General features: G+C 51.0%; 2 protein-coding genes across 3 annotated transcripts; both read right to left on the reverse strand.

Moving 5' to 3' along the window:
* Positions 1 to 12,261: 12,261 nt before the first annotated feature.
* Positions 12,262 to 19,676, reverse strand: Dusp7 (dual specificity phosphatase 7). Its single transcript, XM_021639881.2, has 3 exons — positions 18,962 to 19,676; positions 17,159 to 17,593; positions 12,262 to 14,405 (listed from the first exon to the last, which is right to left on the reverse strand). The coding sequence occupies exons 1-3, from the start codon at positions 19,476 to 19,478 to the stop codon at positions 14,098 to 14,100; spliced, it is 1,260 nt and encodes a 419-aa protein (XP_021495556.1). The 5' UTR covers positions 19,479 to 19,676; the 3' UTR covers positions 12,262 to 14,097.
* A 16,119-nt stretch (positions 19,677 to 35,795) lies between these two features.
* Poc1a (POC1 centriolar protein A) lies at positions 35,796 to 106,727 on the reverse strand. 2 transcript variants are annotated; one of them, XM_021639893.2, is made up of 12 exons: positions 106,305 to 106,727; positions 104,826 to 104,910; positions 101,990 to 102,161; positions 101,442 to 101,621; positions 99,189 to 99,296; positions 97,980 to 98,095; positions 91,311 to 91,444; positions 81,442 to 81,510; positions 78,691 to 78,783; positions 56,946 to 57,089; positions 48,395 to 48,428; positions 35,796 to 37,744 (listed from the first exon to the last, which is right to left on the reverse strand). In XM_021639893.2, the coding sequence occupies exons 1-11, from the start codon at positions 106,320 to 106,322 to the stop codon at positions 48,399 to 48,401; spliced, it is 1,149 nt and encodes a 382-aa protein (XP_021495568.1). In that variant the 5' UTR covers positions 106,323 to 106,727; the 3' UTR covers positions 35,796 to 37,744; positions 48,395 to 48,398. The 2 variants fall into 2 exon arrangements, with proteins under 2 accessions (XP_021495568.1, XP_021495567.1); XM_021639892.2 differs by lacking the exon at positions 48,395 to 48,428.
* Positions 106,728 to 135,526: the final 28,799 nt, after the last annotated feature.

Raw genomic sequence — 135,526 nt, forward strand, 5'->3', positions numbered from 1 at the left:
AAGCCGGTCTAGCACCTGCCTAGACTCAGACTGCCATCTTCATGTGCTCCTGGCCCCTCCCCCACCCCCTGCCTTTTAAATCAAAATCCCTTCATCCCTATCATTGTCCTCACAACAAGGTGACTGGGCCCTCTCTGCCTGTCTCTCTGTGACCCATGGAGCACAGCACGTGCTTGAGGGGAACAGGTGTGTCTCATGGGATTTTTTTGGTGATGATTCAATGCACACACAAAAGCCTTTGTGCAGAGCCTGAACAGACCAAGGCCACGCTTCAGGTGGCAGTGGCAGGAGCCTTCATGGTCATGTCAAGTCCTGTTCCTGACTCTTCCAAATGTCTTGGGTTCTGTTCAGCCTCTCCCCACTTTCCACACAGGAATCTGAGACATACTAGGGTTAAGTGTCCCAAGTCACCTGGCTGTAGGTGTCATGTGCAGCTGGGGCTCCGACCTGGCTGCCCTGACCCTGTTCCCGGCTCAGAGCCCACATGGAGTGGGGCTGCATCCTGCTTCCCATGGCTCTCTGTTAAACCGTAGGTTCCCAGGGGAGGAGCAATGGCTTTTGCCTGGCTCTGTCTTCAGCCCTCTGGACAGCACTTACGGTTGGCTCAGCAGCCGTTAGCTTAAAGAGATGGGTCCAGGGCTATGCAGGAACCCCTGCTTCTCTCTCTCATGCTAGTCTCCTGGGTCTGGAGGTGGGACAGGAGTTGACTCATTCTCCATTTCTCCAAGGTGGGGGCCTTGAAGGGGGTCCCCTGAGGCCTGGCAGATGCTGCAGTAGAGTGTGCAATGCTAAGAGAGGCACTGACCTTGCGGTTCTGGCCAGGCATCTCTGCAGCTCAGCATTGGGATTCCAGGCACAGCCAGAGACTGCAGCGGAGGCTGTGTGAGTGTGTGGGGTGGGGGTGGGGGGACGGGACACTGGGCTTGGTGTGCATGGCCAAGGGAGAGACAGAGACAGAGAGACAGAGAGATGAGAGCAGCCATCACCCTCTGCCTCGAGCACCTGCTGTAGTGTTGCTATAGGCCCACCCGCTCAGGCTAGGCTGTGAGGGAACCATAGGGGCTGACATACCCAGCCAGCCCACTGTGTCTCTTAGGGCTCCCTTCGCTGCCTGCAGGATTACAGCTGAGTTCCTTGGCTCTGTGCCTCAGCCTCCCTGTACGCCTTGGTTTTGTCTCATGAAAGACAGAGAATGAAACCTTGCTATGGGGACAGGGTAGAGCATTATGTACTTAGAGTGGAGTACATGTACTTAGAGTGGAGTGGCTCACAGGAGGGCTAACACCTACAGCCTGCTCTTCCCTGCCTCTGTGGACAACTGTATTCCCGAGACACAGATATCCTGTCTGGGCTGCCAGGGAAGAGCATAGATGTGGGACCCTGAGCCTGTGGGAGGGGACAGTCTCAGTGAGGGGGTCTGGACATAGCCGACAGGCTGACATGAGTCAGAGATCACAGAGCAAGTTCAAGGCCACCCACCCCTTCTCTGTGCGTTCAAGTGGCCATTCCCTTGGGGGCAGATACACAAGAATAGATGGGATTTCTGGGTTAAAGGCTACGCATATTTTCAGATCTTTTGACTCAAGTGGCCAAATGGCTTCTGGAAAGCTCCCATGTACCCCGGGGAAGTTATAGGACAGCTGGGGAGAGCTGAGCCAGGTACAACTGAGCCACCCATTGCCATGCTGGTAGCTCAGTCATACCTGGAGCTAGAGATGAGGCCACCTAAGGGCCACCGCCAGCATAGAAGGACCCACTGCCCTGATCCCAAGGCTCCAGAGCCTCATGGGCCCTTCTCTTGGCTCCTCCCACTTTACTTCCTTCTTCAGAAACTTGAGAGTGAATGGCCTTGTAGAGGGAGGGACAAGGGAGAGGGTATAGCTAAGCCACTGCCTTCATCTGTCCCTGGAAGAGGTGACACCAGCTCAAGCAGGAGGCAGCCTCTGGCACAGGGCAGCCTGGTTCCTAAGCTTCTTCCTTGGGGTAAAGCCAAGGCCCAAGACAAAGCAGCTCAAATCTATCCCTCCTGTCCAGGCAAGATCTGGGGCTTTGGGGTTCCCCCACCATACCCCATTTTATTGAATACTGGCCTTAGTGCCCACACCCACAGTAAGTATGCCCGTAATGGAGTAAGTTGGAGAGCTTGAGCCAACTCTTCAGCTTGGTCGCTGCTGGCCCCAGGTGTCGGAGAAGGAGAGTCCTTCTGAGAGGGAAGTCTGGCAGAGTCCGTTGTCACTGGTTCAGGACCCTGGATTCCCTCAGGTCACAGGCTCAGACCATCATGGTCAAGGGAGACTTAGCTGATACCTTTGCTGGTGGACCCTCCACTAGCTCTGCCACTAGGCACAATGGCCTTCTGTTAGTCTACAGGGTCACCACTGTACATTCTTCACTTAGACGCCATGGAGGGACTATTTGTCCTTATCACAGCCCCAATAGTGCAACACCCTTCTCTCAACAGGAAGGGCCTTTGCAGCCTGGATTAACAGCAATAGGCACCGATGGGCACCCAGGCGCCACTGCAGCCATTTCCTGCCACAATCCAATGCCTCCTGCCCTTAGGGTGATGGCCTAGGACAGGTAGAAAGCCCACCACAGTTGGCCCTAGCAGCCTGCACCGCTAAAACTTTTGCGCACCCTCTGTGTATGCAGTATTACTGTCCAGGGAGGGGCTGTCCTCATCTCTCCTGGGGCCCCAGGGTACCCCACGTCTGATGAGGCATCTTCATTGTCCCCATTCAAGTGAGACTCACAGAAGTGAAGCGACCTGCCCAAGAGTCCCCTCTGAAGGTGGCTACAGGCCAGTCCGATGACAGAGCCAGACTGAGTTGTTCCCACAGCGTTTGCTCATCTAAGATCCCTGATTCTGCCCATAGACTTTAAGGAGGGCAGGAACTCACTGTGTAGGAACTACAGGTACAGCCCAGAGAGGGCAGAGCTGGTCCTGGCCCATGCAGTCTGAAGTCACTGACTGGCCCAGGCAGCAGTAGGTACATATCGAGGGAGGTGCTAAGAAATTTTAGGGGTGTAAGCTGCTACCCCAGCTACTATATGGGGCTTTCTATTTGTACCATGTCCAAGCCAGGGCTGTACTGCTTGATGGTTTGAGTGGTGAAAATTATTTCAGGTCACTACACGTAAACCTCAGTGTGAGTGTTGTTGTAGGTCTTAGGCAGGCTTTTCGACCTAAATCGTACCTTGCTTGCCACCCCGCTCAGCTACAATGTTGACTGGCCTTTGTGTCCTTCTCAGGGTGACCCTTCATGGGTTTCAGTGGCCTCTGTTTAGGACAGGCCCTCCTTGGGCAGGTGCCCCCTGATCTAGAAGCTGCCCAAAGTGCAAATCCTACCCTGATCATCTTAGCAGGGCTTAGTCTCCACTGTTTGTGGGCCAGGCTCCTGTTTCTCTGTGAGGCTGTCTTACCCTCTCAGCCTCTTAGAGAGATAGCATACCTGAACAAGCACTACCCAGGAATTAGAGGAAGTTGAAAGTGCTTGAAAATCCTTGTGCTCATCTGCTGGGGGCTGGGCACTGCTTAACTTCCTCCCAAGGCTCTGGGTTCTTAGACACCAAGAACTCTAAAAGCTAGAGTCAGCAAAACTGGCCTCTCGGGCAGGGGAATCCTTGGCCAGCCTTGTGTGAGAGGGTAACCCCTCTCACCCCAGACTGCCTAACCATGGCCCAGGCTGGGCTCAGCAACCTTCAGGAAAGGCAGCACCTCCAACCCTGTGCTCCTAGGAGGCCTGGGCACGCACCCAGATGAGGATGCCAGGGCACGTGGCTTTGGGGAAGGCTGAGCTGGGCATTTCCTGCTGATGGATGCCAGGACTCCACTCCCCTGGAGGGGTGATTCTTTCGTCTTAGTCAGAGGAAGTGAGGCAGGGTAAATGGGCCATGCCTATGCAGGGCCTCCAGGCCTGCAGGGACCGTGGCGGCAGGCACTGCAGAGGCAGCCCAACCCAGCAGGTCTCCCACGCCCACACATGCCATGTCTGCCCCCCATACCCATCCTGCTGCCCAGTGCCCAGGGGCTACCCTGAGCCCAGCCCCGGGTTTGAGCTTCCTCCTCAACTATCCCCCTTACCTGCCAGACAGGTGAGATGTCACAGCGCGCATGCTTGTTTTTAAGATTTAGTATCATGACAGGGGTTTGCACGCATGGGTGGGGGAGCCCGGGGAGGCTGGCATTCAATCCCCCTGGAGCTGGAGTTACAGGTGGTTGTGAGCTGCCAATAGGGGTGGTGGGCACCAAACTCAAGCACAGTATGTGCTCATCACTGCTGGGCCTTCCGACCCCTGTCAGTGTGGTTCAGACAAGCCCTGCCCTCCGGACCTCAGGCTGTTACCTTCGAAGTGCGGGTGATGGAGAAACGTCTGTGGCCCTAGTTCATCTGTCGCCAACACACACTTGCCAAGTGTGTTCCACTCTGGGGGCCCTGAGTCTGTGCCCTTGCTGAGCAGAAGGGCGGAAGGTGTTCCTGTTGAAACAGGCCGATTGAACGGCTTACACTTTGTTCTCTGGAATAGCTACATTCCCCAGGCGTGTTGCCTTAACCCTCTTCTCATCTCTGGGTCTCTGGACCCATGTGACCTATTAATACCATTGTGGTCTTCAGGCCCAAGGGTGCATGGAACCAGAACCTGTTCTGTGTCCCACATCCCTACTTCCTTGGGGGAAGCTGGGTCCTAGTACTGGATTCTAGTGCTGATCGCAGGAGGCGGTGTGGTGGTGGTGCTGCAGTTTGTGTGCTAATTCACAGACAAGGGTCTCCTCATAAAAGGCAAGGTAAGGCCTCTGTCCTTCGTCCCCTTAGCCAAGGCCAACTCAAGCCAACCTCTTGAGTCTCTCTGCAGTCAGGTGTTCACAGTGGGCTGAGGCTAGCCCTAAAATGAATAACTCTGCCTTTGGTCTAGCTCACACGATGAAAGGCCACTGGCAGCAGGAGGCTAGGCAAGGGATAAGGACTCAGACAAGAGTCCCCTTTCTCTGCCTTTGAGACAGCGCCCCTTCCAAAGGCTCTGCTGCCCTGTTCCACCCCAGTGCTCTGTCCTTGGGTCAGGGACAGACTGGGGACAGAAGGCACAGGTGGAAGATAGCACATCTCAGTGTGGCCCACTTGAATGGAGCCTGATAGCCCATTTGCCCTACCCTCTTCCCACACGCAGAGAGCGGGGCTCAGAAGCAGCTTTAGCATTCTTATGGCAAGCCAGAAAAAGGAAGATGGGAATCAGGAGGGTCTCTGGGACTCATGTGGTTGGACCAGACAGAGTCCTGGGCCTGGCTGGGTGGGGGGCAGTAGAGTTCTGTCCGGCAGGCTGTTGATCCAACCCAACAATGATGAAACGGCCTCTTTGTCCTACGGCGCCAAAGTTGCTGTGACTGGAGGAGGCGTGCCGTGAAAGGGTCATTGTTCCCACTTGGGCAGCCACTCAGTGAGCTAGAGGACCAACCCAGGGCAGGCTTTGTGCCAAGGCTGTAGCCCTTGCCTGCTGCCTGTGGCTGCTCGGGATGTCCTGGGCTCTCTGCCTCTGACCCATGGCCAATCCCTCTTCCTCTTGAGCCAGGCTAGACACAGGTGTCCCTCTGCGACCCTGGAGCCAGATTGGATTCTGCAGATTGGATCTGAATGGGGTGCTCATCCACGCAGGCGGGTGCTTCACAGGCAGGTGCACCTCGGTGCCTGTAGTGCCACCAGAGCTGGGAGGTAAAGGAGGTGCTTTGTCCTGGGGCAAGAAAGCACACCGGGTGACATTCATATCCCAGGGCTGTGCCTCAGAGGCTTCTCCTCCCCACCCTATCCCCCCCTTCCCTTGGCACCTTGCCAATGAGGAAACACAACCAGAGGAAGAACTTGGGTGGCCCTGGGTGATGCAGTGGGAGTTTATCTGTTGCTACCCCCAACCCTGCTAGGTGTCCTTGCCCCATGGGGACCAGAAGCCCCTCTGCCCCAGCTCTCACCCTTCTCCTGTTCCTCCAAGCCCCTCTTTTCAACTCTTTCTAAAGCCCAAACTTGGCCAGGTGCTGCCCCTGCTTCAAACCTGCCACAGCCCAACATCCTCCTGTCCCCCGCCGAAATCCAGATTTCGTGTTCTGCTGCTGGCATCCCAAGCCTCCCCAAGGCACAGAAGCAGCAGTGAGGGATGAAATTACCTGGATCCTTGCAGCCCTGTGCAGGCTTTATCTGGAGAGATGCCTCTTCAGCTCTCTGCTCCTGCAGCTATCCTGTGCTCCTCTCTCTTCCTCTAGGGCTAGCTATCCCCCAGTCTCCGCTCAGGAATGCACTCAGGGTCCAGGACAAAACTAAAGACCCTTTCTCCCTGTCCCAGGTGGACCAGCTGGCCCAGAACTCCCTCTATACACCTTTCCAGGCCCCTACCCCTCTCCACGGCCTCCCCAGCCACCAAGCACCAAGCTTCAGACTGGGCCTGACCCCAGCTAATGAACCCCTCCCCCTCCCCCAGTCCCAACTAGGCTTTGGCTCTGCTCTAGACTTCTTTCCCTGGAGGGATGTAGCTAATTAACCGAGAGGGTTTAATTAATCAATTAGTGTGGCCTCCAGACCCTTCCACTTAGCTGGGGCAATGCAGAGCTTTGTGAATAAGAGTGACCAGAAGCTTCTCTGGCTGGAGCCTAGCCAAGGGCAGGGTAGCAATCAGGGTGGGCAGAGGCAGTGGGGCAGCAGAGTGGGGGTGCCCACCACCACCTCCTAGCACTGTAAGCCTGGGCAGGCAGGATTGGGTCACCCCACTATGTGAAGGGTACAAGCCCTCTGGGGACCTAGGTAATGCCTCATCTTTACAGTTCACACAGACAGAGAGACACTCAAGGATTGCCAGCTGGGCCGATACTACCCAGGAGCCGATGGAAATGAGCTCCTTTAAGAGCTAGTGAGATGGGTCGGTATGCTTGCTGCCAAGCCTGACAGCTGAGTTCTATCCTCTGGACCCACATGATAAAAGAAGGAAAGTGACTCCTTTAAGCTGTCCTCTGTCTGCCACAAGCAGGGCCAAGTACACGCAACCACACAAACACATTAAAAAAAAAAATCTCAAACATCGACGGTCCCCTTCACCTACCAGCCCAAGTCCGGCGAGACATCTTCGTGGCCATGGCTGCGTGCTTTGTCTTAGCTTCCTCACCTGCCCATCAAGGCTAGCTCAGCCCCTCCCTCTGAAGGCTTCGGGGAGGATTAAATGAGTTTATCATCTTAAGCCTGCAGGACACCCGGACCTAGATCTAGGGCCATGCTGGGTATGTTATTATTATCATCACTCTTGCCGCAGTTAGAACTGCCGAGGATCCCACGAGTCAGCACAACCCCCAGGCAGGGCCAACCGGGAGGGGCAGTGCAGGCCAGGCAGGGGCTCGGGCCAAGGAGGGGTGCTTAGCTAGGTCTCTCGCTTCTGCCAGGGACAGCTGACTTTCAGCTTTCGCAAGTCAGCGACAGTAGGCCAGCAGGAAAGCCAAATAGTCCTGTTCTTTCCCTGTGGAAGCCAAGTCAAAAAACAGAGCACAGGTGTTTGCCCCAGAAATGGCATTTCTGGGCATGACGCCCAATGGAGAGAATCACAGATGTACAGAAATCACACTCAGACTCTCTGTGCAGAGGTATGGAAGGGGCAAGGCAGAAGTTAGACTACAGGAACCTCTATCGACCGGGGGGTGATAGAAATTCTGCCTCCCCCCTCCTGCAGGAACAGGGTAGAGCAAAGTAGAGGCCTGGCTCTAGGGGTCTCAGACAAGTTTTGCTCCTGCGCTCTCCCACTGCCTGACACACACCACACCCAGCTCCCAGCTCTGCATGGAGGAAGAGAGGGAGAGTTAGGTAGAAAGCAGGTCTTGGTTAGGGGGACTAGCGGAATCTCCCAGAGATGCTGGCTGAGGGTGAGCAGGTTGGGAAGCTTGTGTGTGTGTGTGTGTGTGTGTGTGTGTGTGTGTGCGCGTGTGCGTGCCATTTCTAAATGGCCACACGGCGACAGCCAGAATCCGTGCTTGCATGGTCTCCAGACCATAGCAGAACAGTTAGTGAAGTTGGGATCAGAGGCTCAGAGCACTCTGACTTCCCCTGGACCTCAGGACCAAGTGAAGGAGGGTGTCCCTTGGGAGAAGAGGGACAAGGAGACGGAGAGAAACTACTGTGAAGGGGTCTGATTCTGGAGTGGAAAAAGGCCTGGCCTGGTCTCACCTTGTCCTGGCCTTTAGACTCTCCTCAGGACTTCAGAAGTAGCCTTCTTAAGCTAGGCACTGGCTCCTGGGCTCCTGTTGGGTACCTAGGCCAAGCTGTTCAGTCACTGGGACAAGACTGAGGGTCTGAGTTTGAGGGCTAGGTCTCTCCAGGACATTATCATCATGAGGCTGGGTAAGGACTGTATGAGGGTGACCTGCCCAAGGTCTCTCAGTGAATTAGCAGTGGCTGTCCCCTGAAAGGGGCCCTTCACAAGGGTGGCAGGTCCTGTACAAATGACCATCACCGTGGCTCACATTCCTAAGTCTCCAAGGGCTGTCTTGATTGTGCTTTCCTGGGAGGTAGCAGAAGGGGAAGGAAGAGCCTTAAGGACGCTGTCTCTCCTGGGTGCTCAGCGTGGAGTACAGTGAAGGGGGCACAAGGTCCCCTCAGGAGATATGAGTAGGGACTGAGACTCATAAGCCCTGGCTAAGAGCCATCGTGTATGTGTGCATGCATGTGTGTTCATTTGTATGTGGACATATGTGGCAGACCGGAAGTCTTTTTCCATTGCTCTTCTGGCCTTATTATTATCATTTTGTTTTGAGACAGTCTGTTTTTTTGTTTTGTTTTGTTTTTCAAGACAATGTCTCTCTGTGTAGCCACAGCTGTCCCAGACTTGCTTTGTAGACCAGGCTGGCCTTGAATTCACGGAGATCCACCTGCCTCTGCCTCCCCAGTGCTAGGACTAGAGGCGTGCGCCACCGTCACCCAGCTGAGACAGTCTTTCACTGGACATCAACGCACACACAGACTCAGCTAGCCTGGCTAGCCAGCAAGCTCAAGGGACCCTCTTGTCTCTGCCTCCCTAGCTGGGATAACAGGTGTGCTCTGCAGTGACTGGCATTTATGTGGATGCTGGGAATCATAATGCAAATCCTCATGACTAAACCATTTTGTTTCCCTAGCCCCAAGGACCATCCCCTAAGGCTGGGACCCATGAGAGATGGCAGCCAGGATTCAGGCCCTGGACACAGAGCCAGGCAAGTTGGGACCCTCTGCTCACGTGGGATCTCTGCTTCCCACCGGGTCAAGTCTTGTTGGTCAAGAAGCCGTCTTCTCACTGTCTGCTCCTGGGTCATGTGACCCAGCCCTTCTGACTTACCCTGAATGACTGCCCAGCCTCTTCACCATCCCGATTGGTACACTTGCTCTTCAGGCTACTTTCCACTCAGGAACTGGAACATCTGACGATGACCGTTAGACCCTGATACCCTTGAACAGGAAGTCGCGTCAGAGCCTTCTGTCCCCTTAAGAGGTCTCCCGGCCCTTGGGCCCCTCATGCAAAGGAACTGCTCTGTTGCTTTGCCTGGGGAAGTGCCCATGGAGCACAGAAGCAGACAGCGTCCTTGGAGATGTGCCACAGAAGCCCCAGGGAGGGGGCTGACAGGGGCTCATGTGGCTCAGTCAAGAGACAATGAGGATAAGGCCCCTGAGAGCTTTTAAATGCCGGGATTGAATGTCCAGGTCTGGGGAGTGCTGATGTCACCTAGGGCATAAAGGATGGGAGGAGGCTGCAGTCAGAGACAGGCTCTGTAGGACTTGCTTGGACCTGTTCGGTCTGGGAAATGAGGAGGCCTCGTGTGCATATGACTGTGTGTGTGTGTGTGTGTGTGTGTGTGTGTGTGTGTGTGTCTGGCCTCTCACAGGGCCCTAGGGAGTAAGGTTTCCAGACTGATGGAGGAAGCAGGGCATTGAGAAGAGATTGGCAGCAGGGTGAGGAGTGACTTGCCATGTGGTATCCCTCTGCCTCACTGTGGGGGTACCTAAAGAGTCTGAGGCTTCCCTGGGTCTGCTAGGTCTGATATCAGGCAGGACCAATCCCAGGCAGCTTCTGGGATAGTAGAGTGTTGTCTTGGTGGTGCATAGGACGAGCATGGAGGAAAGTGTCAAGAGCCAGAAACTGGTGCTCTCCCTTACCCGCGTGTCCAGAGGTTCCTGTTGTGCTCCTTGGAGACACCAGGCTCCTACATAGCCTCTGTGGTGTCTGTCTGGTGTGGGTGCTGATGGCCCAGGCCCAGCCATACTGAGACACAGAATCCCAGCACCCAAGTTAACAGCGGCATGGAGAGGTCAGGTCCCACCACGACCTGCCACCACCCTAGACTCATCCCATTCAGGAGGAGTAAGAGTTTCTGATCTTGAGGGTGGCCAGATAGGTACTGGCCCCTATCCTAAAGACCATCTTTCCTATCCTAGGCTCAGAGCAGGACCAACCTAGGGAAAAATGTTCAACTTTTATGTGGGCTTCTTGTCACACACACCCTCAAGATGACTAGTCCATAGCACTTCAAGTTCTTCTTGGTGTCCAGCCTTAGTCACCCCTGCTGTTGCAATCTGATTCATTTATCAGAAGACAAGCTAAGGGCCCCATTATCCTGCCACCCAGCCTGACATCACAGAACTTTCCCTGGGGCATCTTCCCATTCCTGGGACTGCCCAGCCAGCACAGGAAATGGCTGGTGTGTGAATGTGCCAATGAGTAAGTGGCTTGGATCCCTCTCCCATGAGAATGCTAAAAAGCAGCAAAGTAGAATTCTTTGGGTTCCTGGGGGAGAGTCTGGGAAGGCAGAAACAGGGGCCTTATGGGGCTACAAGAGGGTCATAAGGTGAGTGACAGGGTAGAACAGATGAGGAGACTGGCTGAGAGCCAGTGTTCATCCAAAATTCAGGGGGATGGTGTCTGGGGGAACAGCCAAGGATGGACTTGGAATGATCAGAACCCCGTGGATGGGACTTGGCTGTGACAAGGCAGAATGACAGCGTGAGAGTCCACGAGGTTGGAGTTTGGGGTGTAGAGCTGCCTGGCCTAGCCTAAGACTTCAGACCAGGGAGGGAACCAGGGGTCCAGGCACTCAGCCATTATCTGGACCACTGGCCCTGCTGGCCTCAGCATGAAGGCAGAATTTCTACACAATGAGGACCTGGGATCTGTGGGTCAAAGAGACACAGACCACCGGGCTTAAGGTTTCATGGCTGGGAAGTGATGGGGGTTGGCCCCCTTTGTGCACTCTTAAGCCCTCAGTCCTCAGCTTGAGGAGTCTGCTCAGGAAGTGACTGTCGTTCCCACCCCCATAATGTCCTTGGGCACACTGGCACTGCCAGGCACTTACTCGGTCTGTTAAGGGCCCAGCCCCAAGCCAGGCGCCTGCGGGCTTCCCCAGCCCCAGGCAAGGGCACTGAGAGGGAACAAAGGCCCAGTCTCTGCCTTCTCAGACACCCACCCCTGCTTGCCCCTGGCACAGAAGGACCTGAGGAACTCTGACAGCAAAAGCAGCAAATGCCCCTTGGCCAATACTGCGAGAACCCCACTTCTCTGTCCCTTAACCTGCAGGCATGTGAGGCCCTTTTCTCTTAAGTCCCAAGCACTGAATTCAGGCTGCCAGTCACAGCAGACAGCTGAGCCACCTAGGGTGGCAGAAACTGGCCTCTCTCTGTCATAGGCCAAGGGTGGCGATTGCTCTGGTGCTCTGTGATTCGGGGCAGTAATGAGATGGGGTCAGAGAAGAACCAGGACAACACGATGAAATCCTGCAAGAGGTGAAGCTGCCCTCACCTGCGTCCACCCGATGCAGGCAACTCCACTCGGGATGTTGTCCACTGTGGTGTGGTCCTTACTCACCAGAGCCGTTTTCTTGCTTCCAGCCTGTTAGTGGGAGCCCAACGGAGGCGCACACCACTTCCTACTGTCCCCAGCATGCCCACACCCTCACCAGAAAACACGTGCTCACCATGCCTAACAGTGTCTCAGTAAGCTTGGCTCTGTTTAGTTTTTTCAGACAGGGTCTCTTTGTAGCCCTGGTTGTCCTGAACTTGCTCTGTACACCAGGCTAGCCTCAAACAGAGATCTGCTTGCCTCTGAGTGCTGGGGTTAAAGGCATGCACGGCCACTGCTTGGCTCTTCACCCAGAAACCCTAGCCGCTACTTCTTTTATCTGAGCACCCCCTGGAAGCAAGATGCGGCCCAGTCCTACAGACACAGGCAGCACTGCTCCCGTCTCACCTCCCCAGGCCCTTATTGAACACCAGGACCCCATTTAAAGAAAAAATAATATTTATTTGCAATATAAACAAAGTCCCGTCGTTGGCTCGGGATATGTGTGTGTGTATGTACGTACTTATGTATAGATATATATATATATATATATGTAGGGTCACAAACTTTCCTTCATAAGATCTTAAAGCAAAACTGGCCACCCTCTTGCTATTTCCTCATTTACACTCTGATCCATCTTTCTGGACTTTCTTTTTAAAAATGAGAGAGAGAGAGAGAGACGGGGTGGGGCATACCATGTACAGCATGGAGTCTTTTGCCAATTTCTCAGCTGTGTCAAGATTTTGTTCTGCTGCCCTAAAGAATCCCTGAAAACCACCCCTGTGAGGTAATATGCGGTAGGGTGGAGTTTCTGCGTCCTCAGTCACTGCCCACTGCGGCGCTGCTCCCATTAGGACCCCAGCAGTCTCCCTTTCCATTTCTCTTGGTGCCTGCTAAGAACCACGGCTAGAGAAGCAATAAAACTGGAGGAACATTATGAAACCTGTGGCTTTGTCCTATGGATACTGGGGTGGCAGACAGAGCCTCACACTCCCACTGGCCTGTCCCTGCCCCGCCTGCCCCAGCCCAACAGGTGGAAGTTGCCTGCAGGTCAAAGGCATGGCAACGCAGGTCAGGGTAGGTGTACCCCTGGACAAGGGGACTGGAAGTAGGAGGAGATGGAAGCCACACTTAAGATGAGGGGAAATGACTGGGAAAGCAGGGCCGTGTCCTGCTTTATGCTTTAATCGGGCACCGTGGGGCCTCTACTCCCAGTTAAGAGACAGAGATGACCACAGAAGTGGTGGGTAATCTGGAAAAGGGCCAGAGCCCAGCCCTCTTACAGGCTGAGCCCAGACGGCTAATGCTACTGCGTTTGGCATTCCCCTGTAGCACCACCTCTAGCGGGCAGGGGAGAACCACCATGTTCCGCCTCGGAGAGGTCTGCAGGACTCTCAGAAGGTTGGCAGGAGGGCAGACAATGCAAGGACCACCAGCGCCCACCAAGCACAACTTATAGCAACTGGCCCACGCAAATGCGGCACTGGGCTGGGCCGGGCCACAGATAAAAGATGGTATAACCAGGGGTCCTGATGCCTGAAGAGCAACAACCCAACCCCTGCTTCAAGAATGGCCTGCAGGGAAAGAAGAGGCTTCACACATGTGCAAAATGCATTTGGTCAAGAACATGCGGTTTGTCTTTTCCATTGAAAACAAAAGAAAATACAACAATGGTTGCTTTTTGAAAGAAGAATTGAAATTGAGAACACATCTTTCTCTCTCTCTCTCCCTCTTGCAGATTAAGAAATGGGTGAAATATTGGTTTATACAATCCACTGTTGCATTTAGCCTGAAAAAGAACACTTTTCGTTAAAAAAAAAAAAAAAAAAAAAAAAAGAAAAAGAAAAATCAAGAAGAGCTTTAACACTCTCTGCTCCAGGGAGCTTGGATTTACCTGCCAAAAGTAGTAAACTCAGGTCTGTGGATATGTCTTTAAAAATAGCCAGAACAGCTGGCCATCAGCAGAATGGATGTCCTAGGGCAGAGACAAGGCCCCGCTGGATCCCAAGCCACCAGTCTGAGAGCCGAGGGCAATGCTCACTTCAGCAACACATGTCTGGAAAGCTGAAGCCACTCCGGCAAGTGCTGCCTCAAGCGGCCTTGCTGTGGGCCCTGCCCAGGATGGCACGGGAGCTTAGCCACTGCTCAGCCTGGTTCTCTGGACACAGGTGACATCTGTGGGTTCTTCAGGCCCAGGAGGCAGCAGGTGAGGGGTCCCCACCAGACCCTGTGGAGAGCTGGGAGACCCTGGCGCTGCGCCCGCTAGCGTGTCAGGCCTCACGTGGACTCGAGTGTGTTGATCGGGAACAGGTTATGGTTGGTGGGTGTGGAGAAGTAGAGCTGTTCACTGGGCGTATGGTTGTCGCATGGGCTGCTGAGCCCCAGCGTCCGCTCAAAGTCCAGCAGCTGCCCCATGAAGTTGAAGTTGGGCGAGATGTTAGATTTTTTCCTCTTAACGAAGTCATAGGCGTCGTTGAGGGACAGGTTCATCTTTTGCATCAGGTAGGCTACAGTAACTGTCACTGAACGGCTGATGCCTGCTAGGCAGTGCACCAAAACACCGCACTTCTTGGAGCGGGCTTCATCTGCAACACAGGGACACAGGTTAGCGTACAGTCATCTCCAAGGAACCTCCAGGGAACAGGTGGGCAGATGGGTCACAGCAGAAGGCCTGAGGCCAAGCTGGGCACGGTGGCGCATGCCTGTGATCCCAGCAGTCAGGGAGGCAGAGGCAGGAGGATCTCTGTGAGTTCGAGGCCAGCCTGATCTACAAATCCAGCCCAGGACAGCCGAGGCTACGTAGAGAAACCCTGTCTTGAAATCCTACCCCCCCCCAAAAAAAAAGACATTAAATAAAATAAAAACAGAAGGCTGGAGGCACGGAGGACAGCCCAGCGGCTGGATCTGGCTGTGCACAGACACATGCCTGAAGGGCCTAATAAAGCCCAGCACAGATCGGGTGGATAAAGAGTAACACCATGCTAAAACCGAGTTTGACTACCAGGGTGCTTCGGGGACCTCCTCTATGCAGCCTGACTTTAGAGAGACAGTTTCTCTGTGCAGCCTGGCTGTCCTGGAACTCACTCTGTAGACCAGGCTGCCCTCAGAGACCCGCCTGCCTCTGCCTCCCAGAGTGCTGATCACAGGTGTCCGCTACCCCCCTCTGGCTATTCTCGGTCTCTCTGTAGGGATCTGAGCCAAGGAAGAAAGGGTTCACCAGGCACAAATTATTGTCACCACTGGGATCACTGCTACCCTCGCCGTGGCCACAGGTGGTACGGAGGGTGTTACCCAAATCCTCCTGATGGCACCACACAGCCAGAAAGCCCATTGTGTCAATGTGAAAACAGATGCAAAAACAAAGTGACAAATGCACACAGATGGTCCTGCTACTCAGCACCTGTCCCCACATCCTGGGATGTGGGCTTGGGGCAGGCACCTGTGAAAAGAAGTGGGCATCTAGGCCAGGCCCGGCCATGAACTCTACTCACTCAGTGCCCTAGGTCTTAACAGTAGCTCCTGAACACCCAAGGATGAGAATGACATTTCCTGCCACAACCAGTCCCCTTTCCTTCCTGCATCCTTCCAGCCTCCTCCAGGACCACCAAAAGGCACCTCTGCCTGAGACACAGTATGAACTCTATTGACGGAGGTACTGAACAGTGTCCCTGGGACCTTCTGGCCTAGACCTCACAGCAGCTGCTTCTTTCTGTATCACAGCTGCTATGGATGTGAGCTAACAAGAGACAGTCCTTAGGACCCCTGCCTCCAAGCCTCCTGGGAACCAGACACACAGTAGGTAGCTGATGCTCTCAGACACCTTCTTTATTCTTTACTGTCTCTGGCCTGGCCATGCTTCTCATCACCCCTGTTCATCTGAGGGATGAACCTACACCTAAGCAAACAGTAGAACTGACAGGCTGGCCCAATGGCTCTGGGACCAGGGGCAGGGTCAGCAAGAGAGGTGACAGATGTAGCTCTGTAAGGAGTCAAGTGGTCTGACTTTGAAATTTCGTTAAGAGGTGAAGGGAAAGGCCCCCAGGGGAACACAGTAAGCTCACTCCCAGATGACCCACATGGAAACCTTTCTTCAGAGCTTTCGGACTGAGGCTCAATCCTGTCTCACTGAGTCCTAATGGGAGGCTGGGGCCTCAATTCCTTCACTTGCCCTTTACTGGAACCTTCCCTTTCACCCCTGCACCCGGTTGTTTCCTTGTTTCTTTCCAGAAATGGAGGAGAGCTTTCAAAAATAAAACCATCCACAAACCAGGGATTGGTCCTGAGCAGCCTGGGGTCCCTCTCTCTGTACCCTTCCTTTATGTGGGAGCCCAAATGCTGAGGCAGCACCCCCAGAGTTGGCTCTGTCTCCTGGGGCAGGGCTGGAAGCGCTGGGCAAACCCTCCCCCAGACCTCAGCTTCCTTCCTTCCTCCCAGCCCAGGCACCTAGTTTTGGTTCCCAGTAAGCGGATGAGGCGGGGAAGCCTCCCACTTCCTGTTGTTAAAGTTAGCCCAGCCCAGCTGACACCAAACGCCCTCAGCTGGACACAGTGGCCATCAATCTGGAAAACACTGCCCAGGTCCTCCCTCATCCTGACAAGGGAGCCTGGGCAGACACAGAAGCTCAGAGAGCACAGGGTTTTATGTTTATCCTGAGCCTGTGTCCTTTCCTGGCCGCCTGGGTAAGACTCCAGGCCAGAAGAGATGACCTCCAGGCCAGCTGGCCAAGGAGGAAGCAGGAGGGGTTGCCTGAGTCAGCCGAGGTCGGGGACAGAGGCCTTCCTCAAGCTGCCTCTACCTTTCTATGTAGGCAGCATCTGGATCCCACAGAGGCCCTTAGGGGCATCCCATGTCCAAAGCTGACAGTTTGGGGTCAGTCTGGCTCCCGGGTCTACCTTGTAGCTTTTTCAGATCCACAATATAGCCCAAAGAGGCATCGTGACAGCCCCATCCTGGAGAAACACATGTGCCGAGGCGTGATGTGGAGCAAGTGAGACCCGTGGGAGTCTGTGAGCTGTGATGTTCCAGCTTGCTGTGCTCCAAAACTACAGCAAAGCCAGAAAAACACAGGCTGGACCACAGAGAGCTCAAGAGGTACTGAGAGCTGGGGGAGTCCAGGATTGATTCAGGGGCCTGCTCAGGTCCTAACAGGTAGAGGGGCCCGAGGGACTCCGTGACTCACAGCAAGCATGGTACACCCACGGGCACACGCCAGCACATGCAGAGCACACACAGGTCTCGACAGGCCCGGAGGTACCCAGCTGGGCAGGGGCGACACCCGTCGTCCCTCACACGCCTCGCCTTACCTACCCCCCCACTCTGCCCAGACAAAGACACCTACCAATGAAGCTGATGGCCTCGGGGAAGAACTGAGAGAGGTTCTGGCTCCAATGGTCAGAGATGGGGATCTGCTTGTAGGTGAACTCACCACCGTGCTCAAAGGCATTGGGCAGGTTGGGTGTGACATTGAGGATATATTTGATGCCGTACTTGCCAAGTACATCCAGGTTGGTAGAGTCCTTGGCACAGCCGAGGTAGAGGTAGGGCAGGATCTGGACTGGAAAGGCTGGCTGGCTGGACGGCACGGGGCTGCCATCCGACTCAGTGGCACTGCTGGGCAGCTCTCTGTCTGACTCCCCATCTGAGCAGTCAGAGCTGATGCGTAGGCCCCCCAGGCCCAGCACGGAGGTGGGTGGCGAGCCGCTCGGGGAGGACGAGCTGTCCACGTTAGTCTCACAATGCTCTGAATATTCCGTCTGGAACTTGTTGAAACCACCTGTGGCCAGGGCAAGATGGGGGTTCTGGTGAGTCCAAAAGGGCCACAAAAGACTATGAATAGTCAGGGCTCCCCATGACAAAGGCCACAACATGCCCACGTCAAACACGGTACACGTGGACCCACTCCTGCTCCTGCCATTCAGTCACCACCTCACAGATAAGGAGACTGAGGCCTAAACCTTGAGCCCTTTCTCGTAACTCGTAAGGGACACTGGCCATTTCCACTTGGTAGAGAGCACCTGAGGACGAGTCCCGGCGCATTTCTCTTCTGTAACTACCACATACACTTAACACACCTGGGTGCTCAGCAGTGGCTGATGGGCAGAAGGCCGGCCAACAAGCCCATCTCAGGCCAACACCTGTAGGTCAACAAAACCCTATTCCAAGCCAGGGGGGCCAGAACGCACATGGGCCAATAAGAGGCAGAGAGCCCAGGCGCCCACACTTAGGGTGGTGTGAAGACACCGGTGGTCCTTTCCCCCAGCAAGAAGGGGACATGGGTACTAGCGGTCCACTTTTCTCTGGAACCCTTCCTTTTAGCACAAGCAACGACCCCCACCCCCACCCCCGCGCGCACAGCATGTGACCTAAAGAGAGGGGCCACGGGGGCTACACGAGGACAGAGGAGACAAGAAGCATCATGTAGCTAGGCATGGCCCTGCGGCACCCGAGGGTGCCGCAGGACTCCCCTCCCCTCCCCGCCTGCCTGTCTGCTGCCAGCAAGAGGCCATTTTGGAATGTTAATTGCAAACACCGGCTGCAGCCACTAGCCAGCCCCCCTGCCTGCCTGCCTGCCTCCCCTTCAATAAACTTAGGGACAGCGGACTGAAGACCATCCCCACCCCCACCACACACACACACCTAGGCCACATCCTGCCCAAGTGCTTCCAAGAAGCCGCAATCCTGGGATCCCAGAGAAACCAACCTAAGCGGGCCCCCCTGAAGCACAGGAGGGTGGGTGGAAGGTACCTTCCCGACCCTAGCATTCTAATGACACAAATTCCAGGCGAAGCTTATGGGCCCTGCTCCTTCCTGGGTTCCAGCAGCGCTCTCTCCCCTCCTCCTCGGAGCTCAGCCGGAGCCTGTGCGCTGTTGTCTCCCATCAACGGGGAAAAAATAAATAAATAGGAACGGAAAAGTTTGTTTCAGTCACCGAAACGTGCCGAGAAAGAGGACAGAGATTGGGTCCCTTGTGCCTGGCTAAACCCACACCTTGGGGGACGGCTCCCAGAAGGGCGGATTCGGGCCAGGGGCGACGTGGCGCCCGGCCTGGCCAAGCGAGCGGAAAGGAAACCGCCTTCAACGAGGGCGCCAGGGAGCAGCGGCGCGGCCCCTATGCCGTCTGGGGTCCTGGTTCTGCCCTCACCTTGGAGGTAGTAGGCCTGGCAGCCATCGTCTCGCAGCTTCTGCAGGAGCAGGCCGAGAACAGAGGCGGGAGCGCCGGGCTCGGGCTGCCACTCAGCCGTGGCCTCGTCGTAGAGCAGCACGGTGGCCGCCTTGCAGCGCGTGGCGAAGCGCTCCTTGTCGGCATGGTTGGGAATGATGGAGCGGATGGGCAGGTTGCCTTTGCGCAGGCGGCGCAGCATGAGACCCGGGATGGCCAGGTTGATGGCCGTCTCGATGTGCGACGACTCGAAGAGCTCGTGCGGCCGGCAATCCAGCAGCAGCAGGGACGCGCCACCGCGCGCCTCCAGCTCCTCCTGCAGCCACTCGGCGCTCTTGCAGGGCATGGCCCCCGCTCCCGTCGTGGCTCCCGCTCCGATGCCAGCGCCGGACCCAGATCCCGCACCGGGCTCCGATCCCGCCCGGGTGCCCCCAGCCGCCGCCGCCCCCGAAGCCGACATGTGCGCCCGCACTGGGGGCCCGCGGAGCTGGTTTTTCATGGGGAGCCCGGGGCTGGGGCCGGGGCCGGGGCCGGGCAAGCCAGCCCTGGGACGGCGCCCCCCCGGCCGCGCTGGCCCCAGCCGCGTCTCCGGGCGCCCGCCTCCCGCCGAGCCGCGCGCCCGCCGCCCCGGCCGCCCCGGCCTCCCAGCCTCCGGCCTCAGTCCCGCCCGGCCGGCCCTCCGCGCGTGCAGCGGCCTGACAGCCCCAATTAAACCGCGGCTCCCGCGGCCGCGCGCCCGGGCGTCCTCCGGGAGGCGGGGCCGCGAGGCCGGCGCCCGGGCTTAAAGGCACCGCGCCTCCGCAGCCCCTCCCCCGCAGGCTGCGCGGGAGCGCCCCCGGCCGGCTCCCGCGGTCCCGCCTAGCCGGGACCCGGCTGCCGCGTCCCTACGGGGTCCCCCGACCGGCGACCTCGCGCGTGCCCCGCGGCCGAGCGCCTAGATCTGCGCCCTGCAGGAAGGCTGCGCCGGGACCCCACCCAACACTTTACAGAAGCAGAGTTTCTCCAGGACTGGTGTGTGTGTGTGTGTGTGTGTGTGTGTGTGTGTGTGTGTGTTGGGGGGGGTGCGGTCACCCAGAGCCGATCTTCGCTCCTCTAGTCCGTGAACCTCATTCATTCCTCTGGCCGCGTCCATTCAACAAATGGAAAGTGCATTCCTACTACGTGTCGTGTTCTGTGCCGGGCGGTCACGGTTTTAGGTGACGGCCGCACCGTTCCCCCCGGGGGCCGTAGGTTCCAGGCCCGGGTTGGAGGGTCTGCTTGGGGAACCGCCACCTGAGTGACTCGAGGGTAGGGTGGTTCAAGCACCGCTGTCAGAGCTGGGCCATCCCGGGGTAAGGGCTCTTTAAGAAGGCTTTTACGAGTGCGGCGGTGACTAGCGCGGAGTGAAGCGCCACGTGACTTTCCCACTGGGGCGGGTAGGAGGGGGAAGGCGCTCCATAATCAGATTTCCTTCACCTACCTCTCCCTCCGCGCACCAATCAACTTTCGCGGTGGGCGGGCCCGCGCGCCGCAGAGAGCCAATCACCGCCGGGAGAGGCGATGGGGAAAGGAGGCGGGGCCCGCGGCGGGCCCGCCCAGCTGGCAGTGGGCGGGGTCTCGCCCAGCGTGGTCTGGAGGCTCCCGGGCGGGCGGGGCTGAGGAGGTAAATCGATCCGCAGGTAGGGCTGAAACAAAGCGGCTGGACCCCGGCGGCGCGCGTGCGCAGGGCCGACCGCGCGTTCCTGACCGGACCCGAGTTGGTCTTTCCTTGGAGGGAGTCGTTCCTTCCGAGCCCCGGGTGCGTTTCTCTTGCCCCGCAGGGTTGCCCAACTGGAAGCTTCGCCCCTCACTCTGTCCCCGCCCAGTCAACTCTGAGCCACCTTGTCCCCGACCCCAGATGTGGTCTGTGGTGTCAGGTCGGGCTGTAGTTTCTGGCTCCAGCTCCCACTTGAAGGGTTTCCTCTCAGCTGCAGGAGCCTTCTACATTCGCTCTCGGAAAGGTCACAGCAGGGCAGCCAGAGAGGGTGTTGTAGGAGGAGCGGCCCTGTTGGGAGTACTGTCCTGAGGTCGCCGGACACTGCTTGGAGACAGAATTTCGGAGTCCAAGTGCCAAGACCCAGTCTGTCCTGCCAGTTGCTCATGTGTGGTATATTCTGAGTATGGTTCTCCCTTCTTGGCCTTAGTCTTGCCAGGGTAAGGGTTAATTCAGGAGGACAGTGATGATGCATGCCTTTTTATTTGTTTTTTCCAGACAGGGTTTCTCTGTAGTCTTGCTCTGTGGCCCAGGCTGGCAGGGAACTCAGAGATCGCCTGGTGTCTTTCAGGGATTAAAGGCATTTAAGTATTTTATCTACTTGTATGTCCATGTGTCACGTGGGTACCTGATGCCCACAGATGCCAGAAGAGGGCATGGGATCCCCTGTAACTAGAATTACAGATGGTTGTGAGCCACCATGCCATGCTGGGAATCAAATCCAGAGACTCTTTTCTAGAGGAGAAAGATTGGGCTGTAGCTTCTCCTCACATGAGTCCATGATTTACTAACACGCTGTCAGGGAGACATTCCCAGAGGGACAGGCCAGAGTCACATTGACACGAGTCTCCCACTGTCCTCAGGTAAAGCCAGGTCCCACTGTGTGCAGGAATGCTTGCTTCTGAGGGCCAGGCAATGTGAGTGGGGAATTAGTGGGTTCTCCCCTGTGATGGCTCAACTGAAAGGCCCATCTATTGGGTGCACCCATTCTCTAGAGAAAGGCTAGAGGGCCCGCCATTCCTCTTGTTGGCTTCTGATGTCTCACTCTCTAGGTGTCTCTCCCATCTAGGTGCCTCAAAGGGACATACACCTGCAGGACGGTGAGAATTGGGTAGGGGCAGGGGCATGAGCAATAGGAATGGGGAAAGCAGCAGAGTTTGGTTGAGTGACGATGCCTGGGGAGAGGCTGACTGTGGGAACAAAGGGATGGCAGGAGAAGCCTGTGAGATGCTGGCAGGGTCAGGGATGCCATCACCCAGACTGAAGGACAGTTCCCAAGCCTTGGTTCTGAGTGGACCTCTGGGACCTGTGAGCCTCCCTCCCAGATACTGTAAGAAGGTCCCTGAGAGAGATGTTTTGTTTGCTTTTATGGGGACTTGGTGTCCCTTCATGTAGCCTCTCTGGCATCTCCCAGCAATGCCTGTCTTCACCCCTGAGGTGAGCAGACCCCAGAAGGGGGTATGCAGGTAGATTTACTTTAGCTCTCTGCAGGCCTTTACACCATTATGTGACAGAAATTCCTGAGGAGATGGCAACACACACCTGGTCACCCCAGATAGGGAGCCCAGGACAGACCAAAGTACGGAGACCACCAGAGGCCAACTTGATGAGCCACAAGTTTTATTAGGGTCACTTACAGGAGCAGAAATGACAGACAGCTGCATCACCAAAGCCTACCCCAGCATGGGTGGCATCTCACAAAGGCTGGGAACCTGGAGCACACTACTCAGCTTGAAGGCGGCTCAACGGGCTGGAGAGTGTCCTTCCCGAGGGCCTCAGTGGTTCTAAACATCTCACAGACAGCTCAGCTGGTTTCTGCTTCTTCCAGGAAGCTGTTATGTATGGCTTGAAGAGTCTTCTTTGCTGTCTGGCTCTGCTCTTCTGAGAGGAACCCTCAGCTTTTATTGCTTACTCTGACAAGGTGTGGCCTGGTGAATCTGATCAGTGTCAGGGACTTCCTGAAGCTATTGAGTTGTTTACTTTCTTGCTTAATTAACTTCCCTACAGTATGGAATGTTTCAATCTCAGAGGAAACTGTTAGACAACAAACAGTACTTCGAACACCTCCTCTCCCATTATCTCCCCAACCCCCACCCCCAGACAGTTTTTGGCCCCTAGCCTTTGTCTACTTTTTGATCTCAGCTTAGATGCCCCTGTCCAAAATATTCCCCTGGCCTTCCAGTCCAGGTTAGCCACTGTGAGCTTCTAGGATGTCCCCATTCCATCTGCTTTCTATCACAGCTACTGAGCAGCAGCCCTACAAACTTCCTCTGGATGCCCAGTGTCATCTATGGTTATCTACTTCCTCTGTCCCTGTCTCAGCCCTAATTACCTGGAATCCACAAGGCACGTTTGAAGCTGTCTTCTCTGTCTGTGCACATCCAACCCAGAATGACAGAGCAGGACAAGCCTGGCCATGATGTGTGTGTTGGGGGTGGGGGCACAATGGCAGGGGCATTTCCTGCCTTTTGGTGTTTTCTAAGAGGAGCTGCAGATCCCCTCGAACAGATAGGAACTGGTGTGTACCTTTCTGTGTGGCTTGGTGACCCCACTGCTGTGTGGGGTCAAAGATGTGTGAAGCATCTTTGAAACAGACTCCCTTTGGTGCCTATGGATCTCTTCAAGATGGACCATCATGTTTTGAGTGGCATAGCCTGTAGGTAGGGGTCACTTTCTTGTCCTCCCAATCTCAAAGAAGCTAGCTAAATAGTTCACATGTTTAGTGAACTCCTATTTATATATTCTTTCTCCTTTCTGCAACCCTTCCATCATTTTTTTCTTGTGTTTTTTGTAGCTGGGGTTGTAGCCCAGGCTGGCTTCAAATTAGAATCCTTGTTTCAGCCCCTTGAATACTGGGACTATAGGTGTAAATGTATCCTATGATTCCAGCTAAGATGGCGGCTTCCAAGCCGATGTATCTACCATCACACGTTAGAAATGAGCAGGGGCTATGGCAGTGAGGAACAGTTCAGTCAATGATTCCTGCTGCTGCTGGCTCAGCCACCCTGGCCACAGTGAAGCTCCCTGTGCCACCATCAGAAACACACTCACTTTGCTTACCCTTGAGCTTTGGAACAGTTTGCTCAGCCCTTGGTGGGTCGCCTACATGGGTCGATGATGTCCAGACAAAGGTCATGAGTATTCTGTGAAAGACTAGTCCTGGACAGAGAACTCTTGTCTATACATGCTCATATGTTTGCATCTGCACATGCATATACATTCAAGAACACACAACACAAGTCCTAAGAGATGGATCTTCCTTATGATTTGTATATGCTCACAGGCACCTAAGTGCATGTAGAAAAGACAGGCAACATGTGCATGCATTGTTATATGCATACACATACTCAGCCCCTCTGTCTGGCACTTGCTGTTCCTGTTATGTGTGACAGACAGGCCAGACAGAGGGGCTGTACCACCAAACCAGCAGGAACCACACTCTTTTCCCCAACTCACCAGACTCATTGTTTCCCATTGGTTGGTTCTAGGGCTTCAGTGGTGCGAAGTTCTTGAAGGAAGAAGATTCCATCCTTGGCTTACCTCCTGCCTTCCTCCTGGCCCCAAATGATAGTTCTAGGGCACAGGGTTGCTGGGAGCCATATCTGCCCAGATGTGTGGGCAGGGCAGGTGAGAATGCAGAGCCTTGGGGAACAACCAACCAGAGCAAGAGATAGGGCCATGTCTAGTCAGGGCACAAGACATGGCATAATAGAAGCAAGGGCCTGGACAGTCTGTGGGAATCTGATCCCCAAGGCTGCCTTGAGAAAGCAGAGAGAGAGAGCAGAGGGCCAGGTCTTAGGCCAGCCTCCCACCTGCTCTTTCTCAAACACTTTTGGAGAGGCTGCTCCGTGCCGGGAACGATACAGACAGAGGAATGGACATTCAGACAAGATCAGATGAATGTAAGTCTTCCTCACCCAGCAGGACAGAACAGAACCTCTCTACATGGAGTCCCCATGACTACTCACTCTCAGCCACAGGCCCCATCTACAGTGGCCAGTCTGAGAATGGAAAACAGGAGGCAGGAATCCACATGGGGCAGTCTTCCATGTTTTATGCCAGGCAGACATTACTAGTCAACTGCAGCACTTCTTGCTATGCCGTACCCTGGCTTCAAAATCTTGACTGCAGACATTACCAGGCCAAATAATTGTGATAGGAAAAGGACATAAAAACTGGTGACACAAGTCTGTAGTCTCCAGCTATCCAGGAGGCCAAGGTGGGAGGCTCACAAGCTGAAGGTCTGACTAGACTATAGAGTGAACTGAAGGCCAGCTTGGGCAATTTAGTGCGACCTTGGCTCAAAAACAAACAATCAAACAAAAACAAAACAAAAAAACTAGGGGCTGGTGAAATGGCTCATCAGGTACAGGCACTTGCCACTGAGTCTGGATATATGAGTTTGGTCCCCGGGACTCACGTGATAGAAGCGGGGAATCATATCCGCAGGCTGTTCTCTGACTCCATACGCATGCCCTGGTACTGGTAGACTCTTACTTCACAGCCATACTAACTCTGGCCTCTTTCCCCACCTCCATCATGTCATCTCGACCCCCACCTCCAACTCCCTGTTCCAGCTACAACGCTCCTGTCCCCATCCTCTGAACTCATCCCAAGTTCTGCAGATTGAACCTAGGGTCAACAGATAAGCAGTTTGACCTTGGGCTATATCTCTAGACCATTTTGTTTTTTGAGAAAGGGTCTCACTTTGTACCTAAGGCTGGCCTTGGACTCTCAAGCTTCCTACTTCAGTCTCATTCTCTTGGCTGGAATTACATGCCCACTGCACAGTGCCCATCACATCTCTAGTTCCCGAGGGACCCCCTGCTCAGGAAGTCTTTCTGCCTGGCCACATCAGGGTCTGTTCAAAGCTCCAAATTCTCTCCTATAGGGTCCAGCAGTTCCCACCCTTTACCCACTTAAAGGCAGTTCATCCCACTGGACCTGGCCCCTTCTCATCACTAGAGTCCTGCCACCCAGTGTCAAGCCAGAGTCTTGGCGTAGCCCAGCCTCCCACTAGCCATTCCAAGCTCTCGGTATCCCTGAGAACACAGGGACTGTTGCCCTGGGCGGATGAGGCCCGCGCTATTCTCTCTTTGTGGCCATCTCCTGCTTTCACCTCCTCAGCCTGGATTCCTCAGTGATGTGAGCAGAATATGGTTCTGACCGTTCTACAGATGGGAACGCTGAGGCCCAAGAAGGGAAGAGTCTTACCCACTGGTTTGGCTCCAGTCCCAGCCAGTTAGTCATATACCCACAGGCCCTGGGGTGAGTCATGGTGGCCCAGGTGATGGGAAGGAAACACATAAACATGAGCAAGTGGGAAGGGCAGTCTCAGAAGAGGGTGGAGGACTGCCTAGGGCTCCCAGTAGGAGTTCCCACACACTGGCCCCCTTGGGCTTTCTGGCCAGGTGCACATCTGACTGGGTCTGACATATCCCCTGTTGGCCTTGCACCTGGATTTGTGTCAGCTCTGGGAGTGCTGCCAGCTTCTTCTTTGACAGATGAAGAAACTGAGGCCCATGGTCAGGAGTCAAGCCATGGCCAAGGCCTGGGTCCGGACTAAAATCCAGACCTCCTCTTTCTTTGCCAGGTGTCCTCAGCTAGTTCCAGGCTCCTCTGCCCTGTCCCCAACACCCTAGGACAGAGGACTAGCGCACAATGGGGGAAGACTGGGAGGGGGAGGGGACTGGCAGCTACTGACCCCCATAGAGGGGCGGCAGGGTGGTTTTCTTCTATGGCAAACAGGTACCTACCCAGGACTGGACCTTCAACCCCATAGCCCTGCCTACACACAGCTGCCCAGAATGTGGGAAAATGATAGTGAGCTGGTCCTCTCCTGTGGCCCAGCCTCAGCCAGCCTCAGCTGCCCCTGCATTGTCCACCTGGACATCCCCACCCCGCCCCCACCGCTTGTGGCCTTCTGGCCCTGACTCTCTGTACTTTACCTCTGGGTCCTAGAGACTCAGCTGTCTACCACATTCCCTTTGGCTAGACTCTGACAAGGTCCATCTGGCTTCCTCTCAGATGCTTTTGCTGGTTCTTGCTTGTATGTATGAGCCTGTAGGGCAGGGTGGGGGGTGGGGGAGGAAGGGTTACTTATCCATCCCTCTGCTAGAACTTACCTTCCAGTTTTTTCCTTTGACTGCCTTCTTTTTCTTCCCCAGACCCACCTGTCCCCTTCTAGGCCAGAAGAGATACCTTCAAAGTGTCCGTGTCAGGATTGGAACCCACCCCAGCATGCTTCTAGAAACTTCTATGTTGTTGTCAGCCATAAGTATGTGCGCCTATGATTGAAAATGTTTTGGGGCCTCCCCTGCCACATGATATGATTCTGGAAGCCTCTCACTTCCATTCCCCATGTGGCCTTCAGTATGTCCCATCTGACCTACCTGGAGCTGCTCAGCAGGGGTCCCTAGAGCCTATATGTTCCCTGCCATGAGTCTGCTCTCCCCCGTGGCAGGGCCTCAAGTTCCTATCAGATCTCCTCCCTCCCCTGCCAGGAGCAGTATGGCATACCCTTCTTCTAGCTTCTCTGTGGATGTCAAAACCTTAGGGTCCCACACCAGCACACCCTGAACCTGAAGGAGGGCTGTTGGGAGGGTTTCTGACTCAGCCAGATGCTCCATCTGCTGACACTGAAGTCATCTCTAGAGAGCCAGGGGAAGTCACTCATAAGCCTGGGGGAATCAGGTAGGCTGCTGAAATTTTTCTTGGGAATCAGAAGTAGGCTGGGCAGAGAGGGAGGGAAAGGAGTTTTGAAGTATCCCCCTTTCCAGAATTCCACTCTGTCCTTCCCTCCTCTATGACAGTCCCTGGCTAGAGGCAGCACTCCCATGAGTGGACTCTTAAGGGAGTGCCTCTTTGGGGAGCAGGGTATTTAGCTGCCTGCTACTGCTCATCATGTCAACCTTGGCCTCTGGCATCAAGCTTCTGGTCCTTTTATGGCTACCCCAGCTGAGAAGTGTGCCTGTGGGTTGGGCCCTGCTAGACCCCTAACTCAACTGTAAAAAGCAGTGATGGAGAGTTAGGGGTCCCCTGGCTATGTCTTTCCAAACTTGCCTATGGTTTTTGAACTAGGAAGGCAGGAGTAAAAAAGTTCTTGACAAGTCCACCTCTGAGGCTGGGAGGGTGGGGCAGGCCAGGAATTCCCAGGGCACCTGGCTTAGGCTGGCGGATGTGCCAGGGGCCTGGGCTGGGCTTGCCTATGGTGGGCAGGTCTCTCTAGCTGCTAGGCCTAATTGCCTCATTAGCATCTGCCTGTCGCCTGAGCCTGTCTGTTCCCCTCCCTACCAGCCCACGCAGCCCTGTTTTTCAGGAATCCCTCCTATGAGGCATTGATGGTGACAATGACAGTGACCATGATGAAGCTAGGGAAATAGCCTGGGAACCACCTGGCCTGGCCCAGACATGGGTCTCCGTCCCAGGTGTCACACCTAGCACATCTCACATAAGTTGGGCTGTCCTGGAGCTAGGCTGCCATCTCCAAGTTGGTGGCAACAGGAGACAGATTGGGGGATGTCCTATCCTAATCCTGCCACATCAGCGAGTGTCCCAAGGAAGGCCCCCTCTACCCCACAAAACATGCAAAGGATTGTGGGAGGGGGCAGAGATTCAGTGAATTCTGACTATTCACCAAGTGAGGACAGGATGGGTAAGAGCCTAGCTTTGCTGGAAGCCACCCCATTTTCCTCCTGGCATCCAGCTACTATAGCTGATGAACCAGGCACTAGTGAATGAGCACACACCGTTAATCCTAGTACTTGGAAGGCAGAGGCGGGTGGATCTCTGATCTCTGTGAGGTCAGCCTGGTCTATATAGTAAGTTCCAAAGAAGAGGAGGAGGAAGAAGAACAAAAACAAAACATAAGACAGGCGTGGTGGCGCACGCCTGTAATCCCAGCACTCTGGAGGCAGAGGTAGGGGGATCTCTGTGAGTTTGAGGCCAGCCTGGTCTACAGGGCAAGTCCAGGTAAGCCAAGGCTAAACAGAGAAACCCTGTCTTGAAAAACCAAAAACTAACAAAAAGAAAAAAAACACAACAAAAAACTCAAAAACCCACATAGCTCTGACTTCTATCTCTAGGTAGGACGGGTTTTCTGCCTGGACCCTAGGACAAGGGAAAGGACCCTCTGGAGGTGTTTTATTATAGCTGGGGCACTCATCAGAGATTCTGAAACAGCAGCTGGCCCAGACCCACTGTCCCAGTGCTGGAACTCAGGCCAAGATGTGGCGGGACACCTCAGGATTTGTCCAGATGTGGGACTCCCAGGCAACTTCCAGAGCCACATAAAGACCAGGAGAGCTGAAAAGACCTAACTGTGCTGGGTGGCTCCAACCCAGGGCCCTCTATCTCTCCATTTGCCCAGCTAATTCCCAGCGGAAAGAGGGAAGCCTGGCAGGTTCCTGTGGAAAATACTGGAGAAGCACCTCTGTGGCCAAAGGGACTGGCTGAGCATAGAGACGGTTTTCTTCTCGTGTCCTATATGTAGTAGGAGTAGTCCCGGCCTGGTCAAACTGTGTACAGACACCTGCCAGGCCCTATGCTGTGACTTTTAGGACAGAGTAGGGACTTAAAGGGGGTGAGGTGGAAACTGGAAAGCCTAAGAAAGCTGGTTCCAACCCCAAGCCATTATCGCCTCCCCCTAACCTCCATGAGGCAGTAAGGGTGTATGTGTGTGTGAAAGACCTAGCCCTCCCTGCTTATCCCTGTGTGTTCAGACAGGAGAGAGGGCATAGGCTATTGGAGGACCCTGGAGGGAAGGCCTTCTGGGGCAGATCCAGGAGAGTATGGAGCACCTGTGCCAACACGTAGGTAGAGTGGGCTCTGGGTAGAGGCTGGCCCCAATGGGGTGGGAAGCAGAGACAAAGGGACTCTTTTGAAGGTTGAGCCAGTGGCTGCCCCATCCCCAGGCTGATGTTGCCATGGGGTGGCAGTGCGGACACTCCCAACACCCTGGGCCTGCCCATGCAGGTCTCATTGCATGGGAAAGGCCCTGCCTGCCGGCCTGGGCCTCAGCACCCATGCTGTCCCACCCACTTGCCTGCTCTCCCACAATGGAGGAAGATCAGGTGGAGAGTCACCAGGGCCCTGGCCTGACTCAAGCATCCTTCAGCCTCCTGCCTTGGCCGTAGTAGTCCCCTGCCACATGGGGGCCTGCTCCTTTCTTAGCTGTCATCACCATTCAATGTTCCCCTTTCCTAAGAGCTGAAGATGATTACTGGTCCACAGTAATTATCAAAGTAAGGTCCACAGGAACCTTACTTACTTTCTTTTTCTTTCTTTTTTTTTTTTTTTTTTGACAGGCTTTCTCTGTGTGACTCTATTGTAGACCACACCGGCCTTGAACTCACAGTGATTCACCTGCCTCTGCCTCCCTGAGTGCTGGGATTAAAGGCATGTGCCGCTCATGGCTGGCAACACAGGCGCCTTTCTTATTAGGGGCCTCTCACTGTCTTACCTATAGTATTTTCCAGAATGGATTCCACAGAACTCTCGGACCTCTTGCCCAACTAGCTGTACCTCTATACAAAGGGTCATGTGATCACACATCCGGAAACCACTCCACTGTACAGGAATGCACTGGAGGCTCTGACGAGTCCTGCAGGGAGGGTGCCAGCTTTACATACTCATCTTGGCATTTCCCAAACTGGTGATCAGAGTGATCAGCACCAGATTTCCCAAACTGGTGATCACAGTGATCAGTACCAGATTTTCTCCAGATTTCCTTTCTTTTCTTGTTTTTTTTGTTTGTTTGTTTTGTTTTTTTGCATGACCTCCATGGAATGGGGCTTTCAGGAGAATGTGACCTAATGTTGCTTTGTTGCTTGATGACTATTCTTCTTCTTCTTTTTTTTTTTTAAGATTTATTTATTTATTATTTACAGTATACAGTCTTCTGCCTGCAGGTGTGCCTGTAGGCCAGAAAAAGGGCACCAGATCACAGTACAGATGGTTGTGAGCCACCTTGTGGTTTCTGGGAATTGAACTCAGGACCTTTGAAAGCACTGCCAGTGCTCTTAACCTCTGAGCCATTTCTCCAACCCCTAGCTTGGTGGCTGTTCTACACAGCACTGATTGGACTTTCCCAGTTTTCAGATGAGACGCTGAAGGTCATCAAGCCAGTGGCTCAGAACCCTTAAAGTCTGCCCCCAGGGACCTTGGGCTTTGTGTTTTACACTGGTCCAGTTGTCCATTGGGATCAGAGTCCAGCTACTGAGGAGGTACAGCTACTGAGGAGGCTGGGGTACTTCCAGGGAGAGAACAGGAAGAGTCAAGATGGCTATAGTTCCTTCATCAGCATGGCTGACTCTTGGTCATAGCCAGTTCTTTGTGGACTCAGCTCAGAGCTGCTCAGGGCCAGACAGGGATGAGGGATGATGGGGGCTGAACACGGGGAGGCTACATCTCCACATGCAGGCGGTGAACAGAGCACCCTCCCCAAGCCCAGGCCAGAGTTGGGTTACGAGCCCTCAGGGTCTCTTAATGAGTTCCACATGAAGCGGATGGCTGAGAGAGGAAATGGGAAGGGGCTGGGGAGGGGGACAGGGGCCCGGAAAGGGATTGGAAACATGTGGCTATGGGAGAAGCCAAGGCAGGCTCAGTCCCCACAAGCTCTACCGCACCCCAGATTGGCAGACAGGCTCCCAGGCCCCCACAGGAGGCCCCAGGCCAGTGGTCGGATGGGGGCGGTGCAAGAGGGTCCTGGGAGGCTTTTCTCTCAGACAGAAAAAGTCTAAATCCTGGCTCTGCTTGTCTAGGGGCCTGGACCACAGGGATTGGGGGTACAGAACCTGAAGGGCAGGAGAGGACAGGGACAAAAGCCTCCTCAATTCCAGAGACTAGCGACAGAGATGTTCTATCAAGTCCTGCCCTTTTGCCAGGCCTGGTGGTTTGAGGAGTTAATCGCCAGCCTGAACCCCACCTTGGCATTCTCCACTAGTGCCTGGGAAGGCCTGGCATGAGGCACCTGGACTGGCCTGGTGGTTGGAAGTCCCACTGGGAAAAGGCCATGCTGCTATGTGGTAGATGGTGGAATCCAGTAAAAGACGTGCGGCACGTGGGCAGTGGAGTTTGAAGGCAGCACAGAGCACCGTGGAACCCCTCCCAGGAACACTGGCCAAGCCCCAGAACTGGCTGGCTAGCGTCGGGGGCACCGCTGATACAGGCCCAACGTTTGGGTTCCAACCTACTCCGCGGGCCAAGGATCTCATTCCACTGCAGACAAAGTGTGTGTGAACTGTCTCAGCAGCTCACAAGGCTCCTCCCGCTGTCACTCTGCTATCAGTATGGAGGCTCAGAGGCAGAGTCCTGCATTCCTGGCTGCAGGAAAGTGGGTGCAGGGGCCCTGGGACCATGGGGGATGGGAGCAAGGGGCCCGCTTGGCCTGGCTTTGGAGGAGGCTGAGCAGGAGCGGCATGAGCTGTCTTACCAGCTTTCTATCATTTACTCGCTTTCGGCTTGACCCTTTGGCAGCTTGAGTGCCGTGTCGCCAGGGGCGGTTGTAAGACCAGGTTGTAAGGCTTTGGCTACTTGCTGAGCTTGCTGCTGAGCTGCAGGAGGGGAAGAGGGGCGTGCTCTTGGGGAGGTTGGTGGTTCTCACCTGGCATTCCTGCCTGAGGCTTCCACTCCCACCAGAGGGGTCTGTGGAACTGCAGCTCCTTCCCATCAGAGGCACTGGTTCTCAGCAGCAGACTAGACACCTCTCAAAGGGCTGTGAGCATCCTTGTGGGAGCTCATAACTGGCCTTATTCTAGGTGCATCTCAACTACACATAGCTTGAGATGGTCACAACACACATTCCAGGGGCAGCCCCAGAACAGAGGTCAGTCTCCCAGCTCCTGCCAGAGTCCATGGCAGCCAAGTTTCTGGGACAGAAAGTACCTGCTTTTTTTCAGAGAGCAAGGCATAGGTGCAGGCACACGTGAGCTGTTGCCTAGAGGGGCAGGAGAGCTTATTACGCTGCTTTTCAGCTCCAGGTTTTAGAAGCTTCCAAGGGACAAATTCTGCAGCAGCTGTCATGGGAACAAGATTCTGGGCACTGAGCAGGGCTGGGGGGAAGCAAGCATGTGTGGGCCCGGAGCACAGAATCCCATCCCAGCCCCTAGCATGAGGGTGCATCCTTGGCTGGGGTCAGAGAGTCTGAGGGACTCAGTGTAGGTGGGGGCCGGGTTACTGCAGCCATTTCTTGAGCAGCAGGATTGTTCTAGAGGGATCTGCCAAATCCCAGAAAGGCCCCAGGCCAGGCCAAGCCAAGCCTGGTGGAAGGCAGAGGGCTGTGAGAGGCAAGGGAGCTGGGCATCCAGAAGCAAGGGTGGCATCAGCTAGGGCTGGCCCTGAAATCAAGGGGACACACAGGCCCTGGGAGGTGAAGGAAGTCTAAGTCACTGAGTGCCGATATCCATCAGGAAGGTGGAGATGGACAGGGTGTTGGTGTGTGTGGAGGCTGTAAGCTCAGCCTCTGCCACCGGGGACACACCAAACAGACTAAAGTACCCTTTCCAGGAACACACGCTGTGTCTGAAAGAGAGAAGTGGAGGCTGAGAACAGGAAGTGGTAGGAAAACCAGCTTCCTCCCTTCCTCCCACAGTGAAGAGACATCTCCAGGCAGTAGGAGTGGGAGGGGTGGCCTAGGGAGAAGAGGTAGGGGTTTCTTCCTCAACTGACTCCAGGCCACCCTGTTGGTGGCCTCACCTAAGTGGAGACACCTACCCCTACTCTATAAATAGGTTCTCTGGAGAGGGCTTCCTCGTGCAGGAGGGCCTGGCTCCCCATGCTTTCCCAGCAGCTAGGCCGCACTCTGGGCTGGCTCAAGACCCATCCAGAGCATAGTTATGAATGCCCCACATCCTGGGCCAAAAAACAGGGTGAAGCTTCTAGAGGGACTCTTTGTCAGTGTGGTGGAAGTGAGCCCAGGGTGCTCCCAGTGCTCTACCTGGATGCAAATGTTCACAGGAAGTGGAACTATGTCCCACCAGCCGGCTGCTGCTCCCTTAGCAAACATGATTCTCTCTTCAGCAGCCCAGGGTGGGGCGGGATGGAGAGAAGTGGGGCTGCTTGGTGAGGAAGTACCCCTGTGCTCCTGGGCCCCCTCAAATGGGCATGCACCAGTTTAGGCTGGAGCCATCAAGGGCCTACCTTGAGCAAATCATTAGGAAGATGAGGTTAATGATGGGGAGCTGGGATGGCAGGGTGACTCACCACATGCTGGCTTGCTTGGCGGGCTGGGTTTCCGGGATTCTGGGTAATCACAAACATCCACCCCAAAGCCTGTGCTAGCCCTCGCGGTGGCATAAGAGGTGGCCGCTTGGCGGCTTTGGAGTTCCTAAATCCTCACACTCCCAACTTTCTTCTTGCCCCGGAGCTCTTGGACTAGGAAATGAAGGCCACTTAGAATCTGAGCCAGGGAAACCCTGGGACTGAGTCCCCTGTTGCCGCTGACATGAAGAGCCAAGGAAGAGAACTGGCAATGGGGTAAAGTGTCCGCATTCTGAGGATTTCACAGGGGCCAGAAAGTATGAGGGGACTTTTCAAGACCACAGAGCCAGGACCTGGGCAGTAGACGAGGAACATCATCTCACTGCGCTGCTCTGCCCCTGCCCAGATGCCCACCACCAGGAAGGAATGATGAGCTATGGCAAAGCTGTCAGAGGACAGAGATCCCGGGACAGAAGACAGGAAAATGGGAGAGGCAGACCCTGTGGAAACAGCCACAGGCCTTTGGGGGCCCTTTAAGATGCCCCTGGTGGGGGAGTGATACTTAAAGATGAGGGACAGGTGGGCTTGCCATGAGTGCTGGTGTTTTGGTCAACTGGACAAGCTACGGTCATTTGGGAAGAAGGAAAGCACCTCAATTGAGAAAATACTTTAGTCATCCTGGCCTGTAGGCAAGTCTGCTTTTTTTTTTTTTTTTTTTTTTTTTTTTTGATATGGGAATTTTAATGACGGATGTGGGAAGGCCTTAAACCCCTTTGGTTCCACCCCTCAGCTAGCACTCCTGGGTTGTATAAAAAAAGCTGATTGAGAGCAAGCAGTGTTTCTCCAAGGCCTCTGCTTCAGTTTCTGCTTCCAGCTTCCTGCTTGAGTTCCTGCTGTCTTCCCTCAGGGATGGACTGTGGTCCGGATGTGTAGGCCAAGTCAGCCCTTTCCTCCCCAAGTTACTTTGGGTCAGAATGTCTTATCACAGTAGAGGAAGCAAACTAGGATGTGGGCTGTGAGCACACTTGGCAACTTCTTCTTAGGGTTTTCCTGGCATGGTGCTCTAGGCCCACCAGGCGGCCACCATTGCTTCTCTGACAAGTGCAGGTCCAAGCTCTGGAAACTGGAGAAGCTCTCCATGGCAACTTAGATGCTTCTTAGGGGGAGAGGCAGGGATAAGGATGGACATGCAGGTGTGTGGGTGTGTGTGTGTGTAGAGCTAGTTTGCCTTTCTGGGAGCTCAGTTACTCAGATCCAGTATTTGAGGCACTGACTGAACTTTCAAAAGGGCTGCTTTTGTGCTTGGCGACAAGAGGGAGTGGGGTGTGGTCAGGAAGAGTAGATAGCATCGATGGGGGAAGAGCATAAATATGACAAGAAAGGTCCTCCAACCTTTCAAACCACCCGAAGTCCACCCAGGACCCTGTGTTGGACCTTCTTCCATGCTTCATAGTTGTCCAGTTCAAGGAGCCTAGAATTTCTTCACAGGGGTAGGAGATGGCCATGTAGCTAGCCAATGCCAGGAGTAAGGACACTGCAGAACCTCTTCTCCAACAAGGCAGATTCTGAGTTGGGTCTCATGGTAGCAAAAAGAATCCTTTTGGGAAGATCTTGGCCCTAAATGAGCTCTGACCTTTCCTAAGTCTGCCCTGGGCATGGAAGTAAAGATCACCACTCATTCCAAGAGACGTGTGTTGGCTGGGAAGCCCAGGGGTAGAATGCACGCCTACTGAGAACTGTACTTTCCCCAATCCCAAGGTCACTGGCAGCTACTAAGGGCCGTGTGTGTGTGTGTGTGTGTGTGTGTGTGTGTGCTGTAGAAACACCTCAGGAGAGCTGCTCTCTTACTCTCTCCATTGTTTTGACAAAATACTTGGCAAAAGCAACTTCAGGAAGAAAGGTTTATTTGGTTTACAGTTCATCATGGCAGGGAAGTCAAGGCAGCATGAGCTGCTGGTTTCTGTGAACTCACAGCCAGGAAGCAGAGCGGGATGAGAGCTGATGCTGTGCTCCTACCCCTCCCCTCCCCTGCTTTTATGAGACATGGTCTCACTGTGAGGCCTGCCTGCCTCTACCTACTGAGTGCTGGAATTAAAGGCTCATGCTCCTATGTGGGCCTGTCTACACTGGGCCTGCCTCCTCCAAGAGAGCCCATGCTGGGCAGCAGAATCAGCATGGGAGGGGATGACAAGTCCGGCCCCTTTGAGTTGGCTGCCAGCTAAGGCTCATGGGGTGGGTGCTTACTATGTCCCGAGGCAGCTGAGCAGCTTTCCTGCCAGAGCAGCCACCAGGCTTCCCATTCTGCAGTTTCCTAGGGCGTCCGGAGAGCCTCAGCTCTTCCCTACCTTCTGTCCCTCCCAACTGGCTCTGCCATCTAGTGGGACTGGACAGAGCAACAGGTTCCCTTGAGCCACTATTTGCACTGGGCAGCACCTGAAGGAACAGGGGTCATTACTTCAAAATTCAGTCACAATCAGAGCCTTGGATAGGTTAGACCAAAATATTGAGAGGTACAGCAGGAGGTTGGGGGGCAGGACCAAAGTCTGACCCTGGAATTCAGCTTTCCTCACCTAGTGCAAGTCGGAGGAGTAAGCTCCCACTCTTGCGGTTTATCAGCAATCAACATAGGTTGGCCCCCTCACCGGTCTGAACTCAGACATTCGGCTCTGTTTCTCCTGGAAGCTGCAAGGGCTGGACTATTTCGGGAGGTTCTAGCACTTCAAGCCACCCCAGGGCAGGGCAGTACGTTAGGGGATTAGGGACCTCTCTGGTTGGCTAAGTTACCCCAAGATGCTCAAGGATGAAGGCACAAACAACTCCGACATAGAAAGCATTTACTCTGGCTTTTGCAGTCCAGATGTGGAGGAAGGGCCCTGGAAACCCCTGTGAATAAATGAACGCAAACGTGGTGCCTGGGGCTTCCACATCCCTAGGGAAGCCAGTTAGGGGGATGTGGGTAGTACACAGGGGCTTTTGCTACCCTTGTACTCCAGTACCCCTACACAGCTGCAAACAAGGGTGTCCCTTGTTCTCGGAGCCTTCCCTACCCCCCACTGCTGCTGTGATTCTCCTGTCATGGACCTTGGGATAGGAGGACTGATTAGGTCTAACCCAGAACAAGCCATTCCTGCACAAGATCAGTCAAATTAGTTTTAATTTTCAGATTCCTTTGCTCTCATGCATGTGGGGAGGAAGAAGCCAAGCCCTGGTAAATATACGTGGTGACAGAGATTTAAGCCATTGCAAAGACTGTACCCATTCTACCCAGCTTGTTCCTTTTGACTCAGACGGCCCCCTGAGGGTTCTTGGGGGGATTCAGATGGAGAAAAAAAAATCTTGGCTCATCCAGGCAATGAGCAGCCAACTTAGAAGCCAGTCAGGGGGCTGAAGGTGAGGTGAATGAAAACCTGGCAAGGTTCTTGAGAGAGCAGCACCATCCCAGGATCCTGAGGAAACGCAGTTCGAACGGCTCCTTTTTGTCAAACTGAGCGTGGCCTTGCCTGCTGGGTCTCAAGTCTCCTTTCTGTGTGGCTCTGCCCCTGAGAGCTTCCCATCGTCAGATGGAGAGGCTCCAGGAACAAACAGCACTTGGGGGAGGGGGAGCACCTAACCCCAGACTGGGTACACATGTGGCTCCCTCAGGGCGGAATCCCTTTATTTATTTACTCAAGTCCCCGTACAAATCCCTGGCCTGCTATCCCCCTAATCAACTGAGCTCCTGATCCTTGCTCCCTCGATCACGGTGGTGTTCTCTGCATGATTAGCTGCTGGTTCTCCAGGCATTTCTTCAGCTTGTCTTCTGTCAGGGTCAGCCGCTGTTCTAGAATGGACACTGTCTGCAAAATAAAAGGCGTCAGGCTCAGGATGGAGGGCCCACCTTGCTGCCCTCACCATCATTAGAAGCTGCTTCAGCCTGCTACCCCAAAGGCTGGGTGCCTCACTTCCCACCGACGGGCTCTGCCTGGCCTTTCATGCCCTCTGTACCAAGGCAGCTGGCAGGTCTCACAGCCCTCAGTCATTCCCCCAACACAACCACGGAATTTTGAACCCTAGTCTGGTACTCCTGCCCATGGCGCTGCCCTTCCCTCTGTGCTGAGGGCACTCTTTCCGAGGCTGGCAGGGGGTAACGCCGGGAAGTGAGGGCCCCCTTCCCCCAGCCCAAACCCAGACTGAATCCTGTGAGGACAGGGTGAGACAGTGCCACCTGGGGGTGAGCATGAGGGTCATCACTGGCAAGTGACAATACCACATGGAACCATTTATTTCCTCACACCCAGCACAAAGGCTGTCTACACTGCTGGTCACCTGAGGGTACGTGTACTTCACGGACCAAGACAGTCTTGCAGACAGGGCTCCACAAAGGTTGTGAAAACCTGTCTGCTTCTCCTGGCTTGGGGCAGTGTCAGTAGCGGGCACCTGCACACTTTGCAGAGGAACTACCCATCCCTGGCTGTCCCGCCAGTCACGCCTACCCTAACACTTGCTAGGCTGACTCTGCTGGTCACTTCATTTCCACCACTGAGGGTTGCTGAATGCCCACTGCATACACAAAGGCCACATCAGCCACTGAGGATAAGGTCACTGTAGGCAAAGCCACTTGGAGCACAGCAGGCTTGGTTCCCACTGGCACTGGGAAGGTCAGGTAATTTTAATAGAGATGGCTCTCAAGAGATATTGTCCCAGCCGGAGCGGTGGTGCAGTTTTAATCCCAGCACTCAGGGAGGTAGAGGCTGTCATATCTCTGTGCGTTCAAGGCCAGCCTGGTCTACAAAGTGAGTCCAAAACAGTTAAGGCTACACAGAAAAATCCTGTCTCAAAAAACCAAAAAAGAGATATTGTCTCATTTCCTGAGGCTCCATGAAGGCTCGAGCCTGATCCAGCAGAAAGGAAGCTTTCATACACTTAATAAAATATTTTGGGACATTGTGGGAAAGCGCTTCCCCTTCAATGAGCTATAAATTCTCATAGCATCCTGAGTGGATGTCAGCTCTCACAGACTGCTCCGTCTGATGGCTGGCCCCTTCTGAATGAGCTGGCCAAGGATAGGAGGACTCTTTATCCTAGGTCTTAGGATAGAACCTCCAAAAAAAAAATAAAAATAAAAAATCCCTGCCTGTGGAACATTAACTGGACCCCCAGAGGCAGAGCTAAGCTCAAAGAACTCATCATGTCCCCAGGTTGGCCAGCCAAGGAATGAAGAGCGGTTCTGCGTCTCGTAAAAGTGGCAGTGGAAACAGCCCCCGGCTGGCCTGGAGCAGCATTCCTGGAAGTTTCCGTTGGCTGCTGGGAAAGTCGCACTGCCAAACTCACTCTTCTTCCAGCCCCTTTCTGACAGACAGTCGGGACTCAAGGCCACAGTGGGGGAGCCTGGCTGGTGGCATTTCCTTTTCTGCCTACTTCCCCCCTTTACACTTTTAGCAGGAACCCAATTTACACTGGGGGCCTCCACTTGGTTCCATGGTGGGGAGGCTGTACCTCAGCCCAGCAGGAATGTGGTCATTAAATATGTCTATATTAGATTAAATTGAATTAAAAAGCATCCTCTGTTTAACAACTCACTAATGGAGGTCACTGGAGACACTTTTGTTTGCAGGTCTGAAGGGGTACTCTTTGTAGTCTTGATGTACGTACTCCAGACTAACCTTAAACTGTTGGCAATCCTGCCTCAACCTTTCCAGTGCTGGGATGAGAGACATGCACACCATGCCCAGAAAGGGCACCTCATGTGTGCCCCTTGTACCTGCATCTCCCCCAACTACTACTCTCTAGCTTCACTCCCTGCCATCTTTGCATCTGGACTACACTTCCTGGTCCATTCTGCCCCTGAGTCTATTCTGCCAAAGGGTCAGGTGGCAGTCGCCACCAGGGATAACTACCAGGCTGTTCCAATATACATTTGAGCTTAACTTGTTTTGCGCCTTAAGCATGGGCTTGGGCAGGAGAGGCTGTTTAGATATCTGTACATTAGAATGCTGTCTGGTATCCTCTGCTTCATTTTTTCCCCTTCCATGACCCTACTCTAAAGAAACACACAAGTTCATTTTTACAGAGAACAATGATCTCCATGATAGAGCTGGACCCAGGGAACCATGTTGCTAACTTCTGCTGCAGTATCTTAGGGTGAGACCGTAACTCACATTAATGTGGATTGAATAACCCTCCCAGAAACATTCTAGATTTTTCTTCTCTTTCTTTTGTTTTGGGACAGGGTCTCCTGTAGCCTAGGCTGACCTTGAACTGAGGACGGCCTTGATGTTTTTTTCTGCTTTTTTTTTCTCCTAGTGCGAGGATCACAGGCATACATGAGCCACCATGCCTGATTAATGCCCAGTTTGGTGTTGGGGATCAAATCTAGGGCTTTGTGCATGCTAGATAATTGTACTCTCCCAACCCAGCTTTTCTTCCAAAGGAGAGGGTTTCCCAGCAACGGAAAGGCCCCTAGGATGCTACTCAGGCATCTGAGTAGCAGATTACACACACTCAGCCTGGTGATGTAGCTAAGCAAGCCCTTGGAAGGGGTCTGCATTGGTCAGGATAGGTTGCCACTTTGCCAGGACCTAGAGGAGGAAGGAAAGAACATCTGGGTGGCATGGAGGACATCTGGGGCTTCCTTGGTAAGGACGAACCTTAGGCCACTTCATGTGGCCTTTGCGTAGTGTGACTTTCCCCTTTGGTGAGCACGAGCCTACACACAGCGTCGGGCATTTGGAGGAGCCAGTATTCATGTAGTGTCTCAGTGTCCGGAGGACAAGAGAAGTTACTGTTCCCTCTTAATGCCTGTGCAGGGGAGGCTGGTCACATGGGCAGCTAGCTGCTCACCTCATTTCAATCCCCTGGGTCCTACCCTGGCGAGCCTCCTGTCACAGAGGGTCTGATCTGGCTGGACTGAGACCTAAGGCCATATCTTACTCTCAGAGTATGAGGGGACATTAAAAGGATACCTGCAGTACTGGAGGCCCAATACTCCACAGTCCACCAGCTTTGACTCCTTTTTATACAAAAGCGGATGAGAACTGGCCTTCCAGCCCCTCCAGTGATCCATGCTGTCTCTCAATTTGCTCTGACCAGGAGAGCAAAACCCCAGAATAGTCCCTCAGATGGAAGTATGTCAGATCACGTCACAGGTGCCTGAGGGGGAGAGCACCTGTCACAACAATTTCTAGTCCCAATGTCTACACACCAGCAGCCAAAGAGAAGGCTAACCCTTGGCCGCTGTTTGTTCTGGCTGAGGCCTTTCAGAGATCCTAACTCCAGTTTGCTAGGGGACGCCCAGCAGCCTTGTCACATACCTGGTAGCACTGAGAAGCACTTTCCAGACTCTAGGCATCCCCTCCCCCAACCCCAGGCCTAGAAGCCATAAAAGCAAGAAAAAAATGTGGGCTGGGGGGATGGCTCCCCAGGTAAGCCACAAAAGACTGCCATTCTGAGTTTGATCCTCAGAATCTATGACTGAAGGAAAGAACTGAATCTCCAGAGTTGTCTGTCCTCTGACCTTTACATGCACGATGCAGTATGCACACGTTTGAATGTGTGTGCATGTGTTTAAATGTGTGTGCATCATACAGATACACTTTAAAAGAAGAAAGAGAAGGGGGGGGAGAAAAAAAAAAAGAAAGAAGAGCTAATGTTATCTTGTCCAGGAGTCAGTTGGCATACAGGTGCCCACGGTTCAAGGAGGCAAATGGCAAGCTTTCCAATAGCCAGGGGCTGTGCTGGCCTGCCTGCCCTCAAGTTATGCTGGGGAAGTGAGGCATGAGCAGGGGCTGGGGAGGAGCTCACCAGACAAAAGAGACAACCACAGGAGCTCACACTGTAGATGAAGGAGAGGGCCTCAGGCCCCACAGCCTGCTGATGTGGTTCTACCTTCACTCTCAGAGGAGCAGAAGAGGGTGTGAGATGATCTGGCTGCTGCCTGGGAATAGTCTGGAAGGGGCTTCATAGCTGTGGGAAGGTAAGGTGGAATCAAGAATGTGAGGGGAGGGGGTGGCTCAGACTGGATAAAGGAAAGCCCTGGAGGAAAGTAGACAGAATTAGAGAGCCCTCTGAAGGGTGAGCCAAGACTCAGGTTAGTGAGGAGAGACTAACCTGTTAGAGGGGAGACAGGGAGTGTGAGGTTCCTTGGAGAGGACCGAGGAGCCCAGTGGGCCTTGTAGTGGCCTAAGAGGAGGCACAGTGAGCAGCATGGTGTGTCCGAGTCAGTCCTCCCTGCTGGGACAGCTGGGGTGGGCAGAAACGGAGGGGATGGCAGTGCATCTGTAAGCCCCTGATGTAGGAAAGGGGAATCCAGTCTAAAGGACCAAGGGCCCTGCCAGGAGGCTATTGAGCCCTGTGGAAGATGGCCAGGGAGGGACTGCCCAATCTGGGTGAACTGATGGGAGGGAAGTAGTAAGGTGCTGGGGGTGAAAACCAAGGCTTAGTGAGAAGAGATGGGGCCAACCCTTGGCTCTGGGCAGCAGATGAGGATTTAGAAGCTGGGACCAGGGTGGGGTGGGGCTTCCAGTGTGACTCAGCCTGGGCTTCTGGAGGAAAATCCTCCTAGGATAGGCTCAACAATGGTATTCTATTTCCATCCTGATTTTCCTGCAAGGGGAGGGGAGACAGTGATCTGTCTCCCGTTAGGGCAACATTCGCAGGGCAAGTGCGCCTTCTCTCACTCACAGTTTCAGGCGAGTAAGACATTTTATGTAACACCCTGAAGGGCCTTCTAAACAGCCTAAAAGGAACTAACTTTAAAGTGACAGCCTTTATTTTTAGTCACCTAAGAGCTATGGTGATTCTCAAAGAAGCTGCACCAAAATGCCAAGCCTGAGATGTCTGGCACCCGGGCCCCCACTCCCTGTGGCAGAGGAACATAACACCAGGGTCGTTTTGATAGATGCTTTTCTGTACTAGCATAGTAATGAGGCATCTGTGGAAGGCCTGCTGAGATCCCAAGGAAGCTCTGGGACCCCAGACAGCTGAATCCAGCTCCTGTCTTGTCGTCAGCATGGCCAACAGCCCACCCTGTCCAGACCGTCTGCATGGCACAGAGCCTGGGCTTGGTATCTCTGTTGGCCCAAGGCTGAGGGGGGGACTCTTGGCTTCTTTGACTGGTGTGACTAGGATTCAGGCATGTGAGAGTACCAAGGGAAGCTAGGGCAAGGTTACAGGGCCTCATTGGTGGTCATACTGTGCCTATGGGCTCTGCACAGTCCCAGAGAAGAGTTCTCTGGGCATTTTAGGGAGGGTTGAGGAAGCCCAGAACCCTGAGACTAGACTTCTCCCCTTAAAAAAGGCAAAAGAGTGAAAAGCGTCAAGTATATGCTCTCTACCTGAGCTGTGGGCCTTTTATTTGTTCCTTCTCTCTCCTGATGGCCACCTCCTGTCCAGTCTCCTGTCTCCTCACCACTGACCGCCCACTCCCTGGCCAGGTTTTCCCAAGGTGGGCTTATCCTGCATCTTTCTACAACTCTTTCTTCTTAATTCTTGTTCATGTCTTCTATTATTCCACTTTTCACTTTGTGTTTGGGAGGAAGGCGAGAGAGCAGAGAATAGTGTACATCCGACCCACTGGGTGGTGCCCCTGACACAACTCACCTGCTCTGGGTGGGACCCAGGCTGCAGCTGGGATGGAGTGTGCCATCTCTGGCAGAAGACTGAAAAATGTTACCAGACAGGCAGACAGGCAGGTTTTGGTGCAGGATGAGTGGAGAGGCCAAGCATGGTTGGGTAGGAAGAGACAGTCGATAGAAATAAGGGATGGGGTGACAGTGGTGGCGGCGCACCAGGTGAGTTGTGTCAGGGGCACCACCCAGCACCGGGGATAGAGACAGGTGGATCTCTGATTTCGAGGCCAGCCTAGTTCTACAGAGCAAGTTCTAGGGTGGCCAGGGCTACACAGAGAAACCCTGTCTCAAAAACCAGAAACCAACAAGCAAGCAAGCAAGCAAACAAACAAAAAAGGAAGTTAGAGTAGGGGTCCCAACACCAGCAGCCAGAAAGGGAAGGGAAGGAGGAAGCTTCTACTTCCTATTTCCTGTAGCTGTGTCACTAACCACAGGGCTGACTAAGGTGCCATCAGGGAAGACAATATGGTGCTGGGACCATTACACAACTGCTGGGGGCTGAATGAATGCTAGTGAAGACCTACCTAGTCACCTGGTCCCACAAGCAGAAGAATGCAAATGTCCAGTCACAAACTTTCTAGCAGCTACTTAACCACGGGCACTGTCACCACCACCTACACAGAAGGCCTCTCTCGTGGCAGTTGGAGCCTAAAGGATCACACAACACTCCCAGAGTCCTTTTGACTCACTCAGGTTATCAACAGCTCTTATCGCCACACACTTGCCAGGCCCCTACCTCACGCAGCACAAGCGATTGTGGTTCCCGAAGGCATCTAGATGTTGCTATGGTCCAACACAAGTCTGGAAGGGCTGAGTTTTGTCAGAACTGCTCTGCCATCACTGATGGTAAGAGACATGTTAGCAGGAAGAAAGAAGTGAGCTACCTTGCCATCCTCTGGGGTTTAGTTCCTTTTTGTCCCACGACGCCCCCATCTCGGCTTCCTGGTGACTCCCTTTCCTGGGTCACCCTTGATTCCCATCCTTCCCACTGCTTCGGACACATTCCTTTTCTACCCAAGACTTCAGATTCCTTGGTGTGACACTCACACAGCACTTGTAGCCCTGTGTGGCAGGTCACTACTGCTTCCTAAGGACCAGGTCCAATTTTTTTCTCGCCTTCCTGGCCCCAGCTCACACTCGGGGACCTGCCTTCCTCTCCTTTCAGCATGTTGTGGCTGCAGCAGCGGTGTGAGCTCCTGGGAAATGTCACACTGATTCTTAGCAAGGAGCTTTGGCATGTGTGACAAAAGAAGAGGCTCCAGACGTTGATGGTCTGTGTTCCAATTTGAACTTGACCAGCTTGCAGACTGGATTTGGCTAAGTTATTCGACTCAGGGCTTCAGTTTTCTTGTATATAAAATACAGCTCTGAGAGCTATTGCAACACCCACTTAACAGCCCATATTTACAGGTACTGTTGGTTGGGAATGGGGTGCACGGTGGGTGACATGACGCCCCTAGCTCTTGCCTGGGTGAGCTCTGGGATACTGGGGATACCCTGGACATAGAAGGGGTTCGCTCAAGTCCCAACAAGGGTATCCTGTGGCCAGTCCCAAGAGGGTCTGAGCCATTGGGGCGCACGGAGGTCTGTGGCTTCTTACAGCTCCCCTACAGTGGAAAGCTGCTTTTAATCATTTCCAGGACTGTGGCTGCTCTGGGCTCCCCCAGGAGGTCTCTCTGGAGGGTCTTGGGTTCCCCAATCCATGCCCCCACCACCAAATACAGGATTCGGTTATTAGAAGCTAAGGGGTGCTACCTGCTCTAGGTCAGAGAAAATGGGTTCAGTTACCCTGGCACACTTCTGTGAGTAAAAGTGGCAGATCTGGGGGGAATGCTGTAGAGTTGGCCATTGGGTCCAAGAGCATGAGCCGGACTGTGCTACACACATCTAACTCCTTTGTTCATTTTTAAAGATAGAAAATGTGGAATTAATTTCCCTGCAGCATGGTTTTGACTCTACTCAGATTCTCAACATCTAAAACAGATGCAATACATGGAGAGTCTCTCTGCTGTGAGGTCTTGTGAGCTAGCAAATCAAAGGAGAGATGCTGGGTATGCAGCCATGTCAGCTCTGCCCTGTCCCCAGCAAGCGCCAGCCCCATCCTGATGCATGTCCCTATGTGTGCACACTCATGTACACACAGGAAGGCCTGCCTTGCTGATGGTGTCCCGGCCAGTGACATGTCAAGGTGACTAGGGGCTGGAGGGACCAGGCTGATGGTTTGAGTCCAGTTCTTCCCACCACTCAGGCTTTTGGTCATGGTCCACATCTAATGACATGCTGCGCAGCTCTGAGGGTGCCAACACTGGCCTTCAAGCAGCCTGTTAGTCAGTTGTCTTGTGTCCATACCGTAAGGGCAGTTCTGTATAGATCTTGTTCACGGACAAGTTCCAAGTCTTCCTGTTCCAAGACACTGGTGGCACTTACAAAGTACGTGATGGGCAAGTGCTGCATCCTGAGGGCTGGGACAGGGTAGAGAACACAGTTCCCCGACCAAAGGGCAGCCCAAGCTTGGTGGTGAGTCTGCCAGCAGAGCACTTACTTCACCTCAGTCCCTATGACAAGCTTGAAGGGGCGACAGGGGAGGGAGACGGGTGACAGAGAGCCACTACCCCACCCTAAGTGTGGCTCTCCACTGGCTGGCCTTGGGAGAACACACCTCAGCTCCCCCCAGCCCCACCCCTGCTTTAGGAGAGCAGAAAATGGGGGAAGACAAAGTCAGAGCTGGAGTCAAAGAATCTGTGGGTTCCTCTGTGCTACTTCAGTCCTGACTTGACGACTTACAGCTTCAAGGCCCAAACTCTGGAGGGAAGGAGTGGAGCTCCCCCCTTCCAGTGACATCTCTAATGCTGAAGTACCCAGGATCACACACAGCTGGCCCATAAAACAAGAATCTACAGAAATCCCTCACAGTCTTTCTGCTCCCCCCCCCCCCCCACAGTCTGCTGCAAGCAACACAAGCTTTTGGCTCCTAGAGCCCATGGGTCCAGGCTCTGTTTCACATTATCTCAGGGCTATAGGATTTCCCTCATGTTTTCGCCTGCCCCAGTCCCCATCTCTACTGAGGATTAGCTCTCTTAGAGAAGTACACACAACACTATTTTCTGTCATTGGATTAGCCACTGGATTAAGGAATTTTGACTAATTTACCTTCTCATGGCTTCATAGTAAGCCTTCTCAAATAAGCGCAGCCTTCCCTTAAAAGGAGAAGCCAGAAAAGAGCCCACCCCCAGCATTTGTACAGTCAGATGCTCGTGGGACCTGTGGAGTGCTGCTCACACAAGAGACGAGATCAAGTCACAGCCCCGCCAACACGGACCTGGGTTGAGGTGCCTCTCTTTGCAGCCATGTATGGCCCAGCTGGAAAGCCAGGTCTCTGACAGAACCTAAGGTGCAAGATGCCAGGCATGCCTGTTCAGTGGTTCTGCTACACTGATTCTACACTGAGTCCAACAGAGCTACATAGAGGCATGAACCTTGGTCACCTTTTGCATCCCCAAGCCTGGGAGACTGTTCTGCAGCTAAGAGGCTTGCAAAACTTCTGCAACCTGGCAAGCTGACTGCAGCTCCCGCCCAACAGGACAGCTGCAGGGACAGAAAAGGGCACATGCCATCAGGGTGGGTTTTCAGAAGCTTTCTCTGACCACGAGGGAAAAGCTGCTTCACTGCCCTGAGTTTTCTAGAGGCACCAGCTAGGCCCAGATCAGAAAGAGGCAGAGAACTGTTCTCAATCATCAAGCCAGGCGAAGCCCAACACTTGTACTTTCTCTTCTTGCTCCAGCCCCCAGGTGTGCAGAGGGATTGGGCTCACAGTACAGGTTCAGATCAAAGTGAGTTGAGCGGAATAGAAAGCCCGCCAGCAGCTCCCCCTGGCTTTGCTGTAATGGAACTTCGGCAGAGAGAACAGCAGCAGCCACGGGATCAGCTGTGGCTTGGTTAATCTCAAAGCAGCACAGGCCTGTCCTCAGCTGCCTGCCCTAAAGCTCCCACAGGCCCTTCTTGTGTGTGTTTGACCCTTCCTTTGGAGGCCCTTTGCTCATCTTTAAGCCCATTCTGCACCAGCCGGAATGAGGAGTCCACGCATGCGTCTCATGTGTCCCTGCCCCCAGCTCTTGCTCACCATCTACCAGCCCTCCCCACCACTCTAGGGCTTGAAGCCTCAGAAGAAATCTCATATGACCAACCATGAACATTCCCAGGCTCCAGAGGTAACCACAGCCATTGCCCAGCCCATTTCAATCTGCAGCTTCTTTGGGGGTGTGTGTGGAGGGGGTTATTTTTCACCACAACCACAGACAGGATGGAAGATGGAAAGCAAGAGATATCTGCCAGATCCACAAGGGAGCTGCCCCCCCCCCCCATGCAATAACAAACACGAGCTAGTTTAGAGTGCAGCTAATAAGCTGCATACCATGAGGGGAGGCTGCATACTGCCTTGACGGGCTACTTGAGGAGGGAAGGGCCACCCCACCCCCACCCTTTTCTATTGTAAAGTCACAGGAGCCAAAGCCAGCAACAGGGCTGGGGAGGAGCTGGACGTTCTTATTCTTCCCTTGCTAAAGAAAGGCATCAAGCCTGTCCCCACCACAGGCCACACCCTGTCTTGAGTCCCTTGTCTCCCAGGAAGTAACCTCTTAACAGAGAGAGTCTCTTGTCTCCAAAGCCCCAAGTGGCAGGGGCTTGGGCCATTCTGAATGGGTAGCCCATGAATGCCCGTATGGAGGGAAAGGTGACACACTCAGTCTGGACCGCCTGTGTGGAAGTTAGATGTGCTTGTTAGCAAACACTGACATGCAGAGGATGGTCTTGGTGGAAACAAACAAGTACCCTCTTGTAAGCAGGGACTGCCAGAAGGCACGCAAAGGGACTCTCTGTACCTACCTGACTAATTGGGTGTGGCATTCCAAGGAAGGACCTGTAGGGAAAATGGTGTAGCTACTTTAAAATCCAGAGTCTGTTCCTGCAAACAGCTGGCCTGCCTGGCAGAGGAGGACACTGAAAGCCCCGCAAAGTAGCCAGGGAGCTTGACCCACAGTGCAGTGGATGGGCTAGCAGTCTCCCCTTTCCCCATAGTGTGGAAGGAGACACTTTACCCCAGGAGCCCATTAAGCAGGGAACTGCCAGGACTTGGCAGGACAGAGTTGGTTAACGGTATCTAAATCCCCAAATCACACAAAAACCCTTGGTGTTGTTGAATGGTATCAGCAGAGCTCAGGGATCTGAACATTTGGCAAACTCATCTGCCAAGGAGCCCCAACTCAGTAGAGGTTGTATGGCCTGGTTCTTCTTGCTTTAATTTCAAATCTTAGATTAGAGCCCAACAGTCTCTATGAGCCATAGGAAACTGACTGTGACATCACAGCATGGCTGGGGCTGGCCTGAAGCACTGCATACTATTAAAAAAAAAAAAAAAAAAACAACAGTTGGAGCAAGAAGTTGCAAAATTTTCATGGCTTGGTATTTTTAAAAGCAGCAAGATGTGAAACTGGAGTCAAAAATAACTCTGCTGTCGGCTTCTGAAACAAAACCACCAAGCCGCTGGCTAAGCCTGTGCTGTGCTGCTGACAGAAGCCTCCCCGGCTCCTGGGTCACTGTCCATCCACATCTCCACACTCCACCCTGAGGAGAAACCCAGGGCCTCAAATGCTTAGGAGGGTAGTGAGGCCTCGCCCACCAATCCTTCGGGATTCTGAGTCCACAGCAGAACATGAGGGAGCCAGCGGGGAGCTGACTTGATCAAGACTCTAACTGCCTGCTAGCTAACTCTCCAGCATCAATATAGGGGCTCAAGAGGAAAGAACACGCAGGTCAGCGCCTGTGCCAGAGTCCCTCGGAACCTGGCATCAAGCAAGCAGGGCTGGTAGCCTTGAGTCCTACAGCTCTTGCTCTGAGGGACAGGCCTGGCGTGGCAGCAGAGCAGATTTCGCAAGGCCTAGTGGGAAAACATGACTCTACCAGAGATGCTGATGTCTGCTGCCCACGTCAAGACAGAAAGGTGGATGCTGTGTAGCACAGTGGTTACGTCCATGCTTGTGAGGAACAACATGGGAAAGTGGGGTGGCCAGTGTACGGTAATGGCAGGAATAGATACTGCTGCCCTAGAAGCCTCACCCTATAAAAAGCCCGAAGAAGCGAAGCCCAACCACAACGGCCAGGCCTTTCGGCTCTTGCTCCGGGCCTTTCCCTACTGAGGTGGAACCAGCTTTGTCAGCAGGAAAGACTCAGGAAGGCCCAGTTGAGAGAGTGGGCAGCCATAAGGCAACTGAATGTATGTTAGGTGTAGAGGTGATGGGGTTGAGGATGAACTCAGAGCAGAGTCTCCCAAGGGAGATCTGTGTGCTTTGTGGGTACATATGTAGTGGACCCCACTGTCAGAAAACACATGGCAGTACATGCCTTTCCTATTAGCACTCAGGAGACAGAGGCAGGCAGATCTCTATGAGGTGAGTTCCAGGCCAGCCAAGGCTATACACGGAAACCTTGTCTCAAAAACAAACAACCCCAAACAAACAAACAAACCAAGCAACCAACCAAACAGCATTTTTAGTGCTAGAGAGATGGCTCAGCCATTATGGACCTGGCTACTCTCCTAGAGAACCTAGGTTTGGTTCCCAGAACCCACAAAGGCAGCTCAGGATAATCTACAACTCTGGTTCCAGAGGATCTGATGCCTTCTTGTGGCCTCCATTGGTACCAGACACACATGTAATGCACAGACATACAAGTAGACAAAACACCCATTCACATAAAATAAAAATCAATAAATCCTAAGAAAAAGGAGGGAACACCCACACCTTCCCCAAGCCAGTTGTTGTTGGTGTCTAAGACAAAACCAAGAAGCTGCTGGCTGGTCCTCACAGTGCTTCTCACACTGGCCTCCCAGGTCCCTGTGGTAACTCACTCGAAGAATGACTATCATGAGAAGTGTACATCTCCGAAGAATTTCAGTCTTGGCCCTGAATGCTTTAGTCCAGGTTCAAAGACTCATCCCTAATTTTCCATAGCTTATTCCAGTGGCACTGTCACCTCTTGTGCCGCCCTCCACACCTGGACAGACATTTGCACTTCCCTGGCAGCTCACAGGGTTCCTGGATTTGAATGCCCACTTCCGCTGCTCCTGTGTTCCAGGCTGTCTCAGGGCTTTCCCATGGTGTCTTACAACACTGGACTAACTGCTAGTCTTTACCACACAGCTGCCCAGTAGTCTAGTTTCCTAGTTAACCAAGGATCCTAAAATGTCTGACAATCCCCAATCATAAGGGGAAAAAAATGAGCCAGGTGGTAGTGGTGCACACATTTAACCCCAGCCCTCGGGAGGCAGAGGCAGAGGCAGGCAGATCTCTGAGTTTGAGGCCAGCCTGGTCTATAGAAGGAGTTCTAGGACAACCATGGCTACACAGAGAATCCCTGTCTTGAAAAACTAAAAAAGGAAAAAAGGAAAAGAAAAGGAAGGAAGGAAGGAACCTGAGGCCATGGGAACAATGCCAAATGTCCAAGATCCAGGTTGCCTCCAAATCAAGAAAAGTGGATGTGGTTAGGCGTTTGATAAGCCCGGTGGCTCATTTCGTGAGAATACCCCTGAATCCCAAGACAGAGCTTCTCCGTACTTGCTGGGGAGGGACAAAGGGGAACAGCCTGGGCAACTCTGAGCATGGCACCCAGCTGGGATCGGATCCTCCTGAGCTCAGCAGAGGGACGAGGAAAACCCCAGGTAGCGGCCTCACGGGTAGTAAGAGTGGGCTCTCCTCCACGGAGGGCAGGGAAGAGCACAAGTGTTCTGGGCAGATGGCTTCACGGGCCTAGCTTTCTGGGCTCTGATTGCAGAGCCCTGAGCAAAAACTGTGACTTTGTCCTTCAAGAAGGTCAAGTTTGTTTTATAGGAAATGTTTTTGGTGGGCAGTAGAACTGAAATCAGGGAATTGTGTATGCTGGGCAAAACACTGAGCTTTGTCCCCAGCAGTTTTGATTTAAACTCTCTTAACAGGTAAGCCATCTCTTCGGTCTCAAGTTTCTTATTAAAAGCATTACTTATTACTGAGGGCAGGGGCACAAAGTCCATGGCATGTGTACAGAGGTCAGAGAATGACTCTGAGAAGTCAGTTCTCTCCTCTCAGCTTTACGTAGGTTCCAGGGATCAAAGACTGCCAGGCATGCACAGCAACTGTTTTTACTGGATGGGCATCTTGCTGGTTCTGCAGGAAACTTGTTGATGAAGACATCCCAAATTCCACCCAAACTGTTTAGCGAGGGATGCAGGGATGCTCTGCCCATGTCAGTTAAGAGCAGGGTTGCCTGCTTCCTGCCAAAGCCACAGGCTGGGTGGACCCAACCTGGGTCCAGGTGAAGCCTTTATTCAGGCCTTTTCAGCTTCTGGCAAGATGCTAACTGCTTGGAAATCCGGAGGCGTGATCAAGTGAGGGTGCAAAGCCAAGCCCTGGAAGAGCTGTCGGCCTTAGCCAAGCATGAGGATGTGCTGAGGGGCTTCCCATCTAAAGCAGTCTGAGGAGACTTGGAAAGTCAGAAGTCTGCGCCAACCGGGAAGAATACCAACAGGAGGAGACCAAGCAAGGGCCCACACCTTGCAGGGTCATTTCAAAGGTTACGTTCCTCTCATAAATGCCACCCCCTTCTGAACAGAGTTTCAGACATCTCAGGGATGGCACTGGGTTTCACACAGGGGCAAACACAGAATGGGCTCAGTGAATGTGTGTTCACATCACTTCTATTGGAAGGGCTGAGAAATGGCTGGCTCTCTTGGGCACTCGGAAGGTCTAGCTTCAGGAGGCAGGAGAAGACTGGAGGAAGGCCTTGTGGTACTGTCATACAGAAGGCTCTGCAAGCCTTGGGTCGTAGCAGTGGCAGCAGCAGGGATGGCTCCTAACATGACAGAAGGACACAGCATGTGGACACATTTCATACTCCTGGAGAGTGGGTATAATCCAGGCTTGGAGACCAAGGCAAAAGAGACATAGATCACCCTAGATTGTGCTAGATCACCAAGTAAAGCTGCAGTGAAGCCAGACACATTCTGAGCCCCAAGAGGAGATAAGTAGTTTCCTGACGTCAGGACTTTTCTTCATAGGACTGCATGGTAGAGGTGGTGGTTGTCATCACCCAAGAGAGGGTTGAGATTCTGAATCTGTCCCTCAGACTGCTGGCGAACGGACTACAAACATCCACACAGGCTGCCCCATTGAGCTGCACACGCACACACCCACTGTTGAATAAGAAGGTTGGTTTTTGTGTGTGTGTACATATATATATTTTGTATACCAGGCTGGCCTTACACTGTTGATCCTCTTGCCCCAGCATTCTAAGTGTCAGGAATGCCAGGGTGAACTAACAATTCAGCTTTAGGAACTAGGGTCCCCAGCACTCGGGAGGCAGAGGCAGGAAGATCTCTGTGAGTTCAAAGTCAGCCTGGTCTACAATGCAAATTCCAGTATAGCCAAAGCTACATTAAAAACAAAACAAAACCCTGTCTCAAACAAAAAACAAAAAAGAAAAGAAAGAAAAAAAAATAAAAGAACAAGGGTCCTTTGTAATGAGCACTGGAGGACTCATGACTCATTCAGAAATCACCCCTGTCCACTGTCCACTGCAGTATCATGGCTCTCCCAGGAAGGATGTTCTACAGAATGGAAGTGTAAGGGACCCAGGAGGTACCATCTTCCTCTAGGAGGCCCTGTGGGAGTTGACTTCTGTGAAGGGGTGCAAAAGGGTAGTAAGTGTGCTCAGACAGCCCAACACATAGTTCATCTGGACATCACTGATGCAGGAGTCAGTGCTGAGGTGGTCAGAGCACAGAGGGCTGGAGGACTAAGCATGCAGTGAAGAATAACTGTCTAGGGGCCACACCCAAGGCCAGTACTCACAACTAAACCGGGAGCCAGGCTGAACAAGCCACTTGGAAAGGACCGTGGCTGGGGCTGGAGAGATGGCTCAGGTTAAGAGCACTGTCTGCCCTTCCAAAGGTCCCGAGTTCAATTCCTGGCAATCACATGGTGGCTAACAACCATCTATCTATACTGGGATCTGACACCCACTTCTGGCATACAGGTGTACATGCAGATAGAGCACTCACACAGAAGAGAAAGAGAAAGAGAGAGAGAGGTTGCTACCTGGGTATAGGCCTCAGGAGAGGGCTGGTCCAGTTAGGACAGGGCCTACAAAACAACTGAGAACCATGCCTCCACCAACGACCATGGTCCAAGTAACCCAAATATACCTTGTACAGGAGTGGGCTGAGCTTCATGGCCTTGCGTGGGGGTTTATGGAATCCAAGCTTCCTCAGGAAACATTGTGTTCAAGGGAAACACTTTTCACTTTGCGGCACCGAGGAAGACACGGATACCATCAGAGGACATACCACCGTGAATGTGCAAAGAGACCAAACAATGTCAGGTAGGACAAGTGTCACAGCGGCATTTAAGACACCGGGCTGCAGGCCACTTCCGCTCTGTGATACGATTGAGTGTCTTACAAAGCTACTATCCTACTCCCGACTGCTAACACACAACAAAGCCCCCCATGTGCACCCTGCATCACCAGCAGGGGATGTTTCAGTGCTATAGTCCTGTATTTTCAGCCACCTTCTCAGACTCTTTCCAATTTTATCCAGTAATGTCCTAATGACTCCACCTCCCCTGAACTCTCACTGGATGAAGCTGTGAAAAAAATGAGGCAGTTTCTGTTGGGCCTGAACTAGGTTTTTCATCTTAAAGACTTGGATGTTGCTCGCGCCTCTTCAGAGTAAGCTTTCTCCTCAGGGGTTAACGGGCTTTCCTGCGTGTCTGTACACTGTGCTCTGGAGTCCTCCAACCCTGACACCCAGCCACCCAGCCTCTCCCGCGGGCACTTGCACCTGTGGGTCCAAAGCTGACATTCTACCAATGATGTGACACAATGTGGAGTGGCTTTTCTCACTTAGCCAAGGTCCAGAGTCAGGGAAAGGATGGCAGCTGCTTCAGCTCCATTTCCATTAGCTGTCCTCTGCATTCCTCCCACAGGACTAAACTAGCGACTGCTCCCTCTTCTTCCTGCTTTTACAACCCTTCCTAGCAGGCTACCGGTCCCTCCGACAGTCTCATTAACTACAACCCAGCATGGGATGCAGGAATCTTAGATCCCTACCGGGCATCTAAGGCCAAGGCGCCAGGGAGATAGAGGGTCTCTCAACACTGCCTTGCCCACCGCCCGCCTTGTGCCACATGTTGGCTACTCTGGGATTCACCACAGAAGGTTGCTCTTCTATCAGAGCCTCCCTCAGATGTGATGCTCCCCTGGGCATACCCCAGGGCAGCTGCCACCTCCTGTCAGGGTATTTTGCTCTTACTAAAGCTGCTATGTATAAGTTGCCAGTTGCCAATGTAAGTTAAGCTCCAGAGAGGACCCACATTTGTCTCAATGAAGAAGAACACAGTAAGCACTTACTCAACAGATATCTAGAACCAGGCATGAGCCAAATACTCTGCAGAGATTAAAGTCCACTAACCCTTACCACAGACATGGGAGGTCAAGTGTTTGGACCTCCTGTGCATTGCAGGCTGTGGATCAGAGTTTAAAGAACTAAAGAAGCTGCCCCAAGGGCACCTTGGGAATGAAGACAGCACTGGCTTCAAGCCCAGGCTAGCAGAAGCCCCAGCCCCAGCCCCAGCCCCAGCCCCAGCCCCAGCCCCAGCCCCAGCCCCAGCCCCAGCCCCAGCCCCCAGCCCCAGCCCCAGCCCCAGCCCCAGCCCCAGCCCCAGCCCCAGCCCCAGCCCCAGCCCCAGCCCCAGCCCCCAGCCCCCAGCCCCCAGCCCCAGCCCCAGCCCCAGCCCCAGCCCCAGCCCCAGCCCCAGCCCCAGCCCCCAGCCCCAGCCCCAGCCCCAGCCCCAGCCCCCAGCCCCCAGCCCCAGCCCCCAGCCCCAGCCCCCAGCCCCAGCCCCAGCCCCAGCCCCAGCCCCAGCCCCAGCCCCAGCCCCCAGCCCCAGCCCCAGCTCCCAGCTCCCAGCCCCCAGCCCCAGCCCCCAGCCCCCAGCCCCAGCTCCCAGCCCCAGCCCCCAGCCCCCAGCCCCAGCTCCCAGCCCCAGCCCCAGCCCCCAGCCCCCAGCCCCCAGCCCCCAGCCCCAGCCCCCAGCCCCCAGCCCCCAGCCCCCAGCCCCCAGCCCCCAGCCCCAGCCCCAGCCCCCAGCCCCCAGCCCCCAGCCCCCAGCCCCCAGCCCCAGCCCCAGCTCCCAGCCCCAGCTCCCAGCCCCAGCTCCCAGCCCCCAGCCCCAGCCCCCAGCCCCAGCCCCCAGCCCCCAGCCCCCAGCCCCCAGCCCCCAGCCCCCAGCCCCCAGCCCCCAGCCCCCAGCTCCCAGCCCCCAGCCCCCAGCTCCCAGCCCCCAGCTCCCTGGCAGGTGAGAATGGGTTGAATGGACAGTACTTCTCTCAAAGCACTGTTATGTCCCCAGCCACACCGGGGTGGGCAACTCTGGCAGAAACCTGTGTGGTGATTTTGGACTTTATGGCTAGGGCTTATAGAGCTCAAAGCCAGGATCCCAGGGAAGGCACTGAGATTTCATTAGTGTAGTTTGGAAAAGACATCCACTCCCCCTTCACACTCACGGAAACAGTTTATTTATTTACTTATCTTAAAAGACAGAATCTCACAGTATATAGCCTTGGCCAGGCTAGAACTTAATACATAGCCCAGACTGGCCTCAAACTCACAGACACCCACCTGCCTCCACTTCCCCGGTGCTAAAATCAAAGGTGTAAGCCACTATCATGGCTAGTTTTATGTCAGCTTGATACTACCTACAGTCATCCAGGAAGAGGAAACCTCAATTTTAAAAAATGCTTTTATAGGATCAGGGTGCAGGCAAGCTGGGGAAGGGCCCAGTCCAATGTGGGTGGGGCCTCCCTTGGACTGGTGGTTCTATAAGAAAGCAGTCTGAGCAAGACACGAGGAGCAAGCCAGTAAGCAGTACCCTTCCATGGTCTCCAAATCAGCTCCTGCTCTCAAATTCCTGCCCTGTTTTAAGTTCTTGTCCTGATCTCCTCTAATGATGGACTACAATGTGGAAGGATACGCCAAATAATCCCTCTCCCTCTAGATTTTTTTTTTTTTTTTTTTGGTTATGGTGTTTCATTACAGCAGTAGAAGCAGTAGAAGCCATACCAAAGACAGTCACCACACCTTTGATCCAGTGAAGGACACAAGGAGTCCAGGAGGAACACAAAGGCATTCTGAGCTCCTATTTTTAAAAACCCAGGGATGGTGACAGACACACGCCTATAACAACAGTGCTCATGAGGATGAAGTAAGGGAATTTCCAGTTCAAGGTCAGCCTAGACCACACAAGGTGACCCTGCTCATAAAAACAAAACTCAATACCTGCCAACCAACATCAAATGGCTCAAACACCAGAGTGATACAGATGAGGGGTGGACTCCCATCAGGCCCTACCTGTGTGAGGACGTCCAGCTGGCCCACAATGTGCTCAAGTGTGCTGGTCAGTGTCTCCGGCATGCTGATGTGCTCCTGGGGCTGGCTCTGCATTGACTCCAGACTCTTGTCTCTGCCTGGTGGGCCAGGCAAGTCCATTTCTGGCTAAAGACAGAGAGAGAACAGTCCTTCAGCCTATTTAGTAGTTGAGGCAACAGGGGGAGAGGAACATCTCCGAAGGGTTATCTGATAAGCCAGGAAAGCTGAGGAAAAGGCTCCTAAGTGTCAGCAGGGAACAGCAGTGAAGCAGGATACACACCAAGGTCCACATGCCTGTCTTCCACAGCAGAGGCTGAGAAGTGGAGCTGAGTGCCTGGCAGTCCAGACTAGATGAGGCCTGGGCAAAGGGGCAGGTGGACCCCTGGGTGCCCTTAGATAACTCTCAGAGGTCCCCCGGGAAGCTGGTCCAGCTCTCAACTCTTCACTCTCAACCATCTAGGATGTATCTTGCGGGAGCCAAAGACATGAAGACTGCATGGCCCCAAAGTCCCTTTTCCCCCAGACAGCTTGACTCCAATTCCACCCTCCCAACACAGGCTCCTCTGAGCTTCACTAACACCTTCCTAAGGGCCCACCAGCTGTAGCCCAGAAAGGAGAGGGGATGTTCCAACCCTGTCCTGTCCCAGATCCCCTGCAAAAACAAAGATCTCTATGTGACTGTTCTGCCCAGATGGCTGGCAGGGGCCAGAACCTACAGGATAGCCACAGCTGGCTTGTTTCAAACAGGACTCCAGGAATGGTAGGTACTTGAGTTTTTATGACTTTAAGGGTCACTGAGCCCCCAGGTCATAAAAGTTGAGCCCCTCTCTGTACTCAGATGAAGGCTTCTCCTGGCCCAGGAAGCAGCCTGTGTGTGCTGAGCAGCAGAAGTCCCTGAGCATGGGTGCCTGGGGGCAGGTCCCTATGCCCGCAGCATACTCTACACTAGCCATAGCCCATGCTCTGGGCCAGTACCCCAGCTCTGATGACCCCCAAATGTCTCATGGACATTCCAGATGTACCCTGCCACCCTCGGGGCTCTGTCCAATCCAATCCACCTCCTTCCACACCCTGCTCTTGCTCTGTGCCCTGGCACTCATGCTGCATCGTACTCTCCAGTGGGTGCTCTCTTTCACCTGTCCTCCTCCCTCCGCTCAAAGCACCCTGCCCTCCCCCATCAGGAGCTCCTCTGCCCCTGCATACCTGAGCCTCCTTCTTCCCGCCCTGTTCCTCTAGCCACTTCATCCTCAAAACAAGGGCTGGAACACAGGCAGACAAATCAGGGCTTGCCTCTTTGCCAGCCTGTTACCCCTCTTTGCCTCCTGCTTGTACTCATCACTCCTTTCTCCACAAATCCAGGACACCACTAGGCTCAAAGCTTGTGAACCACCCACGCACCACAAAGCCAAGCCTACTGTACCCAGAAGCCACCCACCTCCCGGAGCCATAGGCAGTGGAGTATAATGGGTACAACGTGACCCACCTAGGCTACCACCCAGCCCTGCCAGCACTGGGATGCCTGGAGCCCCACTATCAGCTGGGTGCTTACATCTGCCCTCGGCGTCTTCCCTCTTAGACTAATCCACAGCAATCCAGCTCTGGAGGATGTCTAGCCTGGACATGCTCACCTGGATTACATCAGTCCTCGAAAAGAAAGGACCCAGGAGAGGATTCAAGTGACAAAGGAAGAATGCAAGGACAATTCAGGCATGTGGAACCTACGTGAATATTTTTCTTTATTAGGAAAGAATTCTGATCTTATAAACCACAAACTCTCAAGGACGTATTGATGTGAACTTGAAAAATGCCGGTTGTGGTGGCTAAAGAACTTAAAAGCGAGTTATGAGTCAGAGGGACATTTTTGACAGCAAAATCAGTGTTGTGCCCACAGGCTCACTGTTGACATGTCTGCCGTGTAGTGTGGCCAGTTCCTAAGCTCTTGGCTATCAGGACGAAGCCTCTTCCAGCCCCTCCAGGGATCAATGTACTCCAGATCTCAGTGCCTACCCAAGAACCCATTCCACAAGGAAACATCTCAGAAGCCTACCAGCCTTGCCAAGAAAACTTGGACCCACCACAGTGATCCCCACGCTTAGACACTTCTGTCACAGGTGAGAAAGGAGAAGCCAGATGGGCCCTGGCCCCACCAATGACCAACTAGTGCCTCTACCTTCTCACCTGTAAAATAGGGTCAAAGTTTCGATGAGCTCATCTGAAGTCACTGTCAAGCTTTGAAAAATATTCTTATCCTGTGAGCACTCCCTGCAGACAGACACACTCTTCCACTAGGCACGAGTCCACCAGAACAGCCTGAGAGAAGGTTACAGGCTTACACACAGACTAGTGTACTCGTGCACACTGACAGCAACCATCTTCGTGGGGACGGCCAGACTGGTGCTGCCTGCTGCCCAGGGAAGGAGGGAATGGAAATTCTGAGTGTTTTTGCAGAGCAGCCCAGAAGCTGCCAGTGCTGAGCGGAGCTTCTAGAGACAGTGGAGGATGAGGTGGGGGTGGGGAGTGAGCGTCAACTTTAGCAAGCTCCTTCTCAGCCACGGCTGAGCAGATCCAAGGGAGCAGCAAGGACTGGAGTCACAGCGCTCCAAGCTGGAGAAGTGGCTTCAATCGAGAACTGTGTTTCCATGGATACCATGCTTTCATATGGGCTGTCTTCATGTCACAACAAAGGAAACTGAGGAAAGAAATGCAATCCTGGCGCTTGGAGGCTAAGAGGGCTGTGAAGGCCGGGGTAGCCTGAGCTACATATGGAAACCTGGGGTGGCTGGGAGACAGCTTAGTGAGGAGAAGTGCTGGCTGAGTATAATCCCAAACCATGGTGGAAGGAAAGAACGGACTAGCCAGATGTTGTCCTCCACCCTCCATGCACTGACTAGTACTCGCACACATACGCAACAGTAACAAATAAAATGAAATCAATATTCTGAGACAGGGTTTCTCTGCGTAGCCCTGGCTGTACTGGAACTCCCTCTGTAGACCAGGCTAGCCTCAAACTCACAGAGATTTACCTGCCTTTGCCTCCTGAGTGCTGGGATTAAAGGTATGTGCCACCACTACCTTTACTGGCCTAAAAATAAATTTATAATTAAAAAAAGAAATACATACATACACATATACATACATACACACACACACATATGTATGTATGTATGTATGAAGAAGAAAACAAAAGGAGAGAAAATTAACAAAGAACCTGGGGTTTCTGGAAGCTGAGCATGGTACCTGTAACCCCAGCATGCAGGAAGCTGAGACAGGAGGATCACGAATGTGAAGCCAGCCTGGGCTACACAGTGAACTTAAGGCCAAGGTCTGGACTGAAAGAACAAAACCCCAGCCCCACAGCACTGAGGCTGGCCAGGCTGACCACTGCTGTTTCCCTGCCACCTGCTGCAAGCCCAATTTAACGTCACCTCACTCAATTCTTGTAGGCCCTTCACAGAAGGAGTTGTTTTGTTATTTTCTAAAGAGAGGACACTCAGGCTAAGTGTTCTTTCAGGAAAGATCACCCTGGAAGGTTATAGTACTTGCTCAAAGCCACCTGACTGAGATCTAACCACAAAGCACAAATTTCCTGGGTATCCGGCAGCCTGTGATAGGTGACAGGTCACACTGGCTGCAGGGGGACTTCAAAGGCGTAACAGAAGAGGAGTGACCCACCCTGAATGTGGACCACAGGTTGGGGTCCTTCAGTTCTGAGTGAAAAGCAGAACTGAAGCCAGGAGGGGTGGAGCACACCTGTAATCCCAGCACTCAAGGGAGTGCTCAGAGGCAGGCAGACCTCTGTGAGTTCAAGGGTAGCCTGGACATCCAGGACATCCAAGGCTACACAGAGAAACCTTGTCTTAAAAAACAAAAACAAATAAGAAAAAAGGAGAACTGGGCAGAACCCACCTCTTTCTGCTTCCTGACCCACAGACACATATAACCAGCCCACCTCATGTTTTGCCACCATGCCTTCCCAGCACAACGGACTGTATCCTCTCAAACTGTGAGCAAAAATAAACCTTAACTTCCTTAACTTGCTTCTGCTGGGTACTTTTCCACAGCAGAAGAAAAGAAACTCATATATCCATAAGTAAACTCCCAACAAAGATCAGCCCACATGTAGACTATGCCATGCAAATAATTTAATACCCAAACCACAAGAAAGATGAATCTCCAAAGACACAGCTACTTAACTTTGTGAAAATTTCCCTTGGCACATGTAGATGACTTTTCTCACATCACCCTGGAGTAGGATTCTAGGCTCTCACAGTATGTTCACAGGGTGTCTGCCTGGGTTTCTGTTTGTCACTCCCTGTCATGTGCCACCAAGGGCTCCGCCTTTCACACATAGCAGAAACTGCATTAAAATCTCTATCTATGGCTGGTGTTCAGTTACCCAGGCACATAGGAATCAAAGCATGAACTTTCATTAAAAAACAAACCTGAATAGCCTATAGAAATCACTCTGGGCTGACTTCCTGGCTGCTCTCTATGTTAGCTGACTATACAATGGGCCTAGGAGACTGGGAGTTGGACAATCCCACCCTAACAAGAAAAACGGGGACAATCTAAAAGAATCAAGATTCTGGGGCTGGAGAGATGGCTCAGTGGTTAAGAGTACTGTCTGCTCTTCCAGAGGACCTGAGTTCAATTCCCAGCAACCACATGGTGGCTCACAACCATCTATACTGGGATCTGATGTCCTCCTCTGTCATCTGTGTGTACATCAGATGAAGCACTTATGCATAAATAAACAAAAACTTAAAAAAAAACAAAACAAAAAACAAAACAAAAAAAAAGAATCAAGATTCTTTTCTCTTCCATAGAATCTGGGTTCTGTCCCTGGCACCCACACTGTGGCTTACGACCATTCCTAACTCTAGTTCCAGTGGATTTGCCACCCTCTTCTGACCTCCTCAGGCACAAGGGATGTGGTGCATACACACACATGTAGGCAACACACTCATACACATAAATTTTTAAAAGAAAGACCATCCCCCAGTCTCCAAAAAGGCTCGGGTTAGGGCTATGGCTCAGAGAACTTGCCTAGCATGTCGAAGGTCTGATTCCCATACCACATAAGACTAGCATGGTGGCACATGCCAGGTGGACAGCTACTTGAAAGCTTATATAAGTATAAGCCCTATATCATACCCATTATATGTTCTAGCTATACACTGTAAGCAAAATAGATGCATATATCCACACAAAAACATGCATATAAAATTTCACAGCAGGTTTTTGTTGCTGTTGTTTGCAATAAGCAAATAATGGAAAAGAATCCAATGTTTACCCTCAGGTAGATAAACAGACTGTGGTATATCCATTCAGTTGAATCACCCTCAGCAGTAAAAGGTATGAGCTACTTATACATGTAACAACATGGATCAACCTCAAAATAATTAGGCTGAAAGAAACCCAACCAAATCAGTAAGTAATTGTATGATTCCACTTACATAAATTCTAAGAAGTACAAACTAACGTGGATAGCAAGTCAATGAATGGGGCTGAAGAAATGGCCTAGTGGTTAAGGGCTTGGCACGCAAGCACATGGACTCAAGTTTGTAGTCACAGAGCCCCATAAATCTGAGCAGGTGTGACGGCCAGCCTGCAATCTCAGTGCTCCGGAGGTGGAGATGGGCAATTCCAAGAGCAAACTGGCTAGCTGGAGCAGCTGAATCAGCAAACTCTGGGTTCACCGGATAATTGAATGTCAACCTCTGGCCTCCACAAGCATGTGCAAACACAACTGCATACACATGTACCCACACATGTTTATGTATTACTCATACATATATGCAAAAACACCACACCAAATAAAGAAAAAACCCACTTCACAACAGCTGTGCATGATGGTACATGCCTTTAATCTCAGCAAAGGCAGACAGATCTCGGACAGAGTTCAAGGCCAGCAGGTTCCAGGCCAGCCAAGCCTACACAGTGAGACCCTGTCTTGAAAACAAACAAACAACCCACAACAAGCAAGTCAATTAGCAGTTGCTTGTATGTGCACAAGGAAAGAGACACAAGGAAACTCTGGAACGAATGAAATATTCTGTATCTTGATCACATGTGGGTGTGTGGTGTCACCTAACTGGATGTGTTTGCTAAAACTCAGAACCGCTCATTTTTTCAAGGTGAACATCACCATTTGTAATCACAAAGTTCCATCAGCCCCCTCCTAAAGACACTATTAAATCTACAGTGCCCTGAGCCCACCTGCCTCGCACAGAACCCTTGACATCCCATCACCACCAACAGCACTCAAGGTGAAGAGCACCACCTCCCCACCAAGATGCTACACTGCAAGCTGATGACTCTGGCGACAGACCTGGGAGGCTTGCCATTAATCTGGGAACTAACGTCCACATGTGTAAAACAGAGGACCTCACTTCAGTGTACTCTCCCAGCGGAAGGAAGACGCAGACTCCACAGGCAGGGTTCCCCAGGCAGCCCTTAGCCACACAGGGATCCATGCAGAGTCAAACAAAGACTGCACATGGTGGGCAAAAAGCCAGAAGCACCTGCCATTTGGCCGGAAGATGCTGTGAGCTGAGCTAATAGAATGGGCCCTGCAGGTGGGTGGATGGGTAATGATTAACCTTTGCTCATTTCTCCCCCCTCCCTTTTTTTTAATGTTCACCTTGGGACCTTGGCCTTTGCATGGCCTGTTCTAAAGCGAAAACTCTATAGTAGAAAAGTGTCCAAGAACTGACAAATGGCTTCAGATGGGGCAAGAATGGGGAGGGTGACATGACCTAGGGCTGGGTTCTCACTAATTTCCTTCTTGCACAGCCTGCCTGGTGGCTGCTTGCTTAACACATCAAAGCATATCACTGGGTTTCCAAAGAAAGACTGAGAGCCGCACAGGAAGGAATGGATAAGTGGATGCACACACACATCACAGTTAAATCTCTTCAGCTCATCTTTTGCTGCAGTCTACCCAGCAAAAGGAGCTCAGAGGTGTCTCTGTCCTGACCTCAGGCCTTTGGCTGCTTTTGGAAGTTAACAGTTGTAGGGCTATCTTCTTAAATCACACATATTTGCAGACTATTTTATAGCCTTATTTGTATTGTACTTTAGGGTTCCGGCTGGAACCCAACAGGGGAAGAAACTTCTAGTTCTAAACATAGCTCTGAAGCCACAAAGAATTCTGGTTTCTTAAAAGCATCTAATGGTTTGGCAGTCTGGCCAATGTTCGCCCGAGCATGAGCCTCGGGAGGGGTTGCTTAGGGCTGCTGACTTTCTAGATTTATGAACATGCCTGTTCCCCACACCAGGCTCTGGGGAGGGGAGGGTGCTGGGTCATGCTTAAGTTCAAGGACAGAGAGATAAAAGGTCTGGGATCAAAACAACAGCCTCAAAGCTGGTGGGGGCACTGTGCAACCAAAGACCTCAGACAGGTCTCAGAGCTCCACCTTGACTCTAGCTAGGCTCTTGCTGCTGGGAAGCCAAGCTCCTGTCTTTGAGACAGATGGCAAGGGATCCATGGGCCCGATCAACGTGTTGATGCCAGGCCCTCCCTGCCACACAGAACCAGGCAACATGCTGAACCTTTTCATGTCAGGATTCCCCCGAGAGGTAGGAGCACAGATGATTCCATTACCTCTGAGCTGCTCTCAGGCATGGGACAAATGATAAACTGGCAAAGGACAGAGCCCCTCAGCTTGGCCCAGGGATGGGATGGTGACTCCTGGGCTCATGACCAGCCTGGCTCTTCAAGAGTTTCCAAGTATTTCACACACAGAGTAGGGAGTCTTCAAAAGGGGGAGAGAATACCTGGCAGGCAGGGTTCACATTTTTTGCTCTCAGGAGAAGTGAGGAGATCGGTCTTCCTGAAAGGACACACAGGGGTGAGGGAGAGGGAGCAAGATAAACCCGAGAAGGCTAAGCAGTATAAACCAATGGAGGCCCTGAGAAGCAACTAGCTATGGCCATCATGTAAGTAGAACAGTCCCAGAAGAGGACCCTGACCTCCATTCCTGGGGACAAGAAACAATAGCCAGCCTTTTGGTATTGAAGCTTTTCAGGCCTTTACTGCTAAAACTCAGCCAGAGCCACACACTGGTGGCAGTAAGGTAAGGTGGGGGTCTGGAACACGCAGAGGGAGTGGGCAGACAGTGAGGTCAAGGTCCTTTAGCCTGGCCCATAAGAGCCTCAGGGGGAGGTAGGGCCATCCCAGTGAAGGCCACTTCCTTGCTACAGTCTGCCTAGGACTGATGACAGACACACTTGGCTCAGCTTGCCACCAAGCCTGAAGGCCTGAGCTGGCTCCCTGGGACGCCCACAGTGAATGGAGAGAACTGACTCCTGCAAGCTGTCCTCTCTCCTCCAGTGCTGACGGGCCACACACACACACTAACAATGAATACATGCTTAGCCAGGCGGTGGTGGGGCACGCCTTTAGTCCCAGCTCTCAGGGGACAGAGGCAGGCAGATCTCTGTAAGCTTGAAGCCAGCCTGCCTAATCTACAGAGTACACAGATAAACCCTATCTTAAAAAACAAAACAAACAGACAACCAAAATTTGCCAGCCATGGAGGAGGAGCACCCCTTTAATTCCAGCACTTTTGAAGCAGAGGCAAGTGGATCTCTGAATTCAAGGCCAGTCTGATCTTCATAGAGAATTTCAAGCCAGCACTGTCTACTTAAAGAGAGCCTTTTTAAGAAGCTAAACAAACAAGAAAAATAAACCAAAAGAAGTCTTAAAAATGAGGTAATATTACATATTTAAGGAAAAAAAAATCAGAATAAAGGTGACTGACTGGTCAGACTACAGAGACTCATTATTATCATCATTAAAGGAAACAATGCAACTGAACAGCCAAGAGGACTCACTCCTGGAAAAGAGTGCTCCCTTGGGACATACAGGGGTCTCAGGCAGGGCAGCTCCTGTTCAGGTCAGCTCCACAACATTCCTTAAAGTCCACTAGAGCTACCCTGAGTCTCTTAGGGAGATCTAGAAATGCCTGCCCTCCATCTAGCAAGCGCCAGGGGGGAATGGAGGGAGAAGATGAAGCTTTCTAATAGAGCCCTAGTGTTGGCTGTAGTTGGTTTTAAATAAAAGATTAAATTGCCTTGAACTAATTTTAGACTTATAGAAAAGTTGCAAAAAAAAACAGTACAGAAAATTTCCATTACTCCCTGCCCCCATGTTAGCAGCTTACGTACCCACAGGACAGTCACTACGTTAGGAGATGGACACTGGGAAATTCCACTAACCAAGTGGGGAGCCTTATGGGAGTTCCACTGGCTTCTGCAGCTGACGTCCTCGGATCTCCAGTCTGCATAGAATACTATCCAGGATGTGTGTGTCTGTTGTATGTGTATGTGTCTGTATTGTGTGTATGTGTTGTATATATTGTGGTGTGTGTTACAGGTATGTGTGTGCCTGCACACACCTGGAGGACAGAGGTCAACACTGCTTATCTTCCTCAGTTGCTCTCCACTTTATTTTCTGAGACAAGGTCTCCCATAGAACCTGAAGCTCTGATTCAGCTATGCTGGCCAGCCAGCAAGCTCTAGGGTCCCATCACTGGGATCACAGGTGTGCACTGTCACACTTGACTTTTTACCTGAGTGCTGGGGTTCCACACTCAGGTCCTCACGTTGGTGTGATGAACGCTTTTTCCCCAGCCCCTTCATCCATGCTTTATTATTTATTTAGCTTCCTGCAATCTGTGGCAGTTCCGCAGTCCTCTTGTCTTTCATCACTGATACTTTTGAAGAATATTGGTCAGTTATTTTCTCAAGTGTCTCTCCCTTTGGGTTTGCCTGCTGTGTCACGTGACGGACTCAGGTTACACATTTTGATGCTGCAGGGTCTGTGCCAACAGGACTCAGTGCTGATGGTTCTGACCTAGATCAGTGGGCACTGTCGTCTCTCTGATGCAAAGCTATTATTTCTCCCTATGCAGTTAATTTGGGGGGAACCGGATTTTTTAAAAGGGAGCATGCTGCTGTCTTTACAAACTCCATGTGCAGCTGATGGCTGCAGCTGCCCTACAGATGAGAAGCATCTAATGAAGATGAGAGGCAGAGAGATGTCTCTGGAAGACGCGGAAGCCTTTGGTGACAAAGAGGAACAGTAGCAGTTTATTTATAGATCCACTTGAAGACAGATCATTGTAACTACTGGAGTTGAATTTTAAAACCCCAGGAACAAAGGCTGGCTATTTTAAACTTTCCTTGTACTTAGTTCAATGGAGAGTGTCAGAGGCACCGACCATGCCCCAAGGCATCACTCCCAAGCTCAGTTAATTCATATTTTGCACAGCATAACTGGATGTGAACTAGGCCTGCCAAGACAGATACCCAGGCCCGACTCTAGTCAACCAACGGTGGCGGCTGGCTCAGACCAGCCAGAGTCCTGTGCCAGTGCCCCATGCTTCCCAGGGAGGCCGTGTCCCATGGGATCTCAATGGCCTCTCTTTTTCCTAGCAAATGAAGTTGCAGACAGCAGGATGAACTACAGATACATCATCCCTTTCTCTTCCCTCCCACCGCAGGCTTCAAAAGGGCCGGTGCACCCTATCTAATGCCTGCCCCCAGGTCACCTGGCAGGAGCTTGTCTACCTGCCCACCATAGCTCCAGGAAGACAGGTCTCCCTGAGGTCAGTGGGTCCAGGAGCCCCCCTTGACCCTGGCCTCACTCTGAACACCTCTATCATGAACTACAGGCAGGGTAGAGATGAGTGTGCAGATAATAGGATGATACACGTGGGCTGTGCGTTTTTCATACTCTTATTTGAGTGAAAAGAGACAGGGTCTCACGTAACCCAGGCTTTCCTTGAGATCGCTGTGTAGCCGAGGATGACCTTGAACTTATGACCCTGCTGCTTCTGACCCCGAAGTCTAGAGTTACAGGCATATATCACACCTAGTTTTATTTGGTGTGAGAAATCAAACTCAGTACTTTGTGCATGCTTGGCAGGCACTCTGCCAAAGGAGCCCCAGTCCCAGCCCCAAAAACCAGCGTTCTCGACACAATGTGGGAAAATGTGAGCATGTTGTAGGAATTTGTTTTGAAGAAATCGCTAAGTTTGTTGAATGTGACAAGAGCCTTGTAGTTATATAATCAAGGAAAAGCCTTATTTAGGGTAAACTTTTATATCTGGAACTACAGAAGTGCTCTGAGGGCTTTTAAAAAATGTGGGGATGATGTAAGGTTGGCAGGTGTAGAAACCAGGTGAAGGGTTCATGGGGGTTGATAGGCTATCTGCTCCACTCCATTGCTAACCGGAACATTTCTGGCACAAAGGCCTTTGTTTTGAGAACAAGTGCTGTGAGCCGATGCCATGCTGGGGAACCCTAGCAGGAAGCAGAGCCACAGGGTCACCACTACCTTTAGGGCCTTGGGGTCTACAAGCATGGGAGGCTGTTGTCTTTGCCTGGGCCCAAAGAATGTCTGCACGAGTCGTTGGCACTTCGTACAGAAAGCTCCTGATGGCGGCAAGAGTATTCACTGAGCCCACAGCAGTGTCCAGACTTTCACAGAAACTAACTGGAAGCTAATCTCCATGGAAACCATCTATTCTGGTTTTTTTTATTTGCCATGGTAACCAATAAGAACATAAACATAAGTATTACCCAACACCCTTACACCACATGGTCAACACTACTAGCCAATCTGGAAAATATAAAATGCAAAAAGGGTTTTTTCCATTTCAAATGAAAAGAAGTTCTGGAACTCTAGTTCAGACATGCTGCTTCTACCACCCTTTGTGGGCTGCCTATACCACCCCATGCCATCGCTGCCAGAGGGATAACTGAAGCCAGAAAGTTACTTTATTCATTTAGTCTGGGACCATTAAAAAAAAAAAAAAAGACTCAAGGAAAGAGCCAAAGTCAGCCACTAGGCTCACACATTCAACCACACTGCTCAGTGATCCAAGACATGTGTCCTCCACACCCTGATTCCTGAGCATCCTTCTCCAGGCACATAATGGCTGCTGGGGGGAGAACAAAACTCAGCCTCAGGACTGCTAATAACTGGTGGTGGGAAAGGGGCTACTTGGGAAGGGGACCACTCTGGGCAAGTGTTGTCAGAGAATTTCTAGGGCTAGTGAGATGGCTCAGTAAGTCAAGGTGCTTGCTACCAAATTCGACGGCCTGAGCTCAAGACCCACATGGTGGAAGAACTAACTCCCAAAAGCTGTCTTCTGACTTTTACACTTGCACTGGAACGAACACACACACACACACACACACACACACACACACACACATCTATCTAAAAATAAATATAATAAAAAGACCAGATGTGGTGGTATACCACACCTTTAATCAATCCTTGCACTCAGGAGACAGAGGCATGTGGATCTCTGTAAGTTCAAGGCTAGCCTAGTCTACACAATGTGTTTCAAGACAGCCAGGGCTATGTAGAGGCCCTGTTCTCAAATTTTTTTTCCAGCATTCTCGAACACTTGGGAAAGACTACACAAAGGAGGTACCATCTGGAAAGACCCTCAGTAGCTAAGGGCAACTCTGCTGGGAAAAGTATCAGTGCCCCAGAAGAGCAGAGCTAGACTCAGGCTTCTAGGCTTGTTTCTTCAACATGCAGCCTTTTGGGTTTTTAAAAAGTAGAATAGAACCAAGAGAAAAGAAGAGAAAGAGGCTCAAATGCCTGCAGCCCTAGTTCTCAAGCATTCTCTACTTCGCACTACAAAGCTGACTAGATTCTCCCATGGCCTCTGCTGGCTCATATGTGGAGGGACTTGCAAGTATGGTTTCACAGGACTTTAGGTGCCTTGTCATCACCATTGGCAAAATAGCAATGCCACAACAGTTGGTGAGATAACAGGTGTTCAAGGGCTGTGTATGCCTTATACTAAAGCACGATGGTTTGGCTACCCCAACTGCCTTCTGACTCGAAACCATCTCCCCACATGTAAAAGTGGGGCTACCAACATCCACAGCAAGAAGGAAAATCTTGCAAAGAAGTTAGCAGAACTAAAAAATGTGTGGTTGGTGTCAGGTGAATCCTGATACATGCAGAACTGAACCTAAGGCCACTGGGCTTCATGCAGATTCAAGAGTCAGCAGACTCTCTCGAGGATGGGAGCTGGCCTAGGTATCCACATCTATAGAGTGGGAACTGGGAGACAAAGACAGCACAAAAGGAGACACTGAGGACAATGCAGAAAGCAGTGGCCTGGAAATGGAGATTCAAGAACAAGAGACTAGATTACAGACAGAGCATCTAATGGTAACCAAGAGGCAAGAGGGAAAGCCTATGCCAGGGTAGCATCTTCCTTACTGATAGTCTTTGCTGGTAATAGAGCTGTGTGTCTTCCTGCCTACTTCTAAGCAGACTAATGGGTCCCCATAGGTTTAAAGGACTCACAGGACGACACTGGAATCTCTCTGAACAATACTGAAGCTTCAAACCAGAGCCATATCCCCCTCCTCAGCCCTTTTCCATATAGTGGCATGAGAGGGATGCTGATTCTTCAATTGCCTCTCCCAAGCTGCAGCTTCTACCAGCCACAGAAATGTCTGATAGAAAATGACTCCTTGTCTTGGATGCCAAATATTGTTGGATAGACTGTCTTCCAACAGACCAATGTTTTCAGAGTGGGTCCCTGTACTAGCGGCATCAGCATCTCCTGGAAATGTGTTAGAAGTGTAAACTCCCTACCAAATCAGACGCCCTGAGGACGGCCCAGGCAGCAGTTAAGTTTTCACATCCCCATGTGTCCTATGACGCATGCTTGAGTTTAAGAACCAGTTGGAGGAGCTTATGACAATAAATGTCAAATGTTAAAGGGCCTGTCTTGGCTGGGCATGGTGGTGCATACTTTTAATCCCAGTAATTGGGAAACAGAGGCAGGCGTATCTCTCTAAGTTTGAGACCAGTGTGGTCTACAGAGTGAGTTCCAGGACAGCCCAGACTATTACATAGAGAAACCCTGTCTCAGAAAACCAAAAATAAATAAATAAATAGATAGATAGATAGACAGACAGATAGATAGATAGAAAAGAAAAGAGGAAGAGGAAGAAGCTAAACCCCTGTCTTGATCCCAACAGTTAACATGGCTTTCGGACTTCTGCAAATGTCACCTTGTGCAAATGTAATCTGTCCTTGTAAGATTCCTATCTTCACACCAGGAAGGCACCTGAGCAGCCAGATTACCTCATCCCCTGCACTATGCCCAGGTCCACAGCACCCATGTCTGCAGAGGAAATAAGCAACAGCAGCGGTCGGCACTAACTGTCACACCTGACATAAGATGGCAGGAATGTAGACAACACAGACTCCTAAGACAGCACGGTTCTATGCGTGTGTACCACATACACTGAACCCGAGTATCTGTCCTAGGTCTGAGAATGTTGAGGGAAAAATGGGGAGATACCTTTTGCTTCTTCATTCAAAGGCCTCTTAGTTTTATTGTACCCGACCCCAGGTTGACTGGGTCTAGAACTATTCACCAGAAAGTCATATGACCTTGACTCTAGGTTGGTTCCTCCTCTGCATACAGAGGGCATGAATAAATTGTACCAGGAGCCACACAGATGTACAACCAGGCAAGTCTCAGTATCATCACTGTCCCCAAGTCACCCCTCAAAGCCCTCTGAGACCTGCAAAGCCTCTCAAGAGCCAAACAGGGAGACTCTCTGGAGAGGGCCTGCTCCCCCACTTCCCACCAAGCTTCCATCCACACAGAGAGAGATGCTATGGACAGAGACAGTCACTCAGCCAGATGTACAATATATAACACATGAAGAGATCCAGCTCACCTACCAGAGATGCCCTGGACCCAGAGGCAGGGGCGGCTGCGTATGTTGGGGGGATGGGCCTTGTAAAATCAAACCTTTTGCAAGCTGTACAACTGCTGGGCATCTGATTCACTGACAGACAGAAAGCCAAGAATTCCCTTTAACAGTCTTGAAAAAACAAAACAAAACAAAACAAAACCAAGAGCAGAAATGAGGTCAAGTGGAAAAGGGAGAAGTTCCTTTTAAAGACACATAAATCTGGGGTTCATTCTGCTTCAAATATCCTCAATGGCCCTCCTGCTACACATGCCTTTGCATTTGAATTTCTTTTTATTTTGTGGTGCTTTGTTTTTGAGGGACAGGCTCCCCTGTAGCTCAGGCTGGCCTCCAGTCTTCCCCCTGATCTTCCTTCCCCCACCTTCCCAATGGCTGGGATTATAGGCGTGTGCCATCATACTCAGCTTGCATCCTTATTTCTCACTACAAAAAGCAAATGCCAAAAACAGAAACTTGTATTCTGGGAAACAGACCCAAGTTGGGAAATCAAATTGCTAATAGCTCAAATACTTGTGTCCTCCATAAGATGTCTATGTTAGAATCATAATCCCCAACATATTTGGAATTAAGCCTTTGGGGGGTAACTGGGTCATGAGGATGGAGCCACCATGGTTAGGATTAGTGCTCTATGAAAGGATTTTAGCCAGCACCATCTACAACAAAAGGTCACAGAGGAAAGGAATCACCTCTGCACCAGAACCCCACCAGGGACCGTTAGCACCCTGCCTGAACCACCCGGTCTCCAAAGCTGAGAGACATGAACTTCTGTTGTTTAAAAGCTACCCAGTCTACAGCATTTTGTTGTAGCAGCTGAAAGGCACCAAGACAAAATCCTTGAGGCAGGTGGAAATGGGTCTCCTCTCTGCCTCCTTAGGTGAGGCTCCTGTGGGGAAAGGCTAGGTCTCGAGAAACCACACTCAGGACCCCATAGATCCTCAGCACAGGGCAAGAATCTATGGAGCAGACATCAGATTCACTTAGCACTCAAAACCAGAACTCATGGCAATTCCCAAAATAAACACAGGCATAGCAGGTGACCAGGGCTTTGCTCTTACAACCTGAGGCACAAAGCAGAAGAGGCAGGCCTCAAGAAGAAGGCCTCAGGCTAAGGGTAGATATTCTTGGATGAGGCAACCTCTTCTCTGGGGAAGGGACTAGCACTGAAGTTCCGAGGTTCCTGGGCATCTGTCCTAAGGAGTCTTGAGGGTAGTAGGAGGGTGTGTATGTGTGTGTGTGGTGTGTGTGTGGTGTCTGTGAGTGTGCACGTGTATAAATGTGAGTTTGTATAGTGAGTGATGTCTGTGTATATGTGTGGTGTGTGTGTACATGCATGCGTGTGTGCGTTCATGGATGTAGTTTGTTTCCACCCACTTCAGAGTTTTACTTTCTTATCTGCAAACTCAGAAGCCTTGGGATCTGTCATTAAAAAACACAATATACTAATATACTGCCGAGCATGGTGGCAGAGAAAGGAGGATCATGAGTTCAAGGCCAGCCTGGTCTACAAAGTCCAGGACAGACAAGTCTACACAGAGAAACTCTGTCTTGAAAAACAAAAACAAAAATAAACAAACAAACAAAAACACTCAATACATGCTTGCAAATGTCTAAAATCCTCCCTGGTCCTCACAGGGACCACCTAAGTGAAGAGCCAGCACCAAAAATTATCCCGGTCAGCAATGCACAATTGTCCAATGCTCCTCACCCCAGAAGGTTTGAACACTTGATCACTCTGACTGGGTCTCAGAAGAGGAAGAGGAAAAAGGAACATTCTTGAAATAGCTACAGCTTGGTGAACACTTGCCATGTGCCAGGAACAGGGCCAAGGGCTGCTTGGCATGCCACCTGTGAAATCTCATGAAAAGAGGAGGACCCGGCGTTGACAGAGGAGGAACAAAGCCCTTAGAGATCCGGCCACTGACTGGGGTCACAGCCCAAACTCGGCAGGCACAGGATTCAATCACAGCTGGGCAAAAGCCAGAAGCCAAGCACATAACCACGGGTGAGCTTTTCTCCTTCAAATGCAATCTTGAGAGGTGAGTGAAGAAAAGCCCTCAGCCTTGGAGATCAAGGTTAATGTCTAACCCGGAGCAGCCAACCCTGAGAACCCAGGAAGTGGGTTGGTTTTTCTCTCTGTTAGTTTCGTTGAATTAGCTAGGACTCGGTGTTCTTCCTCTTCCAGCCCACCTAGCACAACTTCTCAATTGCATAACGGGCCTCTCACTGTGGCCAAAATAAGGGCAGATCCAAAGAAATGCATCTTTGTTAATTACAAGTAGCTTAAAAGGCAGTGCATGCTGGTGCATGCCTTTAATCCCAGTATGCAGGAAGAGGCAGGCAGATCTCTGAGTTCAAAGTCAGCCTGGTCTACATAGTGAGACCCTGCGCCCCCCCCCCCAAAAAAAAAAAAAAAGAAAGTTTGAAAGCACTTCAGCTGTGGGGGAAAAATAATCTGTCATGCAGAAGCTGAGATTTGGGGTGGGCAAGATGTTAACTCCAAAATCATGCAGGGTCTTTCTGCCTAGGGGACAGACCCTCAAGTACAGACAGCAAGAGGAAGGGAAGAACAGAGGGGAGAAGGCCAGGGTTACAGCAAGGGTCAAGGCTAAGCGTTAGACCCCTGGAACACCAATACAAGTACCTGCTCCAGAGAAGCCCCTGGGTACCCACCCATACCCCTCCAGGAGGCACTCATCTGCCCAAAAGTAGCTCTTCCAACCTTCTTCCAGGGCAGAGTATAGAGATCTCTGCCCACTCTCAGCCCACAGCATGGCCTGGAATCCTTCATGTGCAACCTTCCAAGCAGAGAAAGTGCCCCAGCCACGAGCCCTGAAATCCCTCCTTTGTACAACTCAGCCAAGAACAGAGGGAAAATGGTACCCATTATTCTCATTCTGAATGGCTGGGAAGTGGCTTTTGCTTTTCAACATGAAATGTGCCTAAAAATAAGCTGTGAATCTCAACCAGAGGTTGAAAATAGCTCTGCAGCGAACAGAGCTGTGCCTGGAGTGAGTTTAAGGACAGCCTTCATTCCAAGATCTGAAAGCTGAAACGTCACGTTCAGAGAAGGGATCACAGGTAGGGGGGGCTCAAGGGTGAAGGGACCCCTATAGGCTCACAGTATTTGCCAGTAGGGGAGCATCAGGGGGTCCAGGTGAGGTCTACCCCTCTGGCTTCCAATGGCTACACTGGAGAAAGCACATGGTCCAAGTTCCACACCATACTTGGTTGGCCCCACAAACTCCCTGAAAACCCCAAGCACCTGGGAGTGCCTACCTTGTCTCAGCGCCTAAGAGACAGAGATGAAGGGGCAAAGGGCATCAGAGTGACAGCACAGCTGGGTCATGACTGTAATAGTCAAACCACCCTGGCCGCCAGGAAAGACAAGAAACATCCAATATGAAGAAAAGCAAGTTGCTCAATGTAAAGTCTTTTCTTATTGTTTACCGACATCTCTAGGAGACCCTGAAATCTGACAGGCCAAACAGCATTCTTACAAAATGGACTACCAGAAACCATCTGCGAGCTCTGATCCACACGTCCTGGTGGGAATCCAGAACTGACACAACTGAGCGGGGTCCCTGCACAGGCTCCTAGAGCAGGCTCCCTCAGTTCCCTCTCCATACTCCTCCCACTGCCTTCTTTCTGAGCTCCTCCTGAAGGAGGTTTTGCAGTGATTCTCAGCGGTCACACCTGACAGTATCTGAAGACATCTCTGGTCATGACAACTGGGGAACAGGATGCTTCTGGCAGCATCTTTACTGGGTAAAGACTAGGGATGCTAAAGATTTAACAGCACATGGGACAGCAAACTCTCAAAGACTATCTGCCCCAAATGCAAACTGCTGAGGCTGAGCAGCCTAGTGTTACTGGAAGGATGGGATACGGGCAGAAATGAAGCCTGGGAGCTTGTCTGACTCAGTTCACAGGATGGAACAGTGCTCCTGGGCTCCCCTGAGGGGCAGAGCACTCTTGCCAGCTAGGTTATCTGAGGGCCAGAAAAGGCTCTGGAAAGAAGGTTGAGAACACACCAACCATCTCCTCTTCCTGCCTCCTGGTATAGTTTTGCATAAATAAGCTGTTTCTAGCCTAGGAGGATTAAAAAAAAATGGTGGAGGTGGATGGTGATGGCTTACTAAGACAGACACTGAAATATGGCTAAAATTGTCATTTTTATCATATTAATATATATCATATATATAATATCCATATCCATATATGTCCCCTACAATAAAACCAGGTATAACAATACCCTGGCCTTTGTCTTTTTTTTTTTTTTTTTCCTTTCAGAAAAACCTCTCAGGCAGCATTAGGAGTGTGTGAGTGTGTGTGTGTGTGGTGGGGTGTCTAGAAGGCCAAGGCTCTAGATGGGACTTATGACAAAGAGTTGCTATTTCAACCAAGAATGACTCTAAGATTGCTGTGTCACTTCAGGCACACTCATCCTGCCTGCGGGGTACTCTGAACCCACTGAGGAAATGTAGGCTTGGGGAGATGAGGTGCTTTATCCAGGGCTACCCAGGAGGGGTCACAGCCAGCTCCATGACACCAGAACCCATATCCCATCCCTTGCTTGAGTCCCATGTAGGGCACTGCATTGGCAGGGCTGTAACAAAAGCCCTCATGTGGGCCTCAAAGTAGTTTGGGGACAGCTGGCTACCTTGAGTCCTGTTGGGCCCTTCACTGGCCAATGCCCCATCATGTCACGCTAGCTTTCTCTACCCATGTGATTGCAGCTCTGAAGCTTTGGGGAACAAGGTGATATTCTGAGTGGGGCAGCGTGTTCAAGGTATTTTCCTAATCATGATAAGAAAAAAAAAATACAGGCCGCCTCACTAGCCATCGGAACTGCACTGAAATTTCATCTCAGCCCAGTCAGAGCTGCAGCCATTAAGAAACAAACAAGACAGGTGTGGTGGCGCACACCTGTAATCCCAGCACTCAGGGAGGCAGAGACAGGTGGATCTCTGTGAGTTCCAGGACAGCCTGGTCTACAAATCGAGTCCATGACAGCCAAGGCTACAGAGAAACCCTGTAGCAAACAAACACCCCCCCCCAAAAAAAAAGAAAAGAAAAAGAAAAGGACAGAAACAAATGTTGGCAAGGATGTCAAGAAAATGGAGCACTTATACCCTGTTGGTGGAAATGTAGGAGCTGCTGTGGAAGTTAGAGTGGAGGCTTCTCTAACAACCAAAAGTAGACCTGCCGAATGGCTACCGGGTATGCTAGTGGGCACTCCCTGGAGGAGCTCCGAGTCAGAGTGCCACAGAGACACTTGCAGCCTCGCTCCCAACCGCTGAATTACTAAAAGAATGAAGTTATGTTGTCTACAAGCAGGCGGATGCCACCAGAGATGCCAGTATGCAGGGCATCACACCAGTCTCAGAAGACAGACACCGAATGCTTGTTTGTGGTTCCTAGATTTTATATAGATTCATAAACCTGTATACAAATATATGACATGAGAGAAGTGACACTGTATAGGAACAAAGAAGACTATCAGGAGGGGAAGAAAGAGAAAGGGAAGAGCAGGGGGTTGGGAGAAATATGCTCAAGACTTGTATGAAATTCTTTTTAATAATAATAACAATAACGACTTTTCTTCCACTTGATGAATAACCACCATTCGCAAGGGGCAGATAGCTGTACCTTCCTAGGACAGGAAAGAGCTGTCAAGCAGCTCCTGCCACTGGCGATCCCCAGCATCGTTATTTAGCCTTGCTTGGAGGAGACAGCATGCTTACATCTGAGAGTCTACCTGAGAACTAGAACAAGAACCACACACTCACTCTGCAAGCAATGAACACATGCATAGGTCTTGGCAGTGCTGACTGTGCCATAAGTGCCCAATAGTTAGAGAGTCACAGGAGAGAGGCAGGATCCACACAGGGTTCCAGCCTTCTGGTTCAAAGTAGAAGAACTTCTGGTTCTAGGTAGAAAAGGAATCAGCAGCAAGGAGAATGTCAGTGCAACCCAGAGAGCCCCAACTGGCCCATGGCTCAGGGCTTGTTAGCAAATGCTGAGGAGAAATAAAGCCTCCAGCCACAGTGGCCAGTCAAGGGGGAGATCCTTGGGAGAAAACGGTAGGTGCAATGCGGCGAGGCAAGCCTAGTACAGACTGGGGAAACACGTGGTAGGAGAGATTCAGGTCCAGTAAGCCCAGGACAGACTAGGAGGCTTCCTGGTTCTATTCTGAGTTCCAGCCTTGACTTGCTGGGGGTTTGGGCGAGCCGCTTCCTGTTGTTCAGGCCCATTTCCTCCTGCCTGGGGGGCCATGGTGCTCTTTAGGTCCAAGGAAGAGAGATTTTAAACAGTCTGTGACCATAGAAGCTAAAAATGTTTGGGATCCTACAATCTTGACTTATTTCAACCAAAGTTGAAAATGGGTTTATTTAATGAGCTTTTATCAGTTATCATTTTTCTCCCAAATATTTATTTTTACAAAAATAGTTATTTTTATTCAGGAACACTGAATGCCCTTTTACCAACAAAGGTACTAAAAATGGTTTGTGGCTGAGGAACTTCCTCTCCATGGTTTAAGGGGAAAAAAAAAAAAAGAACAACCAAACCAGGGTCTTTCCCAGGGTCTCGTCCCAGCTGAGGCTTTGGGCCCTGAGCCTCTAGGAACCAGTATACTTGGGTCCTGTGATCCAGAAACGACACAGGGTGGGTCCTTCGTTTGACTCTGCCTCACTCTAACAGCAGCATGCGCCATGACAACGCTCCCCACCAAAGGGCCAGGGTCCTGGACCCTATCGCTGCTCTGCAGCTTTCATGTCTCATTTGTTCACTCTAGGCTGGAGTCAAGGTAAAGTGTTATTTGACAGACCTTACCACGGTTCCTTCCTCATAACAGAGAGGCATCCGGGGCCCCTCATCTCCAAGCCCAGTGATGGTCGCTGTGACTACCCCAGAGTCACATGGCTCAAGCCCTGACTATTAAGCCACTTACCAGATTCCCAGCAGAGCTGGCCAGGGGTGGAGGCCTCTGTGCTTTCACGTCTCCATAAGCAACAATATCAAAGTTACTCTTCCAAACCATCACCTGCCAAGAGCAACAGGCAGAGAATGAAGGGAGAAAATGGACCCAGAAATCAACCCTAAAGTTCTGAGCCACAGTGGCTCCCATCTGACAGACACCCCATCTCAACTCTGGGACCTGTCCCACATCCCTGAGGAAAAGGCTTTGGGGACAGGTCTGGTGCATGTGGCACCAGGACAGGGTACCACTACGTAGCACAGTTAGATCTTAGTACCTGCTTGTCCCTCTACCTGAGTGTCAGAGATTCTAAAGTCAGAATCTCTGTTAAGTTCATTTGTTCCCTGTCCTTGCTTATCATCTGTCTCTCCAAAAAGGAAGCTCTTAAGGGCAGTGACTTGTCCATGACATTGTGGGAAGTGGTGAGCACAAATTCCAGACCACACTATGGGACTGGTGTCCTGGCTCCAAGCCCTTACCATGAGGCCTCAGTGAGGGATTCTGCCTATGCCTTGTGCCCTCTTTTGCAAAAGATCCCAGCTCCCATCTCCCAGGACATAGTGGGACACAGTCATTGGCACCAGGGAGTGGAGAGTAATACACTCATTATCCTAAGCCTAATGAGATCAATAGAAAACACACTCTTAGCTAGGAGTGGTAGCACATGCATTGGAGGTAAAGGCAAGTGGGTCTCTGAGTTTGAGGCCAGGCTGGTCTGCAGGCCACCCAGCACTACACCCACCTCAGAACAAATAAACAAGACCAAACATACATGTAGGCAAGAGACCCGTTCACATTTTTTAAAAAGTTAAAGATACAAAAATAAATATCAAAAAATTCCAAGTAAATAAATACCCACACTCACTGCCTCCCTAAACAGGATAATGACTGAAGGTGCTTCCACAAAGCTTGGAGAATCACCCTGTCAGGAAGCAAGAGCACTCCCTACTGGTGGCTAGAAGCTATAGGAGGCTGGTGCATCTAGGGCTATTTTCAGAAAGGCTAGCTTAGCTATCAGAGAAGGAATCATGTACCACAACCAGTAGGCAATGGAGGTCATAAAAATCAAGCCAAACCAAACCAAACCCCCCACCATTATATCACCCAAGGTGAAGTCCTGACGTGCCCTAGACAGACCCTACTGGGACACAGTAATATGCGTGGTTCTTAAGGAGGCTCCTCACCACTCCTTGAACCGTTGCACTGTTTAAAGCTCCCAGAGAGATGGGCACATGGGCTATCTCATTTACCACTTTACAAATAGAATGTTGGCATATATATATATATATATATATATATATATATATCCCACATATAAGGTCTTTGCATAACTGTGGAGACTTAACATTACCAGCAGCTGAGCGGCCAGCGTGAATGCAGAGATAACACCAATGTCACCCCAGAAAAACATGAGCAAATTGTAGGAAGTCTACAGAGTTGACAGCCTCGTTGTCTGAGGATGGCCACAGCAGATGGAAGCTTTTCCCCCAGGTTGCCCCTTGAGCTGTGTGCTTGGTTTTCCCATGGCTGTTTAGCATGTACAGGGACTACACAGTTAACATGAGCCCCTGCCACATAGTTCCTGCTTTCACACTCACTGGAGGCTCAAGGCTCTCTGGTACCTTCCTCCTCTTTGGCTGCTAGCTAGGACCTAGTGCTGGGATGGGAAGATACATGCTGGCTCTTGTCCGGGCTGTAGGCAGAGAACCTTTAGCTAGCCTCAGCACATTTTACTGCAGCGTGGACTCGGGGAAGGTGTCCAGGATTTGTCTAGGCGGATCAGCCAGAACTGATGGGCTGGCACCTAGAGAATAAGAGTTCTCAGCGGTCCACCAGGTCACCAGTGTTCACCGCCACCACTCTTCCCTCCACAGTGTTTTGGACAAAAAGAACTGTGCAGATCCTCTGAGGGGCTGCTGATAGGTGCATTCCTCAATGCTCCACACCTTTCCGAGGCCAGGCTTAGAGCTAGTCACCAAGGTCAGAGCACTCCCCTCCCCTAGCAGATAAGCTCTTGGCGTTTAGCAGTCTGGGCAAAGAGGCACATGGCTGACAGAATGAAGCAAGGGTGAAGAGGTGGAACAGGACTTCCTCTCCACAGCCAAGGATACAGAAAACGCTGACCCTTTAAACATGCAGTGGGCTGGGAAGCGAAAGGCAGCAGGGAATGGCGCAGAGGCCCTCAAGGTAGAAGACTCAGCAGTCAGAGGGCCCCATGCTTGCCCCATCTCTGCTACCCGCTGGGGCTGTTTTCCCATCTATAGGAACAAATTAGGAAGACTCATCCCACAGGACTCAGGAGAACTAAATCAGCTATTAATTCTTCCCACACTGATGACATTACCAGATCTGCAGTAAATATCCAGTAATTCTTCATTGTTTCTGTAACCAGGGAGAGGAAAAAAAAAAAACAAAAAACAAAAAACAAAAACAAAACAAAACAAAAAAACCCCAAACAAACCCTGAAACTCTTCAACTTTTCACCATGATAATGAACTCAAAGTCCTTCCAACCCATTCAAGTCTGAGACACTTCCCTGAAGGAGACTTGTTTGGAGACAGCAAATGCCTTGGACCTGAGCACCCCCACCCCAAGCTCCATCAGTGTCTTCATCCTGGTTGTAATCACTGAAAGCCACCACGACCCATCTCCAGATGGCCTCTAGCCTCCTGTGGGGTTCTGAGAGGGATCACATCTCAGATTCCTTAGGTCACTCTTTCTTACCTGCTCATCGGAGCCTCCAGAAGCAAAATACTCCCCCGTTCTTGAAAAGGCAACAGTGGTAGCAGGACCCTAGCAGAACAAACAGAACAAACACCAAAGGTCAGCTGGACATGGTGGCACACCCATGACCCCAGGACTTGGAGGTGGAAGCAGGAAGATCAGGAATTCCAGGCCAGTCTGGTATACAGAAGAGCCTATCTCAACACACACCCTACAACCCCCTCCCAAAAGGTCAGTCTAAATGCACAGCTCCTGAAGGACAGCCAGTGAGACACAGGTGTGAGCACTTGTTTAGCTAATCCTTGGCCTTTGTCCAGGATGCCTGCATGCAGTCAGGTACAAGAACCACTGCTGGGCCTCGGCTTCCAAACATCTCGGCAGAGGCCAGGCTGTGGGATCAAGGGTGAGCAGAGAGGAGGGGGTAGGATTGTTACACCGGCAGTCTGGCCAGGCTGGCACCATATCCATGGCTATCCCGTGAGAAGCAGGAAGTCTAAGATCAGCACTCAGCTCTCTGATGCAGGCCCAATATTGTCTTTTGCAGTCCAGAGAAGTGGGAGCCCCAAAGAGAAGTCAGTGGCTCGAATGAAAAAGGTGAAGTCAGGGACATGAGCACAGGAAGGAAGCTGAGTAGGGAGGGAATCACTGCAGGTGCCTGGGGAGTGGACCGAAATGACACCGATGTCCCAGCAATGTGCATGCCTTAAGTTTGGACCTAGCAGGGTAATGTGTTCCTTTAGCTTCCTAGGTACAAAAGGTCAGAGTCGCCATCAGAAGGGGACTGTCAAGTGTTTGCTATGCAGCGCTCTCCAACAAGCACACCACAGTTGAGAGGAGATCATGATCTCCCAATAGAGAAAGAACAGTCCTCCCCATATGCTTGGAATCCATTCCAAAAGATACATATCTCTTCCTTCCAGCTGAATGTTCACCATAACCAGTACCTGGCATTCTGCAGGCAAAACCAGGCCAAAGGTCCTCTCTTACGTCCATCACAAAGGTCACCTTAGTTCCTCTGGACCATCAGAGTGTAACAAGAATGGCCCACAGGAGTTCTTCAGCAACAGAGCCTGGGCTGGCGACATGGGGAACCCAGGGAAACACCCTGCACCCGGTGCTAGAAAGGACCAGCCTGGCTTAGGCTGGAAAGGGACCTCACAGCCATGAGCAGCTTCTCCTCCCCCAGGAGACAGGCAGGTCAAGCAGTGCTTCCCAGGCTCGGGCACATGTGATGGGAGGGTGCATGCCTGCTCATGCTTCCAGAATCCACTTCTAGTTCTTCCTCTCAGAGGTGCTTGGGATGAAGTGAGAGACACAAAGAGCCCCGCATCAGCTGGCGCTGGCTGGGAGCCCTGCACCTGTATTAACCCATATAATCCCCAGAGGACAGTGTGTGCCTCAACCACTCCAGGCTGGCGGAAACAAAGCCCAGGAGGACACAATACTAAGCCTGTGTCTGCCTGTCACCTCCCTTCTCCGCACAAGTGGAGACACAGACTCAGGCATACCCTACCCCCAGCAGCCCTGGGAATTCTAAGCTACCATTAACCAAGATAAAGTGGACCCACTTTTGCTGACAGGGAACAATGCCCATGCACAGCCCATGCACATCCATGAACAGTGAGCATCAAATGCCAGGTGCAAGGCATCCTGGACCATGTGACTCCATTTTGAGTAACATTGGCTGCATGTGCAGAGACAGGAAGTGGGGAATGTCCCTTCCAGTGGAGAGCTGGCAAAGGGTTACAAAGCTCATGGAGGGTGGTGATACACTTTCAAAGACCCCACCTGATTCTTGACAATCTTGACCATTTTCATACGTGAAAGTTTTTAATGAATGTAAGGCAATAATGCTGGAGAAAAAAAAGAAAAGAAAAGACAACAAAATGCTTTTCATTTTGAAGGAAAAACACAGGGGAAAAAAAAAAAAAGGGAAGGAAACCAGTACACGAAGTTTCAAAAGCAGACAGGCCCTTTTCCCACCGAGAGCTCATGGGAAGAGCTCTAAAACGGGCCAGCAGTGAAGGAAGGCAGCAAACACATACTGGTGGATCACTCCCCTTCCTGTCATCACTCAGCCACCAGATGCCAAGCTGGGAACAAGATGTCAGCACTGACAGCAGCAGACTGACGAGAGAATGCATGCGGCTTACAGGGGGATCAGGGCCAGAGGGCAGGTGCTGAAGCTATGGGGCTTTCCCCAGAGACTAGTCTCTCAGGAGACTCAGGGCTGAGCAAGCATCCTGGAGACTCTGTGGGGCCCACACTCCTCCCAGGAAGATCCTGTCTACCAAGAGGACTGCAAAGCACCTGCAACCAGGACCCTCTGCATTCCTAGAAAGAAGAACGCTCAGCGGAGGCTTTTGCTAGGGTGCCCAGAGCCCAAGCAAACAGCCTGGGCAAACAGCCTATACTCCCATCAGATCACAGCACCATGCCATTATAGCCACCTCAGTTTATAACAGTACAGGCCATGATGTCTGCCTGATGACAAAATCACATGATGTGCTTCTCAGGCCAACTGTGCAGACCAGGCTCTCCCATGCTAATGCACTCCGGGTCTGGGCTCTCAGGCCTGACAAGCCAGCCTCTGCTAATGTTACCAGGCCCTCTCCTTCCTTCACCAAAGTTCTAGCCTACTCGACTGTTCATTGCTCCTCAGAGGCTGAACCAAAAAAGGTCTCTTTCTCAGTGTTCCTCCTGGAGCCTCCAACATTGAGCTCATCAGTCATTTTCATTCTTCCTTCATTTTAAATAAATTTAAGGCTACATATTTGTCTGTGACACCACCTTAGCCAGATCCCAGAAGTTTCCAGTCTGCAATGCTTTCACTGTCATTCCCTTCTAAATTGTCGGTTTGGACTCAACTTCTTTCAGGCCATCGGTTATTTAGAAGTGAATGAATCTGAGGTTTCCAAGTCAAAGGAACTTGGGGAGTTCCTTTCTGTCGGTGTCAGAGATCAAATACCATATGCTCTAGCTTCATGGAGGCCCATTCCTTTCATTTGATTAATCACACCTGGTGCACTGGAGCCCAGCTCCAGGCAGGGGTGTTGCTCAGTTCTTCCCTCCCAAGGCTAGGCTTGTCCCTGGAGCCTCCACAGAGAGGCCTGAGTGTGGCTTGGGCATCGTCTCTTGCTGGACCTTCACAGTGTAGATTTCAGCAGCCCCGCCCCTAGCAGCACAGTGTCCCACATACTGGGACCCCTACCCCTTACCTGACTCCTGACCACATCCTGGCAGATGCTTCCTTCACGAGCTCAGCCAGGGCCAACCCATCTCCTTCCCTGAAGCTATTTTTTGTTTTGCTTTGTTTTGAATGAGGTGATGTTTCTTGGTCTGTCAGGGACACTGGCTACATGTGGCATCTACCCTATCTTCTCTCCTCACTCTGTTGTATTTAGCTGAACTCACACCCAGTCATTTTACCACATGGTTCTTCTTTCTCCCTTGTCAGTTTCTGGACTCACAGGATCTATGCTGCTCACTTTTTCCCTACATTGCATTTAGTTATTTAGCATGCACACGCATGCACCATGGCACACATGTGGAAGGAGAACAACTTGCAGGGGTCGGTTCTCTCCTTCTAGCACATGGGTTCAGGGCATAGAACTCAGTTCAGCAGGCTTGGCAGCAAGGGCCTTTACCCATAAGCCATCTGACCAGTTCCTTGTCCATTTCCTTTAAACAGTAAGCATCAGAGAAATAAGAAAAAGGACGGAAGGAAGGAAGACATGCAGGCAGGTAAAACAGGGAAGTCTATGGCGGTTAACTTGGATCGCACACTCTGCTACCCTTAAGCAGTCTGTCCAGACCTTGGTACTCTCCTCTCACTCGCTAGACTCTGCAGCACCTAAATTCTGACCATGGTGCCTAACGCCTGTGCTGGTCGAAGTTTATCCAGGTAGTCTATCCAGATGCCCTGATACACCATGTACCCGTGAAAACAGGGCTGTTACATCACATGCTCCCCGAGTAGGAGAAAGAGCAGAGTGGCCATCAGAGAGGTGGTGGCCACAGAGGCCAAGAGACTTCTGGTGTGGATGCTCTGGCTTCTGGCTCTGTGTGCTGAAATTCAGTCCAGCCCACCAGGTGTCTGAACATCCAAGTGGTGACCCACAGGGACACTGTAACTCTGTGTAGGAGGCGCTGCCCAGGGACAGAAAGGCTCTCTCTCAACCCTAACCCAGAAGACCTGCTCCCAACTCTCAACTCTGGGTTGCTAGAAGGTGACAGATGGCCAGGATGACTCTGGGTTTCTTAGTGGAGCAGACGCTACTACTCTCCATCTTCATGGCGCCTTACAATTCCCAGGAGTCCAACCAATCCCAGGTAAGTAAGACCCTGCTGACTATCAAAATACCCCTCCAAAACAAAGTGACTAGACAAGGGCCGAGTGCACTCAAGACACAGGGAGAAGAGGCGCATTCTAGAAACTTATTTCCACTGCGGGAGCCCCCGGGGCAGCCAGCACACCCAAACTTCCTCTCCTTCACTTCCCCAGTCTCAGCCTAGGGTCTGGGATGGCCCAAGTGCCTAGAACACATTAGTGGGTCCCCCAGGAACCAAGATCCTGCCTCCAAGTGCAGCTAGCAGCCTCTGTCCTTGTCTAGGCCTGTGGCAAGTGTTCCCACCCACATTAGGGCAGATGCCTGCGCTGGCAGGATGGTGTGCAGCTCAGCCACTCCACAGGGACACTGCAGTAACACACATACCGACTGCACTGCCACTAATACCAGATTTAACTCTCTGCCCACGGCCCACCCACCATCCTCTCCCAAATAGCTCTAGGGGATTTAAACCAAATGAGCATGGCTTGACTATGTTTCAGAAAATACAGAAAAATAAATCTGTATTTCTAACACCTTGCCTCTATACTTGCCACACGGATCTGTGAGGGCCCAACTCAGGGCACAGGCTTCGAATGACAGCTGCAGTTGGTGGGAAAGCCCTTCCCTCTCCTGCCGGCGTTCCCTGACGTAAAATGAGGGGGCGCACGCCAGCTCCTTTACAGCTCTCACTTCCTTAAGTCTGTATTACTTGGAGTGACAAGCTGAGACTCCTTCCTTCCTGCTTAACTGCCACCATAGTGGCAGACACCCCCCCCCCCCTTAGCCCCCAAGCCTCAGACTCAGGGCAGGGTCCTCTCAGGAGATGACCTGATCCACTGACCAAAAGAGTGGCAGTGTCCACTCAGGGCTGCATGTGGAGGCTTAGAGACAGCCCACTGCCTCCCACCATTGCTGAGAGCCTCCCAGCTGAGACACAGTGATGAAGGGCCAGGGCTCATGCAAGTCCAAGCCAGCAAAGAACTCACGCACTAAGCCTGTCAGCCATGTCACTCAGCAACGTAGCTACAGAAGGGCAGAAGAGCTGGCCACACACAACCCAGGGGCAGGCAAGCAACATGAACTGTAGGGTGGACCTATGTGAACCCGAGTTCCAAGGCCAGGCCCCCATGAGAACACTGGAAATCTTTACGCCTACAATAAACTCACCAACTTCTACCCCTCCAATGGTTTTCCAAAGTATGGTCTTTAGGAGGAAATTGAGTTACCAGGCTCTCCCTTATGAATGGATAAGTGCTCTTATGGAAGGACTTGAACACAGAATGGCTTTTGCCCACCCATTATCTGCTAAGTTTGAGGTAGATCACAAGACAGGATTCTTCCTCAGAAGGAGGCAGCATGGAGGTGCTTTCTTGAAAGCAGAGAGCAGCAATAACCCTCACGAAAGGCAGCATATGGATTTTGGACTGCCCAGTCTCCAGAGCACAAGGAAACAACTTCTGATCTTCTTCAATTCCCCAACTTGGGACATTTCTTTTATTATAAGCTGTTGTTTTGAGGCAAGAGCTCACTATGTAGCCCAGGTTGTCCTTGAACTTGTAAACTTTCCACCTTAGTCTCCTAAATGCTGGGATTGCTACTGTGTGCTACCATGCCTGTATTCTAAAGCATTTTGTTATAGCAAACAAAAAGTGGAGCTAAGCAACCCAGCTTAGCCCACTACATATTGAAAGCCCCATAACCCACAGGGTAAGCCTTTAGCTCAACAAAGTAAGCCACTCACCCAAAACTAAGTCCTTTGGCCCACAGTATGAGCCCCTCACTCCATAGAGACTCTAGCCTCACAACGGGGGTCCTTCGCCCTATATCAAACCCCTTGCTGCACAATAACTCCCTTCAAGTGGGCCACTGGGAAATCTGGCCCATCGTTCACCAGAGAATGATCAAACTGCCACATGGCAGACTCCATGGCTGTTACCTGCCTTCCACATCCGATTGGAACACAGGTCCAATCCAAGAAATCCAAGGTAATCTTGAGTTCATCCTGGTACTTGTTAAGTTACTTCATGCTAAGGCCCTCGTGCCCAATGAAACAATGGAAAGATGAATCAAGGCACCTGTGACCTCAACACAGATAAGACACTCACCCAAAGCACTGTAGCCCTGACCCTTATTCCTCCTATGTGAAGCCCTCCCCTATAGTCTCCCCAAAAGTGCTCCCTTAGGCCTTGACAGGACAGGAAGGACAGCTCTCCAGCATGCACAGCCCCCTCCCTCCTGGTATGACTATGAGGCTGACCTCCCCAAAGCTCTACCTGCAGACCATGCCGGTCCTCGTCCCACATGTATGGAAATGGAAGCATAAGGAAGTTGCTGTGCCATTTGTCAAAATGCTCAGTGGACTTCCTTGTGGCAGCTCTCTAGGGACTGTACCTGGGGATTGGCAGTGGTTGGATTTCCAAACTTGAAGCTACTTTCATGGGGTCTCCCTCCTACTAGGCCAGAACAGTGTCACACAGTAATAAAGTAGGGAGATGGCAGCCATGAGGCTCGCTGGCATCTTATCCAGACCAGTGATGCAGAACCAAGGGTCAAACTGCAACGCAAATGTTGCCATGTGTGACAGGCAAGTGGGCGCAGCAGAAACTGTGATATGGGTGCTTGTTTCTGCTGTCCTGAGCAGTCCGTAAGGCTCTCGGTGTCACCTGTTCTCTAGTGTCTTCAAATCTGCCACACTGCTTATCTACAGGACAGAACCACTTGCAAGCCCTAGAGCTGCTAAGCCACACAAAGCTGGGAGGGGCTGTTAACAGTTGTTCTTCATCCCTCCTGGGACAGCATATGAAAGCTCAAGTCACCAGAGCCCACCTGCACTTCTTCCAGAAGATCAAGGCAGGAGATGAGGGACTGGGACCCAGTGGTCTACAGACCTCTTGCGATGTGGCTCCCAGCTAGACCCTCTTGAGGACTCAGCCAGAGAACAGAACAGAGAACTTCTTCCTGGAGCTGAACCAAACCTGCTTGGTAGCAGCTGACAAACTCACAGACAGCCCAGCCCAGCCGCCAGGGATGGAGCGGATCAGACTCCAGACTCCACTCTCAGTCTCAGTTCTCCATGAGCACAAAGAGTTCTGTCCAGCTGGTAGGATTTGCTTTAACCAACTACCAGATAATCCAGGCTGTTCACAGGTAACATTCTCCCCTTTGGGAAGCTGAACCTCCAAACAGGGCCGAGCTAAGAGGATGAGCTACACTGGGCTGGGGTAAATAAGGCTCAAGCACCCCTTGTTAGGTCTCAAACCCTAACAAATGGCCCAGGTGCTTATTTAAAATACCAAAGTGGACCTGGCCTCCGGGTTCTCCCAGCATCCCTCAGTCCCTACCTGTTACAGGGTATGGCTGGCATACCCCAGCCCATACCCTGAACTTCCCAGCTCAAAGGCTGGCTGCCCTTCCCTATATAATCCAGCCATTGTGGTTACCTGGCCCTTGTTATCTACCCATTACTCTCCTCGCTCTCCCCTCCCCTCCCTTCACATGGCCTGGCTCAGGGTCATGTTCACTCTGGACTCTCCCAGATCTTCCTACCTCTGGCTATGCTCTCTTTTATCTACAATAAACCTTCTCCTCCACCATACCTAGAAGCAGTCATATTCTTCCTTTTTTTATTTCTTTTCTCCTTCAGCCCTGACCTGCACATTCACTCCCTTGCCTCAGCCCTGATACTCAACTTCTCAAACCAGAAGCCACTGCTACAATGTTAGTAAGCACTAAGAGAAAGCTCGAAGCAGCCACCCCACACTGCAAAGGACAAGGAAACTGGGCATGGAGAACAGCAGAGTGGCCACTACCAGCCATGAAGGCACAGGTCTCAGGAAGGACCTTAAGGAGGAAGGACACAGACCAAGAATGAGTGTCTCTAGAAAGAGCAAGGATTACGGGAAACATGAGCCTGGAGCAGAGCCAGCAAAGCGTGGCTTCTTGATTGGCCTGCAGAGCTCCGAGGAAGCCAAGCCTCGGTAGACTCTGGGCCTGCAGAGGCCCCCCAATAAGGGCTGGGCGCCATAGACCTCAAGAAGAGCAACTTGTAAAACCTAGGGATCATGTATTCTGACTATCACCTTCAGCTAAGCAGCACCGTGGGAGGCAGGCAGAGCCCACCCACTCTCACCCAACCCTCCCAGCACTTTGGAAGACCCAGCCTGCCCTTCCTAGTCTCCTCCGCCTTAAGTGCAGTACACCACAGCCCAGGCTGTGAGCACTGAAGAGTAGGACCACAACCTTCATTTTTGTCTGCATCCTTTGTGACCCAGAGAGCAGGGAGCAGGTAACAGACAGATGCGGGGAGAACAATGTCAACAGGTTTGCCTTTATGTGCCAGATAATGCACCAGGACACTAAGAATTGCAATTCACACTGAAGTGTCCCTGGGCTGAGAGAAAAGTCCACTGTTTAAAGAACTCTCACAAAAAGAGGGAAAGTCTGGACCATCATTTGGTATTCACCTGCTTACGTGCTATTTCTGAGAAGTGCTTTTGTTTTGCCTACAGGGAACAGGAGACATGGCGTTCACAGGCCCTCCTAGTTATAAGACCCAAACTGGTTACACATGAATCTAAGCAACTGGCCCTGCAGAATGCGCCTGGCTGTGGTGGCCCAGGGAAGACAGGCCCATGGGGGACAGAGTAAAAACACCACCAGGCTAAAAGCATCACGAAGCCTTAAGCTAGATCCTCCACACCTAGCTGTTGGCCCAGGGTGCACAAGTTCCCCCAGGCCCCACTTCCTCTGGTCCTCAAGGACCTGACCAACTCTTTGCCCTCTTCTAACTCACAGGTGGAGGAAAGGACACACTTAGTCTCTGGACCCCAACTCTACCCCACTTGCACATGGTGGCTATGTTCCAACAGACAGCACTTTGGCGACTGATCTGTTTAGCAGATCATATTAGTACATCTGCTAAGCTACATCATAACTACACGTCTACACAGCTACACATCACAACTCTCTGGTCATGGGTGGGGGGTACGTGAGAGGCCTAGATGCTGCTGAGAGCTCCACGCAACCCAGCTTCTATAGATGACCCACCAGAGAGTACAGACAGCTGACACTCTTTGAAGCCACTCAGAAGAACGCTTCTGCTCCCTTGATTCGATGCCAAAAATTCTTAAACAAACATCCAGATTCCCTCTCTTGCCCCAACCTCTGAAAAATATGTCTTTGTCTCTGAGGTCATGGGAATCAGTGCACCCCCAAACTTCAATGGTGATTAGGGTTCCAGGATGCTACTCAACCACCAGACCAAAGAGTCCCTTTAGGGACTGATTCCACTCAGCTTTCCCCAGTCTTAGTTCCCTACTCCCTTCTCAGGCACACCAAGCTCAACCCCAGCAATCATCGAGGTCACAAAAGGACCTCTACCAGCTCCTGCAGGTGCCAGGCCTGTGTCTGCGTCTCCCTGCACTGTCTAGGCTGAAAGGGAACCATGGAAGGGCCCTCCAGTGAGCGCCCCTCAGGTGATAAGGCCCTGCACCTGTATCAAGCTGTACTTCTGTCCCCCACCACACCAATGCCCTTCACCTGGTGCCCATGGAGCGTGTAGAGAAGCCGGCCCTCCATCAGGTCCAGGATCTTCAGGGTTGAGTCGCTGGAGGCTGTGATGAGGTAGTTCCCCGATGGGTGGAAGGAGAGGGCATTCACAGCCGCACTGTGCACTGGAGAAAGGACAGCGATCAGGCGCCGGCTGGGAGCGACAGAGCACAGCTGAAGCCTGAGGCAGGTGACGGGAGTCAGCAGTGCTTTCAGCAGCGTCCTCAGGGACCAGGTTAGGACGGCCATTGCTTGGCAAGATAGGGAACCCCACATAGATTCCCCGGGAGAGAGGCACAGTCTACAGGCAGGGACCAACGACAGGCACTGGGAAGCACAGGAAGAAACAAACACGGGAAGCGAGAGGACCAAATGATCCTTCACTCTTCCCCACGACACTCATCAGTGAAGCTATAAAAGAACAGGACACACAATATAGTGATGAATTGTTCCTGGAGGGAAACCCTCAAAATACTAACACAGTGTGCTCGTACAGGAGAGGACCGTGTTGAGAACAGGAAGCAGAACATGCAGAGATTTTTCAGGAGCTTGAGGGGCGCGGCCTCCTATCCTAGTCTCCCCACTGGCCTGCCTTTTGATTCTGAACAATCACCCTGATTGAATTGGGAGTTTCTCTATCTGCCCCACACCACTAGTGGGGCTGGCATAAGAATGCTACCAGTTAATCTCAAACTGAACCCTCAGACCCTGGTGCCATCGTAGATATCCCTCTCCTCTGGTCCCTGTGCCTTCTACTCTATCCATTTAGCAGCTCCTCATCCATGACTCTTTTCCCACCATCCCTACCCCAGCCTACCATCTATTCTGGTATCCCTCACTCTCCAAGTATCCATTGCCCCAATGTTGGTGGCTTACCCACCTGTGAAGCCTTTTCACCCCTGTTCCCAATGGGGCTAGAAGTCCCCTCCCCTGTCTCTGTTCTCAGAGCTCTCCACTTCACGGCAGCTCCCCTGGGAAGCTTTCTGGGGAGATGAATTTTAAGATAAACTCCTTGCCAGGCCCCCTCCATTTGTTCTTCCAAAGCACCACAAGCCTCACACCAGTTCACTCTCCACTCCCATCTGAGTGTCTCATGATATCACAACCTTCATCATACAAAGGCCAAGTGGAGTCCTCACTCCTGCCTTGGGGTTTGGCACCAAGTGGAACTCAGAAAATGGAGAGGAAGCGGTTACTTGTGATGGTTGCTCAGAAGCCCCTGAGAGCTACACAGCCCTTCCTTGAGGTAGAAGGCAAGTTGAGTATGGAGCTAGTAGAGACGGGCAGACCCATGCAGTCCACATAAAGGAACAACATCATAGCCAACACACGGACCTGCTCATGGCAGCTCCTGCAAAGGCAAGGCCCAGGGACTTCCAATTCACCACCAATGACCTAGTGAAGAAACCAGTGGAGCTGAGCTAATCACGACCCCAACAAGCTGCCATCACCGTAAAGAGGCAAGTTCAAAACCCAGGCTCTCACCTGCATCTGCGAGGATGCGTGCGCCTCTGCGAGGCCCACAGCGGAGCCCGCGAGGGTTACAGGGAGCCTCTTAGATGCAAACCACACTGGTGTACTGCTGTGTCGGGGAGTGTGCAGACATGTTCTCAAGAACACTTAGGGGAGACAGCCAAGGCTTTATGTAACCTGGTATTTATATCTGAACAACACGTTCCAATGACACAACTCCAGGAGGCAGCCTGGAGATCTGACGGTTTCTGCAAGCCCACTCCTGGAGACAGAATAGAGACCCCTTAGCCAGCCCTGGAGCAAAGGCCCCCCTGCCCCACCTAAGACAAAGCAGCAGAGGTACAGCCAGGGGCAGAAAGGTGGAGCACGGTGAGACATGCGCAGGGAGCTTTGAGCTTCCCCAGAACCACCAGGACAGCAGTCTGTGTGGACACAACACTATGGTGTGGCCCCCACCCCCAGGCCTACCTGAGAGAAAACTGTCCTCAGAGGAAGAGCAACAGAAGGCCCACTCTGTTACAAACGCTAGGGTCCCCAACTCCTACAGCCACCCACTCCCAAGGAGGGCTGAGGCTGACATGTCAAGCTTCCGGGGGCAGCCCAGACACAGAACCCGACCCCGCTACTCCCCACTTGCTCTCCTACCCTGCCACAGTCTCCTTCACTCTGCTTCTGCTGAGGTGGTGAGACGGAACCAATCTAGTCAAGTCTCATCTGAGAGCCCTCCCTGCATCAAATTCCCACCCAAGACTCAACTGCCCCACAAGGGGGGCGCCTCCCCTCACAATGCCTGGAGCAGTGACTGCCTAAGAACAATCTACTTTTTATGAAGTCCTGAGCTGTCCAAGTCACCTTGGCTTCAGGGCAGATATCAGGGACAACACAGACTATCATCTGACAGCTGTGAGCTCCTGGTTGTGGCTGACAGTGAGAACTGTAAGTCAGTGTCAGAGATGCATGGCAGCAAGCTTCTATAGGTCACCGGGAGCCAGTGGGGTCCTGCAGACACTGTCCCTAAACGCCAGAACATGGCTTTAGTTTGTGGGCAGCAGATAACCTGAAGAGACTTAAATGCACACAGTCCCTTCCACCTACATTATTTTGTGTACAAGAAAAAGCCTTTGGCAAACGGGCCTAATGGAGTCCAGGGAGGCCAAGGGGCCCAGAGAATGCCTGGGTGTTGAGTAGGATAGAACTCTCTGAGGTAGATGGTGATGGAGCTGAGCTCCATTTCCACATCCTGTCACAAAGGGGTCTGCTCACTTCCAAGTGTCCAGCATGGCTCCTCGTGATGCTAACTCATACTGCCAGTGACTCAGTGGCCTCTGGGTTCCCAAAGAATGTTGAATATACCTGAATATATCCTGATACTAGCAGCAAGGACATTAAGTACTCCTCTTTGCAAACTTCACATAAATGGCCACTTTGGGATGGTAGGAAACAGCGAGGTGTGTTGGCCAGCACTGCTCCTGATCAATACATTCAGTCTCAAAACACCAACTAGGACCAGAGAAACAAGGGCTTGCCAAAATTGACAACCCAAGTTTAATCTCTGGGTCCCACATGACAGAAATATCCAACTCCCAAAGTTGTCTTATGACCTCCACAAGTGTGCCATGGCACAGTCACATATACAGACACACTCTCAGTTAGTTAGTTAGTTAATTTGAACAATTTAAAACACTAAGTAAAGGACATAGTATCCTGCTAGCTGCAAAGCCATTTAAAGGCCCTTCAAGATGAAGAGACAGCTTAGCAGTTAATGTGTACTGCAGTTTGGGTGTGGTGGCACACACCTTTAATCTCAGCCCTTGGGAGGCAGAGGCAAGTAGATCTCTGAGTTCCGAGGCCTGCCTGGTCTACAAAGTGAGTCCTAGACAGACAGAGAAACCCTGTCTCAGAAACAAACAAACAAAACAGAAACAGAATGCATATGGCTTTTGTAAAGGATGTGAGTTTAGTTCCTATCGTGTTGGGGATCCAACACCCTAACCTGCCTCTGCAGGCACCAGTGCATACACACCATTTTTTTTTTTTAAATCACAAAAGAAACAAAGCAAAAAAGCCTTTATAAGCAGACTAGGGGTGTGGCTTGGTGACAGCATGCTTGAAGTCCTAGGTTCAATCCCTAACATCACATTAAAAACAAAAACCCAAGGGCTGGAGGGGTGGCTCAATGGTTACAGTCACTCGCTGTTCTGAAGAATACTGGTCCGAGTCCTGGTTTGCACCCTCATAGCTGCTCATCACAATCTTAAGGGACCCAGTGCCCTCTTCTGGCCTCTTTGGTCTTTGCACACACTTGGCACACAGACATATACAGGCAAAACACCCAGACCTACAGAATTAGGTAAAAGGAAACAATTATCTCTTGGGTAGGTTGGGGCTACACAGATGTTCTCAGGAACCAGTGAACTGAGGACTAAGAATTCCAACTCAGACTTCTGAAAATGACTAGGCCAAGCCTGCTGACAGCCAGTCAAGAAAACCCATCTCTCCCAGGAACCTTGTAAATAAAACACCAGAGTGTGTGGGCCCCAGCGTGGGAATAGTGGGCAGATTCCCAGACCCTTCCTACTGAAGAGCTAGATTTGGTTTTGAGCTGCGTGACTGTAGGCAAGCCTCACACTCCTCACACTGTCTGTGGGTGAGGCGGGGTGGGGGGGAGGGTGGCCAGCCTTTCTGGTCACCCAGGCCTGTGCCTGGATCATGGACCTGCACATGCCCGTAAACCACTAAGCACATCCCCAGGTTTGGGGTCGGCGGGGGCTGCTGCTCAGATGCTTGAACAGTCTTCATGTGGGCTCTGAGCATATGGCGCCTAGCCCACCTCCACGGGAACTGGCACTCCCAGGGCCCCGCCAGCCCTGAAGCTTCCCACTGAACTAGGAAGTCAGAACTGTCCCTTGCAGTGATGGGCAAGAACTAAGAAACCCCTCGCCTACGAGGGCAGTCAGCCAGCCTTAGACAGCAGTCTAGTGACATGCTGTAGCTCAGAGCCGGAGCAAGCTTCACGCCAGCAACCCAGCCAAGAGCAAGGAGCTGAGCACCGGCCAGCTGGACGCACACTGTAGTAGCACTAACCACATTCTTCTAGAGGAGCCCATCAGCCTCTCAAATCAGAGAGCTACTCAGAAGTGTCTGGCAACCACCCAGCATCACCAGGGGACATTGGGAATCTCTGTCCTTAAAACCTTTCACCTGGGTTTCTTAGGAATGCAGACTAGGAGAGAATCAGAGGCTTGCTACCGCAGTGCTGAGAGTCTCCAAATAGAACCATGGGTGCATGGAAGAGGCTGAGCCTCCCAGGCGGAGTCTCAGAGAGCCACGGGGCTCTCTGGGAAGGCCCTCGACTCGAGCAGACCTATCCAGGGCCCGGTATTGGAAAGCAGAGCGAGAGGTGCTCCTCCCTGCCCACAGGGTGACCCCCAATGCTAAGGGGCGAGTTTGCTCTCATGTGAACACCTGCCAGGTGCCACAGCCTTGTGCAGGGAGCTCAGGAGGAAGTGGCTGTGCTTACAGGCTGTACAAAGTCCCCACAGGACTCTGACACACACCAGGACAGCTGAGAAATGTGACCCTGCAGCCTTGCTGAGGAGTTCCATCCCAAGAGGCAAGGAGAGCAGCAAACACCCTCTGAGCGCTTTCGGAGGAACCTGTGGGTTGCAAGCACTCTGTCCACTTGGCCTTGGTGCTCACCCCAGTCCACATACCTCCTGGCCCTGCTAGCCCTGAGCTGTCCTTCTACCCATGACCAAGCCACTCCCTGGAAAACACACAGGCCCCTCCTCTGCATCCTCTGTACTGTTCCACCTGCCTGGCCCTCCTGAGGTCCCATTCTCCTCCGGGCTCTGCCCTCCCCCACCTACCTCAAGGTTCTCACTCTGGGCGCTTTGGGGGCCTTTTCCTTTTAGATGCGCTCCAGTCCTAAAAGCCCGGAATATAGCATTGGCTAAAAAAAATGGTCTCTGAGCCCAAAGGAAGGACCCCACTGCTGTCTCTTCTAGAAACCTCCACAAGAACATCAATGGCAGATACAGACTAGGAAAGACTTAGTTCTTGTGGCTAAGCCCTGCCACCTGGTGGTGACGCTAGGTACTGCATGCCTCGACAAATCTCCTGAACACTTGGAAGCAGTAGCAGAGCATCTTTGTCACTGTTCCCATGTTGTGCCATGCCACTCTCCATTCTTTTTTTTTTTTCTTTAATAATTAAACTTTATTTTATGTGCATTAGTGTGAAAGGGTCAGATCCCTTGGAACTGGAGTTACAAATAGTTGTGAGCTTGAACCTGGGTCCTTTGGAAGAGCAGACAGTGCTCTTAACCACTGGGCCATCTCTCCAGCCCCACACTCTCCATTCTTAACATCAACTAACTGTCCTGCCACCTGTAGGGTGAACCTACCACTGTTCCAAGAGCTCAGAGGAGTCAAGTGACCTGCCTAGTGTCACACAGCTGAGACTGAACACTCCTGAATGCTGGCTACAGAACCCACACTCCACTCTGTCCCATTCTTGTTCACCTCAGTTACCCAAGGAGGTGCTGCTCTCCCAGAGAAGCAACCAAGAAAGGGCTTATGGGGGTATAAGATAAAGAGCGCTAAAGACTGCGTTCCAAAACCAATGTCCACTCCCCACTGCTCTGCCATCCAAAGGTGACAGTGAAATAAGGGACTACAGGCCCAGGCCTCGAAACAAAGCCTGGCCCCCACCGAACGTCAACCTTCTGTGTGGCTCATGGCTCAAGGCAGACCTCTGGAGGATAGCATGAGGCCAAGGTCCTACCAACAATGACTGCTATGGGCAGCCCTGTCTCCTTGACCCTGGAAAATTACCTCTGTCCTAGGGAGAAATGAGTAGCATGAGGACTCTCAAGAAGAAGACCTTAGGAATAGTCCCAGCAAGAAATCTACCATAAGACTCCCCAGCTACAGCGTGTGTGAGACTCTGCTATCTCGTAACAGGGACCTGACCAACATTCTAAGACAAGATGGCTACACCACCAACTGTTCATCCTGGTTAACCCAACAGCCGTAGGACTCCTCCCAGCTCAGGGCTGTCCTTGGGCCTACTGAAGCACCACAGCAATGAACCAAGTGCCTGGCACTGGCCCAGCCTTGCCGTGGCTGCTTGTGGCTGTTCACCACTCATGCTGATAATGGGTCTGGCGTACTGTTCACCACTCACGCTGATAATGCTGCAGCAGCCGGTGGGTCCGCACATCCCACACCTTCACCGTGTTGTCCATGCCAGCAGCTGCGATGCAGGTACCACTGGGGTGGAAGTCCACACAGGTGACAAAACTGAAAGGCAGGAGCAGTCAAGGGCCATGAGAGATCTTCCTTGATTAGGATGGACCCAGAAGTGTCTTATCTCTATGTGTCTGTTTACACGGTTCCCTTTATCAGATAGCCAAGAAACACCAAGTAGGTGACAGCAGCGGCCAGGGAAGTAAAGTTGATTTATCAGGGACTATGTCCCTCCTCCCTCCCTCCCTTCCTTCTTGCTTTAGGAAAGAACTAAGTCTTTCCTAGTCAGCCCAGCATCTGCCATTGATGCTTTATGTTTTTTGAGACATCTCACTATTCACTTTGTAGCCCAGGCTGACCTTCCACCTTCTGTGCTCAGTAGTAAGATTACAAGGGTGAGTAAGCATGCCCAGCCCACTACTGATTTTTAAGTACAATTGAGGACAGCTATCTTCAGACCAAAAAGTCAGTCAACTGCTCTGGGGTTCTTTAGCCGGGGCTGGCTCCAAGACAGGTCCTGTCAACTGAGGCATAGGTAGGAAGGCCCAGCAGGCCTCAAGAGCTGCTCCTCCATTTATCTCTAGAACACAGGCCAAGAGCCTTTTACGCATATACACAGTAGTCAGGCACTCTGGAGGGGCCCTTGCCTGTGAGTCCCAGCTTAAGGAATAAGGAGTGAAGCCACAGTATGCTTAGACACTTAAAAAAGCTAAATCCCTGCTCAGAGGCAGGTTCCTCCCACTCTCCATGTCTAATGGGGCACAGAATGAAGAGCCAGTACCAGCTTTAGAACCTGAGGCTTTCATTCATAAATAGCACCATGGGTGACGCTAAGTTTTTTTAACATGCAGTTTAGGGGCTGATTCAGTGCTCAGAGAGACACACAATTATGAAAACTAGAACTAAAGGGGGAGATTGCATGATTTAAGGGGAAGTGTTTCTGTTGTCTGCGGGGTGGGGACATGGCTTAACTCTCCACCCACAAAGGAAAAGGTAAAGGCTCATACAAAAGGCATGCCCACCAAAGAGCAGCAAGCAGGACTGCCACCTGCACAGCTCCAGCCCCTGACGGCCACTGGGGCCTCCTCATGTCCTGACCCACACTCTGTGCAGGAGCACCTGAAGATGGAGGACAACAGGGACTCACCCGCCATGCTCACAGTATGAGTGGACACACTCCCGGCTGGTCTTGTCCCACAGCTTGACAGTCTTGTCATCACTGGCAGACACGATTAGCCGCCCGTCAGGGGAGAACCTAAGTTGAACAGGGCGTAAGTCACACTTATAACAGACTCCTGGAGTAGCACACTATGTTCTCCACAGGCATCTCTCCCAGCATTCTACCGCCTGACCCAGGAACCCTTTGGGGACCTAAGGCTTTTTGTATTGTTGTTACTTTGACACGGGGTCTCACCATGTAGCCCTGGCTGGCCTGCAACACTCTCTAAGTAGACCAGGCTGGCCTTAAACTGTGGCAATCCTCCTGCCTCAGCCTCTGGAGTCCTGAGACTACAGGTATTCACCACTAGACCCAGCTGCCTGACCCAGGGACTGCCTATGGTTACATATGAAACCTTGAGTGGTCCTGGGCACAATGCACAGAATACCCCAGGAGGCACAATACACAATACACAGCTGGTGCTGCTTGATGAATGGAGGTGGTCAGGAGCTCCACATGAGTACGTCAGCAAAACACAATGTGCCAAAAAAAAAACACATGGAGGCCCTGGGACCCACCATCAAGGCCGACTGTGGACATGATACCCAACTTTGGTGGCTTGCCCTCCCCGCTCAGTTCTCAGGTCCTTGACCTTAAAACCTCTCAGGGTAGGGTCCTCCCAGAATAAAGAATGATTTTTGTCCTAGGGAATACATAACTTCCATGGTATCCACAGAAGAAGACAACTCAGTGGTCCCCAACCTCTGACTTTTGTGTGTAGAAAAATTTTAATTCAGAGCATGGCTGCTCTGGCAAGAGATCACATCCAAAGACCTTCTATTCTAGGTCTTTGTGGTATGACTGGAATACAAACAAACCTTTAGTCCAAGAGACAGAGGCAACCAGATCTGAGCTCAAGGCCAGCCTGGAATAGAGCAAGATTAAGGTAAAGAAAAGCCTAGGTCCAGGCGTAGTGTTACACGCCTTTAGTCCCAAACAATGAAGGTAAAGTTAGTTTGTAGAAGGAAGCACCCATGTTTGAAAGTGATGTCTAATTGTGTGGTAGAAAAGGTGATTGAATGAGAGAAAGATTTGAGAACAGGATACACCCAACTCTCACTAGAAGAGAGAGGAAATGGAAGCTACTTAAACGGCAAAGCAGAGAGAGAAAGGAGGCCATTTTACCAGGGGAGTTTTACAGACAGAGGTTGAATGAGGGAACAAGTTAGAAAATGAGAAGGAGCCAGAAGATTAGAAAAGATTACTGGAGTTAGTTTGAAGCCAAACAGAGCAATTCAGGGGTGGAGAGAGAAGCCAGATGGTATAAGTCAGCTGGGAGAGGACTCTGAGCCCGAACAGCTGGGATGAACCAGCCAGCCCAGAGCTCAGGAAAAATAAGAAAGGGTAAGCTTATTCAGCAGTAAGTCTCAGAGACTTCCTAGATTAGACTGTATGGAGACTAGAAGCTTCCAGGACTAGGCCTAGGTTAGCACATGGAGGCAGTAAACCACAAGACAACAACTGTAACAGGTGAATAAAAGAGCTCCTTTTACATTCAGGATTTCTTAGTGTTCCCTGGCCACCTTAAGCACCTCCTCAGGAGCAGAGCCGGGACATGAGAAAGCTCTGCTGAAAGAGGCTAATGAAGCCACACGTGGAAATATCTGTTGTGCAATTCTTCAAGCCACCAGGCATCCCATGTCACAGCTCCGCCTCCCACATTAAAGCCAGAGGCTCCAGACCAACTCCCTACCTGGCAGCTCTGGAACACGATTAAGCTCTGAGGAAAGCAGGCAAACCCAAGTGCCAGAGAAATGCGGGCCCAGGTCCAGCTCTGCTACTTACCCACTACATGACCCAGGACAAGATACTGTCCTGCTTTAAGCCTGTTTCTTTTTCTGCAAAATGAGAATGATGCTACCTAGCTCGCAGAACTCTCCTCAGGAAGAAGAAAAGACTATCCCGTGGTACTGCTGGGACCTTGCTGTTGCTGCTGCTGTCCTGGGGGACTCAGCAAACCTGGCAGAGGGTCATGGCTGACTAATATGTATCACACATGAGCTCATTGACACTTCCCAACAAGTTCAATGTAGCAACCACTGCTGTCGACACATTACAGATTAGAAAATCAAGGCTTAGGGATGCATTAAAGGGAGGCTGAGCAGCTTGCCCAAGGATACAAGCTGACATTTCCCCTAAACCCCAACTTCCCCCCAGGTTCCCCAGACAGGAAATGCTCACTTGGCACAGCGGACCCAGTTGATATGCTGGCTCAGGGAAAACAGGAATTTCTGGCGATGAGTTGACCACACCTTGACTGTCTTGTCATCAGAGGCTGTCACAAGCGACTGGCCATCACTGCAGAAGTGGACACTCCTCACTGTGGCCGTGTGTGCACGAAACACAGTTGACTCACCTTTGCTGTGAGGACAGATATCCAGACTCAGGAGAGTCAGAATGGTAACATGAGGACCTACAACTGCACCCAAGTTTTCTCTGCCTCTCTGGGCCTGACTGTCCCAGTCTCGCCCCAAAGAGGCCAGAGCCTCCAACAGAAACAAAGCTCTTCCCCACTAACCTCCACCCTCATGTGAGCAGCAGAACCAGGTAGCAGTCCTTCTGACCTAAGGAGAGAGCCCCCAACCCAACTGAAGCCCCAGCCTCTGCTGGCTCCTCAGAGGTCACATGTCCCACTGTGACCAGCTCAAAGCCAAGAAAAGGACTCAAGGAGGGATAGCTCTTAGACCAAATCCCTCAATGCTCTCAGTCCCTTGTAGTCCATAACTCACACATTGGGTATCCAAATGCGAACAGTCTTGTCTCGGGAGCCTGAGGCGAGCAGGTGTCCCGATGGGGAGAAATTCACACAAGTCACAGCATCCTTGTGGCCCATGAAGCGGTAGGCTCGTGTCTGGGGCTTCATGTTCCAGATCATGAGGCATGAGTCCATGGAGCCACTGGCTGAGGAAGTAGGTAACATGATGATTCTCAGACCTCAAGAACCCTGAGCACCCACCTCATTGCCAGGGATACAGGAGAGCCACAGCCCCAGCTCCACCATCACAGGCGTCCCCAACAGGGCAATGACGGGATCCCACTGGGATGGCCATACCTCCTATGACTGCTGACCTACAGTTTGGACAGTCATGGCCCTGGCAGTTCTCCTTGCAGTAGGCCACTATAGGACTAAGAGGCTATTCACATGCCATTTCTGCACTGCAACCCGAGGTGCTATGGAATTCATCCCTGTGGGATCCATGGTTTCTCACTGATACTCCGAGAGTGCAGGGGAAAATCCTCCCAACACTCAGGAGCCAGTCAGACACAAAAGGCCTTTTACTATTTAAAGGACCCACCTTGGGGCTGGAGAGATGACTCAGCAGTTAAGAGAACTGGCTGCTCTTCCAGAGATCCTGAGTTCAATTCTTAGCACCCACATGGTGACTCACAACCATCTATAACTGTAGTCCCATGAGATCTGATGTTACCTTCTGGTATGCAAATGTACATGCAGACAAAGAGAGAGAGGGAGGGAGAGAGAAAGAAAGAAAAGAAGGAAGGAAGGAAGAACAGATGTACAGACTTGGGGCTGCAGAGATGGCTCAGCAATTAAGAGCACTTACTGCTCTTCAAAAGGATCTGGGTTCAATTCCCAGGACCCACATGGTGGTTCACAACGGCCTATAACTCCAGTTGCAGAAGATCTCATGTCCTCTTCTAGACTCTGGGGGCACCAGGCACACATGTGGTGCATAGACACACAGGCAGGTAAAACATCCATGAGCATAAAATATGACAATCTAAAAATAAAAGAATGGCAAGGTGGTAGCTGCACTTTACCTCAGCACCTGGGAGGCAAAGGCAGGCAGAGCTCTGAGTTCAAGGCCAGCCTGGTGAGCCACAGGACAGCCAAAGCTACATAGAAAAATCCTGTCTCAAAAAATAAAAATAAATAAATATATGAGATGATAAATAAATATAAGAGATAAAAATAAAAGAACAAAACTTAATGAGAAGTCTAAGGAGAGGACGGACATAAAAAATGGTTTCAGTTCCCTCTTTGTTTATAGCAAACTACTACATCAAAAACCTCAACAATAAGATAAAGAGGCAAGCCTAAAGAGGCAAGCCTAATCCATGGAAAAAGAAAGCTGCAGCTACAAAGTCCATTTAGGAACGTCAGTGTATACAAGAGGCAGTGGTATGGAATTGGGAAATGGGCCCTGTTCAACATCTTTCTCACTAGTAGGCCTCTGTAACAAGAAAATGTGCCCTATTACTGTGGGTAATCAAACTGAAGAAAGGAGCCTATGAGAAAGAAAGGAGCCTATGAGGCCTATGCCACAGAACAGACCCAAGAAGTGGCCAGGATGTACAGGGAAAAACCTAAACCCTAACCTCTCTCTTAAAGGCCGTCTGGCCAGCATGCACAGAGCCTGCACAGGTCTGCACCAGGCCCTCTGAGTATTTATTATAGCTTCCAATTTAATGTCATTATGGGATTCCTAAGTATGCAAAGAAGTGGGTCTCTGAGTCTTTTCTTTATTTAGTGCACATTTGATGTTTTTCCTGCATGTAAGTCTGTGTGACAGTGCCAGAGCCCCTGGAACTGGAATTACAGACAGTTGTGAGCTGCTATGCGGGTGCTGGGAAGTGAATCCTGGTCAGGTCCTTCGGAAAAGCAGCCAGTGCTCTTCACTGCTGCGCCATCTCTCCAGCGTGGGATCTCAGATTCTTGTGCCTTCTCTTGGGCTCTTTTCTCTCTGTTTGTTTGTCTGTGCAAATCTGATGTGATTGTTTTTATCTTATTATATTTTATTTTGTTATATTTTATAATTATCCCTTTGAAGCCTATTCTTTTTTCATTTATTTTTATTTTATGTGCATTGGGGTTTTGCCTGCAAGAATGTTTTTGTGAGGGCTGGAGAGATGGCTCAGAGGTTAAGAACACTTGCTCCCCTTCCAAAGGTCCTGAGTTCAATTCCCAGCAACCACATGGTGGCTCATAACCATCTATTGTAAGATATGGTATATAAATAATAAATAAATCTTAAAAAAAAAAAAGAATGTTTCTGTGAGGGTGTCAGATCTTGGAGTTACAGACAGTTGTGAGCTGCCAAGTGGGTGCTGATAATTGAACCCATGTCCCCTGGAAGAGCAGTCAGTGCTCTTAACCAATCGATCAGTCATCTCTCCAGCCCCCGCCTATTCCTTTCTAATGAGAGACAGAAAGGGGATTGATCCAGACAGGAGGGAAGGTGGGAAGGAATTGGGAGAAGTAGAGGGAGGGGAAAATGTAATCATGGTACATTTTGTGAGAAAGAATCTAATTTCAATAAAAGGAAAAACAAATAAATAAATAAATACATACATACATAAATAAAGGCTGCGTGACCTTGGTAAGGTTCCTAACCTCTCTAAGCATTATACTCTTCTCATGCAAAATGGAGCTTATGTGGCCTAATAAGCCCGGTGTCCAGAAGGCTGGCAGGCAGAAGCAAAATAAAGGGCTAGACAAAGCAACATGCCTTTGCTGTACCCTGGGGTTCCCAAACACACCTCCCAGTGAGAAGCTCAGCCTTCTTAGACTCTAGAGCCTGAGACAAGACAAACGCTGTCTCTTACCCAGCTGCTTCCTGTTGAGACTGAAGTCCACACAGGTAACTGCATCTCGGTGGCCTTTAAAATGCCTCTCCAGTGAGGGGTCCTCCTGGGGAAGAATGAGGTCAAATAGTTAAAGCCAGAAGAAGGGGCTTCTCTCTGGGACCACGACTGTTCCTGCAACCAGGAGATGTCAAAAGCACTCATACCCTGATCTTGTATATAGACAATCCTAGGAATCCACTGAACACAGAATAAATGAGTACAGCAAGGAAGGGTACACAAATCAACAAACACACGTCCAAGAATGAACGGATGAATAAAAAAAAAAAAAATCCAAGAAAAACAAACCAAATGCAGGCTGTGTGTGGTGGCCATGCCTTTAATCCCAGCACTTGGGAGGTAGAGGCAAGCAGATCTCTGTGAGTTCAAAGCCAGTCTGGTCTACACAGTAAGCTCCCAAATTAGCCAAGGCTATATACAAGACTTCAGGAGTTATACCCTATCCATAGTTATCTCCTTCCACCTCAAAACAAAACAAAACAAAACCAAAACAACAACAACATTTCAGGATCTCCAAGGAACCCAGCTTGGGAAAGGGCATTTCTATGGCACAGCAAAGCCATTGCTACTCCACAAAGCTGTACTCAAAACAAAGGTGAGTCCCTCGTGAGTACACAAAGCTGTACTCAAAACAAAGGTGAGTCCCAGCTCCACCCACAATACTCCTGCAGGACCACGCCTTTTAACAGATGGAGTGGTGGTTGAGGGCGGAGGAGGGGGAGAGAGCGCTCCATCTAAGTAGAAAGCGCTCATTCTGCCTCCTGTTCTCACCTGAGCCTCTTGGAAACATAAGGGCGAGGGAGTGTCCATCTTAGGCTCAGTGGACAGAAGCATGTTCAGGTCCAGCCCTCATCAGTGGGACCCCCTTCCCAAGGCCCTCTTCCCTGGGCAGTTTCCTGCATGCGGGTCTCACCTCCCCTAAAGACTGTGTGGGGATAAATGTAAACAATAGCAGACGGGGTCCTGTTTCTACCCTAGTCTTCAGGTGCATCGGCCATCTGTTCAGAGCACCAGGCCCCGTGGATGCAAAGACCAATTCGGGGTCCTTTTTCTGGACTGGGAGAGGGTCAGTGTAGAGCCCAAGTCACAGTTGCAGGGCTCCGCCACCCAATAGCCTACTGCTTCTACCTGTTGGAGAGGATGTCACCTCCAAGAAAACCCGTTGCTCAGAAGAGGGCAGGCTGACGAGGCTCACCCTGGTCACCCAGGCCACAACAAGGGTCCGGCCTTGCTTGTGTCTTCCTCGATAAGCTGTACATCCCAGAGGCAGGGACTCGTTCGCCCGGGTGGTCCAGCATCCAGCCTGGCACTTGGGGCGCTGGGCCAATACCCGTACTCCCAACCTTAGATGGGGAGGCCACTGCAGAACCCCGCGCCACCACCCGCCCCTCTCGCGGCCATTGTTCCAACCAGTCAGGCACCCACTCTTCAGGGACTTACCGGACTGAGGGTGGTCATGGCGGAGCTGGCGGAGCTGGCAGGACCAGCGGGACCCCAAATGCCCGAAATAGTTGCGGCGGCAGTTGTGCCAGTTCAGTTTCCGCGCCCCCAATCGCCGCCAATAGCAACGCCGGTGGCGTCGCCACGTCCCGCCCACCGCAATTAAAGGAGAAGGGCTCTACGTTTTTTGACCGCCGACCGGAAGTGGGGCCGCTCGATGGGCGGCCAGGCTCTCGTCCTCCAGCTCCGCCAGATGAGGTAGACCGCGGGCAGCCAAAAAACCTCAGTCCGCCGTCACACCTTCCTCCTGAGAACTTTAAAAACCCTAGATGACCGTTTCGGCCCTTCAGATAATCGCCTAGCTCAGGCAACAGAGCGCTCAGCCTTCCGGGAAATGAAGTTCTACGTAGCACTTATCCTTCAGTCTTAATAAAGCTAGAACTACATTTCCCGAGATGCCCCGGAGCGGGCAGGATTCCGGAAGGAAGACGCTGGTGTTGCTATTTGCCTTAAAGCTTCCGCCCAAGGCGCCATTGAGAAGTAGTTACCAGCCCCTGGGGACCTCAGAGAGGTTCGTTCCTTCAAATGCTCCTAAGTGTCTACTTAAAAGAACTGGAGTCACTCAGAATCACAACCATGAAGCAGAGAAACCTGTGTTCAAATCTTAATACTCTATTGGTTTTACTGAGTGACTTCATGAAAAATGCATCCGCTCCGAGGCCAGTCTCCCGGTGTGTCCTAAGAGGGAATGTGATTGCAGCCCAGCCTTCTCAGGACCCTTCAGCCTTGAGAAGCCTTTACAAACTATATGTCTAAAATAAGTCGATGTATTCCCATCGCTGGGGATAATTCTTGTGTTCGTGTTACATGGCCTGGCCGTATCTTCAAAAAATAAAATAAAATAAAATAAAAAGTAAAAGACGCAATTTCGGGCCTGACCACCAGAGGCCGACCTTTCTCACTGCAGTGAAAGCGGAGAAGGCCCTGAGTGACCTTTTTCTACTGTGCTTTCTATGGAATCTTTCCAGTGTGCACCTGACCTGAACTGGATGTTTTGCAAGATTCAAGAACCTTCCATCACCTCTTACTGGGCAGGCCAACTTGTCCATACTCCAACACTAATTAGAATCTGGCTCTGTCCTGAGGTTTCTTAACCACATGTCTAGGCTTGAGACTGTGTGTCCCTAAATCTGCAGGGACAGTAAACTTAGAAATTGGCATGTGGAGAAGTGTATTTGGACTTAAAAGAATGACTCATTGGTTAAGAGTGTATACAGTTCTCCCAGAGGACACAAGTTCTATTCCCAGTACTCATGTCAGATGGCTTACAACTACCTGTAACTCCAGCTCTAAGGCCATTCAACACCTCAGGTCTCCCAAGGCACCTGCACTCACACACACACATGCTTTTAATTAAAAATTGAAAAAAAAAGTTTTAAGGAGAGATACAAGAAGCGGATATATAACTGATCCTGTTTTAACTATCTTGGCGTAGAATTGGTTCCTTTACACTAAAAATGTTTCGGTTAATTTAACTTAGGTACTGTGGGATTCCCAAGACAAAAATAGTTGCTCACGTACACAATACACTCTGGATTCTTCAGCACTGTTCAGAGGACAATTTCCCAGCCTTCCCATAAACAGTATCCAATCGTTCTCGTGTCTGTAAGTGCCATGAGCATGCCATGCCAGAAACATGATGGACACATTTGTATATTTCCACAACGTCAAAATGTATTGAATACCAGTAAATTCACAAGCTATGTCAGCTCGGCTTTTGAGACAGGGACTCTAAGCAGACCTGGCTTTCCTTCTTCTGGTGGTCCTAGGCTCTTTTTAGATTCATATGTGTGAGTGTTTTGTCTGCATGTATGTATATGCACCACACAGATGTCTGTTGAGGCCAGAAGACATCGGATCCCCTGGAACTGGAGTTACACACAGTTGTGAGCTGTTGTGCTGGTGTTGGGAACTGAAACAGGGCCCACTGCAAGAGCCATGGGTACCCACCACTGCTCTCTCCAGCACCCAGCCACAGGTTCTTTCACTCTTGGCTATTTGTTTTCCTCTTCCTTTATTTTTAATTTTTTATTTTTATTTATTTATTTATTTATTTAGCATGTTGGGAGGTAGCCACCAAAGAACACTCCTCAGACATGGGTTTAAGCCAATAGAAAGTCTTTATTAGCTGTCCAGCAACTACATTGGGTGTTCAGGATTCCAGTGTAGCCCCGAGCCTTTCTCAGGGTAAGCTTTTAAGCACAAAAACCATGTTCTGGGGCTAGAGAGATGGCTCAGCGGTTGGGGGCACCGACTGCTCTTCAAGAGGACCCTAGGGCAGGGTAGGAGAGATGGCTCACTGGTTAAGACCACTGTCTTCTCTTCGAAAGGACCTGGGTTCAATTCCCAGCACTTACTGCCGTCTGTACAGCCAATTCCAAGGGATCTAACACCTTTACACTAATGCACATAATATAAAATTAAATAAATTATTTAAAAAAAACTAACAAAAGAGGACCCTGGGTTCAAATCCCAACATCCACATGGCAGCTCATAACTGTCTATAACTCCAAGACCTGATACTCTCACATAGACGTACATGTAGGCAAAGCACCAATGCACATAAAATAAAGGTAAATTTCTAAAAATGTTGTGGGTTGACATACTGCAGTTAACAAGAACAGTTAGTCAGAAGCAAAACTACAGAAGCCGAAAAGCAGGATCTGTACATTTAGAGACTTCCCAAGAACTTTGGACTTTGATGGATTAGGCCTTTGTTTTAGTTTTGTCAGGTGGTGCTGTCTATGTGCAGAGTTTTAGAGCCTGAATGGTACTTCCACCATGGAGCCAGCTGTGCTAAGGTCTGGAGGCCTGTTATAAGGGTCTCTCATGTAGCCCAGGTTGGCCTCCAGATCACTACACAGCTGAAGACATCTTTGAACTTCAGATGGTCTTGCCACCATTCTGGAAATACAGGTTTGTACCATCACGTTTGGTTTATACAGTGGTAGGAATTGAAGTCAAGCATGCATGCTAGGCAAGCACTGTCCCCGCTGAACTATAGCTCAAGCCCAAGATTCTAATCTTAATTACTAATATTACTTCCAGATCTCTTACCTGTACATAATAATATACATGTGTAAATGTAAGTTTATAAATATGATAAATATGTGTCAATATACATAAATATACATGCACACAGAATGTATTATGTAGGCAACAGAATGACTACAAAATAATTTAAGAAGCTACAGAGATCAAAAAAGCATTGCTGAAAGGAGAGGTGGGAAGCTAAAACAGATGCAAGGAGTTACTTTGTTATATATGATACTAATGAACACAGTTGGAGGGCTGCTCCAGTTTCTTAGAGTCCAGCTGCAGGGCCAAGCTGCAGGGCCAAGCTGCAGAGGCATAGCGCCATCCTAGGTATGGATAAACAGAGATATGGCAATTTGAATGGGCCAGGTTAAGCAGAGGAACCACGTGAGCTAAAGCCTTGAGAATAGTGAATTCTCTGTTGGTTCCTCGACACACGTACTCCGTGACTGGGTGACTGGTCACTAAAAGGTCGATGGAGCTGTTACCATTGTTCTGTTAGGTGTTCATTTTAGGGGATCCAGGTGAGGGTGTTGCACCCCTCAATGGTCTAGACTGTTCTGAGAAGTTCTCAAGGGGCTGGGTGTGGTGGCACTTTCCTTCAATCTCAGCACTTTGGAAGCAGAGGCAGGAGGATCTCTGAGTTTGAGGCTGTGTATTTCCAGACCAGCCAAGGTTTCATAGTGAGACACCACACACACACACACACACACACACCTTCTCAAAAGAGCAACAACAACAACAAAAAGTTCTTAGTCCCAGAGTTTCTGATATGGTTTTAAAACACCCATGAGCCTACATGTTCTCACTTCACTTGGATAAGGTCATAGGTGGTAATTTTTTCCTTGCAGGAATAAGATGTCTATCAGTCTGTGTGTCATGGTTGGTGCCTAGACAGATATTGTAATCTACATGCACAAACAAAAAATATAAAGTCATTCTGCATCTGTGTTTACACTGACTATAAAGCCAGCTGCCGCTGTGAAAGCTGGAATCACCCAGGGCAAGGTATGGCTAGCAAGCCACTGGAGTGAAACTTAGAGCTGGGTACAGCCTGGTCTCCACAGCCAGATAAACATTCAAGGCACTAGTGGGTGGGTAGGGGGCAGGTAAGAGAAAAAAATGAAGAAAAGTCTGTCTGCTAAACCTAAGATTTAGGCTGGAAGCTGGGTGGTGGCGGCGCATGCCTTTAGTACCATTGCTTGGGAGGCAAAGGCAGGCACATCTCTGTGAGTTTGAGGTCAGCCTGGTGTACATAGAGAAACCCTGTCTTGGAAAACAAAACAACAACAAAAAAGATTTAAACTGAAGCTAGGTGAGGTGTGCAAGCACTTCGGGAGGCAGAGACCAGCCAGGTATCTGTGAATTCGAGGCCAGCCTGGTTTACAAATTGAGAACAGGACGGTCAAGGCTACACAGAGAAACCCTATCTCAAATAATAATAATAATAATAATAATAATAATAATAATAATAATAGTAATAATAATAATAGTAATAATAATAAACTTAAAATTTTTCTTGTTGGGTGGTTGTCTGTTTTGCCCATTAGCTAAATAGTCTTGGCTACAGGAATCTTCATTTAGGAAATTGAATTTAAGCAGGCTCAGCAGCTCAGCCCTGTAGTCATAGTTACTGAAGAAGCTGAGACAGGATGATCACAGCTTCTTAGCTGGCCTACAGAGTGAATGTGAGGCCCACCTGCCTCAATAAGTGAAAAAGGGTAAGTAACTCTTCGCTCGTACCCCTGTAAGTAACTTTAATAAACTCTTCTGGCCTCCATTTTCATACACAGGCATGTACCTGCACACACAGATACATATACACAAAATAAATTAAATAGATAGATAGTCATATTTTGTGTGTGTGTGTGTGTGTGTGTGTGTGTGTGTGTGTTTAGTTTTTGAGACAGGGTTTCTCTGTGTAATGTTGGCTGTCCTGGACTCGATTTATAGACCAGGCTGGCCTCAAACGCACAGAGATCCACCTGCCTCTACCTCCCGAGTGCTAGGATCAAAGGCGTGTGCCACCATGCCCGGCCAGACAAGCATTTTAAAAGGAAGGGGCCAGTGAGATGGCTGAGCAGGGAAAGGTGCTTGTTACAAGCCTGATGACTTGAGTTCAATCTGGAGAAGGTGTAGGAGGCATGGAGGTCCTTCTACTCACAGAAAAGCATTAAAGAAGCCAGGAATGTTAAACACACAGGCTTGTTCCGCCGAAGGAAGAGATGTTTAACCGAGAAGGCTGGGAGAGGATGTGGTTAATAGCCTGGCGACATTTTCACTATTTGTGTGACCGAGACCACACGGCTCCACCCCTAGACCCGTCCTGTGAGCTTGTCAACCTATAGAGCCCATCTTTATGGAGGGCATCGCGTGTACTTTACAAAGAGTTTCTGTGTAGCCACATCTTAAGGTCTATTGTGCACGTGAAATAGAGTTGATTGCTACTAGGAATATTCTCAAGAACCAAGTTGAAGTTGCACTATGCTTAAATATGCCCCAAAAAAACTACTCGGGGTCAGACTCCCCAAGTCGGAACCAGTACTCGCTACTCAGTGGCATTGAACGGAGCTATCTTCCTGTGTCCCTTGACTTTTTACTCTGCTGGCCGTGGTGGTCACAGAGACACAACCCCAGCCCTCCTCCCTCTCCCTGAAAGAAGGAACCTACATGGTAGAAAAAGGGAACCAACTCCTGCAACTTGTCCGTTGACTTCCATACGTACACCATGGCACACGTGCCCACGAACACAAAAAAATACATGCATTAAACAAATGTAAAAAAATACATAAAAAAGGAAGCTGTGGCCACAGCTATGTCAAGGCCCTGAAGTCCATCTTCAGTACTGCAAAATAAATAAGAAAAAGGAAAGTTGAAATTTGGAAAAAATTTCTGAACCAGGCATGGTGGTGAATACCTTTAATCCCAGCACTCTGGAGGCAGAGGCAGGTGGATCTCCATGAGTTCGAGGCCAGCCTGAGCTACAGAGCGAATTCCAGGACAGACACCATCTGGAAAACAAACAAACAAAAACAAGCAAAACAAACAAACAAACAAAAAAAAAACTAAAAAAAAAAAAACTTATGTGAAATAGTTTTCAAACGTCAGTTTTACTCTAAGTGAGTATCATGGGAAGATTTTACTCAGCTTCCAGGTCTTCTCCAGATCTTTCCAGATCTCGGTCTTCTCTGTTCCTATCCACCAGGGAAGCAGAGCAAGAGAAGCCCCACCTTGGTGAGGAGGCTGCTTTACCCTCATAAGCTCCCTTAGATTGGACCACAGCTCTGACTCGGGCCTCCATGTTGGAGGGAGCTTAATGTTGAGGGGACTGCAAGGGGCCCTGCCTTCTCAAACCCCGGTACCAGGGACGTCTCTATCCTGACACAGAGCCCACAGGCATGTCCACATGCATGAACCTCTTATCCCATCGTCATTCTACACTCCAAATTCTAAGGCCATCCCAGGACAGGATGAAGACAGGAACAGGAAACTCAGGCACTCCACTACTCAGGCTAGCCTGGCCCAGCCCAGCCCAGCCTAGAAAGCCCATCAGTGCTGTCAGACAATCTATTCTGTCTGAAATTCGGTTCGAGGACAGCTCAGGGCTTGTCCCCAGGGTTGGGCTGGGCTGGGGATGCATCAGGTTCTGTCACCTGGAAGCTGGATAAGCTAGTAAGAGTCACACCACCTCTCCCAGCCTCTGAACTCTCAATTAGAGTGTAATCACAGCACTATACCTGCCTCAGTGAGGGCGGGGAAATCCCATGAGCTGTCCATTCGTGTTGGAGCCTGATGTTTCTCTGCCTCTTGATGTGAAGTGTATGGCTTCATGCTTCCTCTGCGCCAGCCATCTAGCCAACACCCCCATCCCTGCTCTTCCTACTCTCCCCAGCTCTCTGTGCTGCAGCCTCGTTGGCCTCACCAGTCTTGGAACAATACCGTACTTCGCTCCCCGATCAGGACTTTTATGCTGGACTCAGTACCAGAGACAACTTGGTTCTGACTCTCACTTCCATAAGGACTTATTCAAACATCATGATCACTCTACTTAAAAAATGTCAGCCCTCCCCTCCCTTGTCCCTTCCCTGCTTCATTTTCCTCCAGTGATTTATTACCATTTCACACACTGGGTTTCTTTCTTTCTTTCTTTCTTTCTTTCTTTCTTTCTTTCTTTCTCTTTCTTTCTCTCTCTCTCTCTTTCTTTCTCTCTCTCTTTTTTTTTTTTAATTTGGTTTTTTGAGACAGGGTTTCTTCGTGTAGCCTTGGCTGTCCTGGAAGCCAAGGCTGGCCTCTGTAGACCAGGCTGGCCTTGAACTCATGACATCCACTTCTGCCACCCAAGCGCTGGGATTAAAAGCATGCACCTCCACTACCTGGCTCACGCTGGTTTATTTCATTGTTGTCCTTTCTTGCTGTTATTGAGACAGGGGTCTCACTAACTAGCCTTGGCCTGGAACTCACTATGTAGACCAGGCTGGCCTCAAATTTATGGAGCTCTGTCCACCTCTGCTTCCAGAGTGCTCATTCCTGTGCCACCACAACCAGCCTCGTTTTTGTTTTTTCAAACAATGTCCTATAGCCCAGGCTAGCCTCCAATTCCAATAGCCAAAGGTGACTTTGAACTCCTGTTCTCTTGCCTCTGTGTCCTAAGTGCTGTGATTACAGATGTGGGCTGCCTTGGCTGGTTGAGGAAGGACAGTTTGTCTGTGCGTAACACTCTCAACCAAGGTCTGAAAGGAGAACTAAACAGAAATATGAGGATCAGGACATGACAGATGAGATCAGGGATAAACTGGATTGTAAGAACACAGAAGTAGACTAGATGCCTGGAGAATTAGTCTCCAATAAACCTCACACCCTGCCCCAGGGTTACAGTGAAACGAAAGAGCTTCCCATGCCTCTCAGATGGGACTGTGGCCCAGATCCACCTCTTGTGGGAGGGATTCTGCAAAATACCCTCCCCCAGGGAGTCCCACAGAAGTTCTGGATCTTAGTGGTACCCTTTGCAGCGCTGGCATGAGCCTGTGAGCCAGCTGTCTTTAAAAGCAGGCCACATCCTAGAGAGAGAAGAGAGCCAATTGTGTTATAGACCTTCAGCCTTGCCCACGCCTGCTCCTCTGTGCAGCAGCAGCTCTGGTAAAAACCCCTTGCCAATAGGGACGTTAAGGGGTGGGGGCTCTAGATGAGCACCTAACGTTAGCCCATCTTCCCATGTTTCAGGTAGTAGACATGACTACTGTGTGGTTCCTGTGGTGTAAGAACTAATGCAGTTCCTGGAACTGCTGTGTGGTTCCTGGAGATAAGAACTAATGCTGGTTTCGAACCATGTGTCCCCTGCAATCAGTTTCTAAGAAGTGTATGGACACATAACTGCGCTGCACCATCCTCTTTGTTCAGATGGGAATGCCTCTGTGTTCCAAACCTTCTCCTTAAATCCCCCAGGCCTGACCCATGCCCTTTCTCTCCTGTTCCCCCCCGCCAAATTCCCAGACCACTTTTACAGGGCCCAGAGCCAGAGGAATCAATCCTAACTGTGATGAGGGCGAACTCCTCAGCAGTATTCCCTGTTGTGGACCTGTAAGCATGGGTTGAGAGCAGGGTTTAAATACACACAGCCTCAGTTCAAATTGTAGATCTTTTCCAATAAATAAAGCAGCCACAGCTTTAGAGCAGCAGCTCTTAGCCCAGATGCTGTACAGAGCCTCTGCATTGGGGCAAAGGGCAACATCAGCATTTGTAGCTTTTGTTATTTTATTGTCACTTTAAACAGCCTCTCCTATACTAGGCTGGCATCAAATTCACCAGGTACTGTTGGCCTTCATTTTTTAACAAACCTACTTTATTTAGAGTTATTAAATGCTTCTACCTTCCTTCCAACCCCCCAACACTGGGTAGGATGGAAAGAAGGTTAGTAGGGACAGGGGTCAGAGTTCTCTCTGCTACTTCCTGCTGAATAGGATCATAGGATTCTTTTGGGGGCAACACCAATATCAGTCATCCAGAAATCCAGAAGTCCAGGTAACCAGCAAACAGCAAATGCAGCCGCAGGGCAAGCCAGCAACAAGCAGTCCTCCTGCAAACGGCAGCGCCTTCTTCCTCTGACTGTCATATTTATACCTCTCAGAGTCCTTAGACTTCACCTGGCAAAGAGCACACTCTGCACGAGACATTCAACAGGTGAGGACAAGCTAGACTACCCAAGTTGGGCTTTTAACAAAAACATGTTTACATATTATAAACCAAAACATCCACAACAATGTAGACTTAAGTGAAATCTTGAATTTCTGATCCCACTGCCTCTGCCTCCTAAGCGCTAGGATCAACAAGCATGCACCATCATGCCCAGTTCAGGTGATCCTGGGGGCCAAACCCAGAGCTTCGCTGTGTCAGGACGAGTGGGGGTGGTCTAAGGCACCAGACTCAAACGTAAGGCCTTGTAGATGCTAGGCCCGCACTCTGCCTAGTGAACTGCATGCAGCCTGACACCACCGAGTCTGCTGGTGTGTGTCATGGTCTCACTCTGTAGCCCTGGCCAGCCTGGAAGTCATTGTCTAGACCTGGCTGGCCTTGAACTCACAGATCTTCCTGCCTGGCACCAGGATTAAAGGTGTATGTCATTATGCCTGCCTAACATCAGTGCTTTTTAAGCTCTCTAGGTGAGTCTAAAGGGCAGGCAAGTCTGAGAACCCTGGCTCTAGAAATGACCAAAAGGCTTTTTTGGGGGGGCGTGGGGGAGCCTGGAATGATGGTTCACTGGTTAAGAGCACTAACTGCTCTTGTAGAGGACCTGGGTTCAATCCCCAGTACCCATATGGTAGTTTATTTAACTGTCTGTAACTCCAATTCCAGGGGATCTGACACCCTCACATGGATGTACATGAAATAATTTTTTTTTTTAAATAAAAAGACTCTTCTAGGGCTGTGGAAATGTCCATATACTCTGTACAGCATGATTTCCACTGGTCACATGTGAGTGTGGAACACGTGAAATGTGGCTAGTGTGGCTGAAGAACTGAATTCTTCATCTTAGTTTGCTAATTCTTTTAACTATAATTAGCTGTGTGTGGCTAGTGGCTACTGTATTGGCCAACACAGCTCCAGAATGTGGCTTGGCTCTGTGGCCTCAGGCAAGTCATTGACCACTTGATCTTCAGTCTTCTGGTAAGGTCATGAAGGGATGTGGGGTCGAGTTGACAGTGCCTGTGGAAGTTTTTGGCCTATGCCCCACTAAGAACTCATCTGTCTGCAAACCTGACCTCTTAACCCTAGTGTGTTCAGGGAGAAAGACTAAGAGGTCTGAACCAGTTTGGGACACCACAGTATTTATGAGGGGGTCTTGGGATTCTCCTGCCCCCCATAAGAGATGAAGCTAAGAGAACTCACTCTATAAACCAGGCTGGCTTCAGACTCAGAGATCTGCCTGCCTCTGCCTCCCAAGTACTGGGATTAAAGACGTTCAACAACCGTGCCCAGCTTCAGATGTTCGTATTTTTTAAATGATTAACTTAATTTAATTTTATGTGTGTGGGTGTTTCGCCTGTATGCATGTCAGTGCACCACATGTGTGCCTGGTGCCTGTGCAGAATGGAAGAGGTGTCAGATGTCTTGGAACTGGAGTTAAAAGACAGTTGTGAGCTTCCATGTGCCAGGAATTGAACTGGAGTCCTGTGGAAGAGCAGCCAGTGGTCTTAACCACTGAGCTCCAGCCCCTGGTCACATATTTTAAGATGATTTTTCTTTTCAGTGGTGGGGATTTAAGCCTGGCCTGTGTTAAGCAAGCTGTCTGCCACTGAGCTCATCCCTGGCACTTTGACACAGCACACCTGTGCAGATCAGAGGACAATTCTTTGGAATGTGTTTGTTCTACCTTAACATGAATTCCTAGGATCAAATTTAGATCATCAGACTTGTGTCATCTGGTGACAATGGCCTTTGCCTGATGAGCTGTCTCACTGGCAGCCCTTGAGATTTTGTTGTTTTGCTTCTTGAGACAGGGTTTCTCTGTGTAGCCCTGGCTGTTCTGAAACTCACTCTGTAGAACAGGCTGGCCTCAAACTCAGAGATCCGCCTGCCTCTGCCTCCCCAGTGCTGGGATTAAAGCTGTGTGCCACGACACCCAGCTCGCTCCTTGATTTTTTTTTCTGGGGAGAGAGGATCTCACTGTGGAACTCAGGCCAGCCTTGAACTCGTGCTGTATCCAGGCCAACCACAAACTCAAGATTTCCTGCCTCCACATCCTGAGTGTTCAGATTATGGGTGTGTGCCACCATGCCATGCCTGAGTATTCAGCTGGCCATTAAAACAGGGTGAGTACACCTGGCCTAGGCCCTAGGAGATGTAGAGTGCAATATAGAGACTCCATGGAGGTCTTGCTGTAAATGGCCATTATCAGGGCCTAGTCAGCATCTGTTGAGAAAGAGGGCAGAAGCTTGAGTTTGCAAAGGTCCCCATCGTGACTGGGCCTCACTGGAAAGGACATCCCTGCCTTGCCCTCGGGACCATCACCTGCCTGTGAAACTCTGACCAAGGGCACAAGACAAGTCCCAGCTGTGACCTCATCTTTTTATTTCTTTCTTTTTTTTTTTTTTCTCTGAAACAGGGTTTTTCTGTGTAGCCTTGGCAGTCCTAGACTCTCTTTGTAGACTAGGCTAGCCTGGAACTCACACAGACCTGCCTGCCTCTACCTCCCGAGTGCAGAGATTAAATTGTGTCACCACACCCAGCCCCTCATCTTGCTGCATGATCCCACCTGCATCCTCACTTTTTCTAACTGAAATAGAGACACATAGCTTGCTGTGGTGATCCTGGCAAGCTTGCAGGCTGTCCTATGGTCAAAGCCAGAAGGTTCTGAGTCTTGGAAGAATCAGGTACAGGTCTGTCCTCCCTCCTTTCCCTCCACTGGCCCTGACCTACTCCAGTGGGCATCTGTAGGGAAGGAGGTTTACCCTAGGCTTGCCTGCCTGCCAGCTATATAGGAGATCTTTCTGGTCTCAGTGGACGGATGTGGTCAACGGGCATGTCCAGGCCTCACCACGCCCCACTGGCCTTTGCACTGGCTCCTCTAGCTGCCGCCTGACTCACCCCAAATCAAGATCAGAGTCTCCCAGGCCTCAGCCTGCACATCTCCTCCTCAGAGATAGTTCCTATGACTCCAGGCTGCACTCTGAGGCTCCAGTCCCCTCCCTGCTTAGGTGCTGTGGGTTTATCTTCTATCTCTAGAGCTGCGAGGTCCCTGAGGCAGTGGAGACTGACTGGGACCTTTTAGTGGATGGTGGGTATTTGGGCACCCATCCCTGACGTGGCACAGAAAAAAAAAAAAAAGGCCAACTTCTAAAACAAGTCTGTAATCACAGACATCTGGAGATCCTTTCTAACATCCCCGGTGAAGCCTGGGCTCAGGGAGGGGCTTCCTATGTGGTCAGGGACGAGAAGTGCCGTTCTACTGGTGTTTGTGGAACACTGCTGTGTCCTCAGCCTGGTTACAGGATCCACACTTTTAGGGAGTGGCACTGTGTCCCAGTCACTGTGCCTGGCTCAGCAGGGCAGGCTGGTTGACTAACACTGAGCAAGGGAAGGCAGACAGGAAAAGGGCCACCAAACAGGCCGAGCTTGGTGAGTGTTCTCACTGGAGTTCAACCCAGTGTGGAGGCAGGGAGGCCCTCCAGCGGCAGAGTAGAGGCTTCTGGGAGCAGAGGCGTCGGGGAGGGAGAGATAAAGGAAGGCTCAGAGGAACAAACTCACCATAGAGGTAAGTTAACCTCTCAGGCACTGCTGCCTCTCAGCCGCGCTAAGAAGCAAGGCACTCACCCAGGTGGCAAAGCCCTCGCTAGGAAGGCTCACTTTTATACCCCGTACAGGCCAACCAGGAGCCACACAACCACCAGGTTGTACAAGACAAAGACTGAGCCCCAGAGAGAGAGCGGCCCGCCCTTGGGTCCTAGAGGAGAAGAGAGGAAGCCTTGTCAGCTTCGCTGGGGCTCACTGTGTGGTCCTTCAATAGAAGCCCATCTCTGGTTCCCAGGGCCTCAGGATGAGGCCAGATTTCCCATCATCCACCTGCTCAGCCCCTACACCTCTCTACCCTCACTGAGTGCTGTATCCAACTACTTTCCCACCCTCATCCCTGCTCTACATAGTCCCTACGCTTAATGAGTGCTATGTGGAGAGGGCGGATCCCAACCCCTACCCTGAACTTGGTCTTAAATGTCTCCATCCTTTATGGCTGCCTCATTTCTGAACATGAGGGGCTCCATCTTATTCAAGCTGAGGCTCTGAATATTCCCAGAGGAAGGACTCTGTTGCTTCACTTAGGTCCTTTCTTCATCACCTGGAATGGGAGTTATGTGGGCAGTTATGTGCGCATGTGTCACCACTGACAATGCATGTTTGTGTGTCTGTGTGTGCACACACTAATGGGTATTCTGGAGATGAGTGCCTCTGTGTATCTCTGGCTGTGGATCTGTGTACGTGTCTGTTTGGTAGCAGCTGTGTGTGAATCTATGACTGTAGTTGTGCTGTGTTTGTGAGCGCACATGTATGGTGTGTGTGTGTGTGTGTGTGTGTGTGTGTGTGTGTGTTTGTACCTGCCTGTGTATTTTAATCTGCCTGTGTATTTTCTGGCTGACCTGGAGAAAGGATTATCAGTGATTCTCTGCCTGGGGGTTATGACCCTTTTGGCAAACCTCTGTCTCCAAAACTATTTACATTCTGGTTAATAACAGCAGGAAAATTGCAGTTATGAAGTAGTGATAAAAATAATTGTGTGGCTGGGGGGGGTCACCACAACATGAGGTCACCCCATTAGGAAGGTTGAGGATCACCGGATTAGGGTCTCTCATTCATGTGGAGAGCGACTGAAGGAAACACCAGGACGGTGTGGCAAAGTGAGGCAGAGAAGGAAAGTGACAGTGAGCGGTGTGTTACTATGAAAGTTATGGTGAGTGACAAACACTGTCACTGAAAAGCCCCTGGGGCCTGTCGTACAACAGTGCCCAAGGCTGTCCCTGAAGAGTAAGGGAGTCCACTGTCCACCCATTCCCAACAGGCACAATAGGGCCTGGGATTTTCCTTCTGTCCCATACAGGGCCTCTGGGCTCCTAAGACAAAGAAAGGCCTCAGGCATAGGGTCTCCAGTCCTGGTAGTTGGAAGTGAGGTTTGTCTAGGTAAAAATGGCAAGAGAGAGGGGACTAGATGGAGTGTCAAAATAAACCATTATACCATATGCCCATGGTTTTTGTTTTGTTTGGTTTTTTGAGATAGAGTTTCTCTGTGTCTCCCTGGCTGTCCTGGCCTTGCTCTGTAGACCAGGCTGGCCTGGAACTCACAGAGATCCTCCTGCCTCTGCCTCCCGAGGGATCAAAGGCGCGCGCCACCGGCATCACCGGATGCCCACGTTAATGAGTACGCTGCTGCACTGTCATGCCCCTGGGCACAGGGACAGGAAAATCTCTTTGTGCTAGCTTCTGTGAGTTCACGGAAAGGTCAGTACAACAGCAAGCAGGCCGTGGCCTTGCCCTTTCTTCTTCCCCACCCCCTCTGGCTCAGGGTCTGCCAAATCTCACCAAGCTTCTACAAATTGCTGCTTTGGGCAGCAGCAGCAGCTACCTTCCTCGGAGCAGTATGGAACCTAGGCTCAGAGTGCAACAGGTACAGGGTGAGGGGATCAGGGCTCCTATGGAGAAGATACGAAGTCTAGACCTTGTGCCCCTCCCCCCCCCCCAGGAGCCTGGACAGCAGCCAGGGAGACTTTGAATGTTGTGGAGGGCACATCGGCTTCCTGCTCATAGGCAGGGTGTGCTGGGCATGCCAAGGAGGGGCACACTTCCCACCTCCATCTAGATTGCACCTCCACAAACAGTATCTCTGTGTCCTACTTCTTTTCCGCATGGCTAACTTACCTTCAGTGTCCAGATTTCCCTTCCATGAACCCAGGCTCAGCTAGGATGGCTTTATTTAACCTGACCTTTGCCAAGTCCCTATTTCAAAATAAGAACAGATTCATTGACACGAAGGGACAAGTTGGATGTATCTTTTAGGGGAACACAACCCTGGGAGACAGGGCTGCTGTGATGCCTGGCACCTACTCACCTGTCAACGAGCGATGTCTTAAACAAGACGAGCAGATAGGGGAATCTGAGAGAGTTCAGGCAGGCAAAGTTTTCATGTTTGTGCACACGTATTCACACGAACATCTGTGTTCACGCACATCCCCCGCCCTGGGCAGTCACATATACACAGGAAACAAAGCACCAGTCACAGAGTTACACCCAAGAGGTCTGAGTCAAGTGACTAGGGACACTGAGCTTATAGCCAGGCCCAGGGCACACCCTTCCTCGGTAAAAGGGCCACCAAAGTCAAAGCTTCGCTCCTCTGAACTTTCCTGAGGAATATTAGACAAGGCCACCACAGACATCATGTGCAGATACACCGGGAGCTGTGTATGTCCAAGGCTACCCAAACCCACAGCTTTGGCTTGACGGAGGAGGTGTGTGTGTGTGTGTGTGTGTGTGTGTGTTCCAGCTGGCTGTAGAATCAAGGATCAGGGAGCCTCAGAGGAGATGATTGGCAACCACTATCAGAAAAGCGTTGGTCAGAGGGGTCTGCCCTCCCCCACCCTCCCTCATTGTAACTCTCAGGCATCTGGCTTCAGGCTGGCCAGAGCTAAACCCTTTTCCCTACAGGTGCCCACGGGAGCCCTCCTGGGCCAGGAAGGTGGGTTGGAACAGGCAGGCTTGTCTCTCTCTGGTTCCTATTCCACTCAGACCCTTCTGGCTTCAGCCACAGGGCAGCCTATGAGCTAGTCAGGTTCACTGTGGAGAGCTGGGTGAGTTGAGTTCATCTGTACTTCCTTGGCCTGTGTGCCCGGGAAGTAATGACTTACTCCAGGAACTAGGACATAGGTTAGCACTGATAAGACCCATGGAACTGGTGATATGACCCACGGGGCCACTCCCCCTGCGTCAATCCTAGACTGTCCTAAGACTCCAGGCCTGTCATGGGCTCAGAACATTGTCCCCCCCCCCCGCCCCCCACTGCTTCCTCCTGTGGGATAGTCCCATCTCCAGCCTGGCTGGCCTGAGAGGTCCAAGCTCCAGACCTATATGGGCTCTTTGGGCTGCTCCAGGCACCTCTCATTTGATAGCAGTTCCCTACCCTCACCCCTGAACTGGGCACTGTGGGGTGGAGCCATCAGTAAGCCTTAGTTAGCCTCCTGGAGTTGACAGAGGTTAAAGAAAGCAGAAAGTTCTGGTGTGCAGAGGGAGCTTGAGAGCAATGGCAAAAGCTCTTGTGGTCAGCAGGGGCCTCGGAGGAGAAGAGCGGGCACTAGGACAGGGAAATAAGGGGAAGGGATGTAAGAGGTTGGCACAGCAAGCTGGAAGGAGCATCGCAGACAGAAAGGGCAGCAGAGCAGGGTTTCTGGGTAGGGATTTCTTGGTTGCATATAACGGGTAGAAAAATGAGGGCCATTATCAAAGTGGCTAGGCTTTGCAGATTCCTCTGAGCAAGTCGCTTCTAGAAGGGAGTCACTAGTCTGCTTAGAACTGTGGAGTGACTGTGTGTAGTTAGGGCTTTTGAAAGTGCTCTGTGATCCCGCTGAGATACACCAAAATCACTCAGATCTCAGGTGTAGCAAGGAGAGAAATGCGTGTGGAATACGGAACTCTGGAACCTCATAGAGATGTGTATCTAAATGAGCCCTGGAGGACGGGGCTGCTGGGAGAGGCTGGCTGTGCCCCGGGGCTTTTAGAAGCTTTTGTTTTGTACTTGTTTTGAAGTGCTAGGGACCAAGTTGTTAAGCCCATTCAAGACAAGTGTCCTAATACTGAGCTAGGTCCCCAGCCCTCAAGTACTTCCTGAGACTTTTGATCCCACTAGACCTCACCAGGTGCTCAGAAGACAATCTTGTGCTCAGCTGTGTGAGAAGCAAGGCACACCTGATTGGCTCCCCACCACCACCACATCCCTAAACAATCCCCGCACACACAACTTGCTCACAACTCCTGCCAAAACCCACAGAAATGAAACCAGCTCACCTTTCTTCAGCACTTGTGAGTTATATAATACACTAACCTACCTGACCACAGAATGCGCAAGAACAGCCAATAAACATCTAGTCACAGGGAACAATGCCAGTTCGGAATGTTGTTTGTGTTCTCTGGCTCCTATAGTGTACCTGCCGCTGAGCGGCCACTCAATTGCTCTTTGAAAAAAACCCTCAAATGCTCCAAGGTGGCCCTGATAGGACTTGGGTTAGGTACATATCAGTTGACCTTTCCCCAGGCTTGGGGTGAGGGAACTTGGCTACAGTGTCTCTCTGGACTGCCTGTGGAGGCTGAGCATCTGGGAAGATCCAGGATTAAGAAAGACACCAGGGACAGCCACCACCTTCACTTTCCCAGACCAGCGACCATCTGTGGGTACTCAGGGTGCCCACCCTGGCTGGGTTCACTGCCAGCTCTCCAGGCAGCTTGCTTCTCTTGAAGGCTTTTTTTTTCTTTTGTTCCCTGAGACCCATCCTATGAGCTCAGATGACATTGTTTACATTTATTTACGTGGATACCAGGCGCTCCTCTACTTGCAAACTGAAGAGTCACTCTGTAGACAGCTGCCCACTAGACCTGCATCAGGGTGCATTTTCAGGGCCTCAGGAATGGCTGGATTCTCCTGGCTTCCAAGAATACATTGCAGGGATCTTCTTTAACAACAGGCTTTGGGCAGTGCCATTGGAGACTTAAGGAATGTCAGAGGAGCCAAAGAATTGGAGGTGTCCCTCTCACAGGAGCTAGAAGAGACTAGAACCTTTCCCCATTCACATTCCCATTGGCAGGTGGGGAAGTTGAGACCCAGAAAGAAACGGGGCTATTACGGTTACACAGCTTGATCATGATATCCCAGAGTCCACACCCTGATCAGGTGAGACTTTTTTAAGAGCATTGAGGGCAACTCTGAGCAGGGGGTTACTGAAGGTGTGACAGGAGGATGACAGGCCCATGATTCCCTTAAATTCATTGGGAGTGCAGGTGACGAGATGTCCCAGCAGTCCTTGGAGGTTGGCATGGTGTCGGTGAGGCTGATCCCGTTCAACTCAGCCCAAGTGCATTTGATAAAGTCCCAACGGTGGCACACTATGGCTCTCCATCATCCTGGGGCTCACGTTGGCTCTGTTGTCACTTGTAACAATGTGACATTGTGGCTATTGCAGACAGCTGGCATTTGTTGTGTTCTCCGTGAAGCAGGAGCTTGGGAACATGGCCATGTTTGATAGGGGTTTGTGTCTCTGAGTGCCCGTGGCCCGAGACTGTGCATGTATTCAAGAGCTGTCCAGTATTGTGCTTGTGAATGTAATCAACAGATTATCCTAACAGGAAACTGACCATAAGATCTTTCAAACCTGAATCCACACCCTGATCAGGTGAGACTTTTTTAAGAGCATTGAGGGCTCGCCAGCAATTTCCTGCCTGCTAAGGCACAGGCAGACTGTGGGAAAGCTGTTTTTGAAATACAGTTACTCAATATGGCGGGAATTATATAACACACGAACTTACCTGACCACAGAACATTCTAGAATACTTAGTAGCCTTCTAGTCATAGGGGAAAAGGCCAGTTCAAAGTGTTGGCTTTGTGCTTTCTGGCTCCCATACTGTACCTGGTGCTGGGTGACCTCAGCTGCCCTTTGAAAAATGCCTCAGTTGTTCCATGGTGACCCTGCATGACCACAGAGTCATCTTCTAATGGACTGGGTAGAAGGGTATGGGAGAAGGACCTAGAGGGAATACCGGGGTCTGAAATGAAGATTTGCCTCGTGTGCTGCAGTCAACCTCACAGCTCTACCCTAATTCCGTTCCAAGGGTTAGTCACAGTTTGCTGAATGGGCTGAGAATCGAGCAAGCCCAACCCAGGGTCAGTGTGACAAAAGGGGCTGCTGCTGCTGCTGTGGACACATTGGGGGGCTTGTATGACCCTATATATGCCTAGGCAGCATGCAGTGGCAGGGTGCCCAGACCCGGTCACTTACAGAACCTACCTGGGCAGTCTCTTCAGGGTGTCCAAGCAACTGGGTGCGCAGTACATGATCTCATTTTTGCTCTTCAGCCCCTCTTCAGGCTCCTTGCCCACTAGCCATCTGCTTATCTGCTTTTAGCTTTCCACATGGACTTCTTTGTTTACACAATATGCCCAAAGACTAACAGACTGTCCCTTCTCTAGGGCCTAGGGACTCACGCCAGGTTCACTCACACACAGTCCACATATAAGCCTCACTTATGGATGTGTTACATTCATTCATGCATTCATTTATTTGTTCAACTGTTAGGTCCAGGAGTTGCTGAAAGAAGACTCGGGTAGTATTCAAAAGCAAGGAGCGTTTATTCTGCAGAAATTTCCAACATGCTGGGGCCACCATTTCAGAGAATGGCCACCTTGAAGTGAGCACGAAAGCTTAAAGACGGGGTTTCCCTAGTGTGATTACGTAATCTTTTCATTGATGGTTGGTGCTGATCTAGAGGATTGGGGACAGGGGAATGGATGGACTTATGATTGGTTCTGCAGCTGGGAGACTTCACGGAGTGTCCAGATAACAAGGTGTATCCAGGTAACAAAGAGTGCTAACAAAAAGTACCCAGGTAACAATATTATTTTGACTAGCTAAACAAAGCGTTTCTAACTAACCTTTAAGTGCTTGGGGACTTTTCAAGGCGGTTACTAAATTGTTTCTGATCTTCATGGAGGTTATTGAGTTATTGTATCTTGTTTCCATGGACTGTAGTTTCTATTTCTGAGAAACAGAAACTCAGGCCTGTTCAGTCTGAAGCCACTTTTGAAGCCTGTCATGGCGTCAGACTGGCTTATTAAAAATTGTTCCCCTCACAACAAGCACTCACGGAGCACCCTGGGTGGGGTCCACTGGTTGGGTTGTTGTCCTCCAAACCCCCAGGTCGATGTAATGAAAGCAGAGCTCAGCAGAGCTCTGTGTGGGAGGTTAAGCAAAGAGGAACCTGGGGCTTAGGGGGCTCATGGCCGTTAGCTGGGGGAAACACCAAGCTTGTGTCACAACCAAGCCGCTGCACCAAGTCTGGAGGTTGAATAAATGCGCGGTCAGTCCCCACCCACCAGCAGCGCCTTCCATCTTCTCCACAGCCCTCGCCTCTGTAGGCCCCAAAGGCCTCTGTGATTCGGATCCCTGGTGTGTGTTTCAAAGATCTTAGCTTCCTAGGGCTGCAGGGACACGGGCAAGGCTTTCTGGCTGACAATGCTGCTCGCTGCTCCTTTGTTGATACCCTTCGGGAAACCTCAAAGCCACAAAACAATTCTGGAGCAATTAAGTGTTGGCACGCCAGGACTCCCTGCTGGTCTTGCACAAGAATCTGTTAGCTCGTTAGCAGGCATCCTAATAGGGTTTCTGGCCTTACTTCTCCCACCAGTGCCTGTGGACTTTCATTAAACCCAAAGAGAACTCCTGGAGAGAGCCCATACATAGTGAACCCCTGGGATAGCCAGGGGAGGTGGGTGACCAGTGAGGAGGTGGGTGACAGAGTGCAGCTCTGGCTGGAATCCTGAAGTTTCAGAAGGGTCACTTTCCCAGCCCTCAGTTTCCCCATCTGTAGCCAACAGCTGACGCTTCCTGCCTGCTGCTTTTGCAGTTGACCCCAGAAAGGCCTCACCCCACTGAGCCCTCACACACATTGGTGAATCTTGTATAAAGACAGTTATCAGTGAGGATTCTCCTGAGAAACGGGGTGGCAGGACAGAGGGAAAGGGAGAGATTGACCTGAGTGATTGTGGAGACTGCCAAGTGTGGAACCTCGTCAGAAGGGTAGGTGGGCTGCGCACTCTGGCCGGACTTCTGCCTTACAGCTTGTGACACAAGGTCTACTCCAGGAAATCTGTGCTTGCTCCAGAAGCCATCAGCTGGCTGATGGAGGCCCACCCTCGTTATCCTTCACTTAAAATCATGGGTCATAGCAACGCCTAGACTAGTATTTACAGTGGACCCCACAGGCAAGCCAAGGCGACATATAATGTTTGACCATCACAGAAGTATAACTCACTTTTTTGTTGTTGTTTAGAGTTGTTGGTGGGTTTGTTTGTTTGTTTGTTTGTTTTTGGAAACAGGAAGGGAGTGTGCCGCCCCATTCCCCATCACTCACTTTTTGTTCCTGAGAAAATTGAAGCCCAGGACTTGTACCCCTGGGTAGGTGCTTGTGAGAAGCAGGCTTCACACACACACCTGCCTGGTTTTCTCATGCCTGAGCCAGGTAGTGACTGTCACCCTTCTACGTTAGCATTCAGAAAGGATGGAGATGTTGCTGGCCGTAGGCCAAGAGGCAGAAAGATCCTAGTTTCTATTGCTGGAGGAAAGTTCTGTGGCATCTGGGAGAAGAGCCTGTCTCCTTCTAGGGACTCCCAAGATGGGAAGAAGCCCAGAGCCACTTAACATCACAGATGATGGGGAATGGGTGGTGTCCCCAAGTGTGTGGGGTCTGAAAGGAGTCCTGCCTCCTGAGGTTCTGCCTGGCTGCGGTATGGTCCTGGGACTCCAATTGGACCAGTCACCCACAGTACAGAAATACCTCCATTGAGACCCAAGACCCTCACTACAGACACAGACTGGTTCCTTGCAGCTTCTCTCTTGGTTTGGAAAACTAGTCTTGAAGGCACAGGCCAAAAGTCAGCCATGCTTCCTTCTTGATGGGTGTATACAAGTTATCTGCCTTGGGCTCTGTCCGGTATAGGGAACTATCGAGGCACCGTTTTATACGATTGCTTCAGGGGGACCTGAAGTTGGCAACAGTCATAGCATCTGGCCAAACACTTTAGCATATTTCTTAACTGCATTTTTAGCAACTGTCCCCCAACTGTCCTCCCTGACCCTATGCACCCAATTCTACTTCCCCTCTGAGCCCCTAATCTCTCCTTCTCCTCCCCCTCTTTCTATGACAGGGTCTCAGGTAGCCCAGACTGGCCTGGAGCTCATATGTAGCCCAAGCTGGCCTGAACTCACAGAAATCTGTTGACCTCTGCCTCCTGAGGGCTGGGATTAAAGGCATTTTGTCACCACAAATGCAGCCTTTGCTCACTCTCTTGGCTTCTCCCTCCCCTTTGTCCCAGGGTCCCTCTCTCTAGGCAGAAAGAATGTGGGGCAGCCCTTTAAATGCCTGCAAGATCATAGAACAAGGCCTCAGTTGTGGTTGATAATCTCATTGCTTAGGATAGAAAGGCAGGGGAGATTAAGGGGACATGGGAAGGGAGTGGAGGTGCTAGCCCGAGAATCTGATGAAAGCCTTTCAGAGCGCTGATGAGATAGCTCCACAGTAAGGGTGCTTGCCGCCAGGCCTAATGGCCTGAGTTCAGTCTCTGGAATCCACATGGTAGAGGGAGGAGACCAACGCCTGAAACTTGTCCTCTCATAGGCTCCACATGTGTGCCCTGGTGTGTGTAGGCCTCCCCCAAAACAGATAAACATTTTTAAAAACCTTAAGAATTTCAGTGCAGTTGACAGAATTTGTTATGAAGGCTGCCTGCCCAGAGACAAGATTCTTTTGATTTTTGTTTTGTTTTGTTTGTTTGTTTCAAGACAGAGTTTCTCTGTGTAGCTTTGGCTGTTCTGGACTCACAAAGATCCACCTGCCCTTGTCTCCAGAGCTCTGGGATCACAGGTGTGCGACACCACGCCCAGCTACAAGATTCCTTTTCTACAAAGATTTTTTTTTGTGCGTTTCTCTCTCTCTCTCTCTCTCTCTCTCTCTCTCTCTCTCTCTCTCTCTGAGACAAGGTTTTTCTGTGTAGCCTTGGCTGTCCTGGACTTGCTTTGTAGATAAGGCTGGCCTTCAACCACAGAGATCAGCCAGCCTTTGCCTCTGCAAAGTGCTGGGATTGCAGGTGTGTTCACCACTGTGCCCAGCTTTATACAAAAATATTTTAAATAAGAACGCTGAGATAGCCTGGCGTGATGGTGCACACGTGCAATCCCAACACTCGCAATCAGGAGGCAGAGGCAGGTGCATCTCTGTGAGTTCGAGGCCAGCCTGGTCTACAAAGTAAGTTCAGGGCAGCCAGGGCTACACAGAGAAACCCTGTCTTAAGAAAAAAAAAAAAAAAAAAAAAAGCTGAGATAACAATGAATCATCTAAGACCCAGGTGGGTGGTATTTGGCCTTTCTCCTTTTCGAGCTTCAACTCTGCGATTTTCTAGAAAGCTCTTAAGGAATTTCTGTTTAAGATGGGTCTTGACACTCTAGTGAAAGTCTGCTTTTATCTTATCAGATTACAATCCTAGGTGCCTTCACATACTTTCATTTTTCAAAGAAGTGTGTGTGGTGAACACCTTTGAACTCAGAACTCCAGCAGATGCAGGTGTCGGATCTTGGTGAGTTTGAGACCAGCCTAGTCTACATAATGAGTTTTAGGCCAGTCTGGGCTACACAGTCAGACCCTGTCTCAAACAAAACAAAACAAAACAGCCAGGTGTAGTGGCTGTTTAATCTCAGCACTAGGGAGGCAGAAGCAGACTCTCAGTGAGTTCAAGGCCAGCCTGATCTACATAGAGTGTTCCAGGACAGCCAGAGCTACATAGAGAAACTTTGTCTTGACAAAAAAGCAAGGGGTGTGGGTAGGGGGGGAGAAGAAGAGAAGAAGGAGGAATAGAAGGAGGAGGAAGAGAAGATAATAATAATAAAAAGAAGAGGAGCTGGTTGGTGATGGCACATGCCTTTAATCCCAGCACTTGGGAGGCAGAGGCGTTCGGATCTCTGAGTTCAAGGCCAACCTGGTCTACAGATCAAGTTCCAGGACAACCAGCGTTACACAAAGAAACCCTGTCTCAAAAAAAAAAAAAAAGAGAGAGAGAGAGAGAAAGAGGACAAAGAAAGAAAAGCAGAAGTTTTTCTTTTGTTTGGGAGGGACCTTGAAGGGCTCTCAAATCATCTATGTGGCTTCTACTAAGATGGTTAGATACCACACCCAAGGGATCCATATACATGCTTGGATGTGTCTTGATTCCCAGCCCAGCACCTCTTTTTCTACTAACTCTCTACCTAAAGCTATGTTAAAACAACAAAGAAAACAATGTTAAGCTTTCTCCCTAATTAACTCTGCTTCATGCTCATCCTGAAATTCTTTTCTTTATCAAAGTCAAGGGTCTCTCCTTCAGATAAAGGCCTCTGAAAAAACTCTCAGGCCATGGCAAGCAGTGGCATGAGGCTCACTAACAGTGAAGTCTGGCTGCAGTTGGTTGGGACTGTGTTGCCTTCCCATCTCTGACATACATCTGTCTTCCTCCTTTGTCTGAAAGGCTCATGCTTCCTCTTTCACAGGAGGCTTTTCGAGCCTTCACCAAATCCATGGTTCCATTGCTCTGTCTTATGTTGTTACCTCTCCTTGGCTCTGACCAGAATCCACCTCCTACCTCCTTTCCCCTTGGCATATACAAGGTCTTTTCCAGTACTCTTGCCTCCCCATCAGCTCAGGAGGCCATCTGCCAAAATGAGAAGAGAGATCAAAGACAGTCTGTTCCTGGACACTGAGGGGAAGATGGCCAACAGGACAGAGGCTTGGCCTGAGGGCTTTCCCATTGATGAAAATGCCTCTGCTAAAGTCTTTGGTAGGTGAGGGCAAGCACCAACAGCATAGACCTGGTAGATGTTGTCATGAATTGTGACAGGAAGCAGCTTCCCAAAAGAAGCCTATAATATGGGTTGGAGAAATGGCTCAGCAGGTAAAGGCATTTACTGCCAAACCAGAGGCCAAATTACATGCACACAGATACACACACCGTAGCTAGACCTTGTCTCAAGAAAGCCAAGGCTAGGGCTGGAGAAATGGCTCAGAGGTTAAGAGCTCTGTCTATTCTTCCAGAGGTCATGAGTTCACTTCCCAGCAACCACATGGTGGCTCACAACCATCTACAATGTTATTTGATGGCCTCTTCTGACATGGAGATGTACATGCAGATGAGAGCACTCATATACATAAAGATAAACAAATAAACATTACAAAAAAAGAAAGCTAAGGCTACATAGCAAAAATAAAATAAATTATTTTTTAACTGGTGAAAACATGAATCCAGATGAAAGCGTCGCTTTCTGGATTACCTTGAGGACAGTGTGACCCCATCTATTTCTTCAAGGATGATTTAGAAATGGAAAAAAAAAAAAAAAGGCAACCAATTTGACAGTTTCGTTGGTTAACCATTTGTCACCTACACAACACCAGGACAAGTGGAACTGAGGTCATCCCGAAGCCCTCCATTTTGACCCAGATTTGTCTGCAATAGAGGCATCGGTTTTGTAAATTCCGTTTTTGTTCATTTACCGTGTGTTCCAGTGCATGTGTGTGGAGGTCAGAGGACAACTTGCAGGGCTTGTTCCTTCCTTCTAGTGTGTGGTCTTACAGATCCTGGAGACTGAACTCTGGTTATCAGGCTTGGCAGCAAGCTCCTTTACCTGCTGAGCCCTCTGGTGAACCTGGCATGCTTTTCAGGCAAAAACAAAAACATGTTATCATGTAATGTAGGTTCTCTAGAAATAAACTAAAAAAAAAAAAAAAAACAAATAAAATACAACCTGAACCAAGCAGGTATCTATGCCATAATTTATGGTGTGTGGCTGGAAAGCTAGATTCTGGGGACCTATGGGCATCATCTTATCTCTGGAACGGGGTTGGAGGTGGGCTGTACTTCGAAAACCCCGATCCAGACCTGCCTCTGGAAGCATCAACAGCCGTGTTCTCTCGTGGGATACCGGTTTAAGCCAACAGAAAGTCTTTATTAGCCAGCCAACAATTATACTCGGTGTTCAGGATCCCAGTGTAGCCCTTAGCCTTTCTCAGGGTGAGTCTTTAAGGATAAAATTCATGTTCTGAGTTGACATGCTTCAATTAGCAAGAACAGTTAGCCAGAAGCAGAACTACAGAAGCTGAAAATCAAGGTTAGTACATTCAGGGATGTTCAAAGAACTACGGACTTTGATAGATTAGGCCTTTGTTTTAGTTTGGGCAGGTGGTGCTGTCTATGTGCTCAGTCTTACAGCCTGAATGACACTTTCATCATGAAGTCAGTTTGGGGGTGGGGGTGGGGGTGGGGAAGCTGTGATCTCCCCTTCGGCAAGAGCCCCCAATCCCACCCTCAGCTTCATGAACAGAAGTTAGGGCCTACACTGTGACCCCAGGTCAACCAGCACCCTAAGTCATTCCAAAGGAGGTGCCTTGATCCTCCTGCTCTCCTCAACCCTTAAATCCCATCTCGCTTGGCTGTTCCTGAGCCCTGTCACTGTGACCCTGGAGTTCATGTCTCCAGCTCTCCAGGCCAGAACTGGGCTGAGGGCCTGCCCTTACCTACCACTGTACATGTGGGTACTGATACAAGATGTCCCTCTGGTCCAACGCAACAAGCAAGCAGCAGCCTCCTGGGCTGGAAGGCTTTGCTTTCTTTTTACTTTTGTTTCACATTGCTGGGGCATTGAGCGTGCTAGCAGCACTATACCCTGTCTCCCAGGGTAGCCTTGAGGGGAAACTGAGGCTGAGAGAGTGGTAATCAGTAAATCAGTAAGATTACTAATGAACTTGTCAAGAGGGGCACTGCTAAAAAAAAAAAAAAAAAAAGCTTGTTGGGCCCAGAGTAAGAAGGGAGGGGGGATTCCGGGGCAAGGGTTGACATTTTCTTTCTGCCTTGACTGCTGGCCAGCTGACCGTGACAGTGACGCAGACTGGCCGAGAGGAAGGTCTCCACGTCATCTGGAGGATGAGGACTGACCTTGCTTGAACTCCAGCGGTTTGGACACCCATGCTCAGGGCCAGAGCAAAGGATAAGAGGAGTTTACACTGCAGTCTGGGGGGGGGGGGGAGGGCAGCGAGGGAGGGGAAGACATGGATGGAGAAGGGAGAATGTAGACTGGAAGCAGCAGCCCAGAAGATGGATCAGCACAGGGCCCACCCAGGCACAAAGCCAAGGCAGGTAAGCCACTCTCACCTCACAAAGATGGACGCGGAGGACATGGAGCATCTGCTCAAGAAGCAGGAATGTAGCAGTACTAGCATTATAATTCTTTTTTTTTTTTTCTTAAGATTTATTATGTACATAGTGTTCTGGCTGCATATACATTTGCACTCCAGAAGAGGCAACCGATGGTTGTGAGCCACCATGTGGTTGCTGGGAATTGAACTCAGGACCTCCAGAAGAGCAGCCAGTACTCTTAACCTATGAGCCATCTCTCTAGCCCCAGGATTATAATTCTTAAGACTTAGCTTTATCCTTTGATGTCTTAAACATGAACCACTGGAGTGACCTATCCTAAGAGACCCAGCACCCACAGCACCAGAACGGTGGTCTGTTTTACAGATTCCTGGTTCAAAAAATTGAGGCATAGGGGCTGGAGAGAGAGTTCTGTGGTTAAGAGCACTGTCTGTTCTTCCAAGGGACCCGGGTTCAATTCCCAGCACTCATATGGCAGCTCACAGTTGTCTGTAACACCAATTCCAAGGGATCTGATCCGGTCACACTAACGCACATAAAATATTATAAAAAAAAAAAATCGAGGCATGTAGCTTAGAGATCTGCATTTGGGGCAGAACCTTGGTAGTGATTCTTTGTGTTCTGACAATGTGACTCATTTAAGTCCTCTCTAGTCTAACCTCCTGCCCCAGCTCCTGTCTGTTGTATACATGTGGCCAAGCTATTCAGGCTGACTCACAAGCCCCGCTCCCCTCCCACAGGCCTAGGACTCTCCGCTCCTGGTTCTACCCAGCAGTCTCTCAGCACTGTGTAGACCCACCCTTCCAGCCAGCGCTTACTTCTCTTCCAGACGCCTTCCTGGTGGCTGGAATCTCCCTCTTTTCTGTTGAAGTAATAATAGATCCTCTATCTGGGATTGTTTATAACATCCTATTTCACTTTCCTTGAGGGTGGGCCTCCTAGCCCCCGCCCCTCCATTAAACAGGAAACTCCCTGAGAGCTGGATACCGTGAGTTTAAACAATAAGGCTCTGCAGTTATGACTTCACCCTGACACTCCTGCCAATGACAAGAGCTGGGGAAACTTTGCAAACAAGGAAATCAAGCCTTGGCTGTGAAGGCCAAAGCCAGATGACATCCAGCACTGAATTTAGAGTTCTCCAGTATTCAGTGTGATTTTCCTCTGCTCTGCTACTCATCACCCAAATATCTCCCAAAGACGGCCAGACAGCAGATATTATGATCCTATTGCCCAGATAAGGTGAGGGAGGAGGCCCAGACCAAATGCTTATCTCTAGGTCTGAGTTCAAGTGCTGGTCTTCTCTTCTGATTTACAGGTGCTACCCCTTAGCAAGACGGTAAGGCCCTTAGCCTTACCCTGGTGTACTCACAGTGCCACTCTGGGACTTACACACTTCCTCCGTATTCACGGACCCACCTTGCCAGACTTAGAGCTAACTGGGATTCAGAGGGAATCAGGAAGTACCTGGGCACACCTCCATCTTTATCATGCTGGACTTGTTCTGTTTATTGATGTCCAGCTGAGAAAGAAGCAACCAGGATTCTTTCCTCCAATCGTAGAAGGGCAGCCTTGGCCTGGCACAGGTTCAGTCTGGGGCAAGCTGAGAAGGGTGTGGAATGAGGAGGCTGGGTTGGCGTTCCTTGGCGACTAACAAGCCCTACCCCTCAGGTGAGGTCTCAGGAGCCTCAAAGGAGGCAGGACTCAGCTCTGAACTCCAGGTGATGAACCAGCCTGCCTCCATCTTAAACTTAAAAGCCATCTTATAGTAAAGACAAAGTAGGTTCACTCCTGCTTATGGTTAAGTCTGTTTCTCAAGGACTGGGCTATGGCCCACCTGTAACCTTAACTAAAATGGTTCTATACTGCCTGTTTCAGGAAATGGCAACCATGTCTTTGTTTCAAAAAGTTACAACCATCTTGCAAACTTACCTTTGTTTCAAAAGGTTATGTCTGTTGTTATGCCTACTGGGCAGTCATGTCTTTGTTTGAGGAGATGTTATGACTAACTTATTATGCTTATATTCTGCTCAGGCAAAGTAACCCCACATACTTTGCCTGCAAGATCCCCCATTTGGAAACTCCCTACCCCTGAGCTATAAACAATCTGTATTCCTCCCGTCCAATGCTGCTCTCCCAAATCCTGCCTTAGAGGAAGGCAGCC

The sequence above is a fragment of the Meriones unguiculatus genome, chromosome 6, assembly GCF_030254825.1.
Source record: "Meriones unguiculatus strain TT.TT164.6M chromosome 6, Bangor_MerUng_6.1, whole genome shotgun sequence".
Lineage (NCBI taxonomy): Eukaryota > Metazoa > Chordata > Mammalia > Rodentia > Muridae > Meriones > Meriones unguiculatus.

What these genes read in the sequence shown, in the direction of transcription:
- Dusp7 (XM_021639881.2), bottom strand. Translation starts at nt 19,478, where the DNA reads ATGAAAAACCAGCTCCGCGGGCCCCCAGTGCGGGCGCACATGTCGGCT. An exon ending in CCAGGCCTACTACCTCCAAG is followed by an intron (nt 17,594 to 18,961) that starts GTGAGGGCAGAA and finishes CCCTGGCCACAG; the next exon opens with GTGGTTTCAACAAGTTCCAG. An exon ending in CGAGGCCATCAGCTTCATTG is followed by an intron (nt 14,406 to 17,158) that starts GTAGGTGTCTTT and finishes CCTGTGTTGCAG; the next exon opens with ATGAAGCCCGCTCCAAGAAG.
- Poc1a (XM_021639892.2), bottom strand. An exon ending in CGCATTTGGATACCCAATGT is followed by an intron (nt 101,622 to 101,989) that starts GTGAGTTATGGA and finishes CTGTCCTCACAG; the next exon opens with CAAAGGTGAGTCAACTGTGT. An exon ending in TCATACTGTGAGCATGGCGG is followed by an intron (nt 98,096 to 99,188) that starts GTGAGTCCCTGT and finishes CCTGCCTTTCAG; the next exon opens with TTTTGTCACCTGTGTGGACT.